At 37.0% G+C, this 106218-nt stretch overlaps 5 protein-coding genes and 1 pseudogene across 5 annotated transcripts; 5 read left to right on the top strand and 1 right to left on the bottom strand.

The window, feature by feature from the left end:
- Nucleotides 1-8076: 8076 nt before the first annotated feature.
- On the top strand, nucleotides 8077-11705 carry LOC123251468 (olfactory receptor 5B12-like). Its single transcript, XM_044680730.1, has 2 exons — nucleotides 8077-8085; nucleotides 10779-11705. Exons 1-2 carry the CDS (start codon nucleotides 8077-8079, stop codon nucleotides 11703-11705), a joined length of 936 nt encoding a protein of 311 aa, XP_044536665.1.
- Nucleotides 11706-24987: 13282 nt separating this feature from the next.
- On the top strand, nucleotides 24988-25914 carry LOC123252702 (olfactory receptor 5B12-like). The gene has a single exon (XM_044681962.1). It carries the CDS (start codon nucleotides 24988-24990, stop codon nucleotides 25912-25914), a length of 927 nt encoding a protein of 308 aa, XP_044537897.1.
- Nucleotides 25915-38135: 12221 nt separating this feature from the next.
- LOC123252701 (olfactory receptor 5B2-like) lies at nucleotides 38136-39062 on the top strand. Its single transcript, XM_044681961.1, has one exon. It carries the CDS (start codon nucleotides 38136-38138, stop codon nucleotides 39060-39062), a length of 927 nt encoding a protein of 308 aa, XP_044537896.1.
- Nucleotides 39063-50938: 11876 nt separating this feature from the next.
- Nucleotides 50939-51868, top strand: LOC123252700 (olfactory receptor 5B12-like). The gene has a single exon (XM_044681960.1). It carries the CDS (start codon nucleotides 50939-50941, stop codon nucleotides 51866-51868), a length of 930 nt encoding a protein of 309 aa, XP_044537895.1.
- A 15062-nt stretch (nucleotides 51869-66930) lies between these two features.
- On the top strand, nucleotides 66931-67861 carry LOC123252180 (annotated as a pseudogene).
- A 31751-nt stretch (nucleotides 67862-99612) lies between these two features.
- On the bottom strand, nucleotides 99613-100542 carry LOC123251368 (olfactory receptor 5B12-like). Its single transcript, XM_044680619.1, has one exon. The coding sequence runs from the start codon at nucleotides 100540-100542 to the stop codon at nucleotides 99613-99615; it is 930 nt and encodes a 309-aa protein (XP_044536554.1).
- Nucleotides 100543-106218: the final 5676 nt, after the last annotated feature.

Genomic DNA, 106218 nt, shown 5'->3' with positions numbered 1-106218 from the left:
TTTCCAATTTGTTGCCACCACAAAAAGCGCAGCTATGAATATTTTCGTACAAGTCTGTTTATCTATGATCTCTTTGGGGTACAAACCCAGCAATGGTATGACTGGATCAAAGGGATCCATCACTTTTTCTGTAACATTCCCCGACTCTGCTAGGATACCCGTATCAACATGGTAGTAGTCTTTATTCCAGCAGGATTGAATGTCTCTTTTTCCTTCTTGGTGATTGCGACTTCCTATGTATTCATTTATATTGCCATCCTAAAGATCCACTTTTCTTAAGGTTGGCAAAAAGCATTCTCTACCCATGCTTCCCACCTCACTGCTATGTCCATATTCTATGAGACAATCATCTTCATGTACTTCCAACCCAAATCAAAACATTCCTTGGACACAGACAAACTGGCATCAGTCTTTTCCACCACTGTCATTCCTATTCTAAATTCTGTGGTCTACAGATAGAGCAACAAAGTCAGGAATGTTTTCAGAAAAACTTCTGGGATAAAATATAAATTATATATACGAATATAAAATATAAAATATAAAAATTTTTAAGTTTATATAAATTTTGAAATTACTTTTAGAATTTTGTATCATAATGCATCCATTTTAAGTTGAGAGAATCCTCAGCATGAATCTCCCACCTCTAGGCTAATGCTCTGAATTAAGATTGATTTCTGAAATAAAAAGATGATGATTTTATCCCTCCCAGAGGCAGCATTGTTCAAACCTGTACTTGTAATCAGAAGAGATCAGATGGCAATGGTTATTGTGACATTTTCAATCTTTTTGCCCCTGAATAAGTCATTTAATCTCTTTTAAAATTCAGTTCTTCAGTACTGTTGTGACAGAGAAACTTTAAGAATTTGAAATTATACCTAATAAATACAATTTTTCTTCCATCTAATGTGGTATGTGTGGCAACTTGATTCCTCTAATCATGTTATTACTCATGACACTGATGACTCCTTCCTATTTGAGACATTAAAGTTTTGGGTAGATTTTATGGTCCTGACTTCTGGCCTTTCTAAGAACTAGATAAAGACCTGGGGGAGCAATAGGTGATGCTAAAGGTACTAGAACAATTTTTATACTGCTATTAATTTTATACTGCTTTTAATTGTATGGCCTTATATGTACTGCTGTTATTCTTCTTAGTTCTCTGTCCTTCTCTCTGTTTCTGTGACTTGAATGGTGAAATGATAGGGTATGAGGGTACGTAAGTAGTCTCACTGTGAATATAAAATGGTAAATTAAGGATTCAATATTTTGTTCCTTGTATATTAATATCTATCAAATTGTGCACAGAATAATTTAAATATCATCTCAATTCTCACAATGACCATTTAAAGGCACTATTGCCTTGATTTCATATTGCCAAGAGTGATATATTTTTACAGCCAAGGAATGACTTTAGCTTCTTTTTTTTAATGTAATTTCCCCAATTGCTGAACTTTTGAATGATGCTATATTTTGAAATTTAGCAACCTCTTTCACTATTTAAATAAACACATGACATGAAATATTTTTTGAAAAATCATGCATTGTCATTGAGATATTGAAAACACATATAAAAAATTTCAAATAATTAACAAATTCTTCCCAAATTTAGCATTTCACTGCCCTACCTGATTTCAACTCCAAGTAACAAGATGCCCTTCCCAGGATAGACTCTTCACATCTAAACTTACTAGTATGCTGATAATCCAAGCCTTATTGATACTATCCCACCTCCATCAGCATCTTCTCATCTCTTAATGCAGAGTTTGAGTGTAGAATACCAAACTCCTCCAAATGATTTCCTTTATAGAGAGCAGAAATTGGAATTAGTCTACTCCATTTTGTACCTGTCCCCTTGCCTTGTTTCAACTCCATAAGAACAAGATCTCTTCTCATGTCCTGTGCCTCACCCCACCCTCACTAGAACCCCCAACTCCCAATTGCAACTCCTTTCCTGCCTCCTTTTGTGTATTGTCTTCCCCTTTAGATTACAAGCTTCTTCATGGCAAGTACTGTCATTCCTTGTATTCATTACATGCACTGAGTTGTTGCTTAATGCATGGGGGGTATTTTGTGGGCCGTTATTTATGTATCAATAAAATTATTAATCAGTTTAAAGAACATTTCCAAAAAATACACACAAATGGAGAATTAATCATAAAATCCTAAAATGGATTAAATAACTTTTCATATAAACAATTAATAATTAAGTGAAAAAAATGAAACAACATAGTAAAATTTCTATAATGCAGCCTAAGCAGACTTCATAGAAAAACTTAAATCCTTATAAGTATACATTGTTAAAATAGCACATGAAAAGACTAATTAATTAAATATGCTTTAAAAAAGTAGAAAGTCAATATATGAAACAAATCTAAAAAACTCAATATATATGATAATAAAATTACAACTACTGAAAAGAAAAATAAAGATCATTTTGGTGCTATGAAAAGACTAATGAAATCAAAGACTCTGTAGCCAATGACTTAAAAGAAAGAGAACCAAATTAAATCAATGAAATAGCAAGTGGGAAAAAAAAAGGAAAATCATAACCAAATTAAAAGAAATTATCAGTCTCCTGTACAAAGTTATATAGTAAGCAAATTGAAAACAAAATAGGAATAAAGGAATTCTTCAAAAATGAAAATACTCAAACTAACCAAAAACATAATAAAGCTTTGAGATTATTCAACCTCAAAATGACAAGTAGAAGGAACTGTAGAGCAATTTCCAATTAAAAACTCTAGCTCCAGACCTTGATGGAGTCACAAAAGAATTTTATCAAGCTTTTAAAGAATAATTAGAACCAAAGATTAGACAAATTGTACTCAAAAATTGAGAGATAAAACACCATTCCAGAATGTATTTATGAGGAAAACATAGTAGGTTACCTAAACCAATACAAACACAGAAAGAGAACTATAGTTCAATATCATTAAAAAATATTAATTTTTAAAATGTAAATAAATTTCTGTGAAACTGACTATAGTGATTTATCTAAGAAATCATTTATAATAACCAAATTGGGTTTATAAAAGGAATGCAAAAATGGTTCAGTTTAGGAAAACAATGAAATAATCAGATAATGGCTTCAGGAACATTATAAGCAACAAAATAATCCTTCAAATATCAACAGAATTTCAATATACTAAAAATAAAGTCCTAGAGGCAGAAATAGGAAGGTAAATCCTACTTCAAGTAACAAAATTCATAAAATACCTGTTAAGATTAAGTTGTAAAGCACTCCTTCAAACCATTAAACAGAAATTTTATTTGACCAAATAATAACCAAATTCATTTGGATTTTTTTTAAAGAACTATAATTGTGTGAGGTTATTATTTAGGGGACTTGGATCCAGAGGACTCTAGCGGTGGGACATAGGAATCACAGAGTTATGTGGCTGGCTTGTCTGACAGCTGGATGTCTGGGCCTTCCTGTCAACACAAGTGTCCCAAGTTTCAATGTGCCAAAGCCCAAGAAACATCACAAAGAAGGGAGGAGCTAGTGGAATTTAAAAAGCAAGTTCCAGAAGGAGAGTGGCCTTTTTTTTACTTCTTCTCTAGAAATACTGGTAATAAGCCTTCTGATTAAATTTTATTTATAACACAATAGGAAGGGAAATGATGAATTGGGAATAGCCCCACTCTAGACCTCAAACAATATAATGCAGCAGTATCAGAACCAACTAGTAAACTCTGAAAAATCAAAAGGGAAATTAATACAACAGACTAAAGAGCAGAGAATAAGAAAAAAACAAAGGTTAATAAACCAGTATTCAATAATGAAGAAAATATAAACTACTTACAATAAGACTGCCTTTTTGATTAAAAATTTGCAGAGAAAATTGGAAAGTAATCCAGCAGAAATTAGGCTTATACCAACATGTCATACCACATTATCCTTTTTAATAATGTAAAGAAATTAAAAGAAAAGCTAGTCATTTATATTTTATATGTATGGAAATATATATTTTCAAAACCAAAAGATATAGGCAAATACATTAAACTGAAAAACTTCTACATTAGCAAAATAAATTCAGTTGGACTAAGAAGGAAAACATTCAAATGGCAAAAAAAAATCTATATAAAAATTTTCTGATAAATATTTGGTATCAAAGATATATTAAAATTTAGGACACACAGAAAAACACACATACATATATGCATATACATACACACAGAAATACACACACACACACACACACACACATACAGTTAGATGGCAGAGTGGAAAGAGTGCTGGATCTCAAATAAGGAAGAAATCTTTCTGAGTTCAAACCTGGCCTCATACTCTTCTTACTCTGACTTAGTTATATGATGCCTCTGAAAGTCATTTAATCTTGTTTGCCTCAGTTTCCTCATCTGTAGGAAAAGGTAGACCACTTCATTTTCTTTGCCAACAAAACTTCAAATGGGGTGATGAGACAGATATGAATGAAACAACTCAACAACAATAATAACAACACACACAAGTAGCTGTATGATATAGCTAATATATTATAATGTATACATAATGTATGTATATATACATATATACAAACACACATATACATATTATCATAAACCATGCTCTAATAACTAAATGGTCAAATAATATAAACAACCAATTATTAAAAGAAGAATTGTAATTGATTAAGAACTTTATAAATCATCTAAGTTACTAGTAATAATAGAAATTAAAATTAGAACAAGCCTAATAATGTTTTACCTTACATGTTATAGGTTGGAAAAAAAAGATAAAAATAAGGAGGAGTCAATGTTGGATGGGTTTTTGGAAAATAGGTACATAAACACATTGTTGGTGAAGCTATGAAGGAGTAGAAGCATTTTGGGAAGCAGCTTGGAATTATGTAAATAAAAAAAATTAAAACATCCATATCCTTTGACCCAGAAATCCCATTCCTAAGATTATACTCCAGAGGTCATGGATAAAAATCCTCATATACATCAGTGTCTTTATAGTAGCAATTTTTGTGATAGCAAAGAATTAGAAACAAAGTAGATATCTATTGATCACAATATGGTTAAGCTATATCCGTTTGGAATCTAGTAACTCCAGTCTTGAGATCTTGAGAAGGGGGGGTGGGTAGCAGCTTGAGGTAAAAGAACTCAAGTTTGACCTAGTCACATGAGAATTTATCCCAGAGGGGAATCCTAGACTCTGAGTCTCAGACTAACAATAAACCCTAAAGTACATTAGGTGGAACTAGCAGACTTAATCAGAAGTTACCTATTTGTCCTAGTAAGTTTTCCTATTGTATTAAAGTCCTTTCTCAAGTAACCCAGCCCTTGGCTAGACCTTTCCCTTTTGTGTTCTTTGTAAAGCATCAGCAGCTACTTGATAATCCTTCCTAGGACTTCTCATTTCTTTGTAGACATTGTAAAATCAATCAACCATACTCTCTCTCCTCAGTTTCCCAAGAAGTATATAAGTTCCCCAGTTTTCATGGTTCCTTGGAGATATCATCTCATGCAGTGATTTCTCCTAGGGATACTGTTGACCAGAATAGCCAGAGCCTTCAGCTCTGTATGGTTTGGGGCCCATGACTCTGTGTGGAGCCATAGATATTGAACACTATCCCTTTCCTGATTAGAAACTTGGCTTTCTGACTATTTAATAGTTTTGTGTTTCCCACTTTAACAGCAATTATGGCACATGAATGTAATTGTTATTCTACTGTAGGAAATAATAGATATAGTGGAAGCAGAGAAGAATGAAAAGATCTACACGAATAGATGCAAAGTGAAGTAAACAGACTCAATATTAAAGACAATGAATATAACAACATAAAGGAAAAGAGCAACCATAGAAAAATTCAAAACATTATAATCTAAAATTATAAAGGACAAGTATGCTTTTAAAAGAGAAGACAAAGGGAAGCCAAGATAGTAGATTAGGGGCAGCCAACTGAACTCTCCCAACATTCCCTCCTATAAACTTTAAAATAATGACAAATTGAATTTGGGGGAGCATAAATACCAACATAAGTTCAGAGTAAGATATTTTTTCTGCCTAAGAAAAAAGAGAGATCTGCAAGAGAAGTCTGTGACTCTGGGTTAGATACTAGTCTGGAGCCCAAACACACAACAGTGGCAACAGTATGTATTGTAGCATCAGCATCTAGAGGAGCCCTAAGTCAAGAAATGGTAAGAAGGTCAGACAATTGGTGAGAAAGAGATTATAGGAGCCTTTTGCTGCCACTGGGGATAGTTGGTAATGATTTGAAACTCCATTACCTGCCAACTTGAAATCTGGAGATTTCTTGGTGAAATGTGTTCTTTTCCCCTGAGAATTCACCCTGAGGGAAGTCCCAGACTCACCCATTTCAGACAGAACAATAGACTCAAAGGTAGACCTAATCAAATGTTAAGTACCCTTTTGTCCTAGTAGTTTCTCCCATATTATCAAAGTCCTCTCCCAGGTAGCCCAGCCCTTGGTTGTACCCTTTTGTATCCTTTGTAAAACATCAGTTTCTCCCTGATAATCCTGTTTAGGGCTTCCCATTTACTTGTAATTGGTAATGCCAATCTATCATACTTCCCTGTCCTTAGTTCCCCAAAAGGTATATAAGTTCCCCAAGTTCGATTGTTCTTTGGAGAAATCATCTAGTGGTGCATTCTCCTAGAGATGAATCCTGGAGTTCCAGAGTCTAGGCCCTGTGAAGATTTTTTGGCTCTAGGCTCTGTGATAGTGGCCAGTTACTGGACCTATCTCTTTCCTGATTAAAGACTTGGTTTTTCTGACTACTTTAGTAGTTCTGTGTTTTTTCCAAGTTAATATACCTATATACAATTCTGAATCACAATTCGAGAGACTATTATAAGGAAAGGGCTTCAAAAATATAAATCACTATTATAGGGACTGTTTGTTACATTATAAAACACAATGAACAACAGCACATTCTTGACCACTTCTAAGGTTTGGCTCTTCAACCAATTTTGTGCTCACCTAACTTTACTGTTGTCTGTGCTACAGTTAACCATCTTATCCAAAGGACAGGAACCAAGCAACTTACTAAATGTTTTGCTAAAATCAAGGCAACCCACATTGATACTATTTTTATAATTCAGTCATCAAAATCTGGCTAAGAATGTGTGAGAGAAAAATAAGATTATTTGTAGCAAATAATTTAATAATAGCGATTCCTATTTTTCAAGCCCTTTCTTCAAAATAGTCTTATGATTTAGGCCAAGAAATTCTTCCTTTCTAAAAGAGGAAACTTCAACTCTGGGCAATTAAGTGATTTTCCTAAGGTTACTGAGCTAATAAAAATCAGTGCTGGGACTCTAACCTCACCTCAATCTAGTTGGCTTTTTCTTATCCTACACTGTCTATTTCACACCAAGTGTCATATTTAATCTTCAAAACAGGGCTTTGAGTTAATTTGATAGTCACTATTCCACTCATTTTGCATTTGAATTAATTAAGGCTTGGGAGAAATCAGTGACTTGCCCAAGGTCATATTACTAGGAGGCAGTAAAACCAGAATTTGAAAACAGGTCTTTTGTTATTCCAAGTCCATCACAGTTTCCTTTCCATTTCCCTAACTATGAGCTAAGTAGAACCAAAGTATTTTCAAGAAAATTATCTCCCTAAGCAACCAGTGTTTGGTCTCTAGAGTCACAACAAATTTTAAAGGCTTACTTTGTTTACAAATGATAGTAGACTTTCCTGATGTCTCCAAGGAAGCATAGTCTCCTAAGAGTCATCATGTTTTCAGATCTGTATTAAGTAGTACTCTGATATCTACATCTAGACACTCCAATCCATATGTGACTGTATGACATTTTATTGACATGAAAGCAACATGGATCAGAAATCATCTGAGTCAGTCATTCATCTGGCTTCTATTATTTATCTTGTAACTGAGCAGAAGGTCACTAAATCTACTGCCATCAATGTAGCAGCAGTACCCAGAGATGACCTTTCCTGATGTGGGCACCTTTGAACACTAAACACCAGGTTTAAGGGAAGTTTGTCTAACAGTATCACTTGTTTCCTAGGCTTGGGACTTCAACCCCAAACCTATGAGAGTGCTCGATCCTTTCTTCTTTCTAGAGTTTTATCAACATTTCTTGATGATTCAGGTAGGTGCTGGGAAATTCATTTCAAGAATTTGATGTTTATCTAAAAGTTGGAGTCAGTACGCTCTACTGGATGGATTGGTGGTGAACATGGAATCATTATAACCTAGGTTCAAATCTTGTCTTTATGTCACCCTGGAGAAATCACTTAATCCCTCTTAGTCTCAGCTTTCCTTACTATAAAATGGAGATAATAATTTTTTTTCAGGCTCTAGTAAGATAAAGTTCTTTGCAAACTTTAAAGTGAAATATAAATGCAAGTTATTACTAATATCAACATCACGTGCTTTTGAAGACCTTCTCTATGTTTGTTGTCATCCTCTCATAAATAGATAGATAGATGAGTAATTCTTAACCTGGAATCTACAGACATAACCATGGATAGATTTCAGGGAGCTTATGGACTTTGACTAAAATGACATCTTTCTTTTGAGGAATGTTTTGTTTAATTTGTAGTCTTATCAATTATATTTTACCCATTTAAAATTCTTATTGTGTAAAGTGATCTATAGGCTTTACCAGATGGCTTTTAGTGTTCTACAACAAAAAAAAATTTGGAATATGTTCCTTAAGCTTATTCATCTCCTTCCTAAATAAAGAACTCAAATATAAATAAAGGCCCTAGAAGGTAAATAAAGGGAGAACATTCCAAAACAAGAGAATCAGGAAAAAAGAATGAGTCAATATCAAGAAAAGATTAAGTAGGAATAGGGATTGGATGTGTGATTTGATTGCTAAAGGTAATCCTTAAATAAAGAAACTCTATCAACAAAGCTGGCTCCTTCTCTATAATATATACTGTTACAGAGTTGCCCAGAGCACTGAGAAGTTACTTGTACAAGATCACAGAGGTAGTATGTGTCAAGAACAGGTCTTGTGCCTAGACTTCTCAGACCAATTCTCTATCCCTTAAGATGGATTCCGCCCCATTTATAGGCTAGTGTAGATTTAAAAAAAAAATTACACTGATAGGTTAAGACAAAAAAAGTAGAAATACCATCAAGAGACAGAAAGGATCCAAAGACATAAAGCAAATGTATAGAATCAGAAAGGAAGAAAAAAGCTGAATGAACATTTTTGATTAAATGTGCCCCCTACAAGTTAATCAATATATTTTTGTTGGAGTGATAATAAAGTTAGCAGTTGCATGTGTGGTGAAAGAGAAGAGAGGCATAGTGAAACTAAAGAAAATACTATTATTTAATAATAACTGGTATTTCAATAGTGCTTTAAGATTTACAAATCATTTTACAGGTATTAACTCATCTGATCTCTGCAAAAAAACCCTGAAGTAGATATCACCTTTGTCACCATTTTGAAAGTGAGGAACTTGAGTTGAGAGTTGTTAAGTTACTGTCCTAACATCCCACAGCTAGTCATATAAGTGTCTGAACTAAGATCTTCTGGACTCTAGGTCCAGAACTCCACCTGCCATTGTACACAGATTCCTGAAATATATCCCAACATTTGAGAGGGGAGTAGAGAAGCTTCTACCTCTTCTGTGTAATTTTCTCTAGATTCTCAAAAAGAATAGGAATTGTGGGAGAACAGGATAAAGGAAATGGAAAATGGGCACTAATATAGGGGGAGATTTATAGGCAGGAAATTGTACTTAAAGGGGAAGGGAAGGGAAGACATCAAAGAATAGTTTTCATCATGGGGGTATTCCTATTTTCCAGATAAGAGTCAAGGCCTTATATTTGGCTTTGGCTAATGGTGACATTAGAAAATTTAGAGATATATATATATAGGAAGAAATGGCTATGCTTCTATGAACCCTATGAGACAGGATGTGCATTTCCAAGGGCATCCAGCACCAAGAGTAAGGTAGAGACAGGATAGAATAAGAGATTGGATTACCCAATCTTTGGAATGCTAAAAGCTCAGAGGATGACTCAGAACTGAACTCAGAGAAATTTCTATTACAAGATATTTCTTCCACTCTAGATTTCTTCCTTTACAAAATAACAATTCCAAGAGTGAGATATAGCATAGATAATACAGGAAGGGATGATATCCATGAATTAAATAACATAAAAATGGGAGAGAAAGGAGATTTCAATTGATATTCCAATGTTTCTGCTGTTATTAAAGATATAAAATAAAGGTGACCAAGTAAGAATGTAAATAGCTCCAGAATTAGAATGCAAAATTCAGAAAGATGAGAGGCAGTAAGAAGTGGTTAAATGAATAAGAAAAAAGTATAGTCAAGGAAAGCTTACAACAATTGAAGCTCACAAGATAATATTATTTAAACTATGAGGTTAGAGATGATAGGAGGGTAAAAGATTGCAAAATACATGTTTAGTTGTACAGGAGAAAAGAAAAGTCAGAAGTGTAGGGGGAAATCAATTTAAAAAAGAAAATGAAATTAAAATATGTTAATATTTTAAGAAACTCAGGAAACTTGGGATAATCCAGGTAAAAATTATCAAATGGGAGAGAGGGAGAGGAAGGGAGAAAGAGATGCATGCATTCTGGGTGAGGACAGGGCAACACAGGTGTTCTCTAAAATGTTCTAAAAGCTTCACCATCATTGATCTAGATTCTCTTCAACTCAGGCACTTATTTCCACCATTTGAAAAAATAGTTCTATGGACATGATTTCAATTTTGTTATTATGCAGAAATGATTTGTCTTTTCCTCCCTCTCTAATTGTAGATTACCGATCCTGTTCCCAAATGGCATGTAAAGAGAATAGCACAGAGGTAAATGAATTCATCTTTGTAGGATTAACAGATATCCCAGAGATTCAGATTTTTCTCTTCATCATATTCATCCTTATCTACCTCTTCACCTTAATAGGAAATTTGGGTTTAGTAGCCCTGATTGTGGAGGAATCCACTTTACATACCCCTATGTACTTTTTCCTCAGTGGCCTGTCTCTGGTAGATTTAGGCTCCTCTACAGCTATTCTCCCTAAAGTGATTGCTGGGATCATCACAGGGGACAAGACCATCTCCTACAATAGTTGTGCTTCACAAATGTACTTTTTTGTTGCTTTTGCCACTACTGAAAATTATCTGTTGGCCTCCATGGCCTATGATCGCCATGTGGCTGTATGTAAACCCCTACATTACTCTACCATCATGACATCAAGGATGTGCATTGCTCTAACCATTGGTTCTTATTTCTGTGGCTTCCTGAACTCTTCCATCCACATTGGCTTCATTTTCAGCCTCTCTTTCTGTAGTTGCAATGTTGTAAATCACTTCTTCTGTGACATTCCTCCAATTTTGACTCTCTCTTGCTCAGATATGCACTTCACTGAATTGCTGGTTTGTATAATGGGAGCATTTAATATGGCTTTTTCTATTTTTGTCATTGTGACCTCCTACCTCTCAATCTTCATTGCCATTCTGAGGATCCGCTCTACTGAGGGCCGCCAGAAAGCCTTCTTCACCTGTGCTTCTCATATCTTTGCAGTGTCTTTATTCTATGGAGCAACCATCTTCATGTACCTACAGCCCTCATCAGTTCATTCCATGGACACAGATAAAATGGCCTCTGTATTCTATACCATGGTTATTCCCATGTTGAACCCATTGGTTTATAGTTTAAGAAACAAAGATGTCAAAAATGCTTTCAGAAAAGCTACTAGAGGAAGAATCATTACTAATTAAGGTAGAGGGATAACTTAACTAGTATTATCTGAACATTAATCCCTAATTCCAGATATTTTATTAAGCTCAAATTGACTTTTTCAAGAGATAGCACAAATAATTTAAAAGAGTACTGCAGGAAGACTTAAGGGTGATTGGAATATGAGTAATGATTCTGACCCGTTCTAGATGTGTGACTGAGCTAATCATTCCTTTCTCTGAGAAAGAATTGGTGTTTTTTTCCTATGTAAAATGGACACTTGTACTATATAACTTATTATGGTATTATAAAATTTTACTGAGACAATAGATAATAAAAAACCGCATGAACCTTAAAATGCTATATAATTAGAACTTATTCATTTTCCATCCTTTCCTTTAATCTTACTCTATCCTGGGCTAACCCCTTTCTTTATAAGTTTCTTTATAAGTTGCTAAAGATAGAATATCATTTTTGTACACATAACTTTCACCCATTGAACCCTGTGTTCAAACCCTTAGATTTTTTAATACTTAGGTCACTATCTATAGTAATAGACCCATATTTAAAGTAAGGATATTTAATTAGTTTGATAACTAAAATAAGAAAGAAAGTTTCCCACATAATATAAATACAGTCTATCACAATATTCATGAAAGAAGTTTACCTGAATAGTGAAAATAGGTAGAGTATTCATCAAGGTATGTTTTAGAGGAACAATTAACATTTTTGGCAGCCTATTATATTAAGGAAATGTCACTGTTCCTTTATATCCACTGTGTATAACATCTCTCATTTACCCAGCAGGCACTACATCTCCGATGCTCATATGAAGCATCTTATATCTCTTCAATTGTGGTACTGTAGCCAATGCAATATTCACTTGGGATATTGTAGACTATGAGACACTCCTCTGCGTGGACAGACTTTCATTTTTTCATCCACATTTTCAGTTTGCTACTGGTCTTCACCTATAATCCTCCAATAAGTTGGTAACTTCCCAGAGATTTTCCACTCTGTTCTCCATCCTTAATTAGTGAGCCATTCCTTGAATGGGATAACTGTAACACAACTAATCAATGGCTACTAAGTTCTCCCCATTATATAGGTTACTCATTCAGCTCTATTCTTTGTATTCTTCTTTCTTGCACATTCTTCTCAGAAATCCTCAGATCAATGATCATATGACTTATGGTCAGAATACCATTTTATTCTTTAGTCCTTATTATACCTACCTCAATAAGGCAACACCAGGGTTATATGCTATATCCCCCAATCCATGATTTTGCTCTTTCACTTTCAGTTACCCATGGTCAACTCCAAATTCAAAGGGGAAGGAGATGGGCAGGAAACGGGCTGCCATTGGGTGGGAGAGGGGCCAGTTGATATGTAAGGTTGTTAAGTGGATCTGGATCTGGGTTAAATGTGGGTGCTGAATCCTATGTGGGACACCTAAGATAGAATAGTGAACCAGAAAGATCACCCACTGCAGTAGATGTTGTTAGAATATATTGAATCTGCTGATCCCAAACTCTAGATGATAACAATATCCCAGGACTACCAGCTAGGCAAGGAATCTACTGATAGATTTGTTCAGCTATTTATGACCAACTGAAGCTCTGTGCCTTGTATAATGCTTAAGATTGACTGCAGATTATATTGTAGAATATAATAATCCTCTTCCCTCAGGTTGTCACAGGATAATTCACTAAAGCCCACTAGATCTTTGATGAAGCTCAAGTCAGTACTAAGTTTAAGATGATTTATTATCTAATAGACTTAGGGAGGAGGAGCAGGATAATGGCTGGGAGAAAGGGAATAGGAAGTCCTTAACTGTTTAAAGTTAATTATATTATTGATGAATCTTCTGATTTACTGCTAATCAAGGTTTGGTTGTTGACAGCCTGGTTGGGCCAGGCAGGCCCAATCTAAGGTCAAGGTAAACCTGCTGATTGATATGTTGTTGTTCTTCTTGGTTAGTGAAATTCCAGAACAGGGATTGATTAAATAGATTTATAGTTGGTTGCTGGTTGATGATTGAAGAGAGGTCACCTCGGCCTACCCAAACTACCCTTCCCAACTGAAATATCTCAATAATGAGATCCAGATTCTTTCAAATTCCTGGCTTTTATACCCGAGCCTAACTGCCCTTGGCTCCTGCCAAGCTCCTGCTAGGCTCAGGTCATTCCACATTCTAAGTAGGTAACTGTCCATTGTGTTGACTTCAACATGGTTGTTGTAGATTCTAAAATTAATATTCAATGCAACCAAAGTATGATATTTATAAGTATTTATTAATATTAGATTAGAGAGCTAGAGAAATGTGGGGAACCTTTCCTACTCACATGGAAGAGAGAGGGCATGGCCAAGCAAACCCAAATTAAATACAGACTGTGTAACCACGCACATATACACAAGGCAAAAGGAATTGTGGGTTATACAGAAAGAAAGTTTGAGTAATGTAGTTTCAGGGGTTCAAGATTTTCCAACTATATATTCCCCCCTGTGATCCTTTAGGAGACCATTCTCCCCAATGGATCATGGAAACATAATCAAATTAAAATTTACAATAATTCGGAGATAAAAGGGAAACAAAAGGGAGAAAGAACAAAACCAATGTTATGTGCATTGACAAAAGGTCATTTGGGGGCAGTCCCCTTTTTGGCATAAGAGTGTCCATTCAAAATAAATGCATTCAACCCCTCCCCCCAAGTTCAAATTCGCCATGTCCCAAAGTTCATTCTGGATCTTCTGGTGCAGCTCTGTGGGCATCTTCATGGCACCTTCTGGATTCTGGGAGTCTTCTGTTCTAAATTAGGGTCAAATTCTAATACAAATTCACAGCAATAACATAGTCTCCCCTGAGGAGAATAATAATCCATTCCCCCTGAGGAAAATACAGGGATACACATAGGAATCATACAGGGATACATGGTCAAGTCATAAGGTATATGAATCAGTTATCAGAACCATCAACGAGTTGAAATAAATGAAGAAAAAGAAAAAAGAAAAGAAAAATAACCTCTGAGGGGAAAATAGAATATTAAAATGTGAAGAAAAATTCTAGGAAAAAGAAAAAAGAAAAAAAAATTCACAAATCACAACAGGTTCTTGTAGCAATCCATGTCCCATAAGTTTTGCAACAACAATCACTCATTAACCCAATTTAGTAGCCTGGAGTACAGTAAGTTGTCACATCATGAAAGAAATAGAAAAAGAGACTAGATCTCGAAACAAATGAGAAATAGCATTTCCCAGTTTGATGCTTTTCTTCACTTTCAGAGATAATGGAGCCAGAACAATCAATGTTGAATATTTGATATAGAGTGTGGTACAAAGAAGTCCCAAGTCTTAACAGATGTTAAGTGTCGCAACCTTAAGTTTCACACATGTTCAAATCTGTGCTCTTTGCATAGAATGTCATCAATCCCTATAGGATTGGTTTGGTCTTTTTCTTTTTTTTTTTATTTTGCTCATTTGGCACTTAGCAAGTCAACTTCTGTGCTCCTTTGTGATCCATTTCTCCTTGGGTTAGACATATTCATTGATCAAAAGTCTCATAATAATTAAATAACTAGTGGCAGGTTTCCATAGTCCAAAGCTTTTTTGGGTATGCATTTATATGCTAGGCAAATGGACATCTTAGCTTATTCTATTGCAAAAATCAAAACAGTCAAAAATATTTTTAATACTGGTGACATGTGCTTCAAGTGTAAAAAAAAATGAGAGAAAAAGTCAAATACTATATTGCACATGTAGGAAGAAAAAACAAAAATATTAAAAATGTGTAGTTTCACAGTGACAGAGGCAAAGTATAGAGGCTAATTTCCAAAAGTAAGATTCACTTCCTCTTTAACTTGCCATGATTCCACAGTGTTAGTCAAGGTCCATTTCAGAGTGTATAGGGCAATTTGTTTTAAAGTGATCTTGGATCTCTCTATGAGAGTTATTGACAAATTGTTCCTTCATTTGCCTTATATCCTTTTCAACAGAAAGGTCAAGTTCCATGTATCTATTTCCCAATTCAATGAGCCTGTTCATGAATTGGGGGGGGGGTGTCTCATCATCAGATTGTATAATACGTTTAAATTTGGTCCAGCCCTGTGGTTTCTCAGTGCATGCTCTCTTTGCTTTGAGAATGGCATCCCTAGCAAGACGTAAGTCTGAATAGTCTTTGGGGTCATTATACTGCCATTTAGGATCTTCAGCTGGCCAGCATACTGCATTGCATCCTTGGGCTTTGTTAACATGAGAGATAATTTTAGTCCTCTCATGTTCCATTAGGAAAGCCCAGAGCAATTTTTCTATATCTTTAGAAGAGGGGACATAGTCAAAGAAAATATCATCCATTTTTTTAAAATTACTGTTAAAGGCTCTTCTTCATAAGAGGGGCTGTTTTCTTTTAAATTCTTTATGTCCTGGCTCACGAAAGGCTTATGTTGTCTCAGTGTAACCACATCCCCATCAAGTCCTATTGTGGACACTTCCTTTAAGGAGAGAAGGTCTGCACAGGAATCATTTAGTGGTTGTGGTTTCTGGGAAGGTGACTGTGGGGAGGTAAATTTAGCCAGGAGTTGTAGAGCATGAGCAAGTTGGTTCAGAGTGGAGAGAGGAGTTTCTGTACCTGAGATACTGTAGAGGGACCTGATATTTCTATTTCAGGGGAAATAGGTTTGCAAAAACCAGGCCTGTGTTGGGGACAATCTTCCTTTGTCATTTGACCATGTAAGTGATGCACAATCTGGTTCAATTGAACTTGTATGTCAGCTCGCATTCTCCTTTGTTGTGACCTTCCAGTCCAGAGAAAAAAGAAAACTACAAGCCACATAGGAACAAAGAGGTAATCTGGAAATCTATATGTTCCTAATTGGGCAAAAACTGCAAGGGTTTCTTTTAGAGTAGCATTTATACTGCTGAGCATTATGATCAAAAAAGTAGATTAAAGGGAAGTGGAAAAGAGAATAAGTTTTAATGTACATATTGATTTGTTTATTTGGGGGTGGGGCAAGCTAAAGGATATTGTATATCGTTTTTTGTTGTTGTTTTTTATTAAATATGGTTTTATTTAAAAAATTAATTATAATTTATTCATTTATATTATATATTATAATTTGTTTATAATATATAGGTTATAATTATTTGTACTATATACTTTTAAAATTACTTTTTAAATTAAAAAAATTTAATGCCTTTATTTATTAATTTAGTTATTTGGTGTTGCTGCCCTCTGGTGGCAGAAAAACACCCACTATAATAGCTCAGCAGGGAAAAGAGGGAAGAAAACAGAAAAAGAAAAAAAAATTGTTGTTTGGTTTTTTTTTTTTTTTTTTTTTTTGCTCTCTACTGAACTGTCAGGGCCAAGTAGTCACACTACAACAGGGAAGGGTAAGGGGTGTGGTTAGGGTAGGGGTGGGAGCAAAGGGCATGATGGTGTGTGCCAGAAACCAAAATGGAGGATATGGCTACAAAACAGGGCGGATTTGCTCTAAAAGACTTCACAGTCAGAAGCTGGGAGTTGAAGCAGTTACCTTGCTTTTTGAAACCCAGGCAGGGAGGAAGCTAGACAGCAGGCTGGGGTGGGTGAAAGAAGGTCAGGACCTCCCCACACCAAGGCAAAAAGCCCAGCAGGGGTTAGGGGTTTCTGCAAGGTTAAAAGGCTCTTTCTCGCACTGGGGTTAGGGGCTGGAGGTGCTTTAAAGCTTACCAGCCACAGAAGCAGTAGACAGGCCAGCTGGACAATCCCAAAGAGGCTCGAGTAGTGGCAGGAAACTGCAATAGCAGATGAAGCTCTTTAAGCCTGGTGCAGGCAGCCTGAGGCTTTCAAATCCAGCCTGGCAGCCCTGGCCATGGTGCTACTTTGGCTGTGGTTGCAGCTTCAGCTGGGGAGGAGCCAGCAGCCCAGGGAATGGGGAAAGGTGCATAGAAGGTGCCTGGAGGCAGCAGCCGGCTGAGGGCAGCTGGAGCCTCTCAAACTCAGTGCCAGCAGCTGAGGCTGGGGCACGGAGGCGGTGCAAGGAGGCAAGGGAGGCTGCAGCTGGAGTGGCCCAGCACAAGGGTCGAGAGGGGAGGAACGCATGTGAGGGATGCCTGGGAGGGAAGAGGTGGGAGGCAGCAGCTCAGCAAAGGTTTTAAAATGGCGGAAAACTCCGCTGCAGGGGAGATGGGGTAGGACACAGTTGGGAAGCCCTGGCTGGGAAACCCTGACTGGGAACTCGTTCCTCAGGGGATCTGAGACTAGATTCTGAGGTCCCTTCATAAGTCACCAAACTGTAAGTTTTAAAAATTAATATTCAATGCCTCCAAAGTATGATATTTATAAGTATTTATTACAACTCAGGGAAAGTGTGGCAACTCACCCTTCACCCTGCTGCCTCTGGTCCAAAAGCCCCAGTGACCACGCCAAAAACCCATTTCAATACAGCCCGCGAAAATCAACGACCAATAGGAAAAGGCTTAAGGAATTATGGGTATGGTGGAAGGGAGTTTGGGTAATGTAGTTTATAGGGGTACAAGGTCTTTTCAACTGTATAATACCCATTCTGAGGCTTAGATCATGACTGCTCATGGAATTTCTCTCCCCTAATTCTAGTCAATTTTCCTTAAAACTTAAGGACATAAAGCCTTAGTCTTCATTATATATTCCAACTTTGGGCAAATATTCCCCAGAATCTACTTCCTCAAATGGAAAAAGAGTTGGATAAAATCATGAGAAAGACACTATTTTAACTTCTCCCCCAATTTTCCTCTGTTCTATATAAATGAAAAAGTTTGAGCCGGTTGGAGAAGAGTAACAATTCAGGTTACTTTTTGCACTACTTTTCTCCAAAAACAATGTTTCTCCATGTTATTGTTGCCATTTTAAAGTGCTTCCATTTTGTCATGTTTCTTACAAACTAATATCTCACTTTGTCCTATGTTTCATTGCTTCAGTGCATTCATGTGGAACATAATCCATGTCTTTAATATACTCCTTAATTTCAAGATGCTGAAATCTTCTCCTTCTTCAGTTCCAGATCAAGAATCATATGTTTCATAATACCTTTCTTCATACCTTCAGATGAAAGAAATACTAGTCACCCCATCTAATTATGTGTCATCTGAAAATTTTATGAGTACACCCTTTAAATGTTTTCCTCAAGTCACAGCTGATTCAATTTAACATACATTTAAAATACTTCCTTTCAGTAAAAGTCATGTTTAGGGCTATGTAGATAGAGATTGGAGAACAGCTGATTACTTTATGGAGTTGAGAATATGGCAAAGATAATTCCTTGGGACATTCTGCTAAAGGTTACTTACTCAGACAACATCAAGTTAGTAAATCCTATTCAACGGGTAGTCATTCAGTCAATTCTAGATCAAATAATTATAGCATTGTTTTGGCCATATTCCTCCATCTTTTCTACAAAAACATCAGATCTTGATTCCAGGCTTAGTCCTCTATGTGCTGTACCACTTTACTGCCCTATGTCCAACCCCCATGACCAAAATCCAGATTTAGAGTTTATTATCCTATACCACAAGATCTTATATTAAGTTTCATATTAGCTATTCATAATAATCAGGACAGAGATTATTTTTTTAATATTCCTATAAGGATCATGTCAGTGACTTGGCCAAGGTCATAAAACTAGGAAATGGAAGAGATTGGGTGTGAAACCAGGTCTTCTAACTTCATGCATCCAATGCTCTTTCCATTTAAACCTGATAACAGAAACAAAGGAATGGCAAATGCAATCACAAAAAAAAAAAAAAAAAACTGTTCTCCAGGGTAGAATTCAATCCCCAATGTCAAAAAAAAAAAAAAGAATTTAATGATTTGTTTTGTATGTCATCAAACAGAGCAATTACCAGGGGTCTCCAAGGAGGCACATTCTCCAAAGAACTTCCCTGTTAAGATCTGTATAAAATCCCTCTCTGGTCCCACCTTTGGCCATTGATGTCTAAAAGTATCTTTAGGAGGGACCACTGCCTTTGGACTAACCTGGGGCAGGATTCCTCTGAGTCACTCAGTTATTCATCTAGTTCCTGTTGTATTCTCTCTTTGACTGAACAGGAGGGAAGGTCACAAATTCTGTTGCCATCCATGCAGCAGCAGTTTCCATGAGTGATTGATTTCCAGATCTAAGGAACTTCAAATACTTAGCACCAAGGGCTGAGGAAGAATCACTTTAATAGTATCACTTCCTTCCTGTTCTTGGCATTTCAAATCCAAGATCTCTATGTGAAGGTTCTTGACCATCTCTCCCCAACAGAGCCTCATCTCCAAGAGCCAGGTAGGCTATCAGGAATCCAACTCCATACTTGGTTGCTTCTCTAAAGGCAATCTGACACTGTGGTCACAAGTGGATTTAAAGTTAGAAAGACCATAGTAGGTGGCACAACTGGGCTCAGAGTCAGAAAGATCTATGTTCAAATCCAGTATTATATTTAGACTGTGTGTTCCTGGGCAGGTCACTTTACCTCCACCTGCTTCAGATTCCTTATCTGTAAAATGAAGATAATAATAGTAATCTCCCAAGGTTGTAGTGAGGATCAAACGAGATAATATTTGATCAGGCTATTCATAAGCATGCCACTTCTAAGCATGTCAATTTAATCTGTAAAACTAAAATAAAACCACCTTAATCATGTATTTAGAGAATCCAGGTGGTATGGTAAGTGGGTAGATCACCAGGCTTGGTGACAAAAAGATGTCTTCCTGAGTTCAAATCTGGTCTCAAATACTTAGTAGCTATGTGACCCTGGGTAAACCACTTAACCAAATTTACCTTAATTTTCAGTAAAATGAGCTGGAGAAGGAAATGCATTAACACACCACTATTTTTGCCAGGAAAACCATAAATGGGGTCACAAGATATGGAACATGACTGAAACAAATGAACAACGACAGATCATATGTTTATTGTAAAGTTCAAATGATATAATATATGCTAAGTTCTTTGCAAAATTGTAAGGTTACATGAATGACAGATATTATTCTAGATAAGGCTTGCAGGGTGTTTTTAGTTAGGTGCCCTTCAGTACTTGAAGGAAGAATGATGTGCTGAAAAGTTGAATGAAGCTGCCTAACTCTAATGAAGCCTGAATAACAAAGTATCACATGATGATTAAGGTAATATTGAGTGTAGATTCCCATATTACATTCTGGATGTGATATAAAGTTGAGATTAAAATAAGGTCTTAGGTAACAATCATAATAAAGTAAGGATTGCAAAGCACTTTATATTCATTATCTCATTTGAGCCTCATAAAGCCCCTGTAAGATAATTATGTCATTATTATTCTCATTTTTGATTCCTTATCTGCATTATGAAAGGGAGGGGAAAATGAGAGTTCCATGGCCAATGACATGCTTGTTTGAAGGGTCTGATGAGGGATTCAAGCCCAGCCTTTTCTAATTTCCATTGTCTCAGCCCAGCCAAGCTTTTACTCTCCTAGTTTCTCCATCCTTTTTTTTCCCTATGTCTTTATGGTCAGGGCACTCACTATCATATAGGAATCACTTAATCCATATAGTAAATTTCATCTCACATTTCTACAGATTTGCAAAGCATTTTTCTCCTCCAAACCTTGCCACTTCAGTACTATCGATATTCTTGTTTTCATTTCACTGTTGAGGAGAAAGAAATCTTGATAAGTTCAAATAAAGTCCTACCAATCACACAGGAAATTAGTCACAAACCAAGATAAGAACCCAGTTCTATTCCAGTGTTCTTTCTTCATAGGCCAGACTAGCAGAGAGCAGTAGTCTACCTTTGCATAGCATTTAAATCCAAGGACTCTTTGGGATGTTGACTCTGGGTTTTCTAAGACAGTACTTGAGAAGGGTAAGCTCTGTAAGAGGGGAATTAGATATTTATTTTTAAGGTGTGGTCGCCAGGAATCGATTAGTTTGATTCCACAATTAAAATAGACCCAAGTCAGGACGGCTTTATGGAAGTTTATTTACAATTAGGAAGGTTGAAGATAGGGAAATAGAGAGAGAGAAACTCTGGCCGGACCAGAGGTCCAGCCTGGATGACAATTTAGAGGTTAATTAAACAAGGCTACTAGCCACAAGGCCTTGACAATTAGAGAGGCAAGAAGCCTTCTTGAGGGTAGAGATTCTAGAATGCCAAGAGAGGCAAAGGGAAGTCAGCCTAACTTACCCATGTGACAATTCAGAGGGAAGCTGCCTGAGGTCTCACCAGAGATCCTTCAGCACCAAGTTCAAAGCACCCACTGCCTCAACAGGAAATTACCATCATATTTGAAGGATAGCATCTTCTGACACTTCCTGTATCCACCTCTAATTTCAAGTGGACAAATGGCAGCCTCAACACTCTTTTGGACTGCCTAAAGGGCAGTCCCTTGTTCTTGATTCGTTACTTATTGTCACATGTGGGTAACTCATCTCCCCTCCCCACTAAGGAAGATGAGATGACACTATCACTGGTGGCTAGAGTTTTAGATATGAATGGGGGTGAGCTAATTCCATTTACACAGCTCTAATTGCTTTTTTCTTAAACTGAAAAAACTTGTAGAGAAGCTTTGTGATGAACGATGGGACAATTAACTTAAATGTCTGCCTATATTACTTCAATGAGATTCACCACCAAAAATATTGATCACTAAGGGATGATTTCTTTGGGCTTTCACAGGGCTATATTAATTCATAAAAGAAAGAAAAATATCCAATAGTCAATAGTCTTTTTTGGTGACTTCTGTTTTCATAGTGGTGGTGACAGAAAATTGAACAGAATGGGCAGATAATGCCAAGAAAATTCAAATTAGAGGGGAAAAAATGTCAAATGATGTTAAAATGATTTTGATTGATCTGATTTCCACATGTAGAAAACACATATGTATTTGTGCCCCAGCTCAGCACTTTTCCTAAAAGTGAGAAGCTAGAAAAAGTGAAGGGAAGAAGAAACATTTGACATAACTCCTGATGATCTAAAACTGGAAGTAAAGTCTAAAATGTTAGGTCAGAGTGGTAGAAGACTTTCCTTGCAAGAGTTTGCCTTTGAGTCTAATCTCTTCCTGCAGGCATGAATTAGCTATGGTATGATGACATTAAATGCTCCTGTCAAGAAGAGAAGACTGAACAGAAAATCGTACGCTATAGGTTTTTCTTTCTCCTTGGAGTTCTGATAATCTGTCCCCCCCCACTGTGAGGAAGAAGTTGAACTTGGATCATGAGTGCCTGAATCCTTCATTTAGTGACTGACCCTCTGGGTGTGGTAAGTTAGAAGCAGTGTACATTTTCTTTTACTTCTGAGCTTTCCTAAAAGAGAAGCAAGGGTAGGGAAGTGAGTGGACTAAGAAACTCTCTCTCTAAAATTCTGCTCTATAAATTATATGGGAATGGCCTAGGTCTAAAAATAATAACTGTGGTTCGCATTTATATAGCATTTTAAGGTTTGTTTAGCACTTTAGTTGTGTTTGTTATCTACCCTTATTACTCCCATTTTACAGAAAACAAACAGAATTTAAGAGATGTTTTCAAGGTAACATTTAATTTGTGTCTGCATATGATTTGAACTGAAGCCTTCCTGACTTCAAATCCAACACTCTAATCACTGTACTACATAGAAGAATCATAGTGTTCAAAGCTGTGCAGTAGATTTTCGATTATTTGCTATTTTTTCCTAAAGCTGATTGATTGTGAAAAGTTACTACCTAAAAGAATCCATCCAAGCATATTTTCCATCAACGCTTGGGATGGATTCCATTATGCCCAAATCACTTCACTATGGATCAATGAACTTTAACAGAACTAGGAAGAGGTAGTTTTTTTCAGTGAGTGAAAGCTTTATTGACTGGATGTATTCACACTGACTGCACCCTTTAGATGAATGAGGAGTCCTAGTGTGATCATGCAGGTACATAATGAACTAAGAGAACTAGGGCCACCCAGTCTTGAAGAAACACAGGACAGATTGGCACTACTCAGCAATTCTCCCCAGTGGGATGGCAGTCATAAGGGTGAGGTGGGAGATCTCCCAGTGTCATCTTTTTTCATCAATAAGATTGAGTTAGTGGAGAGAAACATCTGGAAAGTTAAATGTATTTTTCTATGTATATGTTGGGGTACTCTAGTAAGATGTAAACTCTATATCCAGCACCTCTTGTGCGAAAGCTTCCTGAACACTTTTCAGGGCTGCTCATCCATCTTTGGTGTCAACTTTTCACCCAATTCTCATTTGTGGCTCTAAGAAACTGTAGCATGGGCATTGGTAACACCCCACTAATATCTACTTGGGTAAAACCAGATTGAGGTTAATTGCTAGGCCTTAAACTTTTCACTGAGTTAGCTGGATAATTACCCCAGGATATGAAGACTTCCTCTGGAGGAATGAGAGTGTGAGAACAATTTGTTCCAATAGCCAGGAAGGCAGCTGAAAAAGGATCTTTCTTGCATAGAGTTTGGTCAGATAATGAAGATGCCAATTTATCCACAGCATTCTGAGCCACTGCTAGTCACCCTAACTTTGGTCTTACCATTAGACTTCAATGCCTCTGAAATAAAGAGTGGAGCTGACAATTTTGTGAAACTGCCTCACTTAAATTCAATTCACATACAATATAAGACATAAACCCATGATGTCATTGATCTTCTTCCTAAAGGACAAACAACAAGCTCTATGAAGTCAAGGGCTATTTCTTCTTTATCTTCAGATGCTCCAAATGTCTAATACAGATCTTGGCCCAGAGTAGGTATTTAAATAATACAGATACATTTAAAATAATTGAATTAAGCTCAGGTTATTACAAATATCTTAGAACATCATTAATTCTGTGGATATGTGGACACACAATAGACACTTCTTAATCTTGAGCTGGTCCTTTCTGCTCATTAATCTTTAATCCTTTCTTCTCTTTTCTTTACTCTTTTTCCTTCGTTTCTCTTACTTTTTTCTTTTTTTATTTAATATGACAATCAGCATCTTTATAAAATTGGAACAGAGTCATTAGTATAGGCTGGTTTCCCTAGTCTCTGAGTAAAACCTTCCCCTGTACAATCTTCACTATATAACTAGGAGTCATCACCACGAACATTGAGATAGTATTTGAAATATTTATTTGTGGGAGGTCACAAAAAGTTTTGAAAACCATAAATATGGAGATATTCCCCAAGAGGAATCTGGAATCAGTTACTTGGTGAGTTCTGGAGTAAATGCCATAAACTTTCGCCTCAAGCTTCTTGGCCCATCATCTGTCAAATGCTATTCCCCTCTCCCCTTTCAGCCATTGTTAATGTTTGGGCATCATTCATTGTGCTGAGTTCATTCTTCTGATTATTTCTCTCTTATCACAGGTGAATGATTCCATTCCCAAATGGCATTTATGGAGAACAACTCAGAGGTAAAAGAGTTCACCCTTGTGGGATTAACAGATGTTCCCAAGCTTCAGGTCCCACTCTTCATGATATTCACTGCAATCTATCTCATCACCCTGGTGGGGAACCTGGGCATGGTAGTCTTGATCTCCTGGGATTCCCATCTCCACACACCCATGTATTTTTTCCTCAGCAACCTCTCTCTGGTGGATTTTGGCTACTCTTCAGCTATTACTCCTAAAGTGATGGCTGAGTTTCTCACAGGGGACAAAATTATTTCCTACAATGGATGTGCTGCACAGATGTTCTTTTCTATAGCTTTTCCTGTTACTGAAAGTTACCTCTTAGCTTCTATGGCCTATGATCGTCATGCAGCTGTATGTCATCCTCTACATTATACCACCACTATGACAGTTAATGTGTGTGTTTCTTTAGCTGTTGCTTCCTATGCCTGTGGTTTGCTGCAGTCTTGGATCTTAACTGATGGTACCTTTAGACTATCCTTCTGTAGCTCCAATGTGGTACATCACTTTTTCTGTGACATGCCTGCTCTCCTGGCTCTCTCTTGCTCTGATATACACACCAATGAAATGATACTCATTTTACTTGCAGGATTCAATGTAGTTTTTGGTTTTTTGGTTATCTTAACTTCTTATTTGTTCATCTTCATTGCTATCCTAAGAATCCGCTCCTCTGAAGGCCGACAGAAAGCATTCTCCACCTGTGTTTCCCATCTCTCTGCAGTTTCCATATTCTATGGGACAATTGTCTTCATGTACCTGCAGCCCAGCTCCAGCCATTCTATGGACACAGACAAAATGGCATCTGTTTTCTACACCATGGTAATTCCCATGCTAAATCCTCTGGTCTATAGCCTGAGGAACAAAGATGTCAAAAATGCTTTTAGGAAAGTTATTGGATGCTGAACTCGTCATTTATGCTTATCTTTTTACTGGAGAGAAAATTCAATGTGAATCTCTTTTTCTAGACTTTAACATCCATAACTCAGAATATTTTGAAGTACATCTGGGCTCAATTTTACCTTTTCTAGATGCAACATAGTATGGTGGAAAGAGATCTGGAACAGAGAACTAGAAAAATAATTTTGATACTAACATTGACACTTGCCAATTGTGTCACAACTCACTTGAACAATGAACCTGTAAATGACCAACCAAACTCTGTTTTTGATCCCCCATCACCTGAAAACTTATCCTCCTCCTCATCCCCTTCAACCTCCCCACCCCAAAGTTCTAAGTATTCACCCCTTACACTGTGCTCTCTAGAATATCTATTCCATAGGCAACAAACTTTTCTTAATCTTAAATCTTTTCCTCTCTTGCTCCTTCCATCTTCTATGTATCTCTGAACCTGTATTTCTCTTCATGGCAGACTCTTTAGTCATCCTTTCCAGTACTGGCTTCATGTTCACTTATTCTCCTCAGTTCATTGGTTGAAGCAAAGGAGTTAGATTACTCCTTATTCCTTACTTTCCAGGTTCATCCACACTATCTCCATTACTCAATTGCCTTTCCTTCTTTCAGAATCATGCTATTCATATATGCCACTCAATAAAAATGCCAGTAGCTATTGTTTGTTGACCTCCGGGACATTCTGCTTCTTTCTTCAATTAGTTCAGTATTTGGATTGCAATTTTTCTCTTCCATACAACTCTTGTCTTCATACTTGGAACTTCAAAATTCATAGGGACTCTTCCTCAACTACCCTAAACACTCATCTCCTCCTCCTACTCACTTTCCATCATCTACTCCTCCACACCACTTCAATCACACACAAAGATTGATCATATCATCACAAAAATGCACCACTTTTTTGTTTAAGAATTAAAATATCCCTTTATTTGTCATAATCTATTTGTTTTCCACTTCTCTGCCTTCTCTTACCAAACTATTTTGTCATCCACATATGATCTTCAATCCTTTTACCCATCAATTCTCTTCCAGACCATCACCCATGCACTCTCTCCTCTTTTTTTCATCCAGATCTATTTGTGAACTGGTTTAAATTTATTCTGTTTTCCTTTGAGTCCTTAGCTCCCTTAACATATTGTCCTCTACTAAACCTCTGCCATAGATCACTCCTACCATTAGATGCCCACTACTAGATACATACTGCTTAACAAAGGTGTAAAAAAATCATGCAACTCTTCTAATTAGGTTCATTATATATTTATATTACACAGCCCTCAGTTGGGCTCTCACTGCTATTAGAGACTACAAACCTCTTTTCAATTCATCCCTCTCTTCACTGTGGCTCTTCCAAACCTTTTCATCCTTCCTCTAATCTTGCATGGCTCTTCTTTCTCCTATCCTCTTATATCACCTCATATTTCATGTTAATTGACTACATTCATTACGAGCTCCCTTTTCTTTCCTTTTCCTCATCTATCACACAGATGCTTTTTGCCTCTACTTCTTCACTCTTCTACTTCACATACATAAGTGATATTTCTCCTTATTAAGGCGAATCCCTCTATTTATGCAAGATATACTATTCTATCCCTTCCCCTCCAACAGACTGACTTTTCTGCCATCCCCACCACTCTATTACTTGATTTTTATCTTTCTCTCTGCCTTCTTGTTCTTTGCTCACTTCCTATAAATGTGCCCATGTTTCTCCCATCCTCCAAAATTATTCAATTGATCCTTCCCACTAAGTACAATTTTATATCTTCTCTGCCCTTTGTGACTAAATTCTTTGAAAAACTCATCTGCAATAGGTTCCTCCACTTCCTCTCTTTTTATTTCCATCTTAACTCCTTAAATTCAGACTTCCATCCTCATCATTTCACTAAAACTGCTTCCTTCAAATATACTAATGATTTGTTAGTTGCCAAATATAATGGACTTTTCTTAATCTGTATTCTTCTTGACCTCTCTGTTATGTCCTGAGCCCTTTTCTCTTCTTTCTTTATACTATTTCATTTAATATGATCTTGTCATCTCTCATGGACTTAATACCACTTCTATGCTGAAGATTCACAAATCTATCTATCCTGCCCTAAGGTGTCTGCTGACCTCCAATTTCACATTGCCAAATCCTTCAAATTGGATGTCTAGTAAATGTCTTAAACTTAACATGTCCAAAGCTGAACTCATTATCTTTCTTCCTAAATCCTCCCTACCTCCTACCTTCCGTATTACTATAGAGGGCCACATCATATTTCTAGTCCCTCAGGTTTACAACCTAGGGGTCATCTATAACTCTTCACAGCTCTCATAACCAATATCATTGCTAAGGCTTCTCAATTTTAACTTGGTAGAATCTCTCAAATATGCCCATTTCTCTTCTCTGACAATACCACCATTCTTATATAACCTCTCATCTCCTCACACCTGAATTATTGCTATAGGCTACTGGTGAATGTGCCTGTATCTCCACTCTAATCCTTTCTCCATTCAGACACCAAGGTGATAGTCTTAAAACTACATATATCAAATATTCTAAAACCTTACCTCATATCTAGAAAATTGACAAAGGAAGCAAAAGATGTAAATTGTCAATGTTGGAGGGACTTGAGGAAGATAAGCATATACTGTTGGCGTAACTACTCATTGGTAAATCAATAGGTATTGATTGGCAAATCAACAAATTGGTAAATCAATAAGTATTTCTTAAGAATATTCCATTACTAGACACTATTCTAGTCACTGAGAAGACAAAAACAAGTGAAACAGTCCCTCTTCGTGAGGAGAAAAGAGAAAGAGGAAATAACATGCTCCTATGTAGATACTCTCAAAATAGATTCAGGGTAATATGAGGGTAGAGGGAGACACTAGTAGTTTTGAGATCAGAAAAAGTTTCATGTAGGCTGTGGAAGGGGATATGAGTTTATACTAGGAGAAAATTAAGGATTTTGAGAAATAGATGTGATGAGTATGATCTATGCACAGGGGAATAGCTGATATGCAAGCATGAAGATGAAAGATGGATTATCTTCTATGAGGAATAGTGAAAAGGACAATACAGGTGCAAAAGGGTAATTTGTAATAAAGGTAGCTTTCAGCCAGGTGTGTAGGTGTTTAAAAGCCAGTCAGAGTCCAGATTTAATTCTGGAAGTAATAGAGAACTATAGAATTCATTGAGTGGAGGAGGGATATAGACTTATGCTTTGGAATTATGCTAATAAAAAGTGTATAAAATGCCCATACTGTTTGATTCAGAGATCCCAATGCTAGGCATAAAGAACAAAGAGGACAAAGACTGAAAAAATATTCAAAATATCACCCCAGAATATTCAGATAAGCACTTTTTTCTTTATAGTAACAAAGAACCCTTTGGGCATTGTTCTAAATCACTACCCAGAATGGTTGGATCAGATCACAATTCTACCAACAGTTCATTAGTGTCCAAATTTTCCCATATTCCCTCCAATATTTATCATTTTCCTTTTTTGTCATATTGGCTAATCTGATAGGTGTGAGGTGGAACCTTAGAATTATTTAATTTGCATTTCTCTAATCAAGAATAATCTAAAGCATTTTTTCAGTTGACTGAAAATTGCCTTGGAAATGAATAATTTCTTTGAAAAATGGTTTCAGGTGGATAGAGCACCAAGCCTGGACCTGGGAGGAGCTGGGTTTATATTAGGCCTCAGACATTTTCTCTCTGTGACATACGGGGGAAATCACTTAGGCCCATCCCATTTGCCTAGCACTTGCCCTTCTATCTTAGAGTTAATTCTAGGACAGAAGGTAAGGACTTTTTCAAAAATAGAATCGGCATGTATCAAGTATGCCAAACATCAATAACATCATAAAGAAATAAATAAATTCATTGTGTTTTAATGGAAAGAAAAAAGCTTTGTTATTGATGTGGAAGTCAGTTAGCTGTTTATAAAGAGTCAGATAATATTTAGTCTTTAGAATAAAAATCAGATTTAGTACAAAACAACAAGAAATTAGAATTATGAGAAAAATAACACATTTAAAGTTGAATTATTTTAAAATAAAAGTTAAAAATAGAAAATGTAGAACAGAAATTATATAGACTGTAAAAATTTCATCAAGAAATTTTAATTAAGAATTAGTTAAACTTATGCAAAATAATTTCTATAGCAAGGACACCAAATAGGCCAGAAAGAATGTAAATCAGTAAACATCTGGATTACATATAAAATGGAAAATATGGCTTCCATAGGCAATAGTGAGGTAGAATAGAAACTCTTGTAAAATTGTACAAAGACAAGAAATAATTGTAAAACAGTATTTTAAAAATATATGTATATTTAAAATTATATTGAAATTATATTTAAAACTGTATCTTTATAAATTTCACTGGAAGGTGAAACCCATTTAAGGGAAACTTGGCAAAATATCCAATTAAGCAAAATCTTCTCAAGGATATTCAAGCATCAAAATGGAAGAATTAAAAAAAAATAGAATAAATTTACAAAAAAATTATAACCTACTTTTTCTCTACCAAGGGCAAAGGGACTGTCATATTTGGATCCTAAAATCAGTCATTAATATACTTATAGGAAAGTTATGAATGGCACTAAAGAGAATAAACATAAAGTTAAAAATGGTTTGGAATATATGCATATATTACACACACATATGCACAGTGAAACAGAGGATATAGAGTAAGGGGAAGGGAGAGACAGACAGACAGACAGACAGAGGAAAAAAGAAAGAGAGAGAGAGAGACAGAGAGAGACAGAGAGACAGAGAGACAGAGAGACAGAGATTGTTTTGGTGGCACTTTATTATCCATTCCTTTTAGGAATTCACATTATGTCCATTTCTTTTTGAAATTATTTTTTTAGGAACTTTTTCCATATATTCTGCTCAAATTTCCCACTTTCCATCTCCCAACCATTTATTGTTCCCACGTTCTTACCTTTAGGACAAAAGAGAACATACCCAATCACTTCCACGTGATGTTCCTTCAAATTCTTAAAGTCAGTTATCTTGTACCCCCATGAATCTACTTTTCCCCTTGGACTAAACCTCTCTTGCCACTTCTCTCAATACTTATTTAGCATGATTAAACAGCTATTTATGATCCTTACCACATTCTGTACATGTATCTCGGTTTATCCATGTTCTCCCTAAAATGTGGTTGCCAAAATTAAATATAACATTGTAGATGTGATCTGATCCAGGCAGAAAATAGTGAAACTTTTACCAAATTCATTTTCAGAATTATAACTTTCCTAATAGAATCTAAAAGAGTATTAATTTTTGGAGGGGATTCAAGTGATATAGTATATATAAAATAAACTGCAAACCTTAAAGGCTTCTATAAATACCATCTATTATTATTATTATTACTTTTGTCTGCCACAATTCACTTTTTTTTTTTAAACCCTTGTACTTCGGTGTATTGTCTCATAGGTGGAAGATTGGTAAGGGTGGGCAATGGGGGTCAAGTGACTTGCCCAGGGTCACACAGCTGGGAAGTGGCTGAGGCCGGGTTTGAACCTAGGACCTCCTGTCTCTAGGCCTGACTCTCACTCCACTGAGCTACCCAGCTGCCCCCCACAATTCACTTTTGACTTATTTTGACATGGTAATCCACTGAGCCCCTAAGATCTTTTTCAGATAATCTGGTAACCATCCTGGTCTTTTTCTCTCCCCTCCTCCATTTTGCATGTTCAGAGTTGATTTTTTTGAACACATGTATGAAACAATCTTATCTTCTTCACATCTGAATTTTATTTATTGTGGTCAAGATTGAAATATTATTTGATCATGATCCTATCACTCAAAATTCTGGCCATTCTATCAACTTGTGTATTATCTGCAAGTTTCATGAGCATGACATCTAAACCTTTTCCCCAAGTCATTACCAATTGAGTTCAACAAACTTTTAAAATACCTAATTTCATTTAAGTACCTAGCTACCTGAAAGAGACAGAGGTTAAATGTCTCACCCAAAGTCACACAACTAGAAAATGGCTGGACTTGGGCTGGGCTTGAACTCAGGTCTTCCTGGTGCCAGATTCAGCTACACTAAGGAATACAAAGACAGAGATTGAAAAACAGCTGATTCCTTCAAGGAGCTGTTATTTTTATAACAGTAAATAGCAAAAGACTGAAGACAATTCCTTGGGACACTGTCAAAGACCACCTACCAAAAGGACATCAAGTTAATAAGTCCTACCCAATGGGTAGCCATTTAACCAGTCTGTGGCATAGGCTATATTTATCTATCTTGTCCACAAAAGCACCATGCTTTATTAAAATGTTTGCAATTGATATGTAAATCTTATGTGTACATGTCCTTCAAGAATATAATTACTGGGGACAGCTGGGTAGGTCAGTGGATTAAGAGCCAGGCCTAGAGACAAGAGGTCCTAGGTTCAAATCTGGCCTCAGATACTTCCAAGCTGTGTCATCCTGGGCAAGTCACTTGACCCCCATTGCCTAGCCTTTACCACTCTTCTGCCTAGGAGCCAATACACAGTATTGACTCCAAGACGGAAAGTAAGGGTTTTAAAAAAAAGAATATAATTACTAATGATAATAGCTTAAAGTAAGGTAGCAAGTGAGGGGACACCTTGAAAACAAAGTTCATGCAAAACTAAGAAGTGACAGAAGAAGTGATTAACTTTTTTTTAGAATATGTATATTCCATGGGGACTCTCTTCATAATAGTGCTGTGAAATAGGTAATAAAAATAGTATATCTCTGTTCTACAAATTTAGAAACTGAGAATCAGAGAGGTTATTTTATTTGTCAAAATTTTCATTGCTAATACTAGTTAGACCTATGAGGAAGGCAGGAGGTTTTATTTATTTAATTTATATTTATTAAGTTCCTACTATATGCTGGGAATAGCTATCCCAGCTACCTGAAAGAGACAGAGGTTAAATGTCTTGCCCAAAGTCACACAACTAAAAAATGTACTGGGCTGGACTTGAACTCAGGTCTTCCTGATTCCAGATTTAGCTCTATGTCCAACCCACATGAGCTAAGTCCAAATTTAGTGCTTGTTTCCCTACACCATACTGTCTCACATGCAGTATCATATTAGATACACACTATACTTCAAGGTAATCAAGACCAAGATTATTATCCTTAAACTCATGAAAAAACTGAGGCTTGGATCAGGTAAGTGACTTCCCCAAAGTCATACAGCTAAGAGGCTGTAGAAATTGGGCTTGAAGCTATTTCTCCTGACTCCTACACTCAGTGCCCCTTTCATTAAATTTGATAACAAGAACATAGTAATGGTAAATTCAGCCATGAAAAAAAAATGGTCTCCCTGGGCAATCAGAGTTCGGTCCCTACAGTCAAAAAAAAATTTAATGACTTGTTTTGTACATAAGCAGGCTGAGCAGTTACCAAGTGTCTTCAAGGGGGCATGGTCTTCAAAGAGATGCTGTGCTACTATATCTGTATAAAGCCCATTGCTAATCCTTCCTTTCACTACTGATATCTAAAAGTATTTAGGAGGTCCTATTGCCTTAGAAGGAACCTGAGGCAAGATTGCCCTGAATCATTTACTCATTCAATTGGTTTCCATTTTTCTCATTCTGTGACTGCACGGGAGGGAAGGTCACAAACTCTGCTGCCCTCCATAAGCAGCAGTGACTAGGGTTCATCTCTCCGGATCCAAGGCACTTCGAACATTTAGCACTAAGGAGTAAGGAAGACTTTTTCTAATAGTATCACCTTTTTTTTTTTATTCTTGGTACTACTTCAAACCTAAGAGTTCTGTGAGAAGGTCCTTGACCATCTCTACCCAACCCATCTCCAAGAGCCAGGTAGGCTATCAGAAATCTCATCCCATACTTGGTTCCTTGTCTGGAGGCAATTTGACATAGTGGTTACTACACTGAATTTGAAGTCAGAAAGACCATAGTAGATGGAACAGCTATACTCGGCATCAAAAAGACAAGAATTTACATCTTGCCTCATATTTATTGGCTGTGTCTCTAGGCAAGTCACTCACCTCCATCTGCCTTGATTTCTTTATCTGAAAAATGGATATAACAATAACACTTATCTCCCCCAATTTTTCTGAGGATCAAATGAGACAATATTTGAAATGGGCTCATCATAAGCACACCACTTCTAAGCATGTTTCTTAATCTATAAAACTGAAATAATACTACCTTAATTATGCATTTGTTTTAGAGATCTAAGTCTTTTGCAAAATTGCAAGGCTACATGAATGACAGTTATTAGCCTAGATCATTGATGGGAAAACTATGGCCTACAGGCCAGATGCAGCCCCCTGAAATGTTCTATCCCACCCTGCAACATTATTCCTAATCTGATGAATACAATGAGTAGGATTCAATACAATGGAACTTTGAAAGAGTTGCTTTAGAAACAGACTGACAGATGAGCATTTCCTTTTCTTTGGCCCCCCCTTTAAAAAGTTTGCCCATCACTGGCCTAGATGACACTTGAAGTTTTTCAAGCTTGGGGGGTCTTCAGGAATTGAAGAAACATTGGAGGATTGAAAAGCTGAATGGAGCTGTTTACAGTTTGTAAAGCCTTAATAAACAATCACAGGTTAATTATGGTCATATTGAGTATAGACACATTACATTCTGGATGCAATAACACGAACAATAAGAATTGAGTAATAATTTGCTTTTATTTAAGAATTGAAAAGCACTTTATATTCATTTTCTCATTTGAGCATCCAAAGCCCTTGTAAGATAATGATAACAGATTGTACATAAGGTGATAATGAGAAAGACTCAATGGAATTCCTCTATAGGTGGATAGTAGTCTCCTAATCAACCCTTTTTATGATTACTTAGCCAGCTATAAGTCTACCTTACTGAAAACTAATGAATATTTCTCAATTTTGTCTGCAAGGACAGATTGACTTCATCCATTGTTTGGGAAAATACCAGATCTTGGCATTTCCAGGATCTTTTTAATTTAGGGACCTTTTCAAAAAGGAAAATGCAGTGTGTTTGTTATGACATTCGTAGTAAGCCTATACTGGTTCCTAATGTCCAACTCTACTTTTTAAGTGCTCATAAAACAAGAGTTTAACAATCCACTCTACAATTCCCTTGGGAACTAGGTGATACAATGATTGAATGTTGCAGTCAGGAAGACCTGGACTTGAATTGTGTATCAGATACTTACGATCTGTGTGATCCTGGATAAGTCACTTAACCTCTCTTGGGCTCAAGCTCTGTATCTGTAAAATGGGGATTATTATACCATCTACTTAGAGGTTGTGGTAAGGATTAAATGAGATATAATATAACTTTGAAAACCTTGAGTACTATCTAAATGCTAGCTATTACTATTATTTTCTTGGGGAAAGTCATCAAAATTTAATTGTCTTCATTTACTGGAATCTACTTTTCTCCCCATCTTTGAAAAATGTTTTCCCTTGTACTCTGCTAACAGACTACAGAGTAGACTAAAGTGAAAGAAGACTTATTCCAAATTTCCATGAGGATATAAGGAAATATCTATTCATTATATAGTTCCTTTCCTTATTTAAAGATGCTATTGCTAATATTTTCTATGTGTACAACTGTAGTTGCAAAGTCTGTCAGCCATTCCCAAATAGAATTTTTAAAACTGATTCTGATCTTTCAATCCTGGTCCAAACAAGACCAATTTATAAGAGTCAAGTGAAGATCTTCAAAATAATTAACAAACAGTACTTTCCTCAAAAAAAATAGTGCTGAAAAGATTCAAATTGGGAGTGGGGTGTGGGATGATTCTCAAATGATGTTTTTGACTGACATTCAGGAAACCAAGATTCATCTGGGCCTTAGTTCAATCTTTTTCATAAAACTGAGAAGTCAGAGGAAGTGGAGAGACAAAGAAATATTTGACATAACTCAATAAGTCAGCTGGAAGGAAAATCAGAGATTTTGTGTCAAAATAGCAGAAGACCCCTTTGGGAGTCTACCTTTGAGCCCAATCTCTACTAGGAGTGATGAATGACCTGTGATTCAATGCAATATAAGATCCCTGCCAAGAAACAGAATACCGAATAAAGAATCACAGGCATCAGGTTTTTCTTTCCACAGAGGGTCCTATCATGTCCCCACACTGTAAGGAGGAAGTTAAACCCTGGATCATGAGTTCCTGAATCCTTCATCTAAAGATTGACCCTCTGGGGGTGGTGAGTCAAAACTTAGTTGGAAGCAGTGCAGATTTTCTTGGACTTCTAAACTTGCCTATGACAGGAGCAGGAGTAGGGAAGTGAGTAGACTGAAAAGCTGAGGGCATCTTCCTAAAAACTTCTCTGTACATTATAATGGACTGGCTTGGATCTAAAGATAATAATTCTAGCTAGCATTTATATATCACTTTAGAGTTTACAAAGTATGTTAGTTGTATTATCTCATTTGGTCCTCACAATGACCCTGTTAGGTAGGGTTATCACCAAGATTATCCCCTTTTTACAGATGAGGAAACTGAGGCAAATAGAAGTTAAGTGACTTGGTCAGAGTCACATAGTTTATGAATCAGAGGTATGATTTGAATTGAAACCTTCCTGATTTCAAGTCAATCCCTATCTAATGTACTACCTGAAAATACCTTCAGGCTTGAAGCTCTACAATAGATATTAGATATGCATTGTTTGTGCCTTTTATTGATTCATTGTGAGAAGGTTCTGCATAGAGGATCCAAGCATGCTTTTCTATTGACACTGGGGATGAACTGCATTATGCCAGTCACTTGACTATGGATCAGTGAACTATAACAGAACTAGGAACATGCAGGATTTTTAGTGAGTGAAGGTTGAAAGATTTATTTCTTGGGTATATCCACACCAACCACACTCTTTAAATAAACTAGTTAAGGTATCTAATGAACTTAGGGATGGAAGGCCACCCCATCTTGAAGAACCATTGGACAACTTTGTATTCCGTCATCAAAGCTCCTTAGTGGGATGGATGACAAAAGCGTGAGGGAGCAGGAAATTTCTCAGTTACTGATTTTTTTTTTCCATCAGTAGAATCAAGTTAGTAGAGAGAAATAACATATGGTTGTTAAATTTATTTATCTATTTAATGTTGTGGTACTCCACTAAGATCTAAACTCTGGGTTCAGAGAGGATTAGCTCATCTGGTATGAGGGCTTGCCAAACCCTTTTCATCAGGCTATGGTGTCCACTTTTACCTAACTCTCATCTGGGTCTCTGAAAAGCTGTAGCATGGGTAGCAGCCACATCCCAGGAAAACCATCTCAGCCAGGCCAACTGAACCAGGTTGAGGGTAACTGACAGGCTCCAAACAAGTCATGAGTTACAGTGATGTCTATCCCATGTATGTAAAGAATTCCCCTGGAAGAACGGGTGGATGAGAACTTTTTTTTTTCCTAATGTCCATGAAGATGGCTGAAGAAGGCACTATGGAGTACATCCTGGACCATCCCCAGTCATACTGATTTTTGTCTTGCTACTAAACTTTAATCACTCTGGAAAAGAGAATGAGACTGATCACTCTACAGAGATTCTTCCATACTTCAATTTAATTTATACAAAACATCACCCCATGATGTCATTGGTCCTCTTATAAAACTAAGGACAAATAAAATGTTCTGTGAAGACAAGGAATATTTCTTCTTAATCTTCAGATACTCTTTTTAATGCAGAGCTTTGCACATAGTAGGCATTTAAATAATGTTATTACATTGAAAATAATTGCATTAAATTCAAATTACTGGAAATTTAGCAACATTAATTCTGTGATTTTGTGGACACGGTGGACACTTAGTACTTTTGACTTAATCCTTTCTTTCTGATGCCTTTTAACCCTTTCTTCTCCCTTCTTTTCTCTCCCTTTTCTTTTTAATCCAATTTGGTAAACAGAATCTCGATAAAATTGAAGCATAGTCATAAGTATAGCTTCATTTCCCCATTCTCTCTACCACTACAGACTTTGCATGTATAAATTTCACAATGGAACAAGGAGTCACCAAACATAAGTTTTTGAAATAGCACTTGAAATTAATTTCTGTTGCAGGTTACAAAAAGCTGAAAAGCAGTAGAGGAGGACCATTCTCCCAAGAGGAATCAGTTAATTGGTAGGTTCCAGAGTAACTACCATAAACTTCCACTTCAATTTTCCTAGTCCCTCACTTGTCAAATGAGATTCCCCTCTCCACCCATCTGGAGAAATTTAATGTCCTGAATTCATTTGATTATTTCTCTTGAAACAGGTAAATGATTCTGTTCCTAAATGGCATTAATGGAGAACAACTCAGAGGTAAAGGAATTCATCCTTGTGGGATTAACAGATGTTCCCAAGCTTCAGATCCCCCTCTCCATAATGTTCACCATCATCTATCTCATAACCCTAGTGGGGAACCTAGGCATGGTAATCTTGATCTCCTGGGATTCCCATCTCCACACACCCATGTATTTTTTCCTCAGTAACCTCTCTCTGGTGGATTTTGGCTACTCTTCAGCTATTACTCCTAAAGTGGTGGCTGGGTTCCTCAAAGGGGACAAAATTATCTCCTACAATGGATGTGCTGCACAAATGTTTTTCTTTGCAGCCTTTGCCACTATTGAAAGTTATCTCTTGGCTGCTATGGCCTATGATCGTCATGCAGCTGTGTGTAATCCTCTGCATTACACCACCACTATGACACCTAATGTGTGTCTGGGTCTGGCCATTGGTTCCTATGTCTGTGGCTTCCTGCAGTCTTGTATCCACACTGGATGTACCTTCAGACTGTCCTTCTGTAGCTCCAATGTGGTACATCATTTTTTCTGTGACATTCCTGCACTCCTGGCTCTCTCTTGCTCTGATATACACACCAATGAAATGGTCCTCCTCATACTTGCAGGAGTCAATGTATTTTTTGCCCTCTTGGTTATCTTAACTTCCTATTTGTTTATTTTCATTGCTATCCTAAGAATCCGCTCCTCTGAAGGCCGACAGAAAGCATTCTCCACCTGTGTTTCCCATCTCTCTGCAGTTTCCATATTCTATGGGACAATCATCTTCATGTACCTACAGCCCAGCTCCAGCCATTCCATGGACACAGACAAAATGGCATCTGTTTTCTACACCATGGTAATTCCTATGCTAAACCCTCTGGTCTATAGCCTGAGGAACAAAGACGTCAAGAATGCTTTCTGGAAAGCTATTAGATGGTAAACTCATTAGACTTAACATTTCAACTGGAAAGAAAATGCACTATGAATCTTTTTTCTTCAGACTTCAATCTCCATAATTGAAGATATTTTGGAAGTTCATAGGGGATCAGTTTTACCTTTTCCAGATGCAATATAGTGTAGTAGAAAGAGACTTAAAAAATGAAACCAGAAAAAAAAAAGGAATTTTGATCCTGACATTGACACTTGCCAACTGTCACAATTCATTTGAACAATACACCTATAGATCATCAACTATAGCCCTTTTTCCATCCTCCCTCAGCTAAGTCTTTATCCTTATCCCCATATTCCTTAAAATTCCCAAGTTCCAAGTATTTGTTACCAACTCCTTCCTTTGTGCCCTCTGGAATATCTGTTCCATAGGCAACAAATTTCCTTTATCTTAATTTACCCCATTTCTTATTCCTTGCATCTTTTAGCTACTCCTGAAGCCTGGCTTTTCCCTTTGACTCCCTCACCACCCTTTCCAATAATGGCTGCACTTTCACTTATTCTCCTCAGTTCCCTAGTCAAAGCAGAATAGTTGGAAGACATATTCCTTACTGATACTTCCAGATTCTTCTCCCCATCTCCATTACTCAGTAAGTTCTGCTCCTTTTAGGTTCATGTTACTCATTTATATCACTTAATCAAATGCCAGTAGCTACTGTCTGTTGATCTCATGTCCATTCCCCTTCCTTCCTCTATAAGTTAACATTGTTATGTTTGGGAAGCTGTAAGAGGTCAGGGGTCTATGGCAATCAGGTCTCACTAATTTTTTAGTTTATAAAGAGGACACACACGTGTGCACATGCTAACAGTCTTGACTGAAGGGAGGGTCAGGATCTTGCTGAGTGCTCCTTTACTTCCCCCCACTCCCACCAAGCAGTTAGAAAATCAGTTACAAAATGGAGGTTGATCTGTTATCTTCTGGGATCAGTCAGGAAACTAGGAAGGACAAAACTCCTAAAGATGATAACTTTCTCTAAACTATTTCCCCACAGGTTTGAGTAGGAGAGAATAAGAGAAACTTGATGTCTTTGAATTTTTAAGGCACAGAGGAAAGGTCTTACTTTTGACCTACAAGGCAGGAGGAACTCAGCTTGAGGAAGTTGTGAGTATTTCCCTAAATATAGCCAGACACTGCTTCCAGTTGATTAAAGGTTTAATGATACAAGGGGAAGGGAAGGAAGGGAGATCAAATAAGGATAGATGAGGTCTGGGAGGCCCTAAAACTCTTATGTCCAAGCAGCCCCTCCCCCCAAAGGGGAAAGGTATCTTGATTTGCTAGTCAGCTTTCTAAGCCTATAAATAATCTTCTCCTATGTCTAGATAACTAAATAGAGATAACTGTGATGTTGATTGAAGGGTAAATCAAGGTAAAGCAGGTTGGCAGCTAGGAACTAAAATGACTTTGTTCAGATTCAAGCCTCTAGCCCCCAAGAGCAATCAGGACCAGCAAACAGAGTGACCTGCTTATTCCAAACCCAGGAACCAACTGCCTTAAACTGCCCCCTCCCTCAGAGTTCTTGGGGGGCCCTCTGGAATTCTGAGCTGTGGCTTGACCCCCTCTCTTGCAACTGGAATTCCACTCTGCCATTTCAATCTCATAACATACATAGTGATCCTTTATTATATATTCTAACTATTCTTCTCAACCGATTCATTTCCCATTCCTTAATCTTGTGATCCTTCAAAAATATACCACTTCTAGGGGCAGCTGGGTAGCTCAGTGGAGTGAGAGTCAGGTCTAGAGACAGGAGGTCCTAGGTTCAAACCTGGCCTCAGCCACTTCCCAGCTGTGTGACCCTGGGCAAGTCACTTGACCCCCATTGCCCACCCTTACCAATCTTCCACCTATGAGACAATGCACCGAAGTACAAGGGTTTAAAAAAAATATACCACTTCCACATTTAAAAATGCTCATTCCCTTTACATGAGCACAATCTATTTGTTTTCCACCTCTCTCTTTGCCCCTTCCCTTAGCAAATTATGCTCTTCACCCACAACATCATTTAATCCCTCAATCTCTCAGATTTCAACCAGGCCTGCACTCCCCTCTTCTCCACATCTTGACCCACTGGTGAACCAGTTCAACTCTATGCTGTTCTCTTGAGTCTCTAATTCACTTATCATATTGCAATCTTCCAAGCCTCTGTCTTGGATTGCTCCTGCCATTTGATACATATGCTGCCATTTGATACTATTATATGCATACTGCTGACCAAAGATGTAGAAAATCTATCAATTCTTTTGATTACCATCCAAAGAATCTGCTCTTCTGAAAGTTGACAGAAAGCATTCTTTACCTATATTTCCTATCTTCTTGCAAATTCCATATTCTATGGAACAATCAACAATATATTTATATTATACTAATTGGGTCCTCACTGCTGCTAGAGAACCCTACTATTCATCCCTTGTTAACTCACTATCCCTTTCTCCATAGTGGCTCTTTCAGAAACACCTACTTGATTTTTCCATCCCACTAAGTACAGTTTTATATCTCTTCTTCCATGTCTGGTTAAATCCTTTGAAAATGTCACCTGTAATAGATTCCCACACTTACTCTCTTCCCATTATCTTCTTCTTACATTCATGTGTACCCCTTATCATTCCCACACAACCAATCACACCAAATTTACTCATGAACTCTTAGTTGTAAAATATAGTGGCATTTTCTCAATTTGAATTCTCCTTAACTTCTCCCTAGCTGTTGAAACTATTGATCATCATCTTCTCTTTTCTCTAGGTTTTCAGGATGCCATTTTCTCCTAGGTCTGCTTCAACCTATATTATGACTCCTTTTTCAGTTAATTTTGTACCCTAGCCATAGGTGTCAAACTGAGTTCTCTCCTGGGCCCTCTTTTCTTCTTCTTCTATACTATTTCACTTAAACAGATCTCATCAGTTCCTATGGACTTAACTACCATATCTATGCTGAAGAGTTAAATTATTAGTCATTTATTACTTAATTAGTTAAATAATTTTAAAAATTAAATAAATTAAAGATTAAATCAATCTATCCTTCCCTAACCTATCTGCTGACCTTCAATTTCACATTTCCAATTACCTTTCATACCCTTCGAACTGGATGTCCAAGAGACATATTAACCTCAACATGTCCAAAATTGAACTCATTATCTTCCCCCCTAAACAATCTCCCACCTCCTACCTTCCCTACTACTCTAGAAAGCAACACCACATTCCCAGTTCCTCAAGTTCACAACCTAGGAGTCATCTATAACTGTTCACAGCTCTCTCCCCCAATATCCAGTCATTGCTAAGGCTTCTCAATTTTAACTTGAGAGCATCTCTCAAATATGTTATTTATCTCCTCTGACACTAACCTCCATTCTTATATAATCTCTTATCACACCTGAATTATTGCTATAGGCTACTGGTAGATGTGCTCTTTCTCCCTTCTCCAGTCCATTCTCCATTCAGCCACCAAAGTGGCTAAAGTACAAATATTGTTTTGTTTTGTTATAAACCTGTACCTTCCAATTTAGCATCAATACTATGTGTTGGTTTTAAGACAGAGGATCAATAAAGGCTATGCAATGGGATTTAAGTGATTTGCCTAATTAATTTTTTAGTTGAAAAAATGAAAAAAAAATCTTAAACAACCCAGGATAAGAAAATTAAATAAAACAAAGCATAAAGGAGCTCCTAAGGGGAAAAAAATCACATGCATTTACAACTGAATTTAACCAACTATTTAAAGAGCAATTAATAACCATGTTATACAAGTTATTCTCAAAGACTGAGGATTAACTCCACAAAACTTGTTTCATGAGACAAAAAATGATCCTAATATCTGCTCAAAGCAATAATCAAACCAAGAAAAAGATAAGCTAATATCACTAATGGATGTTGACATAAAAATTTATTAATATATTTCAGAAATAATCCACTATGGTTAAATGAGAGATTTATACTAAGGAAAGTTCAGTACTAGAAGATGATTGTATAATTCCTCTTATGTTTTTAGAAAAACCTTACACTAAAAGGGTCAAACAAAAGGCCTATAGATTGCTTGTGACCCAGAACAAGCCTGAGTACTCCCCTCATCAGATTAAAAGGTAATTGAGAAATATTTAACAATATCTGTACTGTGGGTGACTACATGACTCTGGATAAAAAGCCAGCCTATAGATGGGAGGTCTTGAGTTCAAATCTGAATTCAATTTTAACTTGAAAGCATCTCTCAAATATGCTATTTCTCTCCTTCAAGAAATGAATTATTAAATGGGTAGATAGAATGGGGATGATACTCAATGATGGCTAACAATGAGAGGAACACAACTTGTTTGGGGTCAGACCAATAGTATCTGAAAAGAGATACCCTTGAATCCTTCAGGGATTCAGCTAGCCTGACTCCATGAGAAGGAAGTATAGTTATTACAAATATAACACATGGAACTGTTAAAAATTAGAAGGAAAAGAAGTCCCTTGCTTTTCATAGCCATGTCTAGGGGCAATTTTTAAATTAAATTTTAGTTGAAAAAATGTATTTCCTTTTCCTCCTACCTCACTGTAAAAACAAAGAAAAATCAAACCCATAAAATAAATATGCAAAACCAAGCAAAACAATTTTTCAATTTGCAATAACATACAGATATACCTATATGCAAACACATATAGATGTTTATATGAACATATACATATATAATGAATATATAATTTATTTGTCAAAATGTTGGTGGGTTTCTGGAATCATATTGGGTCATTGTATTGCTTAGGCTTCTTAAATCTTTCAGAGGAGTTTATTTTTAAAATACATGGAATAGCACAGTTCCTGTTACAAAATACATATTTCATAAATGATTTTTGACTTGTCAAAATAGAAATTGTTCTCTAGGTACTATTCACTTAATTCTGTATCAGTTCATACAAATCTTCCTAGGTTTTTCTTAAACCATCTTATGTAAGAGTCATTAACCAAATGAGGAATCATAAAAGAGACAAAAGAGCACTCGATGTTTTTCCAATTATTTAGATCTACTTTTAATTGTGTGGAAAGGGTTTTGTAGTTGTATAATTCCTGTGTTTGTCCTGGCAGATAGATTCCTAAGTATTTCATATTGTCTAGGGTGATTTTAAATGGAATTTCCCTTTCTAACTTCCTGCTGTCATGTGTTGGAAATATATAGAAATGCTGATGATTTATGTGCATTTATTTTATATCCTGAAACTTTGCTAAAGTTATTGATTGTTTCCACTAATTTTTTAGTTGATTCTCTAGGATTTTTTAAGTAGACCATCATATCATCTGCAAAGAGTGATAGCTTGGTGTCCTCATTGCTTATTTTAATACCTTAAATTTATTTTTCTTCTCTAATTGTTACTGCTAATGTTTCCAGTACAATGTTAAATAATAGAGATGACAATGGGCATCCTTGTTTTACTCGTGATCCTATTGGGAATGCTTCTAATTTATCTCCATTGCAGATGATGTTTGTTGATGGTTTTAGATATATACCATTTATTATTTTTAGGAAAGGCCCTTCTTTTCCTATACTTTCTAGTGTTTTCAGTAGGAATAGGTGTTGTATTTTGTCAAAGGCTTTTTCAGCATCTATTGAGATAATCATGTGATTTTTGCTGGTTTGCTTGTTGATATGGTCAATTATGTGAATGGTTTCCCTAATTTTGAACCATCCTTGCATTCCAGGTATAAATCCTACCTGATCATAATGAATAACCCTTGTAATCACTTGCTGGAGTCTTTTTGCTAGTATTCTGTTTCTGAGATTAGATTTGAACTCAGGTCTTTCTGATTCTACATACATAACTCTATCTACAATGTCACCTGGTCACCTCTAAAAAATAATGATACATGAATAGAATGATTGATGGAAATGTTATAAAAGAAAATTATTTCTAATGAACTTGTTTTGTTCAACTACATATTTTTACAATGTATTTTATTTTTCTTGCTTTCTTAATGTATGGAAGGGAATGTTGGAGGGAAATAATTCAAGGCTGAAGATAAAATAAAATTGAATTAAAAAAATTATCAATATGAAAGATTTAGTGAAGCATAGGAAGAAAAATTAAATGATGCTGAATATTGTCTATTTTGTAGGTAATTAATTTTTTGTTTAACTGAAATTCAATTTCCCTGGAATGAAACCATGTGTAGAAGATTATGATAATTCTTCATTAAGTCCCATTCAGTCTAATTTAAGAAAGTATTAACTGTTTTGACTCAAATTAAACATTTATGAAATCACTTTGTTAAAATGTAATTCTTGGAAGGTACGATATAAATGTCACATTATTATACTTATTTTATTGGATGCTATATCACATTCTTGATCATCAATGAGATTATAGTCCATTAAAACCAGAGGTCTTTTTCAGACAGTTTTCTGTAGGTCCCTTCATGATGTTGTATACATGGAGTAGATTATTTTTAGTCAAGTGAAATTTTATATTTATCCTTTGAAAATCACATATTAGTAAATATATCCTATCATTCCAGTCTCCTGAGAAGGTTTTAAGTCCTTTTTCTGTCACTTAGCATTTTAATGTCTCTCTTAACTCTTTGATAACTTTAGATTTTATATATGTCATCTCCGATACTCTCCAAGGATACACTGCTGCATTCCAATTCTATTCCATTCAATAAGTATTTCTCAAGAGTGTATATTACGGATAAAGCACTATGCTAGTGAGTGTTGATACAAAGAAAGGAATAAAAATTCATACCTGTTTTCAACTCTTTGTGACCTCATTTGACATTTTCTTGACAAAGATACTGGGATGGTTTGCTATTTCCTTCTCTAGCTCATTTTACAAATAAGGAAACTGAAGCAAGCTAGGTTAAGTGATTTGTCCTGGGTCACACAGCTAGGAAGTGTCTGAGGCCAGATTTAATCTCAAGAAAAAAAAGTCTTCCTAATTCCAAGCCCATTGCTCTGTCCAGTGTACCAACAAAATGCCTATTTCCCACCAACCTGCCCATTAGAATTGTCAAATATTACAAAAAAATAGAATCATCAGGCACACCTCTGGAGACCACTTTCCAAGTGGACATCAAATGAAGATTACCTTTTTTGTCTCTGCCCATGTAACTAGTTCTGAATTAATGTGAGTGTACTTGTTTCGCCTACATCTCTTATGGAATTATCTTGTTCTACCCGTCATTAGGTTGATATGTTTGTGTGTCCAGAAGGGACATTCCTATTGACTAAACTGGATAGATAAGGTGAAGGTTTGGGACAGTTAGCTAGTGTAGGGAGTTCAGGAGAGAATAGATTAGTAATAGCGTAATGAAAAGAAGCATTCATGTATTTATAATTATCTATACTTTTCAAGTAGCTTTCTTATAATGGCTTTGTTCAGTTTGGGGGATAATAATAATAATAATTATTATTTTTTTACAAATGAGCAAATTGATTCTTAGAGTTGGAATGAGTGGCCTAAAGTCATGCAGAGAGCAAAAACTAAGAATTAGGACTCTATGACGTTCTACTCAAAGCTCAGTTCTTTATACTTCACCTCACTCTCTCTTCACATTCAATTTTACTTTATCATCATCACAGATATTGAGATCAAACAAGGGAATAATTATTATTATCTCTATTTTATACATTAATAAACTGACACTTGGATCAGCTTGTTGACTTTCCCAAAGTCATAACCCTAGGATGTAGTAAAGGCAAGACTAGAAGCCAGATCCTCATTCCTGTGCCCTGGCTTCTCTTCTATTCTACCTCTCTATTAATGAGTTCAGATTAACAAAAGTAATCACAGCATAATCATGTCCCTAGGAAATCAGAATTTGGTCCCTGTGGTCAGAACAGAGTTTAATGAGTTGCTTTGTTCATGTGTTAGCTGTGGAGTTGCCAGATGTCTTGAAGAAAGTTTGATCTCCTAAGAGCTTCTGTTCTCTCAGGACTGTATAAAGCCCATCTCTTTTCCCCATCTGCCAAGAGAGGTTCTATGAGGGCTCATCTTTGTGGGACTCACCTGAGGCAGGAATTCTTTGAGTTACTGACTCATTCATTTGGTTTCAAATGTTCATCTTGACATGCATCAAGTGGGAAGACCCACTGATAGTTCTGCAGCAGCCATGGCCATAGAGAGACTTCTCTTGATCTAGAAACCTTTGAACTCTTAGCACTAGACCATAGGGAACAAACAATCCCTTGCTTGGTTAATATTGCATTAAGACTTCAAATGCAAGATGTGTATGTGAAATTGGTTGGCTATCAATCTCTTCTGGAGACCCACTAACATTTCTTTGGAGTAAGGTAGATTCTGAGAAATCTATTTCAAGACTCCAGAATTTATCAAGAGGATAACAACAACATGGTAAAATGGATAGAGTGTTGGACTTTGAATTGGAAAGAGCTCTATTCAAATCCTATTTCTCTCTTACACTTATTAGCTGCATAGCCATTCATAGGTAAGTTACTTTGGCTCAGCCTACATTTACTCATTTCTAATATGGAAATAATATAACCTGAATATTCTTGACAAGGATTTTGTAAGCTCAAATGAAGTTGTGTAGCTTGCCAGCTTTTGAAAGCCAATTGTTAATTACTCCACTGAGGCTTTTCAAGGTGAATGAAGCTGTAGTAGGAGTGATGCCTGTTTTCAGTCTCATTAAGGCAGAAGATGTGTGATTTGACTTCCTTGCCCTCAGAGGTATAAAAAGTCCAGCCTAACAGGGAGATAGTATCAGTAGTTTTAGTAGAAGTTCTAATGCTCTGCTGGGATGACTTTCTGACAACTTGAACAATTAATTTCTACGATGTATATGAAGGCAGAAGGAAATAACTATTTCATCTGAATATCTGTCTTTTTAGTATTGGAACTTTCATCCTTTCCATCCTTTGTCAATTATAAAGTCATTTTTAAATTTCATTTTATGATCCAGGAGTGTCTCATTGAAACTCCAAGCCTCAATCACTGGGCTGGCCTGAGTTTGGCCTGACTCAGAATAATCCGATAGTAGGAGAAGGAGTCTTTTGAATTATAAGAGAGGGAACAGAGTAATCCAATGATGATAACTTAAAAAAACAATTGTCAAACATTGATTGAAGACATGTTCTGTGCAGAGTTAAACAGTGGGGGAGATATGAAATTTCATTAAGATATGGTCCTTCTCAGTGGTAATAGCTCATATTTACGTGGAGTCTTACACACATTATTTCATTTAAGCCTCACAAAGAAGCATTGCAGTTATCGTTATCTTCATTTTACATATGATAAAATGGAAATGAAATGAATTTACATAGCATTCCCCGCGTCATTGAGTCAATAAATATGTAAGACAGAATTTGATCCCAAATCATTCTGATTCTAAATCAGAATTCCATCTGGAGAGAAGAAGAGCTGAATTCAAGTGGGGCTTTATACCTTTATTTAGCCATGTGACCCTATGCAAATCACTTAACCTTTCATCATCAGTTTATCTATCTGTAAAAGGAAAATAATAATATAATCTACCTAAAATATAAAGGATAAAATGAATCAAAACTTATAAATCTCCTTTCAAATCTTAGAGTGCTATGTGAATAATAGTTATTATATATTATTACATAGATATATTATATGTAATAATAGGTAATAAAATAATATGTAATAATATTATATGTAATATCTTATTATATATCTTCTAAACCATGAAGCCTTGGTTAATTTATAGTCTGGGACATCCTTTGTCTTTTTCCTTTTCAGACTATTCATCCATTATCACAGACAACCTCCCAGGCTATATTGTTTTCTATAACTCTAATTCTACAGCATGTGGAATTTTGCAACCTTAACTCTCTTAAACTGTGTGACTTAGGAACTGTCAGTATCCTTATATGTAACTATCCTTTCTATATATATGAGGAGATAGGGCCCCCAAGAGATTAATTAACCTACCCTAAATTCAACAATTCAATTTGATAGAATAAGCATTTATTAAACACCTGGCCAGTTTTATTTGATAGATAATCATTTATTAAACACCTGATACTGGGTCAAGCATGAAGGATAAAAGATGAGAATAAAACAATTTCTGCCCCCAGAACCTACATTCTGCTTTACTGAAGGTAAACAACACATACACAGATAAGAAACTAAGACTATCTTTGCATAATTTATGGCCCTGAACTCTAGGTTCATATAGCAGGGTCAGTGTTAGAGATCTGACCCTAAGACATCATATCCTCTTTCTTTGCCTTGTTGCCTCCATCTAAATTTAATTAAGAAAAGCCCTTAGAATAAAACTTAGATATAGCTCATATCTGTTTCCCTAAAAACAGGTTATAAGGTCCTGAAATGGGTATGATATAGTTTTCAATTCACTCCCAGAAAAAAAAAATGCAACATAGACTGCATAGACTGCACAAGAATTCAGTAACTTAAAACTACACTAAGACTTTTGGGATAGTATATGACAGAAAGATACAGATTCCTCTGGGGCTTCAGGGAAATCTTTCTGTTATTCCAGTGAATCTGGTAAATACAAATCACATAGCAAATTAGTGGTGGCCAAGGCAGGATTATAAGAGATAGATTAAGTCTAAAATTGATATTTTTATTTTTTCTTAGAGGTGGTATGACTTGGTAGTTAGAATGCTGAAACAAAAGTCAGAAACATCTGGGTTGAGTGTGGTATAGTAGAAAGAGCTGGCTTTCTGGTCAAGTGATCTGGGTTCAAATCCTGTCAATGAATCTTGTTTCTTAAGTAATAGTGGGCAAGTCACAACATCCCTGGAATATCCATGCTGCTCTCTAAGCCTGTCTAGTCCCACTAAAAGACAGTATGCTCCTGTAGTAATAATATTTTGTAACTCAGATCAAGTTTTAATAGATCAAATATTTGTATCCCACTTATATATTCCATTCAAGTCCAATGCTAATCCTTCATTAGAGTGTTCAGTTGGTCTAAGAATTTGAAAGTGGAAAAAAACTCTTGCAAATTATTTTAAGTTTCTGATATTTCCTTACAAAGGACTTTAGATCTTTTGTCCAAAGTTTAGCTTAGTTTAGTGCTTAGATGATCTTCATCAGCAGGTTGCCCAACAAAAGATATGTTTTTTTTTCTCCTTTTGAGTTGGGAAAATTGCCTATGAAATGAGCCAATGGAGAAGATGAAATTCAATTATTTGATCTCATTTTAATTTCACAGTAATGGTGGAATGTTTGGAAAGTAGGGCAGAAAATGCTAATGTTAATCAAATTTAAAACTATAATATTTGTTATTGAGGATTAAATGATTTCTTTGATTTCCAGAACTATTAAAATAGAACAGATCTTTTCATGTCTGACCACTTCAAACACTTTCATTGGCATCATCTCTAAAATAAAATATAAGCTTTTCAGACTGGATTTTAAGCATCCCCATAGTCTGGCTTCCATCTGCTTTCCTAGTCTTATTTCATATTTATTTCCTTCATACTCTCAATGATTCTCACTGCTTGAGTGACAATGGGAAAGTCAAAATATCCCTGGGGCCTTAAAATATTCAATCTGTGCTGACCTCTGAGGACTTTTCTGATTCTCCTAGTTACTAAAGCTCTCTCAGTCTTGAAATTACTAAATTATGTTTTATGTCATCTGGATTTACTGATCCATAAACATGTTGTTTCCCCAATAAAAACCAAGTTCCTTAAAGTTATTAATTATTTCATTGGTAGATGGGGGACACCCATTCAAAAGGAATCAGGAATCATTGACTTTATGGACTTCACAATAATTTCTACAATGACCATGTAGACCCTCTTGGTCCTTCAAGCCCTCTTGTACTTTTCACACTAGATTTGTCTCTGGTCATAGTTTATATATGGGAGTCCTTCATTGTGCTAAGTTAATTCTTTTGATAGTTTCTCTCTTATTGTAGGTGACTGATGAAAGCACTAAGAGGCACGAATGGAGAATGGCTCAGAGGTAAATGAGTTTATTCTTGGAGGATTAACAGATGCCCCAGAGCTTCAGGTTCCCCTCTTTATAATGTTCACCATCATCTACCTTATCACCCTAGTGGGGAATCTGGGAATGGTAGCTCTTATTTCCTGGGACTCCCATCTCCATACTCCCATGTACTTTTTTCTCAGTAACCTTTCTCTAGTAGACTTTGGCTACTCCTCAGCTGTGACTCCTAAAGTGATGGCTGGATTCTTTACAAGGAACAAAGTCATCTCCTACAATGGATGTGCTGCACAGATGTTTTTCTTCATGGCCTTTGCTTCAGCAGAAAGCTACCTTCTAGCTGTAATGGCTTATGATCGCCAAGAAGCTGTCTGTAAACCCCTCCATTACACCACCACCATGACATCAAGTATGTGTGCTGCTCTGGCCATTGGTTCCTATGTCTGTGGATTCTTGCAGTCTTGCATCCACACAAGCTGCACATTCAGCCTGTCTTTCTGTGGTTCCAATGTGATTCATCACTTTTTCTGTGACATTCCCCCCCTCCTGGCTCTCTCCTGCTCTGATATCCATCTTAATGAGCTGGTGGTCTTTTTATTAGGGGGGATCACTATCTTTTTTATCCTCTTGGTCATCTTGACTTCCTATCTGTTCATTTTCATTACCATCCTGAGAATACGCTCTGCTGAAGGCCGGTGGAAAGCCTTCTCTACCTGTGCCTCCCACCTCACAACTGTTTCCATATTTTTTGGGACAATCATCTTCATGTACTTACAACCCAGTTCTAGTCATTCCATGGACACAGACAAAATGGCATCTGTTTTCTACACCATGATTATTCCCATGTTGAACCCTCTAGTTTATAGCCTGAGGAATAAAGATGTTAAGAATGCTTTCAAGAAAGCAACCGGGTTGCAAAGCATTCATTGAGCTTATTCTTAGGGAGAAAATGCCATCTAAATCTTCTTGCTCCATCTAAATCTTCTAGGCTCCAAGTCAGGCTATTTTCTTAAGTACTGTGCTTAAGTTCTGCCTTTTTTCAAGATAGCATTGTACTCTGGAGTGAATCCTGCACTTAAAGTCAAAGAGCCTTGGATTTGAATACTTCAGTTCTGATACTTCCAAGCTTTTATTGTGATACTCAAAAAATCCCTGATGCTAAATTGCAGAGACCAATATTAGGTAGTTTAGAGGTTTGGGATGGTGATGCAACCCACTTCCGTCATTTTTATTTTTTGACCCAGAGATTTAACTTCACTGGTATAGGAAATCCTCAGTGAGAAAATCCTACCAATGGAGAAAAGCACCTACTCTACAACATAAAGTATTCTTTTGGCCACTGAGAGTTTAGATGACTCCTTCAGAAATCCTTAGTTTATACACATCTGAAGGGAAACTTCAATTCATATCTTCTTGACTGAGATGAGTTATTCATCCAAAAAGCCATGGCAGTTTCTAAGATACAGGTGGCTTCCAATGTAATGGCTGCTGGAGACTCAGAAAGGCAAGTTTTTAGCCTTAGAGGTATTGCTCACTCCTCCAACAAATCTATAAAACAGAAGTTATCTCTGTTTCTGTCTTTATCTCATCTGTCTCTTGCTCTCTAGGCCTATCTCTCCATCTGTTTCTGTATTTTTGTGTCTCTGTTTTGATCTCTTTCTGTCTTTCTTTGTCACTTTCTAACTGTATCTCTGCCTCTCTGTCTCTGTCTCTAAATATCTCTTTTCATCTCTTTCTGTCCCTATGCCCCTTTCTCCGTCTATATCTGTCTCTGTCTCATATATTTTTTGAGTAACTCTATTTAGATTTCTTTCTACCTTCAAAAGACAATGACTTCTGATCAAGACTTGGATTCAAAGTATGTGAAGGGAAATCTGTGCTCATTTATACTTAAAGCTATCCTTACCCACAAGTAACAACAATAATTTGCCATAAAAGCACATGAGTCCATGTCCAAGGGGATTTCTGGCACTTCATATTCTTGGTGGCCTTCCTTTGGGTTTCCTTTGAAGACCACAAGCAAAAGATCAGTGAATTAATGATTCTCCATGTAGGCTCCAAAGTTGATAGCATCTGAGGCAATGGAAAATTTTGTATAGAATGGCAAGGAAGAAATAGACATATGGTTGCCCCTTCAGGCCAAGTTTAGGAGTTCCAAATTCTAGAATTTAAGAGATAGATCTCTTAGAAGAAAAATGGATTTCTTGATGTACTGAGCTTCTTGGAGAAAGATTGGAGTCACCGATGTACTTTCTCTACTATTCTTCCTAGAAAGCAAAATCTATTGCTCCTTTTGGTTAAAAAAATCTTTTCTTCATGGCCCCTATGCAGTTTGCTAATTATGGAGCAAATAGAGTTACTCAAAAAGGACAGGTAGGATAGGAAGTCAATGCTTGTTCAGCCACCTATAAAGGATGTTTATCATAAAGGTGATTCTAAGCCAGTGGGTAGTATTAATAATCTAGAAGGGACTATGCATTTGGGACCAAACGATTTTATTCAAATGTGGCTAAATATCCTCAAATGTTGACATAAAAACAGTTCCTATCTAGTAGAGCTAAACTAGTTAAGTGATTTATGTTTTCTTTGTTCATGTGATTGTTTTACATCTCTTACATTTTCTGTGGAGTGAAAATAAAACTGCCTTGTGTTCAATTGATACTTTGAGGGAGTGTAAAATGGGGAGCCTTTTCTTCTATTTAGGGAACACTAAGAAATTAGTTGAAATTTAAGATATTAGTAGATTTGCCATTTAGGAACAATGAACCAAAGAGAGAAAGTGGCCCTCTTGGAGGTTATCTCTGGGGTTTGTCTCCATTTTATGTGAAAACAGAATATTGGGGGGGGGGGAAGAACAGGGTTGAGATTTAGACAATAAAAAATAGTAAAATGCAGAAAAGATTCTATCCAACATATTGACTTCACAGAGACCCAGAGATAAAATAGGTATATGGTGTGTTCTTACCTACTTAGTTCCATGAATAATAATGAGGTTTTGGAAAAAAGGTCATAAAAAGTCCCAGCCATACTTTACTTCATTCCCTACTCTCCAACCTTGTCTTCTTCACCACCACCATATACCTTCTCACCCTGGAGAAAATTCAAAATTTCCTTTTCTTCTACTCATTTCTGGAAATATAGACAAATAAATTCTGCTACAATTCAACTATAATAAATTCTGCTTCTGAATGAAATATCAATCTACTTCTTTATCACCCATTAGCCACCTCTGGCCATGATCCTGCTTTGCATATTGCATTCTCTCATCCAAATAGAATCTCCTATATAAATTCGTAAAGCATTTTTGGAAAATGATTTGGAATTATACCTCAAAACTTACCTAACTGTGAATACTCTTTGACCTTACAATACTAAAGACTACAAAGAAAGGAAATGGTCTTATATGTACAAAAATATAGCAACTCTTTCTGTTGTGTCAAAGGACAACTAACTATGGGAGTATCAATTAAGTGGAAAATACTTACATAAATTATAATTTATGAATATAATGGAACACAATTATACTAAAAAATGAGATCTGGAAAGACATATATTGACTGAGATAGAGTGAAATGACTAGAATCAGAACAATTTATACTATAAAGTCAATCTTGTAATAATGTATAATTTTGGAACATTTAAGAACACTAATCAATCACTCTTTCAAAGGTCTGATGACAAAGATTACTGCCTACCTCCTGACAAAGAGGTGAAATACTAATATGAAAAATAAGATGTATATTTAGAAATGATAAATATGGAAAATTGTCTTGGTTGACTATACTTATGTGTTTGTTCAAAGGATTTTGTTTTTCTTTTTTTCCCAATGGGAGAGGTGATGGTGAAAATACTTAATTTAATTTAATAATTACTAAAATTTAATTTTAAAAAAGAACAAACTTTTTAAGATTATGAATTCCTTTTGTTTTTTTTATGAGTTAATTAATTAATTGATGGAAATGTACTTATTAGGAACTTACAATATGCCAAATGTGGTACTAAAAACTGGATATTCTAAGAGTGGGGGAGACAATGTACAAAAGGGAGTAGTGGCTGTGGAGGGGAAATTTTAGTCATATAGTTATAGGGATGCTGAGTAGGGGCTTATATGTGGGGTAGCAATAGATGTGAAAGGAAGTCACCAATCAGGAAAACAGACCCTTGAGAAGAAGTTTCTTCAGGTTGAGGAGCACTTATGGAGGTGAAGGTAAAAGATTGAAAGTAAAATGTTTTGGGTTTTTTTTTTATCTATATCGTCATGGTTCAGCAAAACCTAATAATATCTTTTTTATCTATTCATTTATTTCTTTTTATTGGTCCCCAGACAATAGCTATGATCTCCATGAAGCAAACTTGAAATCAACCAATAAACATTTATTAAACTTCCAGCACAATTCTAAATAGGAAGGATACCAAAAGAGGCATTAGCTAGTCCCTGCCCTCAAGAAGCTTACAATCTAATGGAGAGTGACAACATACAAACAAATATATATACATAATAAGCTATATATAAAATAAATAAATGATTAATGGAGGAAACACCCTAGAATTGAGAGAGGTTGGAGAAGAATTCCTATACAATGTGAGATTTTAATTGATACTCAAAAAGAGAGAAGCCAAAAAGCAGAGAGGAGGAGGGAGAGACTTCCAGACATGAAGGACAGTCAGAAAAACTGTCCAGAATTGAAATATGGAGTGTCCTGTTTGTTGAACAGCCAAGAAGCCAATGTCACTGGATTGAAGAGTTTATATGGGGAATTAAAGTGTAAGAGGAGTATAAAAGGAAGAGAGGGGTTAGATTATGAAGACTTTTGTCTTCTTTCAAGCTATGGTCCAGCAAAGTAGTCAACTTGTGTCTCTCATCACCTTCCTCATTTCACCTCCTTGTCTGAATAGACTGTCCTTCATGCCTGAATGTTTCTTTTTTTTTTATTTCAATTTTTTCTTCATTTCTGCCTTAGAATCCCTAGATTCTTTCAGATGTTAGGTGAAATATTATCTCCTTCCAAATGAGGCCTTTTCTGATTCCCTCAGATGCTAAGGTCTCTTGCTGATAAATTCATTTACATTAACTTTATGCATTATTTGGTATCTATTTATATGTGTTCATAATAGAATGTAAACTCCATGAAAGCAGAAATTGTTGTTTTATCTTTGTAACCCTGGACAGGGCCCAAAGTAATGGCTGCTGTTAAATATTTATCATTTAGTGATTGTTGGAATGATTGATTTGGTTAGTACAATCATCCATTCTTTTCAGTAAGGCTTCTAAGAGGGAAAACCTAATACCTTCCAAAACAGTCCATGCAACTTTTGAACAGGTCTAATTGTTAAGAAATATCTTTTGTATCAAGCTTAAATATTTCTCTTTGTTCTTTACTTAAAGTTTTCCCCTCTGCTACCAAAGAAAACAAATCTAATTCCTTTTTCACATGGCTTGCCTTCAATTACTCAATTACTTCAATTACTAAGTTTTTTTTTTCTTTCTAGCCTACATATACCAGATTCCTACAACTCTTTCGTGTACTCCATAATATGAAGTCCCAATTTATCTAAGACAATTTCTAGTAGTCAAGTTCTTACTTATTCCACCTATCTTGAATGGATTGCCCAGACCTGACCACAATCATCTGATTACTGCCTGACCAAGACAATAGATAGTGGGAATTGTTAGTTCTTTCATTCTCTTCATCATATCACTGTAAATGTAGTCAAAGTTAATAGGAGGTTTTATAGACCAATGAAATTGAGTGTGCAATTTACAAATCTTAGAGCACCATATAAACATCAGCTATTAATACTGCTACTGGTGGGTACATCACAATGTGATGATCACATATTGAATTTATAGCCCACAAAAATTCCCATATGTTTTTTTTTAAACCCTCACCTTCCATCTTAGAATCTATACTAAGTATTGGTTCCAAGGTAGAAGAGTGATAAGGACTAAGCAACTAGGAGAAAGTGACTTGCCCAGGATCACACAGCTAGGAAGTATCTGAGGATAGATTTGAACCCAGAACCTTCTGTCTCTAGGCCTGGTTCTCAATCCACTGAGGCACCTAGCTGTCCCAATTCCTATATCTTTTTCCAGGCAAACTACTCTCTAATCATTTCTATTCTGGCAATTACTTGTGGATATTTTTTTTAAAAAGCAAGAGTATCACTCCACATTTGTTCTATAAATTTCACATGATTATAGTTAGACTAACAAGTCTATCAACATCTCATGATAACTGCTAATAATATATGTATAAAGTGCCTTATCTTTTCCAATCACTTAAAAATACTGTCTCCTTTCATTCTTAAAATTACCTTGGGAGACAGAGGTACCATTATCCTTATTTTATAGATGAGGAAAGTGAGGCAGTCAGAGATTAAGTGATGCCTAGAGTTGAACAGTTACTAAATATTTGAAGTTGATAAGAACTCAGATTTTCTTGAATCCAAGTCCAGTGTTCTAGGAGCTATACCATATGAATGCCATCTGAATAGTTAGTTTGTCTACCATATTTGTTCATCCGATAACTTTGACATCTAAGCCTGCATCTAACTGATTGCTGAAATTCTTAAACAACACAGCTCTAAGGAAAGACCATTAGGGCACTTCCCTAGATTCTACTTCCTAAATGATATCTCCCCATCAATGTTACTTGCCCATGTATTTAGATATTCAACAATGTCTGAATTGACTCTATTATACCATCACCTCGTCTTTTTCGACTTTGGCCAATATTACATGAAATTTATGAGATTTCTCAAACTTAACAGCCCATTGGGAATTGTGTTAATTTAGTGATTTGTTGATTCCAGACCTGTTTCTCAGACAGTGTTAGGGAAAAGCATCTCTTAGTCTGGAGCTTAGTATGGCCTGATAATTTGCCCTATACTCAAGTCATTCCTACCTGTTTGTAACTGAATATTATCACATACAGTCCACTTGGCCCAATCCTTTTTGCTGAAGTGAACCTATCCAAAATTTCTTTTTTTTTAAACCCTTACCTTCCATCTTAAAATCAATACTGGGTATTGGTTCTAAGGCAGAAGAGTGGTAAGGGCTAGGCAATGGGGATTAAGTGATTTGCCCAGGGTCACACAGCTAGGAAGTATCTGAGGTCAAATTTGAACCCAGGACCTCCGGTCTCTGGGCATGACTTTCAAACCACTGAGCCACCCAGCTGCCCCCTCAAAATATCTTATTAAAAATTTGGCCCACCATGAAACTATTTGCAGAACTGAAGTGAGCAACAATGTGTTGCTACCCATTTTTATAAACTCCTTTGAATTCTCTTTGTCCTGAGTTTCATATCATTACACCAAGCAAAATCCCAAAGAAATAATTTTATTTTTAACAAGCACAGTATAGCTCTTTGTACAGGAATAGATGCAGTAAACTGAGGAGGACAGGGTAAGATACTGAAGTGGGACACCTCCTGAAAAACACCAAACACTCAGGTTTAGAAGATTTAGGGACCTTTAATAACTGGCCAACCAGGGATTCCTCCTCACATGAGAGAGAATCACGCCACCCATAAGTAAGCACAGAACATATATAGGAAAATAAGTTGGCGAGAATTTTCCTTGGCACACATTTCAAAGGATAGGATTGGTGTGTTCAAAAATATACATTCCTCAAGCAAGCAGTTTCTCAGAAGCAAATGTGGTGCTGTTAGTAACCAAGGAGGGTCAGGCAAGTGGACAGAAGGGAAGTGAGATAAGAGGTTGGGTGAAAACTCAGGTAGGCTGCTGGCCCCCTGAGGGGCCGTGAGGGGCTCTGTTACTTTTTAGTCCTCTCTGCTCCATTACAATACAAAGTCCCATTGAGTAAACATCTGGGTAAATTGAAAGAATAGTAACAATAATGATTAAAAACACAATAGCTCACACATCTGTAGTTTACAAAGCATTTTTCCCCCTGAAAGGTTGTTGTGAAAATAGTATCATAATTTTTAGAGTTGGAAATAGATTCTGACAGGTAATGTGACTTCTCAAAGATTGTGTCACTAATAAGTGGCACCACACTATCTTTTCCACATCCAGCATTTCACCTTCAAGAGAAGAGATTATTATCCCTATTTTACAGATTAGCACATTGAGGGTTGGGGAAATTAAGTGACTTATCAAAATCAGTAGGGAAGTGGTCATACAATTATTCAAAGTCCCATCTTCTGACTTCTGTGCCCAAAGTATTCTCAATTTTACCACACTAACAAAGAAATAAGGTAAAAATGAACTCCCTGGGGAATTAGGTTTATTTGTCATGCTTAGAATAAAGTTTAATGACTCGTTATATTCATGAGCTAGCTCTGAAGTTTCCCCCGGGGAGAGTAAGAATTCTCAGGAAATTGTATACCAAGGTCTACATCAGTGATTCCCAAAGTGGGTGCCACCACCCCCTGGTGGGTGCTGCAGAGATCCAAGAGGGCCATGATGGCCACAGGTGCATTTATCTTTCCTATTAATTGCTATTAAAATTTTTTTTAAAATTAATTTCCAGGGGCGCTAAGTAATATTTTTTCTGGAAAGGGGATGGTAGGCCAAAAAAGTTTGGGAATCCCTGGTCTACATAAAGCCCATCCTGATCACTGTATTTAACCACTGATAACTAAATGTCACTCTTTTAGAGCTTCCTAGTATGGCAGCAGAACCTTTCTGAGTGACCCATTCATTTATTTGCTAGCCATTATTCAGTCCCAATACTGACATGACAAGATCCTGGTTGACTTTCACTTTTGGGGCCCCATCAGCATTTTTCTTAACATCAAATGAGTTCTATGAAATCAAATCTCAGAATCCAGAATGTATGGGTGGAGGGACATGTATGATATGGTGGACAGAGAGATGTACTCTCAAGAGAGATGTATATCTCGAGTCTAATTGCTTGATGATATACTTGATCAGCCATGTGAGAAAGAAATTAGAATTTAGATGGCAGATGAAAGACAGAAATACCTGGGTCCAGTTCCCATCTCTGACTCGGTAGCTATGTGACCATGGGCAAGTGCTTAAATCTTTCAAAGATTCAGTTTCCTCATTAGTAAAATGAAGGTTAACAATGACCACAGCACTTACCCACAAAATGCTTTAAAGAGTGTATAAATTCAAATCATTGTTATCTACAATGCTACAGATTTTTGATCTATTGTTTTTTTCTCTGCAATAAAGGGTCATTTTCTGTGATAGAAGAATAGGTGAGAATTGGGGCCCTAATGAAGACTGAACCTTAACAACAAATGAATATTTTAAAAATGTAGTGTTAAAAAGATGACTACAGGGAGCAGTGAGGCAGTTTCATAGATTGAGAGGCAGGTCTTCAGTCTGGTAATCCTGGTTTCAAATCTGGCTTCAGATACCTCCTGAAGTACCTGAGCAAGTCACTTAACCCTTATTGCCTATCCTTTACTCCTCTTTTGTCTTGAAACTAATGTACAGTATTGATTCTAAAACCCGATGACTGTTTTATGGAACCCCCAAATTTTCCTTTATCACTTAGGAACTTGCCTTCAGAAAGCTCCCACACTGACCCTGATCTTAGACTGAATAATGGACCATTAAATAATCATTAAACACACTGAATAGGAGTGATAGAGATACTCAAACCCCAAGTACGTTTTTTTTCTTCTTAGCCTCTCCGAAGCCACTTCCTGGTACCTCAGCCTCAGGCTACAACCTTTTCCCAAGCCTATGTATAACCACTCAGTGTATTTCCTTTCCTTCATTCACCAGAGGGTATATAACAGTAATGGCAAACCTTTTAGAGACTGAGTACCCAACCTGCAACCCATGTGAACCACTCCCTTATTCCAGATAGGTGAAGGAGAAATTATTCCCATGGGCCTGCTGGGCAGAGAGGTGAGTGATGTAAGAAATGTCTTTACACACACATGGAGAGGGGGAAGGGAGCAGCTCCCTCCAACACATGCCAGACATGTACCATAGGTTTGCCAACATAAGACTCTATGACCCCAAGTTCTTCAGTTCATTAGCAAATCCCCTTTCAAGGTGCATTTTTCCAGAGACAATATTCCCAGAGTACCAGAGCTTTGTTCTGTATGGTGACCAATAGAGCATTGTCTCCCTTGTGCTGATTAAAGACTTATTCTTTCTAACTACTTTGGATATTCTGTTAAAATAAATGCCTTAATTATTATTAGCACTATTTTCTAGATAAGAAAAATGGGGTCAAGAGACTTTAAGTGACTTCCTTAGGATCACACAGCTAAGTGCCTGAGGTAGGATTCCCCCCTTGGTCTTCTTGATTCCAAGTCTAGGTTTTTATCCACTAGTCTTCACTGTCTCAATGACCTTATAGGCTAGCAATTTTTGTGTCTTCTTTTCCCTGTGTGTATATGCTTCTCAGAACCCTTTTATATGTTATGATATGTAAGCCCTTCAGCCTATATAGTTAATTAAAACTCTCATGTCTAAGCACTTTAATGGTTGCAAAGCTTTTTCTAAGTCAAAATAAAAGAAATTAACAAAAACTTGTGACATATTTCATATAGGTATTAAGATCTCCATCTCACAAACTCAGGCCAAAATCCATAAGACTTATGTTAAGCAATCATTAAACATCTGCTGGGGATACAAAACGATGATAATGTTTTTTTTCTTCTCAAAGACCTCATTGCTCAATAGAAGGGACAATATCCATGGCACAAATACTGCTTAAGAACACTCATTAATTGTGAGACCCTGGGAAAGTCACCTAGCATTTTTCAGCCTCAGGTTGCTCATCTGTAAAATGAGGGTAAAAATATCTGCTTCACAGATTGCTGTGAGAATCAAAGGAGATACTATATGAATTTTGTGGGGTTATATAAGCCTTAGCTGCTGGCATTATTATTATTATTATTGTTATTATTATTATTATTAAAACCCTTACTTTCCATCTTGGAGTCAATACTGTGTATTGGCTCCAAGGCAGAAGAGTGTTAAGGGCTAGGCAATGAGGGTCAAGTGACTTGCCCAGGGTCACACAGCTGGGAAGTGTCTGAAGCCAGATTTGAACCTAGGACCTCCCATCTCTAGGTCTGGCTCTTGTAAAAGTGAAATTTGGGAAATGTATCAAACTACATTTCCCGTGGTCCAACGGGTTTCCGTTTCCGGTTTTTGGGCTTGGAAAGGCTTACGTCTTGACGCAGGGAAGTTTTTAAATCTCCTGGGTTAGGAGGGAGTGGTCTCTTTTGCGAGTAGGCGCTTCCAGGAAAGAGGAGGCAGTAATGGAGGCGGCAGTTTTGAATGCTTACAAGCGCGTGGTCTGATAACTTTATCTATCAACATGGCTTTAATTAAAATACTAATTTATATATTTATACAAGCCTTTATCATTTTTCATTTTTATACTCTCGATCCACTGAGCTACCCAGCTGCTGACATTATTAAAACTGAGAGTTGTAAAACCACTTTCATGAGATAAAATTATAGATGACTTTCATAAAGGTATGAGAGAGGCTGGGGGTGAGCTAGAAATAACTTGCCTAACAAAAATATAAGTAACCAGAAAGAGGCAAAGTACCTGTCCCCCTTAATGACACATGTATATGGTAAGAGGTCATGACAGAAGCAGGTAATTAGAGCTTACATATACTAAATGGTATCAGATTCTCATAGTGATAGTATTGATGGTAATCAGTGCAGATAAGCACCTTCCCTTTTCCCTGTAGTCTTAAAGGATTTCCCAGAGCACTGAGAATTGAAGTAACTTGCCTAGGGTCACTCAATCTGCATGTATCAGAGGTAGAACTACATTAGTTAATAATGGTCAATTAATCTGTCAACTATATATTAAAGGCAATTTTCTAATATGATTCTTCTGGGCCCCTTAGGTAAATACAAAGTATTTTAAAATTTATTGAGCACCTAATCCAATAAATATTTAGCACCTTCTACATAACAAGGACTGTGCTTAGTGATGGAGATGAAATTAATCAAAAGAGATACTGTCCCTACCTTCAAGGAGCTTTCAATCTAAAGGGGGAAATAATGCACAAAAGGAGAAAGGAATCTGCACAGGGCTATCTTGTTCCATGGAGTTAAAACTACGCCAATCAGTCAATATAAAGTAGAGTGACTGAAAGTCCAGTGTCTGTTCTCTATAAACACTTTGGGAGAAGTTTGGAACTTCATTCTCCAATCATAGAGATAAGAGACTGAGGGAAGTGGTGTCAAGAACTCAACCTTCACTGTATCCCCTTTACTTTTCTCTGATTTTTTTTTCTTAACAAGCACTTATCAGTGTCTATGTGTCAGGAACTGAGCTGAGCACTTTACAAACTTGTCTCATTTGAATCTTTCAGCAGCCCTGGGAGGTAGGGGCTATTATTATACCCATTTCATATATGAGAAAACTGAGGATGAGAGAGACAAAATGATTTACCCTGGGTCACATAGCTAATAATTGTCTGATATCAGATTTGAAATCAGAAGCAACTTCAATCCAAAATGCTACCCTCCTCCTCCAAATCAAACAGTGATTATGCTAAAAAAAACTCAAAATGTATATTTAGAAGGGGAGATAATGAATCACATTTCATTTCCTCAATTCCATTTCCATAATTCATTTCCATTTCCATTAATAACCACTCAGGAAACTCTGATACATTGTTGGTGGAACTATTAACTGATTCAGTCATTTTAGAGAACAATCTGGAATTATATCCAAAAGAGTTATGAAACTGTATACCTTTGGACTCAGCAATTATTTCCCAAGGTGATCAAGGAAAAATGAAAAGGATCTATATGTTCTATAATATTTATAGCAGCTCTCTTTGTGATGAAAAAGAACTGGAAATTGAGGGAATGCCCATCAAGTGGAAAATGACTGAACAAGTTGTAGAATATGATTGTGGTGCAATATTACAGTACCATAAGAAATGATGAGCAGTTTAATTTAGAAAAAAATGGAAAGACTTCCATGAAATTATGAAGAGTGAAATGAATAAATACAAGAGAACATTCTATATAGCAACAGAAATACTATTTGAAGAATAACTTGTATGGTCACTTCCAGAGAAAGAAATGATAAGTAGAAACAAGCAAGACATAGTTTTATATATACATATATCTTTTTGTCAAAAGATGCCTTCTCTAGTGCTGGGAGGGGAAGAAGGGAAGGAGGTAGTTACCTGGGAATTTTAATGTAACAAAAAATTAAATTTTAAATTTTAGATTAACCAAAAAAAGGAAAGTGAAGAAATAGCTCTCACCCAAGTCAGAGATTGGACATTTCCTATATCAAAGGAAAATGCTATGTAGCCACCACTGGAGCTGTTACACTACCTATCAGCACCAAATCTCGAAACTGGCTTTAGGGACTGTAGCATCCCTTATTCTCTTCTTACTGTTGGACCCAGATTTTCTGGCCCAGATTTGGTTGTGGCTAGAGGAATCACACTGACAATGCAATACGCAAGAAGAGGCTTATTTATTTACTAGCAATAATGCTAGGGTCAGTAGGCAGAGAGGCATGCCTGACTGACCCCTTGATTCTCTTAGGCAAGGGTTTTTATGGGGTTCCTGGAGAAGGGGGTCTGGGAACGTATGCCATCAAGGAGGGATATTAAGGTCAGGGGGTCAGGAAGCATCTGGTAACCATCCATCAGGGAGTGTCAGGGTCAGGGGGTCAAGAGACGTCTGGTAACCATCCATCAAGGGGGTGTCAGGGTCTGGGGTCAGGAAGCATCTGTAACTTATCTCAGGAGGAGATAAGAAAGACAGTGCTGGGAAACATTTGGGCCTGGGGGTCTCAGGAGTCTGAACAAGGTGGGGGCCAGGAAGCAGCTTATTGAACAGGCTAAAAATGGTTCAGTGGCTTAATAGTTGAATTTTAGGCCCAGGCCCCACATTACCAAAGCTTCAGCTGATAGTGGATTATTTTCTATAATAAATTGTATCATAATACACAAATTTTCCCCCTTTCCCCTTCCACAGTGTGATTAGTGAAACACATATTTTATAAATTTGAGCATCCTTTGCTAATAAATGTAGAAATTGAAATGCATTGAGCAAATAGGTGACCTTATTTTAAATTCCTGAGACTCACATATAGAATCATCTTTTAAATTTCTGTAACTGTACCCCTAATTTTATTACCTTTCTGGTCCCTTCCTACTCTGAGGTTCTATTATTCTATCTTGGGAATATTCCTGCAGTGCAGAAGTTGCCAGTAATAAAATATGGCAGGCTACTTGCATTTTCTATTCTAAGGCCTCATTGTGGTGTGGAGGTAATTATAGCTTCCCTTAAAATGAGGTTAGGGAAGGGCAACTTCTGGCATGGCCTCCCAAACTGAAAAGTCTTCTATAATATCCTGTGGATAGACTGACTATTGTTCTGATGTCCTAAAACTAGCCCAGTCTTGTAAAGAGAGGCTCATCACCAGAAATCCAGCTGCCAAGCAGTGATTTATTTTAGTTGTGATAATTTGTGAATTGGACCAAAAGTAAAAAAAAAAATAATATATATATATATAGCTTTCAGTCTTCAGGGTGGCCCCCTTCTGATTTCACAGTGGTAATGACAAAGTGGTGAAAAGTTTGCCAGATTAGAAATCATTATATAGGATAATCGATATCTGGAGGGACCTAAAAGCTATTGAGGTCATCTCCTTCTTGTACAATTGAGAAAATTGTTGAAAGGGACAGAAAGTGGTATACTTAACACTAGGTAGGTAGTAGCAATCAGAGGCAAGATTTGAAACCAGGTCTGTGTCACCAGATCCAGGTCTCCTCAAAATATATCATGTTTCTCATTTCTTATGACTGATTTTCATAATTATGTAACTAAAATCTGAACATGTAACTAGTCCCATATTCAAAGTTCATTAGAGATTTTCTTCCATCTCAAGGTTAGACTACAAATTCCTCAGGGTGGCATTCAATCTGGATTTTGTGTGCCATTCTTGTCTTTGGTCATATTATTCCCTTTCACACATTCAACTTTATGGTCAACCAGAGCTAGATCTGTTCTTCATTCAGGGAAGTCCTTGTAAACATGGACCTCCATACCAAAAATGACCTTACCCCTCACCACCACCATTGGAAATCCCTATCAGCATTGAAGGTGTCTATCACCTTTTGTGTAAGACCTTTCCTGAGACCAACCCAGATGGCTGTCAATAGATATATATGTGTGTGTTTGTACCCAAATCCAATTGGTTTGTGTGTATATACATATGTGTATGCATGTATATGTGAATTTTTACTCAAACCCATTTGGCCTGTGCATATGGGTGTACATGCACAAATATGTATAGATATGTATATATGTGTATTATATACTTCTCTATAAACATTTATTTCCATATGTTTGTATATGTTTATGTACACATGTAAATATGTATGTATGTTTACATGCACACATTTAAATATACATCTACACACATATGCATGTGCATAATATAAATATTTGTGTGTGTGTGTGTGTGTGTGTGTGTGTTTACATAATCTTCACACTGGTTCCCTCACTCTGCTGGGCTGGAAGTATAACAGCTGTTCACAAGTCAATCCTAATCTGACAGACATAACAGGACAAAGAAATGTTTTATAGTCAGGAAAACCCAATATTCTTATGATAAAGCTCATATCTAGGTTTCACAGAAAGGGCTTCCATCATTATATGGGATGGGGAGAACATCCAAGATTATACAAGTACTGAGTGTCTGAGACCATTTGAGATTTGAGAGATTTGAGATTTGAGAGATTGAGAGATTTGAATTTAGGACTTCCTGGCAGAAGGCTTACCCCTCTTTCCCCATGGCACCAAGCTATAGCTACTCTTTCCCAAGAGGAATTTAATCTCATTTAATTTTTTGGTCCTAAATACACATGACAACCATTCTTCTGGCCTGGAAATTCTCTATTATCACCCCTCTTACTAGAGATGTCTTCAACATTGATTAATTATAGAGAATTAATTATTATGATTATGTGTGTGTGTGTGTGTGTATGTGTGTGTGTGTGTGTTTTTCAGGTCAATGACATAGCCCCCAAATGGCATCTCTGGAGAATGGGACATATGTAAATGAGTTCATCCTTTGGGGATTAACAGATGCCATGGAGATACAAGTGCCCTTTTTCATTCTCTTCACCCTCATCTACCTCATCACCCTTGTGGGGAACCTGGGGATGATAGCCTTGATCTCTTGTGACTCCACACTCCCATGTACTTTTTCCTCAGTGATCTCCCTCTGGGGGACTTTGGTTACTCCTCAGTTATTATGCCCAAGGTTATGGCTGGGTTTCTCCAAGAGAATAAGGTTATCTCTTACAAAGCATGTGCTGCACAGCTGCTCTTTTTTGTAGCCTTTGGATCCATTGAAAATTATCTCATGGCAATTATGGCCTACAATTGTCATGCAACCGTGTGTAGACCCTTACATTACACTACTATCATGACATCGAGTATGTGTGCTGGCCTGGCCATTGGTTCCTCTATCTGTGGCTTTCTGCATTCTGCCATCCACACAGTAGACATCTTTAGCCTGTCCTTTTGTAGATCTAATGTGATCCATCACTGCTTCTGTGACATCCCCCCCACTACTGGCTCTCTCCTGTTCTGATACCCACATGACTCAGTGGGTGGTCTTTATCATAGGAGGATTCAGTGTATTTTTTGCACTCTTAGTCATCATGATGTCCTATCTGTTCATTTTTATAACCATCCTGAGCATCCATTCTGCTGAGGGTCATCAGAAAGCCTTTTCCACCTGTGCCTCCCACCTGTCAGCAGTGTGCATCTTGTATGGGACCATCATTTTCATTTACCTCCTCCCAAATTCTAGTCATCACATGAACATAGACAAAATGGTGTCAGTGTTCTACCATGGTCATTCCCGTGTTGAATCCTGTGGTCTATAGCTTGAGTAATAAAGAGGTCAAGAATGCTTTTGGGAAAGCTATGAGAGGGCAAAGCGTTTCTTAGATTTATACTTTTTAAGAGACAAAATTCTATCTGAATCTTCTTTCTCAGGCTTCCAAATCCTATTTTCAGATATATACTGAAGTTCAGAATAGCTCAGTCCTCCTTTTTCTAAGTATAACATGGCATACTACAAAAAGAACTGTAGAGTCAAAAAGTACCAGGATTAGTGATACTATGGTTTTTGCAATGGTAATTTTGCATGTAATTGGAGAAGAAAAAGAATATTTTTCATGTTTCCTGAGCAATTTCCTACTTGAAGAGGAAATCATACTTATACTATAAGTCAGACGGGAGCTTTTGCTCATATTTGCCTTCTGGAAGAAATGAAGACCAGAAGTTGGCACTACACATCCAGAAAGGACTTCCAAAATAATGATGATATGGGTGAAAGTAATTTCACTAGAATATCAAGGAATTTCCCCATGACAACCCTAAATTCCATATAGGAGAGCTGATGAACTCTTTCAGTTTTTTCATAAGGATCACGGATTCTAAAGTTTATTGATACCATTTCATTTTCCACAGAAGAAAATGGAACTTTAAGGATTAAATGACTTTTCCAAGAAACTACTAAGCAAAAGACAGCATTTCAATCTACTGATACTAAGTGCAACATTCTATCCACTACATGATACTCCTTCTGTGCAGGACTCTTGTGTCCTTTACATAGACACATTTCTTTAGAATGAAAGTGAACTAAGATTATCTTGTGCCCAATGTGCATTCAATAATTATACAAGAAATTGGAGCCCTTTCTGTGAAACTTAAAGATAGAGACTTAACATGAGAATATTAGATTCTCCTGCTTTTGTGAAACCCTCCCTTAATCCTGCCATCCCCCTAACTAGTGTTTTATATCTCTCTTGCCTTTTGTAACTAAACTCTTCCCAAAATCTCTCTGACCTAGGTACCTACACATCTCTCTTCCCACTCTTTTCTTAACCCTTTACAATTCAGCTTATGGCTATATTCTTCCATTGAAAACTTTTCTCTCCAAATTACTGATGATCTCAGCTGACAAATCAAATGACATTTTCTTACTCTTCACCCTTCTTGACCTCTCTGCAGCTTTTGACATTGCTGACCACTCTCATCTTCTTAATACTCTCTTCTCTCTAGGTTTTTGGGACACTATTCTGTCCTGGTGCTCTGGTGCTAGATATCTGACTGTTTTTCTGGCTCCTTTGCTTGATGTTCCTCAGGGTTCTGTACAGGGTCGGTCCACTTCTCTTCTCTTCTCTCTTTATTCTACATCACCTACCAATCTCATCAGCTCCCATGAATTTAAATACTATCTCAACATTGATGATTCTCAGATATGCCTATCGTTCTTCAAACTCTCTTTCTGACCTTCAATCTTGCATCTCTAACTGCCTTTCAGACATGCCAAACTGGATGTCCAATAGACATTTTAAACTTGGGATATCTAATGCTAAACTCATTGTATTTCCTCCTATCCTCACCTTTCCTATTACTATAGAGGGCAGAAAACATCCTCCAAGTTCTTCAGGCTTGCAACCCAGGAGTCATCCTGGATTCCTCACTATCTGTCTCATATCTAATCTATTGTAAAGTCCATCATTTTCACTTCTGAAATATCTCTTGAATATTCTCCTGCCTCTCCTCTGATACTGACCCCACTCTAGTAGATGCCCTCATCAACCCATACCTATATTATTACAAAAGTTTGCTCATGAGTATGTCTGACTCAACTCTCTCCCCATTCCAATCTATTCATCATTCAGCCACAAAGGTGATTTTTCTTAAAGCACAGGTCCAATCATATAATCTCCCCTGCACAAATTTCAGAGGCTTGCTTACATTTTAGAGCTAGGGAAAGTCATATTTAAATTCTTCTGGAAAATCAAAACCTCAAGAATCTCAGAGGAAAATATGAAGAATAAAATAGGGAAGAATAGAGCTTAGCAGCATATCCTAAACTATAATAAGAAATAAAAGTCATCCAAATGATTCAATATTCATTTGGAAATATACAGATTGATCAGTAGAACTAATCTGATACACAAAATACCAAGGCAAAAGAACATAGTATTATAGTGACAGATAAACTCAAAGACTCTGATATCAGAACTCAATCTTTGGTTGAAAAAAAAAACTTCTAGGGAAACCATAAAGCAGTATTTTTTGAAATGTTAGATAGTCTTAGAAGTTGTTATATAGAGTAAAAGTTATGTAGAATTCTCAGAAAAACTGTTATGTAGAGAGACTTCTGCTTTTAGGAGCTATGATGGTGGAGTAAGAAATGCTCCAAACTCACCCAATCCCAGCTTCAAACAACCATATCACACACAAAGTCTCAAAACAAATTCTGAAGTGACAGAATAAACGAAAGAAAAGGTGAAACCGTATTCTAACAGAAGGCATTATGGAAGGTCAACAAGAGGGGCTTCTCTCATTGGGACAAGAGTAGAGAACAATACAAGGGGCAAGAGTAGAGAACAATACAAACCATGCTGCACCTGAGAGATCCAGCAGTGGGGAAAAGTGAGCTCATCTCAGTGTGGTGCAATGCACCTGGGGAAACTGGTATCAGGAAGAGAAGGTCTGATATGGAACATGTAGCTTCTGGGCAAAACAGCTGGAAGCCTCTTCACAGCAAGACACGAATTTGTACCCTCAAAGTGCTGCCAGACCAACCCCAAATACTAGCATAGACCATGATATAAGCTCAGGACAGAACTACCTCCACCCTAGGAATAGAGCTGAACTTCAAAATACAGGTAAAGATATGAAAAAAAAGCCTATAAAATGAGCAAAAGACAAAAAAAAAAACCCTAGTCTTACAGATTTATTGTAGTGATTATGTAAACCAATATAAAAACTCTGGACAATAATTCCAAAACAAAAGCATGTGAATCTTCAAGGGAAATTGTGAAGGTGTTCCAGGCCAAAAATGAACTCCTGGAAGAGCTTGAAAAGGAGTTAAAAGGCAAATAAGAAAAGTAGAAGAAAATTGAGAGGGGTGGTGGGGAATGAGGAAAAATGTCTTTAGCTTGTGAAAAATTCACTGTAGAAAATAACTACCTAAAAATTAGAATTGGCCACATGAAAAAGGAGGGACAAAAATCCACTGAAGAAAAGAACTTCTAAAAACAGTATTAGGGAGTCAACTAGATGGCTCAGTAGATTGAGAATCAGGCCTAGAAATGGGAGGTCTTGGGTTCAAATCTGGCCTTATTAATAATGCTAGCTGTGTGACATTAGGCAAGTCACTTGATCCCCCAATATCTAGCTCTTACCACTCTTCTGCCTTGGAACCAATCACAATGTTGATTCTAAGATAGAACCTAAGGGTTAAAAAAAAGTAAAATTGGCCAAATAGAAAAGGAAGTACAAAAGTTCAGCAAAGAAAATAACTCTCTTAAAATTAGAATTAAATAAATCTAAGCTAATATTTCCAGAAGGTAATAAAACAAAGTCAAAAGGATGAGAAAAAATAGGAGAAAATTAGAACTACCACAACTGGAAAAACAATCAATTGGATAGAGAGATCCAAGAGAGATTAACTAAAAGCTAAGATAAAAAAAAGAGCCTGAACACAAAATTAAAAGAAGTCATCAGGGAAAACTACCCTGATATTCTCAGACAAAAGGGGGAAATAAAAAATGAAAGAATTTACCAATCACCTCCTGAAAGACATAACAAAATGAAAACTCCTTGGATTATTATAACCAAATTCCAGAATTCTCATGTCAAAGAGAAAATACTGAAAGCAGTCAGGAAAAAAAACATTTCAGCTATTGTGGAACCACAGTCAGGAATACTCAAGACCCAATAAAGTCTATATTAATGGACCAAAGGGCATGGGATATGACAAACTAGAAAGCAAAGGATTTGGAATTATAACCAAGAATCACTTGCCCAGCAAAATCGGGCATAATCCTACAGGGTAAAAAAAAAAAGTATATTTGATGAAATAAAGTTCTTCCAAATGTTCCTGATGAAAACATCAGCATGAAACAGAAAATTCAAGGATCAAATACAATCCTCAAGAGAAGCATAAAAATGGTATTCAGAAAAGAGAAAACTCAAGGGATTCAAAAAGGTTAAACTATTTACATTTCTATATAGGAAGGTGATAATTAAGATATTAAAGAAATCCAAGATACTTAAGGCACTTAAAGTACTTGAGACACTTAAAAGTACTTAAAGTCCTAAAGTAAATTAAGAAATTTATCACTATTAGGGCAATAAGAGGGAATATATATAGGCACAAGACAGGAAGTAAGTGGAATATGATGGGATGATACACAAAAAAATAAAACCAAGGAGTGAGAAAGAGAAACACATTGGGAGAAGGGAAAATGAATGATGGATAGGGGTAAATCATTTCAGGTGAGGAGGCACATAAGACTTAATGCAGTGGAAGGAAAATGGGGGTGGGGTGTTGGGCAATGCTTGAAACTTACACTCTCAGAATTTCTGCTTAAAGCAGGAATAACATCCACACTCAGTTTGCTATATCCTTTAGGGAAGTAGGGAAGGAGATAGAAGAAGAAAAGGTTGGGACAAAAAGGAAGGTGGATTTTTGAGAGGTAATTCAAAGATCAGTGAGAGACTAAACGAGAGAGAGAGAGAGAGAGAGAGAGAGAGAGAGAGAGAGAGAGAGAGAGAGAGAGAGAGAGAGAGAGAAGAAATGAACAGGAAAACAATAGGATAGAGGGAAAAACACAGTAACCATGACTGTGGATATGAATGGGATTAATTCAGCCACAAAATGGAAAAGGGTAGAAGAGTAGATTAAGAACCAAAATCTCACAGTAAGTTGTCTACAAGAAATACTTTTAAAGCAGGGAGACATATAGAGTAAAGCTAAGGATCTGGAGTAAAATCTATTATACTTCAATTAAAACAAAAATTTTAAAAATAAATGAAAGCAAGAGTAGCAATTATGATCTCAGATAAAGCAAAAGTGAAAACTGATCTAATTTTAAGAGATAAGGAAGTAAATTACACCTTGGTAAAAGATACCATAGATAAGGTAATATTTATACTAAACACTTAGGTACATGATTTATAGGAGGAAATAGATAATAAAAATTACTAGTGCTTGAGCAAATTTCCCCTCTGACAACTAAATAAATCCAACCAAAAATAAACAAGAAATAAATTGAGGAGGTAAATAGAATTTTAGAAAAGTTAGATATGATAGATTTCTGGAGAAAACTGGATGGGAATAGGAAGGAATATAGCTTTTCTCAGCAGTACATGACACCCTCACAAAAATTGACTATGTAATGGGGCATTAAAACCTCACAAACAAATGCAGGAAAGAACAAATATCAACTGCATCCTTTTCAAACAATAATGTGATGAAAAGTACATTCAACAAAAGATTGTAGAAAAACTAACTAATAATTGGAAACTAAATAATCATGTCCTAAAGAATGAGTAAGTCAAAGAACAAATCATAGAAACAATCAACAATTTGTTTAAATAAAAAGACAACATATAAAATGTGTGGGATGAAGCCAAAGCAGTACTTATGCAAAAAAAAATTATAAATTTAAATGCTCACATCAATAAAACCAAGAAAGAGCATATCAATAAACTGGTCATGCAACTAAAAAAACTGGGAAAAGAACAAATTAAGAATCCTCAAGTAAACACCAAATTGGAAATCCTGAAAACAAATGATGAGATTAATAAAATTAGAAAAAAAAACTATTGAGCTGATAAATCAAAGATTTGGTATTATTTAAAAAAACAATAAAATAAGTATACAATTGGTTAATTTTATTTTTCAAAAGAAGAAAACTGAATTACCAGCATCAAAAATGAAAAGAATGCATATACAACCAATGAAGAGGTAATTAAAGCAATTTTTAGGAGTTATTTTGCCATCATATACCATTAAGTCTGACAATCTAAATAAAGTAGATGAATATTTTTTAAAAAATATAAATTGCCTAGATTAACAGAAGAAATAGAATATTTAAATAATCCCATCTCAGAAAAAAAATATTGAGCAAACCACTAATGAATTCCCTATGAAACGATCTCCAGGGACAAATGGATTCACAAGTGAATTTTTCCAAATGTTTAAAGAACAATTAAATCTAACAATTTGTAAACTATTTGAGAAAATAGATGAAGAAGGAATTCTGCCAAATTCCTTCTGTGAAACAAATATAGTGCTGAAACCTAAACCAGGAAGAGCTAAACTGGAGAAGGAAAACTATAGACCAATCTCCCTAATGAATACTAATGCAAAAATTCTAGTTAAAATACTTGCAAGGAGATTAGATATATCACAAAGATAATCCTTTAAGACCACATGAGTTTTATATCAGGCAAGCAGGTGTGGTTCAATATTAGAAAACTATTAGAATAATTGGCCACATCAATAACAAAACCATATCATTCTCTCAATATATTTAGGAAAAGGTTTCAATGAAATACAGTGGCTATACCTACTAAAAAAAAAGAGATAACTGGAATAAATGGGGTTTTTCTTAAATCATCCATATTTATTTAAAACCATTGGCAAGCATTATTTGTAATGGGAATATGGTTCTGATGTGTCTTCCAAAACCTGGATCTCTGCATGACAAATATTGCAATAATCCTCATCATAGTCTACTATGTATTAGAATGAATTCAGCTTCTGCTCACTATGTCTTTCACTGTCACACTATACCCTAGGCAGACTAGCTTTTGGTTCAGATGACAGAGGGTTAGGATGGAGTAGAGGAGGAGGATTATGAATTGAAGAAAATTAGTTTGGATGTTCTGGCTCCATGACCTCCCTTTTTTTTTAGCCTCTTGGTGAAATGGTACAATTAGGATTAAGTTCTCTATTTCCCTAAAATTTGTCCTTCTCTGATCCTATTCAACATCCCATAATAGATAATTTAGAAAATATTCTCTCTTTACTATATATAGTACTATAGAAAACAGGGCAATATTCCATTTGTATCCTGGTATCATATTGGCTCTTTTTCTCAAATAGTACATAAATTTGAAACATGAGGAGCTCAGGGTTTTCCCCTATGGATATTATCCTCCCCTATTTATTGTTCACTAACGGCATAGGTAGAGGGGTAACACTGAGACTTTCCCTGCTAAAAGTTGTTCTACTCCATATGTGAGAAGTAAATACATTTATTAAACCTATCTCTGTGTGATCACTTTTTATCCTAATTCCCTGGATCCACAACAGAAACATTAGTTCCCTGTTGAGGGAGCTATCAACTGATGAAGCCATTCTGGAAAATAATATGGAAATATGCACCAAATGTCACTAAACCGTGCATAATCTTTTTTTTTTTTAATTTAAACCCTTTCCTTCCATCTTTGAATCAATACTGGGTATTGGTTCTAAGGCAGAAGAGTGGTAAGGGCTAGGCAATGGGGGTTAAGTGACTTGCCCAAAGTTATATAGGTAGGAAGTGTCTGAGGCCAGATTTGAACCCAGGACTCCCATCTCTGGGCCTGACTCTCAATCCACTGAGCCACCCAGCTGCCTCCCATAACCTTTGATCCATTGATACCTTTATTAGACTTATAAAGAGATCAAAGAAGGAGAATTTATTAATTATTAATTTGTAAAATTCATAAAAATACTTTTGACAGAGCTTTTTATAGAATTAGAAATTGGGATCTAAGTAGGTACCCAATTACTGGGGAACAATTAAATTTTTATGGTATTTAAATGTAATGGAAACAAAAAGGAATAATTTAAGCAAGAACTAGAAAATTGTTAAAACTGATAAAGAGTGAAGTTAGCCAAGTGAGGAGAATAATTGATATGATAATGTTAGAAAGAAAAAATAAATTTTTAAAGACCTTTTTTTAAATTTAAGTTTTTTTTTCCCACTCCTTTACATGTTCCTCCTTTCAGTCCCCTTTAGAAATTTGGAGAAATTGGATAATGGTTTGGAGAGGGAAATCTCTTGTTAGAAATAGGTATAATTATGCAAAATTCCCATGTTGACCATTTCTAAAAATTAAAAAAAAGTGTTAATTCTGCATATTTAAACTATCACGATTCTATAAAATATAGCTACCATCCTTCTTCAGTGGTCCACTGGAATCATGGCTGAATTCTGAACTGATCAGGGTTCTTAATTCTTTCTGTTTATCATACCTATCCTAGAGGAAAAAATTAATAAAAGCCTCTAGCAATGGTCTAATAGGGCAGTATATAATGATAACTATTAACCACCTCATTCTTTTTATCACATCTATCTTACTGAAGTCTAACTTAATAAAAGATTTTATAGTTCAAATGAGATTATCAATTCTTTGAAAACTTTAGAGAATATACACACCAGGATAATTATAACTATTATAGTGGTTAATCATATATCTCCTGGTATCCCACAAAATCTACCATATATTTTCCAGAAATATTGCCAACTACTCATTTTTCATTTGTAGCCTGTATTTGTGGCACTTGTGTTTTTAACACAAAAGTAGTACTTTTTATTTGTCCTATTAAATTTCATGTGATTAAATCCAAAATTCTAGCCTATCAAGATATAATACAATAGCTACTACTTTTGAAAAGAGGGAATATTTATGTTTGTCAAGCATTTTTCAGGTATCTCATTTCATCCTTTTAACAACCCCCTACAATAGATGCTATTAACTGATGCCCTGGGGGCACACTGCTAGTTAAGTGTCAGGATCTAGATTTAAACTCTTGTCTTCCTGTCTCCAGGTCCAGTACTTTATTCACTGGGCCACAAGAATGCTATTTGACTTATTAACTAGACCTACTAGATTTTTGTAATCTGAAAACATGTCTGTCAAATATGCTTACAACAAACTCATTAATAAGGGTCTCATACAACACACTCTCAGTGTCAACATTTCATTCCACTGGTAGATAGTGGCATCTAACAAACAGAGACTTGTCCTTAAAACTGAATATTCAAAGAGATATGTTTTTCCATCTTTAAAACTGGTAAATGCTTTGCTAAAAGAAAGGCACATGAAATCTACAATATTCCCCAAGTAGAGCAGATTTTTGCATTTATCCTTCACTAAAAGGTCTGCTAAGGTTTAGGAGGGGGATACCAAGGTGAGATGGATGAATTGGACACAGTCTCATTGAATAAACCTCAAAATAGACTAAAATAATATTAATAATCAGCAATGATTAAAACCACATTGGCTCATTGTGATGATGGGATTAATCCTCCCTGCCCATTTTGAGATCTAATCATCAAAAGTGTAAGCACCCAACTTATGCCTGAGTGGGGGAAGTCTGTAACCCACATGTGCCAGAATGGGTGTTGAATTAGAATTGACTGACTCTCCCCTGGGCAGTCTTAAGCAAAGCCTTTGTTGTGATTGGTACACATAAAGTAGAGGAAGGCACAGGAAATGACACATAAGAAGTGCTTTTAAAATGGAGTGACAACTTCCTGTGAGTCAGTTCTTCTCTCTTTTTCACCTTGAACTGGACCAGGAGGAGCTCTGGCTGAGGACCTTGGACTGCTTTATATTTCTTCTTAGAAGTACATGTGGATGAGTGAATGCTGATTCCCTTAGCTTCCCTGGAGGTACTAGCCTCCTGAAGGGCCCTTGATTTGGAGGAGCCCTCATGGATAAAACCCTTGTTAATTGACTTTTAGGCTCTCTGACTGGGCCTCTGGAGCCCTGCCAGAGTAAAACCAAGACTTGAACACATTTAGTTCACTAAGCTAGATCTCTTCTCATTTCACTATTTCACTCTCTCCTATATTTTATAAATAAATTGCTAAAAAATCATTTAGGAATTGAATCAATTCCTTGGTGGCCACCCCTTTAAATATTCAAACCAACCATATTTTTCCCCTTTACATCATATATGTGTCAATTCATAAAACTCTTTCTAATATTCCTATAAGCTAAATAGGGAAAATATTTGCATTTCTCAGATGAGGAAACAGATTCAGACTGGTTGTGTCATGTCTTCAAGGTTCTGTCACTAATAAGAGATACTACACTATCTTTTTGTCATTGAGTATAACATTGGATTAATATAAAGCCCCTTTACTGTATATAGAAACGTGATTATTATCTCTATTTTACAAATGAGTAAACTAAGGTTTGGAGAATTTGATTGGATTGCCAAAGTCAATCAGTTAGGAAGTGATTGAATTCAAACTAGAAATCCAGTATTCTGATTCTTAAGATATCTAACTCACTTCAGAACTAAGAATTACAAAGGTGAAAATGGAAAATGATCTCCCCATTGAAAAGATAATACTGGGAATAGGGAAAAATTAGATACCAGACAAACTGGGGAAACTCTCACACCTCACAAGGGAAGAACTGACCGATAAACACAGGTAAACCAAATGGGGACGCAAGGTTTAGGAATGACAGTTAGTCATCTACCAACTGGGGAAAACTAATGAAGAGGGGGCAAGAAGTACAAACAAACTGGGTTTATTGGTATTAAATGAGGGAAGTGGGAGAGAGGGGTTTCTATATTAAGGAATAGCCCCAGTGATCTAACTAAAGATCTAAGCTAAGCTAAAGCCTAACTAGAATAGGAGGGGCTGGAGAAGAGGGTTTCTCACTGCACTGGTTCAATGATACTCCAAGATGATCAAAGATACCATTGGAACCAGGAATAAGTCCAATATACAGCCAGTTAATCCAAAACCTGCTCTAGGGAATAATGTAGATAATAAATCTGCTGTCCACCAACAGATAATCCAGACCTTTCCTCAACCTAGGCCACAATTGTTGCTTAAAGTGTCTTCTTCTCAGTGATATCCCACACTGACAGCTCCTTAGATATTTGGCAAAGCCGGATCACACAGCCAAAAAAATGTCCTTCCGTCCAGCTTGGCCAAACTAGGCACTTTTTTCAAAATCCCACCCTCATTTCATTATGAAACTCTCAGGTCTTTAGATGTAGCCTGACAGCCGAGGTGCTAATGTCTTAGTTTCCTCATTACACAATGTAAAAGGATTTGGCCTCTCTATTCGGAACAAAGTTTTATGACTTGTTTTATTTGTGAATTGGCTCTGGCACTGCCCAATGTCTCCAAGGGACTATACTTCAGTGTCTTTATAAGCCCCTACTTGATCAATGACTTCAGTCACAAGCATCCAAATGTGCTCTTCTTAGAACTCATTGGTATTGTGATAATTAGATTAAGTCTACACTGCCCATCTTTAGATTTAATCACCAAAGGTGAGAGTACCTCCAATCTTGGGAGGTCCTAACCCATGTGTGCTAGAGTGAGTGAGGAATCAGAATCAACTGACCCGCACCCTAGGTGATCTATGAGAAAGCGTCTATTGTGATTGGACACGCAGTCTAGGGGAAGGCACTGGAAAGTGACACATAAGTGACACCTTTAAAAAGAGGGAGTTGAATGAGTGAGAGTTCTTCTGGTTTTGTGAAGGCAACCTGAGGGAGCTTTGCTGGTTTGTGACCAGGACTGTTCCACGTGGTGAGTTTAAAGACTGAATCTTCCTGAACTTCTATTGGGAAACTTCCTTTTATAGACTCTGAATGAAGTTTGCTCCATTCACCTCTGGACCTCAGGCCCTTTAACCCTCAGCCAAGAGTTAAGATCTACCTGCATTAATTAGTGGGATAAATTCTTGTTTCCTTACTTCCCCTCTCTCTTCTCATGTAAATAAACTTCCATAAAAGTCAATTTTGATTGTGATTATTCTTAATTGAGGATTGATAATATTTCAATCCTCTTGTGACCATCTTTTAATATATTGAACCCATAAAACCCCTTTTTAACCCTTACAGTATAGAAACCACCTGAAGGAAGGACCCTCCTGAGTCACTCATTTATCTGGTATCTATTTTTCATCCTAAAACTGAGTCAGAGTAAAGTTAACTAACTATTGACAACTCTGCTACACCAGGAGCTAATGGTGTTCTTTCAGGATCTAGAGATTTTTGACCTCTTAGTTCCAAGAAGGTGAAAACAGCTTAAGTCAGAATATTTTCTTCCTGGCATTAAGACTTCAGTCCTAGCACCCAGCACCAAGATGTTTGAAAAATGTTCTCTTTTGGGACCCCATCAATCATTTTCTTCAAATCAGATAGGTTCTGAGAAATAAACCCTAGGATCTAATACTTAAGATGGGAGTGATGGTAGAAGGGAGATTTTGATTTAACAAATAGAATAATAGACTTAGAGGCAGGAAGTTGTTTTTCATTCATTCAGCCATGTCCAACTCTTTGTGATTTGTGGGAGGTATTTAGGGGATCTCCATCCCAGCTTTGATCCCATGCACCCAACAAAGGAATCAGAGTCACTTGTCTGACAGCCTGACACTACATCCTAGTGACATTTCCTGGCATCCTGGCAGGTACCCATTGGCAAAGGAAAGATATAATGGAGAAACTTGGGTTTGAAAAGCCAGTGCAGGAAATAGAGTGAGTCTCTTTTGCTGCTGTATCTCTGTCTGAGTGGACTGTCTAACTATCCTGGCAGCCTTATCTTCTCTGGCCATCTCTGGCAAGCTGCTATGACTAGGAGTGCTGGCTGCAATGGAAACTGGATATTTTTATCTTAAATTAGAAAGGCTAGATACTCAATTTTGTAAGGGGGAAAAAGGGGTTTTATGGGTTCAATATATTAAAAGATGGGCACCAGAGGATTGAACTATCATCAATCCTCAATTAAGAATAATCTCAAGTCAAAATTGACTTTTATGGTGATTTATTTACAATTAGAAAGGTTGAAGGTTGGGAAATTGAGAGAGAGAGAGAGGAAGTATGGAGATAAGAATCTATCCCACCGATTAGTCCAGGTATATCTTAACCCTCAGTCAAGGGTTAAAGGGCCTGAGCCTGAGAGGTGAATGGAGCAAACTCCACTCACAGAGTCTATAAAAGGAAGTTTCCCAATAGAAGTTCAGTCTTTAAACTGTAATGCAGGGTTACTAGCAGAAACCTTTGGCTCTTTCAAATTCAACTGTAAGTAGCCCTGGCAGTTAGGTTTTAGAATTTTCAGAAAGTCAGTTGGAGATTGAGGATATAAATAGTGCTGAAGTTCCAACTTACGGTTTTTGCCTTCTGGCTTTGGCATTGCCTGTTGGCTTTGCTTTTTGGCTTTGCCTTGGCCTGTGCTTTTGTCTTTGGGGACATTTGGACCTAGCTGATTTCTCTGGACCTCTCCCTGACCTCTCCATATTACATCCCTGCTATTTTCCCTGAATTTCCCTTTGGGCCTTGGGAGGAAGGGTGAGCTTGGTGGTTGGGCATCATAAGTTTAGTTTCTGTAAGCAAGTAGGGCATCCTAAAACAAGCCACCCCTAATTTAATGATTTGTTAAATACTTTATTTCAAAAGACAGTCAAACCTTCTTGACTTGGAGAGACGGCCTCTCTCAGGCTAACCCCTCCTGTGACCCTTCCCCACACATCACCTTTCTCCTTAGAGGCTGTTACAAAACCCTAAACCCCTCTCTCCTTCTGATTATCCATGACAATAATAAAGCCCCTTTGTTACCTACTCAAAGCCTCTGGTGAATCATCATATCGAAGATTAAGGCAAGGGCTGAAGAGGGAAGGAATTATTTTATTTTATTTCTTGAGGGAACTGCAGGCATCTATCTTGGCAGGAAGTACCTACCCGAGACTTCCTGCAGCCATCAGTTTCACTGGCAGGGAGGAGCTCTTTGATTCTTCCCTCAAGGGATTTTAGAAATTAACAAGAGAAGCCCTCCAGCCAGATTTAAAATATTTCTGGCCCAACTCCTTTTGTATCTCAGAGATATCTTCCCTGCCTGAAGAACCCAGACTATTTCCTCTGTCTCTAGTCTCAGTGAATAAGCCTGTTTGAGCTGCCCTCCTGTATACTCCTGCCCATTCCCTTACCTTCCTGTATACCACCTACCTCATTCATCCCTACACTCAGCTATCCCCTTCATTCCTCCTTCAATCACCTCATCACCTTTATCTCTCCTTTAATCAAGATTACCCACTTCTTTATAACAAAACTCATCATGTGGAACAGTCTCAGTCATGAACCAGCGAAGCTCCCTTAGGTCTCTTTCAACACACCAGTGGCAGCCTCACTCCCCTTCCTCTTTGGAAGGGGTCACATATATATCACTTCCACTGCCTTCCCTTAGCCTGTGTGTCCAATCACAATAGATGCTTTCTCATAGATCTCCTCAGTCCCCTTCCTTTCACCTCTGAGTTTAACATGATCTGCACATGATCTTGTTTCCATAAAGGTTTTAAAAAGATTACTTGTTACTTATCTACATTAGGAGCAAAGTTCTAACCTATTCCCTCATCCTTTACAATGTTCCTTTAGTTAATTGTAACACAATCACCTTGGAAAAACTACAGAAAAGTAGAAAGTAATTGGCACTATATTTTTAACATTTTATAGAACACTTTGCATAGATGTTATTAGTCTCATTTTACTAATGGGGATCATGAAGCTCAGATAATATTGGAGACTTTCCCATGGCAACACAGCTGTCAAAGACAATGCTAGAGTCAGAATTTTATCCCAACCTTCCCTATATGAATCCATCACTCATCCCACTACACCATACTCCTTCTTGCCTTCCTATCCTGTCTACTCCCCACTCAATGGAATCTGGGATCAGATCTCTCAGAATGGACCTGACATTTAAAAAAGATTAATGGGGGTCCATTAGAGTGTTAACTTAAAAAAAATGCAGACTATTAAATAGTCATAAAAGCCACTCTTTAATTAAGGGAAAGGAGGAACAGGGCAGTGTAGACTTAATCTGATTATCACAATTTCTCTCTCTCTTTAAAAATCTTGTAATAAGCCTACAGATTAATTTTTATTTCTAAATCTTGGATTTTCTTGGCAATAATACAGGAGTGGTTTGCCATTTGTCATTTCCTTTGTCCACCCTGAAAAACATAGAACTACCAAAGTAGTTGGAGAGAACAAGTCTTTAATTGGGACGAGGGAAACAGTGCTCTATCAGCCACCACAATGTCATGCACAAAGTACCACAAAGAGACAAGCTCTGGGCTCTGAGAACACTGTCTGTGGGAAAATGCACCCCAAAAGGAAATTTTCCAATGAACCCAAGAACTTGGAGACCTATATACACTCTGAGGAATTAAGGAAAGTAAGCACACACTGGCTGGTTACTTGAAGGCTTGGGAAAGAGGTTGTAGCCTGAGGCTGGGGTACCAGCAAGTGTCTTAAGTGGGGCTAAGAAGACAAAAAAAAGGTACTTAAGGTTTGATTATTTCTATCACTCCTATTCAGGGTGTTTAATGGATGTTTAATGTTCCATTGTTCAGTCTAAGAAAAAGCTCAGGCTGGGAGTTCCCTGAAGGCAAGTACTCAAGGAACAAAGGTAAATTTGGGGGTTCCCCAAAACAAGGTAATCAGTTCATTGTACTGATGAGGAACTGAGGCAAACAGGGTTAAGTATCTTGCCCACAGTCAGCTAGCAAGTAAGTGTCAGAAGCCAGGTCTGAGCCCAGGAAGATGAGTCAGCAATCTATTCACTATATCACCTCGCTATTCAAAAGGCAGGAAGACCTAGTTTCAAATTTTACTGCTGACGCTAGCTGTGTGAACATAGGCAAGTCCCTTATACTCTCTGAATTCTGTTTCCACTATTAGTAAAATGGATGCTAATAATGCCTTTAGTACTTTCCCCTTAGATGATCTACAAAGCTGAAATGAAATAAAGCATTCAAAGCATTATATAAACTTTAAGGGCTTCCTATGTTTAAGTCATAGCCCTGTGAATAGCTCCCAAAGTCACTGCCCTACATTTGACTTCCTATGAGGTATCAATCCATTCCTGATTTGTCCTTGAATATAACTATTCAACCAGGTCTGAACTAACCTAATTATATGCTCATTTTTCAGGTTTAGACTCTTTGAAATGCTTTATTAGAATATAAGGAAATTAAATCTAGAGCATTTTCTAGATTAGTCAGTCAAACAGATACACAAGTGCCTATGTCCTTTAATACAAGACCCACTAAGCCAATGGGACCAAGGTGTGATGGAGGAATGGGACACAGTCTTACCAAATAGAATTCAGAGTGGACTAAAAAAACAATAGTAGCAATTATTTATAACAGAAGAGTTCATATATTGGTGAATTGTTACAAGTTACAAAACACTTTTTTCTATTAAATAGTATAAATATAAGCAATTTATACAGGATACTGGGATTCAGACAAGTAATGTCATTTCTTTTAGGTTGTGCTAACTTGGAAATAACACAGAACTACTAAAGCAGTCAGCAAAAACCAAGACTTTAATCAGGAGATAAGTCCAATAATGGGCCTCTATCACAGAGCCAAATGCCAAGATACTACACAGTCAGAACCCTGGGGCTCTAGGGACAGTATCTCTGGGATGATCACCTTGCAAAATGATCCTCCAAAGAACAATAGAACTTGGGGATATTTTATATTTTGGGGGGAACTTATTACACTAAAAATACATTGATAGGCTGCAAGCAGGCTTGGGAAAGAGATTGTACCCAGTAGCTGGGGCATCAGGAAGTGGTCTGCTAAAATGAATAGAAAAGGAAAGCGTCCAGCTAAGGACTGGGCTACCTGGGAGAGAACTTTAATACAATGAGAGAAGCTACTAAAATTAAAATAAAAGGGTACTTAATATTTGATTATATCCACTATTCCTACTCAAACTGTGGTCACCAAGTCTATTGTTCACTCTGAAACAGGTGTGTCTATGACTTCCCTCAGGGTAAGCTCTCAGGGGCCAGAAACAAACTTGAAATTTGCAAAAAGCCCAGTTGAGAGTTGCTTAGCTAATTGTAGGTACCACACTCTTTCTTTTATATTTATATCACATTTAAAGCTCACAAAAACTGAAGTCATTCAAAGTACACAGGGAAAAGATTAATATCTGTAATCAAGATTCATTGATACATCAACTAGGGCCAAGGCTAAAGAGGGAAATATAGCTTTCCCTTGTTTCCTAAGGGGATAAACCAGGCATCCATCTTGCTCAGGTTCACTTCCTGTTGGCTTTCAGTTTCCATCAGGAGGGGAGGGGCATCTTATTCTTTACCTCGAGGAAAGACAACAAGGAGATTGAAACATCTCATCTCAGGCTCACACAACCCTGGCTGACCCAAATCAACCTTTACTGAAGTTTTAGTCTTCCTGCTTAGAAGACTCAGCTGCTACCACCCAAGCCCTCTTATATAAGCCTCTTTAGCCCCTTATTATTTCTTGATTGCATCTCTCTTTGTTACAGATGAATAAATTGAGGCTTTGAAGGGTTAAGTGATTTGACATTCAATTTAATCAGTACTAGAAACCAAGTCTTTTGACTTCCATGTCCAAGATGTTTTCTATATGCCTCACTAAAAATGAGTTAAGGTTAAAATATAAAGGGCAAAGATGGTTTCCCTGGGCAATCAGGTTTGCTCCCTATGATAAGAAGAAAGTTTAATGGCTTGTTATGTTAATGAGCTGTTTCCAAGGACAATGTTTAAGAGAGTCCTACATAGTGGCACAGAGATAGTGAACCAATGGCATACATTCCAAAGATGGCATGTAGAGCATTCTAGGGGGCAAATACCACCTTCCCCACTCCCACTCCACCCTGTCTAGGGTAAGGTGGGTGGCTCACAGGCTGCAGAGCTATAGTGGAGTGGAGTGCTTGGGCCACTCCCCTCCTCTCTATACTCACTGGGGACATTCCTTACTTCACCCATCCCTCCTCCCAGCAGCATCATAGAAGTGCCTCTCCCTTCCCTGTGTGGGATAAGGGTGGGGGCAGGGTACACCTAGCCCTCAGTGGGGGAGTGGGGCATGGCACATGGTCTCTGGTAAGGCATGGCACAGGTCATTAAAAGGTTCATCATCACTGGCACAGCAGCTCTTAGTTCCAAGTCTGCATAAAATCCTTAGCTGATCACTGTCTTTTGTACCAATATCCCAAGCTAATGCTCTTAGAACTCAATGAGTTCTAAGCACTAAGTTGAGGCACACCTGGAGGCAAGACACCCCCCACACACACTTATTAAGGAATCTAGTTTCTAATATTTCTCCTGAAACTGAATAGGAGGGAAGTTCACTAACTCTACTGTAATCCTGACAGTCAGAGTAGCTCAGGATTTAGACCTTCTACCATTTAGTCCCAGAGACTAGAAAAACAGTTTCTCTGATGGGAAGATTAGGAATTCAATCCCAAAAGCCACCTATCGATGTACTTGAACAGCTTTCTCTTGTCAACATGGAATCTAGAGATCCCAAACTTGTGGCCCAGTGAGATCTGATGAACCTCAAGTTTTAGGAATAGCTTGTAGGTTGGAGACCCCCAAAGCTTGTGCTTGTTCCAAGTTCCCTGTTCCCCTGAGAATCTACCCTGAAGGGAATCTCAGACCAGCAATTATAGACTGAATAATGGACCCTAGGGTAAATGCTAAATATCCTTTTGTCTTAGGTAGTCTTCCCCATTATATCAGAGACCCTTTCCCAGGAAGACACACCTTGGCAGGAACCATCATGTAGTATCCATTGTAAGCAGCCCCTTCTGATAGCTCAGCTGGTTCTATTCCTGCTCGAAGGAGGAAAGAGGTAGGAGGAGGAGGGAGTCAGGGACCTGAGCAAGCAGTGTTAAATCCTCGGAAGGAGGTAGGAGGAGTTGTCATCTAGCGTGGTGGCACTCCCAGGGGGTTGGGGACCAGAGCAAGCAGTGTTCAGTCCTCGGACTCTGCATAAGGCACTGGTAGTGGCCTAGTCAGCCCTGTTCCCCCTTTCCCTTAATTAAAGAATGGCTTTTATGACTATATAATAGTCTGTGTTTTTTTTCTAAGTTAACACTCTTCTGGACCCCCATTAATCTTTTTTAATTTAATGTTTTTAAATGTCAGGTCCATTCTGAGAGATCTGATCCCAGATTCCATTGAGTGGGGAGTAGACAGGATAGGAAGGCAAGAAGGAGTATGGTGTAGTGGGATGAGTGATGGATTTATATAGGGAAGCTTGGGATAAAATTCTGACTCTAGTATTGTCTTTGACAGCTGTGTTGCCATGGGAAAGTCTCCAATATTATCTGAGCTTCATGATCCCCATTAGTAAAATGAGACTAATAACATCTATGCAAAGTGTTCTATAAAATGTTAAAAATATAGTGCCAATTACTTTCTACTTTTCTGTAGTTTTTCCAAAGTTATTGTGTTACAATTAACTAAAGGAAAATTGTAAAGGATGAGGGAATAGGTAAGAACTTTGCTCCTAATGTAGATAAGTAACAAGTAATCTTTTTAAAGCCTTTATGGAAACAAGATCATGTGCAGAGCCTTCTGTTAAACTCAGAGGTGAAAGGAAGGGGACTGAAGAGAGAAATACAAAGTGTAGACAGGATATACTTACTGTCCAAAGTAATAAATCATATTTTTAGAAAGTTTTCCAATGCATCTTGTCTTTTAATCTCATAACAAACTGTTGAAGTGTTATAATAATTGTTAGATCCATTTTATAGATGATAACATTGGGCCTATACGAGTTTAAATACCATACAGCTAATAAATATCAGAGTCAAGTCTTCCTGACTCTCAGCCTAGCTTTTTATCCACTATTCCTTGCTGTCTCAAGGACTTAACAGTCTAATAATTTTTCTGTCCTCTTTTCCATGTGATCATTAGCTTTTCAGAAATTTTTCTTATCCATTATCACATATAAACCCCACAGCCCATATAGTTAATTATATCTCCTATTTCCAAGCACTTTGGAAATTTCAAAGGTATTAACATATACAAACATACAGTGTTCAGTATTTTCCAGTCATGTCAAATACTTGTGCCCTTTTGGGGTTTTCTTGGCAAAGATACTGGAATGCTTTACCATTTCCTTCTCCAGCTCATTTTACAGATGAGAAAACTGAGGGAAACAGTGTTAAGAACTTGCCTGGGGTCACAAAGCTAATAGGTTTTTGAGGTCAGAGTTAAAATAAGAAGAGGAGTCTTCCTGGGTGTAATGTTATTTGGCATTGCAATATGAAAAGCAGAATGTTTGACAGTTAGCAGTTTGGAACTTGGAATGAACCAAGCTTGGTATGTGCCAGCAAGGGCACAGTCAGTTGCTGGGAGGACTATAAAAGCAGGATTTGGACTAATGGAGAGGTCTCAATTTTGAGAAGGTGGGAGGTGTTGGTTGGGCTTGGGTAGGCCAAGGTCAACTTAGGATACCAGCAACCAGCTCTGATCACTACCATACTCTTAAATCCTGTGTGACTCCATACTGTATATCCTGACTAATTACTCAGCAAGAAGAAGCAATATCAATCACCATCAAACCTGATTCAGGTTAAAGCAACCTGGCTTTTCCAGGTTGACTCTTGCAGGTGTTAACTTTGAAAAAACACAGAACTATTAAATAGTCATAAAACCACTCTTTAATCAAGGGAAAGGGAGAACAGGGCTGATTAGGCCTCTAAAACAGGGCTGCACCTTATGCAGAGTGAACTTTGCTTTGCTCTGCATAAGATGATGACTAGATGATGACTCCAAGGAACAAAGGAAATTGGGGAACTTATATACCATTTGGGAAGATCCTGGGGCTGGGAAAGATGATTGACATTATACTGGTAAGGATGGGATTTACAATCAAGCTTGGGAAAGGAATCATAGCCAGAGGTTAGGGTGTAAAGGAAGGGGCTACTGCCCAGGTGTGCCTTCCTGGGAAAGGGTCTTTGATACAATGGGGAAGACTATCCAAGAAAAAAGGGTACTTAGCATTTACCCTAGGGTCCATTATTCAGTCTGCAACTGCTAGCCTGACATTCCCTTCAGGGTGGATTCTCAGGGGAACAGGGAACTGGGAATAAGCATAAGCTTTGGATGTCTCCAACCTCCTAAAACTTGGGGTTCATCCGATCTCAGTAGTCCACAAGTTTTATTTTTTTGTTTTTTGGTTTTTTTTGGGGGTCTCTAAGATTTCACGTCGACACAGGCAAACCATAACAACTACCAAACTTGAAGCCCTGATTAACTTCAATTCTCATAATATCTGATCATCTATAGCAATGGTTCCCAAAATTTTGTGGGCTACCACCCCCTTTCCAGAAAAAATATTACTTAGCCCCCTGGAAATTTTTTTTAAATTTTAATAGCAATTAATAGGAAAGATAAATGCACCTGTGGCCATCACTGCCCCCCTGGATCGCTGCAGCACCCACCAAGGGGCGGTAGCACCCACTTTGGGAATCACTGATCTATAGCTTAAGTCAAGGATTTCCTTTACCCCTCTCTCCTTCAATTCCTTGTTCCCTTCCTCTAAGTCTGTTATCGTTAAATCTTAAACTCACTTAGGTGAATGTCATTCTTTACCTTAAGGATGAACAATCATATCCTTGGGTATTTGAAGAAAGGGGGATTATTTCCAATAGTCAACTAGCATTTGTCCACACTTTGGGCCAGGATAAACAGTTAGAAGAGCTGTGTAATCTGAACCACAGTTTGTTCACTTGGCTACTTGTTCTGGGACACTGTTATACTGAAGTTGGGTGTAGTAGTTTCTTCACAAATATTCCTCTGGGGTCCTTAGTGTTTCACTACCACAACTTGGAGCTACCCCTAAGGATTTCCACACTCACTAAGTTTCAACTCTTCATACCATCTGAGGACTCCCATATTATATAACATGGGTTAAATCTTGTCACTATTCACTGTGCTACCTAGATTCATTATGTATCAGAGATAGGACTCTATTAATTAATTTTAAATGAGTCTATCTTAGCTTTAAGTGGAATTTTTAATATGGTTTATATGGGCCCCATAGGTAAGAACAAATATAAAAATCTTTAATATTTATTTCAATACCCATTAAAGAAAAAGCAGAAATGTCTTTTTTTGCAAATAACATGTGACTTGGAATATTAAAAATTGCTTTTATTCTACATTTGCATATAGCATGACAGAAGCTAAGGATGAGATTTTTAAATGGTGCCTTGTAACCCTATATAAATGTGATAGGATAAGATATCAGTTCTCCTTAAGATAAGCCAGTGGTAGAGGGTCACAGCAGAGACAGCTCCTCAGATTCCATGGATATTGATAGTTCTGACTGAAAATGCCCTACACCAGTGAAATAACTTGTCCAAGAAAAAAAGAAACAGGAAAGAACAGAAAATTAAAGTAAAAGAAAGAAGAGAACAGAAGAGAAGAGGAGAGGAGAGGAGAGGAAAGGAGAGGAAAGGAGAGGAGAAGAGGGAAAAGGAAGAGAAGTGAAAAGAAAAAGAAGAGGAGAAGAGAAGAGAAGAGAAGAGAAGAGAAGAGAAAAGGAAGAAAAGTGAAAAGAAAAAGAAGAGGAGAAGAGAAGAGAAGGGAAGAGAACAGAAAGGAGAAGAGAAGAGAAGAGAAGAGAAGAAAAGAGAAGAGAAGAGAAGAGAAGAGAAGAGAAGAGAAGAGAAGAGAAGAGAAGACTCAGCTAATTAAGTTTCATAGGGGCAATGCATCATTGATTTAGGATTCGAAAGGCAGTGATATCAAACAATACTGTAAATTTATATATTATGAAAATGAGGCTTTGAGGGTTGTGTCTTATCAAAGAAACTTAATACATTTTATAGCATCTCTCATATATATTACCTGCCCTCCACTCATGTTGTTACCACCCTGGTGCAGCCTCTCATCATTTCACTTCAGGACAATACTATCAGTCTTCTGCCTCATCTCCCTTTACTCTACTCTCTCTCCCTACTTCAAACCATCCTCCACCCAAATGCCAAAGTTATCATCATATATCACTATCCTGACCTTATCACAGCTCTACTCAATAATCTCCAAAGCTATCTATTCTCATACCAGACAACAGAGGTTTCCCAAGGGGCTTGGTTATCCCATAATGGGTTATAATCTCATCTGGGAGTGGGGAGGATTTCCCAAAGGGCTTAATTACCCCTGGATGGTTTTTTTTTTATTTATTTGTAACTCTTCAGCTTACTCTACCCTTTCACCAGAATGATCTAGATCAGTGATTCCCAAAGTGGGAGCTACCGCCCACTGGTGTGTGCTGCAATGATCCAGGAAGGTGGTGATGGCTAGGTGAGTCAGTATACCCCTGTGGGAGACGAGTCCACATCCACTGAGTCTTCTCCCAAGTGAAAGCAAAGATCTTTTGAGAATCCTCGTGATTTGGTATCGAGAAAAACACAGAACATAAATCTACCATGGTGAAATATCTAGCCTGACTTGGAATGGAAGAAATTATAGCAGCTGGACTTGGAACAACTGGATGTGTCTTGATGACATAATCATAAATTGGTAAACATAATCAATAAATTGGTAAACAGGATGGCCATTTTCATCTGGTTTTTGCTTCTTTATAGGCAAAATCGGTGTATGGTACTCAGAAAAGCATGGTATTATTATCACTTGTTGGATTAGGGACTCAATAATTGGGCGTATACCATCTATTGCCTCCTTAGTCAAGGGATATTGAGGCACACAAGGAACTGGTCCTTCCTTTGTCCTCACTCTGACTGGAGTAGCTGATTTTAGCAACCCAACATCTGTGGATGATCTTGACCACAAGTCCTTAGGTATATCCTCAGGTATTAGATAGATAGTTCCTAAGTCATCCTCTATACTGCTGGAATCTAAGAAAAGCAATGGAAAGGCCTTTAAAGATTCCTCTGGGAGATGCAAAGAAATATCACCAGATTCAGTACATTGAATAGTAGCCCGTAGTTTACACAACAAATCCCTTCCCAACAGATTCATTGGACATTCTGGAACACACAAAAATGCATGTTCTACCAAAATGGGTTCTAGGGTTACCATTTTGGGTTGCAATTTAGCTACTTTCTGAGTTACGCCTATAGCACCAACACAACATCCATTGTACCAACAGCTCTACAACCCTCAGGAGAGCTTTGCAAAACAGATTTACTTGCTCCCGTATCTACGAGAAGATCATAAATCTGATCTCCAATAGTTACAGACACATATGGTTCAGTACTATTGGGAGGTTGGAAAGTTTCCAACACAGGAGCTAAAACAGTAACATCAGAACAAAGCTCAGCTATTTCTTGTTCATCCAAGTTAACATTATCTTGAATTACAGAATTTTCCCAAGATTTTACACCTTTGGTCCTTTTCACCTCTATTCTGGTATCATTGTTTTTATTTGCAATCAAATTATCCTTAGTAAAATCACAATTTCTATTATTCTTCTTAATTTCACAATTATTAGAACTTCTAACACCATTCACAACACTATTCCTCTTTTTCTCACAATTATTTACAACACTAGTCAAATTATTATCAACACCATATAAGCTATCATCCATTTTAATCAAATTATTACCAACACTAGTTAAATTACTACTACCAGTGGGTAAATTACCATTAACATTGGTTAAAGTACTATTTACACCATTACCAGCAGTTAATTCAGGTAATTTAACATTTACACCCTTCAAATTATCATTAATTCTCATCAAATTATCATTCACATTGATTAAACCATCATTGATTTCATTTAAATTAACACTGATCAACTCATCACCATTATTAATTAAATTCTTATTATCACCAACTAAATCAATATTAATACCAAGTGCACCATTTCCATTATCCACAATTACATTATCATCATCTTTAACACATACAATTTCATCAACATTCACTTTAGTCCCATTAGCTTGATTAATCACTTCTGAATTTCAGACACACCTTCATAATAAAGCTGTCCCTCCATTCAGATTGCCATTATTAACATTTCCCTGGACAATGTGACTATATTTCAGGCGCCTACCGGCCCATATATAATCCTGCATTGTTGCCAAATTAGGAGCTTGAGCACCTTGGCAGCATGCATTTTGGCATTGGAACACATTTTGCTGGCCATTTCCATGATGAAATCCATTATTCCAGTTATTTCCCCTATATCCATAATTATTGTTAAACTGATTAAATCCATTATTATTAATGTTGTACCTCTGCCCATATGATCTTCTTCTAAACCTACATTCTCTAGCAAAATGTCTAATTCGGCTACAAACATAACATGATTGCTGTCTTTGATATCTTGTGTTTACATTGCCATTAGTTTTATAATTAATGTCACTATTTTTCTTCTCTGCTGCCCTTAATGCTGCCACTACTTTAATTTCACTGATCTCTTTCTCATTTGCTTTAGTATTTGCCTCCCTAAGCTATTTTCTGAGGCTCTCAATTACAGCATCCTTCTCGTCATTCCCTCTTTTCTTCTCTTGTGCAAACACATATGTGGCCTTCTGTTTTAGTTCGTCCAGGCTCAGAAGTTCCCAATCCGGGTAGTTATCAGTAAAAAACTTCTTAACCTGGGGAACAGCATTCTGCACAAATATACGTTTTATGTGTTCCACGGTGGTATCCTCTAGTACATTCATGCCTAGGTACATCTCAGCTGCTTCTATGATACAGTCTAAAAATGTTGCTGGGTCTCCTGTGCAGTCTGCCTAATCCTTTCAACTTTGGACCATGACTTAGGGCACCTTGAGTTCTTTTCCATGACTTTAAGCAGTGACTTTCTTGCCTGTTTTAACATCCTGTAAATTGGAACTGAATTGAGGTCCAGTTACTCCCAGGCTACCAGCCTTGGTGTCATCCCCTCAGTATTCCTGGTCTCCTCTATGAACTTATTCCTATCGTGCTTGGATGAGATCTTCCCCTAACACATACCAACAGTCCTCAAAGTCTGGGTCATGTGCCTTAATAAATGCCCTAAATATTTTCACAAACTTGTCAGCATCATTGTGGAAATTAGAGATTTTTCTCCTCAAATTCTCCACATCCTCTGTTCTAAATCTAGTATGTTGCCTTTCGTGAAAAATCCCATCATCTCTCACAATTGGAAGGTTGCGAAGGGGGAAAAGATTAACGAGTTTGTCACCCTTATTCAGTGCCTGTTGTTCTAAATCAGCCTTAGATAGGTTAGATTTAACACTCTTGCCAGCATGTCCATCATTAGACAGTATAGTCACATTGCCATTATCAGTATCAGGACTAGAAATTCGACCATAAACACCACCATTTTGTATATAAAGTTCCAAATTATCCATTTTATCCTGCATCATTCTTTTTTTTAAAACCCTTAACCTCTGTGTATTGGCTCATAGGTGGAAGAGTGGTAAGGGTGGGCAATGGGGGTCAAGTGACTTGCCCAGGGTCACACAGCTGGGAAGTGTCTGAGGACAGATTTGAACCTAGGACCTCCCGTCTCTAGGCCCAACTCTCAATCCACTGAGCTACCCAGCTGCCCTGCATCATTCTTAACATCTATTTTGTCTCCAAATCCCTAAAACACCTGGTCACCACAATGTTACAACAATAATTAACACACAAAAATATCCACCTTAATTTATACATGATATATCCAGTAAGAAAAATAATGGGGGTATGTGATATCACATCCAGAACAGTAATGTGAAGAATAGGTTGGGCAAATCTAAAAGCTAATATACCCCTACAATACCTGGGTATGATTTTAAACCACAGGTAGGGAATGGATAATTTCCCTTGTCACAACCCCAAGATCAAATAATCTATCCAATCTTCTAGTACCATTGTTCCAAATATTGCCAAAACAATTATGCAAAATTGCAGTGGTACTCAGCCACAATGACTGAGTAATAATAATAACGAACACGGATATAATAATACTCATTTACAATTAGACAGGACAACACAAATAACAGAAAGCAAAAAAAAATGGGGAAAAACCCTTTCTCTGGGATTATTTTAGCCTCAATAGTATTTTGGCTTCACCCAGAGATTTTGTCAATGATCTGGAGTAGGGGGTAAGTAATTCTGAGTAGCTCACCACTGGCTGAGAACTTTCAACCTACAGTCAATGGCTGTACCCCTCCATGGAATGTTTAGAATCCCCTAACTTCCAGTTTAGCTCTGTCTGCTTAAGAGAAAACTTCCTGCCCCCCTGTTACCCAGCCAGCTGGGAATGCCAGACTATAATGGGGAATAACCAGGGTTATTGCATTAAATATTATTTTGTGGGCTCAGTGGGTGTGAGGGAGACAGGAATGACAGAAGGTAGGACCAAACAAGGTAGGGAGACTGGGTTTAACTACTAAGGAGGTATCTGTTAACAGAAGTGGCAGTTAGGCCCTAACTGTCACTCTGCACCTTCTAGGCAAGGGACCTATGGAGACTAGCAGTCAAAAGGCAAGAGTTTATAACAAATTTAATTAAAGAAACTATGGTAAATGATGGGAATAGGGGTTTCTATACTTTCTGACTAAGGGCAAACCACAGGTTCAGGGGAATGACTTAACTACTCTCATCTAAGACCTAAGCCATTCAGGGCCCAGAGAATGGCAGGACTGGAGTGGGAATCCTCACAGCAGAGTCCAGAGATGTTACAGGTTGCCAGGAGCCAACACCCTCAGAACTGATGATCCAAAGTAGCCCAGTAGGGAGAGGAAGTCTGCAAGCTGTCCACCAGATCACAGGCCACTTCCCTATTCAGTGCTGTCTTGCAGGATTGATGTCCTCTGTTTTCAACCTTCACCACGCTCCAAGATCCCAGGGAATCAGGGTACAGCTCCACTAACTCTGAGGTCTCCCAGGGTCAGTTACAGCTTGTCCCAACCACCATGGAGTCTGTCTCAGAGAGCAAAAGCCACACTTCCTGCTTCCCCATTCCATTTGGAATTCTCCAGCCCTTCCTGTTAAGTCTCCTAACTGGTAACTAAATAATCTTCCTCACAACATTGCCCTAATGTCAATGCATTCCCCAAAGCTTTAGACTATAGAAACCTACCATTGATTGTTAAATATTATGGGACTTTGATTAATGAGTGTATCTGATTCCAAGAGAAGGATGAAACCATGGAAAATTTTTCTAAAAAATTAAAAAAAAAAGTGAACTGTTTGGAGAAGGAACCATGAAGATGTCTGTAGAAACCTACACTGCATCAAAAGATCAAGAATGAACTTTGGGATGCAGTGAATTGAACTGTGTGGGGTTGAACTCATTTTTTTTTAATTTTTTAAACCCTTAACTTCTGTGTATTGACTTATAGGTGGAAGATTGGTAAGGGTAGGCAATGGGGGTCAAGTGACTTGCCCAGGGTCACACAGCTGGGAAGTGTCTGAGGCCAGATTTGAACCTAGGACCTCCTGTCTCTAGGCCTGGCTCTCAATCCACTGAGCTACCCAGCTGCCCCCAGAACTCATTTATTTTGAATGTAAACCCTTATGCCAGAGAGGACTGAACCCACTTGGCTTTTTGTCAATGTACCTAGCAATCATTGGTTTTGCTCTCTTTCTCTTTTATTTGCCTCTTATCCCCAAATTATTATAATTTCCCCTTAGAAAGTGCAATATTGTATTGTTAAGATAGTTTTTATTAATTTCTACTTTTTATATTTAAGAGGAAAAGAAGTAATATGTTTTTTCAGTAGGAGATCCCCTGCTGTGCAAACTGTCAGTTGGTGATAGTTAGAAGGGTATGGCTGAGTGTGGTTTGTAAGTTGCAGATTGCTGGAAAGGGCTTTTGTCTCTGGCTCTCCTGGGGAGGCATGGTACTGCTAGCAATCTCTTTGGTTGGAGACAGAGAACTGAATTAAGGCCTTAATGGCCTTATTGATTATGATTAACTTGGGTAGATAAGGTAAATAGATGGTAGTTATATTATCAGATAGAGAGTAGTGACAGTAGGCGAGGGCTTTGGCCTAATAGAAGATACTTCCCTATGAGGCAGATAGATGTAGGGTTTTCTAGAAAAATTTAGTTAGGATTTGGATCTTGAGAATAGTTACAAATTATCATAAGATTACTTTCACTTTCTTCCTTCTTATTTCCTATCTGTACTTTCTAATAATAAACTAAGTGTTTTGTGTTTAATAAATTGGCCTACTGTCTTTTGACCAAATTCCTGCCCCCTAAAATTTAGCTCCTAGCAGCATGTACTTCTAGTTAAAGATCTTTAGAGATATAAATGGGTTACGTGTACTGATTCATTGGGGAAACTGTGGCTTTCTGAATTCTGTCATTCACACAGGAGACAGGTTTAGCCTGATTTTTGGTAATTCTAATGTGATTCATCACTTCTGTGAGGACTCCTGAGGCTGACCTAATTCTTGAAGCCAACTTTCTTTTTGCAGTCAACTTTTTTCTTGAAGCTCTCTTCCTTCTAAAAGCTCCCCTCCCAGCCCCCAAAATTCAGGGCCTTTTATGGTATCTTTTTGTCCCTTCCCCTCTTCACAGGGGCTAATAACAATTTCCAAATTACCTAAAACACTGCCAAAGAGGGCAGTGTCTGTGGGATCTACTTCTCACCTTTTGGAAGGGTAAATTCTCATCAAAAGGGTTCACAGATTCCTGAGTTTCTGAAGGCATGAATTCTCTAAGTGGTTTGCAAGCTCCTCCATCTAGTTCAAGTTTTTGTTGATTCAATCAAAAGGTAGACAAAGGAGAGTTAATCCTGTCTTCACAATCTAGTGAGGTACTAAGTAGGGATATTTAAGTTATTGTTAACCAAAGTGTTAACTCAAAATAGGCAAAGGGAATAAAGGATTCCCTTTCATAAGTGTGAACTCAGAATAGACAAAGGGAACAAAGCATTCCCTTTTCACAGATTCCTTTGAGTTTTCTCTTCTCCAGGCTATATATTAATATTTAATGTCCTGGCCCTCACTAGCTAGAAGGCCATGTATATGATATTTTCGCTTTCAATCAGTGTGCCCCAGTACCATTAACAGAATTTAGCAGTGTCTAGTCTCTTTACAAATGGTTATATCTCTAATTGATGGTCTTCTCTCAAGTATTGGGGAGGAGGGTTCCATTATGTTCCAGTTCCATTTAGCCACTAACATAATATCCTTCACAAAGGAATATTTACTTCAAAATATGTAATCACAGACATGCAAACTTACTTCCCCCAAATATGGAAAGCATAATTACCACTTCCATTACCAATTCATACTCTTGGTGGGGCTGGGTTTCTGGGAGAATGTTATTAGGTTCACAGCTCAGCTTAGCTCCTTGAGAGTACTGTCCCAAGTTCCAAGTTTAAGACTTCATTTTGGCTTGAGTCCTAAGTATCCTAGTTTCCCCAGGCTTCTCTAGAGGGATGGCTGACTGTATCATCCCACTTGGGAACTAGGTTCCAGGGTGACCATGGCTCAAACTCCAAGAATTAGATGGAGATCACTATATACAATCCAAGGAGATTCTCCCTTACATGGTGGAAGAACCCAGAGAAGAAGGATACATGACAATCTCAGCATGCTCATTCTAGCCTCTCTATATGTTCATGCCTTATTCTTTCTACTAATTATTATATGGCAAGATATGCAACCTTGTTTTGTCCTTGATAAGTTCCTCTTGATATGATTCAGCTTATTATACATATTCTTAATATAATGTCCATGTATGCACACATAACTCATTTTTATTATTATTATATTAGCATTATTATTATATATTGCCAGAACAATACACAATGGGACTACCAACTTCATCTTCTGTGTATAAATATGTAAAATATATAATATTTGAATATAATATATTTATTTTAAACATTCTTTTCTTTTCAAATTTTGAGTTCCAAATTCTCTCCCTCCCCTCACTTTCCCATCCAATGAGAAGACAAACAAGAGTATATCATTTATGCAGGGAAACCACACAAAAAATTCCATACTAGCCGTATTTCTCAAAAAGCAAGAAAAAATAAAATTAGAAAATTATACTTATATTCACAGTTCATCAATTGTCTCTCTGGAAATTCTTAAATTCAAATATGACCTCAGACACTTAGTATGACTTTTATGACCATAGGCAAGTTACTTCCCTCTGTTTTTCTCAGTTCTTCATCTATAAAATAAGCTTGATAAGGAAATGGCAAATCACCAGTCTAGTATCTTTAACAAGATAAGTCCAGAGTCATGAAGAACTCCATGGGCATGACTAATACAACTGAGCAATGACTCAATGTTATGCTCTACATATAATTGATATGCTGATTCAATAGTCACACTAAGAATCTTTATATTTGTGGGAGAGGGGGTTTGAGGACATGAAAGGAAGTTTCTGTTATTTTTATTATTATTCTATCTCCTTAAATGCCTTACTTTACAATGTGTGCCTGCTGATTTGACTAGAACAAGAAACACTTTGGCAGAGCCTTATCAACTATGATAAAGAGGAGTATATGACTCTTGAAATGTCTACCACATGGAGCATGTTTCTGGAGAATTATAGGTGCTGGGTCTTGAGGCTACTAAAATAATATGCCAAATGGATTTGAGAAATTGAAAGAAATCAATAATTAGTCCAATTTATATAGAACTTTGAGGCTTGCAATTCATTTATATATAATGCCTCCTTTAAGTTTCACAATATCCCTGGTTATTTGGCAGTGCAAGCATAATGATCTTTATTTTAAAGAAAAAGAAATTAAGATCCAGAGAAAGGAAGAGACTTGTCTAGGACCACACATCTGGAAAGTGTCAAAGTTCATAATTGAATTTGCATTTCCCCCTGTTCAAACCAAAATAAAAAACTATGAACTTAAGGAAATATCATGAATTGAGTCCTGGAACCTAGAAAAGGAATATTCAAGTTGTGTTGTCAGCCTCAGAAAATGGATTTTTTTAAACCCTCACCTTCTGTCTTAGAATCAATATTGTGTATTAGTTCTAAGTCAGAAGAGTGGTAAGAGCTAGGCAATGGGGTCAAGTGACTTGCCCAGGGTCACACAGTTAGGAAGTGTCTGAGGCCAGATTTGAACCCAGGATCTCTTGTCTCTGGGCCTGACTCTCAATCCATTGAGCCACCCAGCTGCCCCCAGAAAATAGATTTTTAATGAATATTTTGCCCCCCAGTAACTTTTTTGAAAGCATTATGCACTTCTTTGTTCCTCAAGCTATAAACCAGAGGGTTCAACATAGGAATGATCATTGTATAGAAAACAGATGCAATTTTGTCTGTGTCCATGGTATGATGAGAGCTTGGTTGTAAGTACATGAAAATAATTGTCCCATAAAATATGGACACTACTGAGAGGTGGGAAGCACAAGTAGAGAAAGCTTTCTGACGGCCCTCAACGGAGCGTATTCTGAGGATAGCAATAAAGATAAATAAGTAAGAAGTCAAGATGACCAAAAGGGCACAAAAGGCATTGAATCCTGCTAAGATAAAGAGAACTAATTCATTTTTATGGATATCAGAACAAGAGAGAGCCAGAAGTGGGGGAATGTCACAGAAAAAGTGATTGACCACATTGGAACTACAGAAAGAAAGACTGAAGGTATTTCCTATTTGGATGGAGGAGGTCAAAGAACCATAGATAAAGGCACCCACCACTAAACCAGCACATACTCTTGATGTCATGGTGGTTGTGTAATGTAAGGGCATGCACACTGCTGCATGGCGATCATAAGCCATGGAGGCTAGGAGATAATTTTCAATAGTGGCAAAGGCTGCAAAGAAGAACATTTGTGTTGCACATCCATTATAGGAGATGGACTTGTTTCCTGTGAGGAATCCAACCATCACCTTGGGTGTAATTGTTGAGGAGTAACCAAAATCTACCAGGGAAAGGTTACTCAGGAAAAAGTACATGGGAGTATGGAGATGGGAGTTCCAGAAGATCAAGGCTACAATTCCCAGGTTCCCCACCAAAGTGATGAGGTAAATGAGAGTGAAAATTATGAATAGGGGTAATTGAAGCTCTGGGGTATCTGTTAATCCTACGAGAATGAAATGATTCACCTCCGTGCTGTTATCCATCACTGCCTTTTGGATGTTGAGTCATTCACCTATGGCTGAAGGGAAACCAAAAGAATAAGTAAATTAACACAGTGAATCTCTCCCAAGTACAAACCATAGCAAGAAATATATCTTATATAGGAGAGATGCCTGTTAGACCTGGAAGTTCTGGGGCTGTGTTGGAGACCCTATGGCACACGTGCTGAAGTGTTTTAGAAGGAACCACTCCCTTTCCCCTCTCCATGTGCTCCTGAGGACATTTCCTACATCACCCAGCCTTCTGCCCAGGAGCCCACAGGAGCACTTCCTCCCTCCCCTGTCTTGGGTAAGGGAAGGGGCTCACAGGCAGCATAAGGGTTGAAATCTGGGCACTCACTCTCTAAAAGGTTTGCCATCACTGTTCTAGGTTATGGTCATGACAGATGCTCTATGAACAGAATTGAAATTCCTCTTGGGAGAGAGATCCTCCTTAAGTCCTCTTAAATTTTAATATCTTCCACAGACAATTTCAAGCATGTTATATTTCCATTCAGGATATTAGGAACTCTTCTACAGTGAAAATTAGAAAGGACAGAAGTAAACTAGTGGAGAATATAACAGCTCTATACCCTTGGTTGTGAACATGCTTCACTCCAATAAAGAAGAAAATTAAATGGGATAAGAGAAAAGAGGAAAAAGACAGAGAAGAGGGAAAAGGAAAGACAGAAACAAAAAAGAAGGAAAAGAATAATGAAAAATCACCAGAGGTCCAATGAAAATCTCCATAGATCAGAAAGCAATGTGATTTTGAGGCTTGTAGAATGAATTGAAATCAAAATTTAGTGGTAGACATAGAGACAACTGCCAACACAAACCAGGTTGATAAATATTGATTTTAATACATATGAAAAGATTACAGGATGCCATTCCTAGTAAAAAGAAAAAGAAGCTAAGACTAAGAGGTTAAATAACTTCCTCAGAGTCATATAGTGAGCAAATATCTTAGATGAGAATCAAAGACATGTTTTCCCATCACAAAGTAGTGTTCTATTTGCTGTTCAATACTTAATATTCCCTTACTTGTCCTGAAAGGCAACACTGCAAAGTGAATAGAGCATGAGACTTGGAGTCAAAACTATCTACCTTGGAATCATTAGTCACTGGGATATGGTGGACTATAATGGTAGGTATTCAAAGAATTGCTGTATTTGCCTTCAGAACCATCCTCAGAATTTTTTTTTTAAAAAAAACCTTCCTTACCTTTCCTCTTAGTATCATTTCTAAGACAGAAGACTGACAAAGGCTAGGCAACTGGCATTAAGTCAATGGCCCAGGGTCACACAGCTCATAAGTATCTGAGGCCCAATCTGAGCCCAAGTCCTTCAAACTCTAGGCCTGGTATTCTACCCACTCTACCACCTACCCACCTTTTTTTTTTCTCAATAATTTCTGAAAGACTGAAGAGAATTAGAGATATATTAAAGAAATGAAGAAAAAGCAAATGGTGTCTAGAATTTCAAAAAATGTATGATAACTGAGGGTATAGACAAGAAAAACAAACTCTTGAGTAAATTCTAGCATGTATTAAAGAGTTAGTCTATGGTTATCTAGAAAGCTAAGCAATGATCACAAAGTAGTGTAATACATATATTCTTATGGAAGTTACTTCACTTTCTAACTATAAAATGTCAATTAGGCTGGCTCCCACTGTAATGAGACTAATATCCTAAGACCTTTCTCCATGCAGATTAGGCTAATTTTTCCTTGAAAAATGTTAATATTTTCCATGAACTCTACCTTAAACATGGCTTCATACATCAAGAATAGATGATAAGAAACTAAACTTAGTCCTCTTTGTGAAAGGATTGCTAAAATGTGGTAGACTGGGAAGAGATCTAGTCTCAAAGTTAGGATAAAATGAGTTCATATTCTACTTCTGACTCACACTGGCTATATGTCCCTGAAAAAATCACTTTACATTTTAGTTCCACAGATAATTCTCTAAGGCTATAAATTACAGAGAAGTTGGTGATGCTTTGTGGAGGGCTCTTGCTCATTTGGGAGCTTGCTGCATTGATGGAATCATTGATATATGAAGGGGGGAAATTAAATTAGTAGCATGGCTTAATGATATATATGTGTGTGTGTGTGTATAATTCACTGAGATTTTAATGTTCAATAAATTTCATGATATTTTAGGAATAAGTTAGGGATAGTCCAATTTCTAGGGTTAGTTGGAGGATTTCAACTATTCCTAGAAGGAAATCCTTCAACTAACCCCAGAAATTGGACTATCCCTAACTTATTCCTACAATATGTTTAAGGATTATTTGGAGAGATACAGGCTTGATGATAGTATAATTATGTGAAGACAGAAATAATTGACTTACTAGAGCCAAAGAATAAGTATAAAAAACATGACATCAACTTGTAAGAATTTCCAGGAAACCATTGCACAGAAGTATAATTTCCATATATTTTCATATTTTATCAATAAATGATGTGATGGTCCAAATTTCAGTTGACATGAAGCTGGAGAGGAAAAGTTGAGTTACTTCCATATATGAAAGAATCAGAATTCCAATAGATCTTAAAAAATATATCCTATTTTTAGTAAGAGAAATTAAATAGAGATAAAAGCAGAGTGTGACCACTGGGGTTCAAAGTATAAATTCCTAAGAGCTCAGTGAGGGAGCCTGGAAGAGACTGCAATTTATCTGATAAACAAATCTTGGGTCTTTAGTGAACTGTAAATTTAATATGTGTTACTCACACAATATAGCAGTCAAGAAAGTTACTGTGATCTTGGGCTGCATTAAGAGGGCCAGCAGTATCCAAAATATGACAATAGTTCCACCAGATTCTACCGCTGGAGTACTGAGTTCACTTCTGAGTGCTACATTTTGTTGTTGTTTAACCAATTCAATTGTGACCAGTTCTTCATGATCCCATTTGGGGTTTTCTTGACAAAGAGGTAGAGAGGCAACTCCAATGCTTCAGGTGCCTGTATCATTACTGCTCTTTCTGCTGGATCTTCTCATTTCTTTTGTCTAGCATGTACTGAAATGATAATATTAAAAAGTCAATCTTGTGCCTTACAGTTTTTGTAAAGTATTTCTTAAAAGGTTTTAAATAATCAAAGATTAAATAAAGAATTAGCTATTAAAATAGACTTCTCTCTCTTTAGATAAGCATTTACCTTTGGAAAAATTCATGGTATGTGATTACAAACTACAGTGTTGTAAAAGTGTCTGGCTTTCTAAAAGTTACTATTGCTGAGGCCAGTCTTGCTGCTATTGGTATCATCTTTGGTCAGTTAGTCAACAAATATGCATTCATGAAGCACCTATCATGTGCCAAGAATTTTGCTAAGGGCTAGGGCTACAAAGAAGGGCAAAAACATAGTCCTTGACCTCAAAAATCTTTATGTTTAAAAGGGAAGGTAACAGGCAAACAACTATAGGACACATATACATACATCCAAGGTAGATATCTAAATATGTTATATGTAAACATACATATATTTATACATATGTGGTAACAGAAAATAATCTAATAAGAAGATTAGATGGAGCACAGAAGGCAAAGTTGGCTAATGGATCTGTATCCTAGGGTGCATGGAAAGGAGAAAACTATGAAAACTGGAAAGTTAGAAAAGGGACCAAGTCATAAAAGACTATTAAAGTCAGAGAGACGATTCTATATTTGATCTTGGAAGTAACAGGGAGCCTTTGAAGTATACTGAGTGAAGGGTTGAGGAGTTCAGGATAGCAATTAAGGAAAATCACTTTGGCAGCTGAATGGAGGATGGATTTGAATGGAGAGAGATTTGATGCTAGGAGATGGCCCAGAAAATGATTGCAATAGTTCTGGAGTGAGGTGTTGAGGGGCTACACAATATATTTAAAATGTTATGTATGAAATTAGAAGATTAATAATTTTTTATGATTTAAGTCTCAGTTGTGTGTATGGAAAACCTTTGTAATCCCTAAAGAGTTTAGAAATGGAAGTACTAAATATTTTTACTCACTGTATAACCAAATGGTCAGGACATGATCTTCCTTTAATTGATTTAAGAAAAAATGTTGTTTAGGTTTTGTACATATTAAGGACACAGTTCAAAGGGCACAGTAATTGAGGTCTCTCAATTGTTCCACTTGAGGACTCTCTTTCAATTAAGAAAGCATCAAATGGGGGGCAGCCAGGTAGCTCAGTGGATTGAGAGTCAGGCCTAAAGATGGGAGATCCTAGGTTCAAATCTGGCCTCAGACACTTCCCAGCTGTATGACCCTGGGCAAGTCACTTGACCCCCATTGCCCACCCTTACCACTCTTCCACCTATGAGCCAATACAAAGAAGTTAAGGGTTTAAATTTTTTTTTTCAAAAAAAAAAAAAAAAAGATAGCATCAAAGGATTTCATCCCCTTATCCATGAATATGCAAATTATTGTGCTTTAAATAATTACACCTCCAATTATACTTTTAGTCTACCCTTAGGTCTTTCCTGTGGAAATTGGTATCATTCATCCATCTTACCTACTTCTTTCACTTTAGTGGACATTTTCCCCAAGAATACATGTACATAGGGATCAGCTGGGTTGCTCAGTAGATTGAGAGCCAGGCCTAGAGATGGAATGTCTAGAGTCAAATATGGCCTGACACTTCTTAGCTGTGTGACCCTGGACAAGTCACTTAACTCTCATAGTCTAGTTCTTACCACTCTTCTGTCTTAGAACCAATACACAATATTTATTCTAAGACAGAAGGGAAGGGTTTAAAAAAAAAAAAGAATACACGTACATAAATTTGTTTTTATTTTAGCAAAGCATTGGACAAAAATCTAAAAGATGGAACATTGGTAGGCTACATGATAAATTAATTCCATTAGTTCAGACCTACCTGAATAGTGAAAATTCAATGATGAATCACTGATGGGTGGATACTGCTTAGAAAATAGAATCTAAGGGACATATCCATGGAGCTGTTCTTGGCTTTGTGTGATAGTACATTTGAAAAACTGCAGCCCAGGAGACAATGATAATTGCTATTTATTTTACCTTTAAAGTTTAGGAAGTAGTTTGCTAATTTTTTCTCTTTTCAAATTCAAAGATTCATCCTGGGGGAAGTACTTTAGAGGCATTTTCACAGTCCATTTTACTCTTGTGAAAACCGAGTATCAGAGACTCTAAAAGGCTAGTCCAAGGTGATATAACTATTGAGTGTCAGAGACAAGATTTGAATACAAATTTTCCCATCTGCTGCTCTATAGTTTTTTTAGTTACATCACACTTCTCCCCTCCCATAATTCATATTCGATTCTAAGATCTGATTTCTCAAAACCTACCTTATTCAAGAAAAAGACTAATGGATTTCTAGAAGAGAAAGTTGGTCAAACTCTTTGATATGTGGACACTGATATTGAAGTCTCCATGCTGGGAATCATATATCCCCATTGGAGAAACTTTCTTTTACTCCTTGGAGTTAGATGGTTAAAGGTTACCCAATCCTGGTAGTTCCACCCTAGCTAGTGCTATTATAGGCATGGTAGGAGTTAGTTACCTTCTCTCCAGATCAATGTCAGGATGAATAATATAAACAATATGGATGATTGAATGACTCAAGGAGTTTCTTGCTCCAGGTGGGTCACCAAAAAGCATTAATAAAATTACACTTAGATGTTGGTGGCTAAATCAGAGATAAATTAGGGACTTTATATAG

This window comes from Gracilinanus agilis, chromosome 6 (assembly GCF_016433145.1).
Source record: "Gracilinanus agilis isolate LMUSP501 chromosome 6, AgileGrace, whole genome shotgun sequence".
In the NCBI taxonomy this organism is placed as follows: domain Eukaryota; kingdom Metazoa; phylum Chordata; class Mammalia; order Didelphimorphia; family Didelphidae; genus Gracilinanus; species Gracilinanus agilis.
The sequence above is the reverse complement of the archived record's forward strand: the minus strand, read 5'-3'. Positions and strand labels throughout refer to the sequence as shown.

Excerpts from the sequence above, each read along its gene's own strand:
- LOC123252701 (XM_044681961.1), top strand. The coding sequence starts at position 38,136 with ATGGCATTAATGGAGAACAACTCAGAGGTAAAGGAATTCATCCTTGTG.
- LOC123252700 (XM_044681960.1), top strand. The coding sequence starts at position 50,939 with ATGGAGAATGGCTCAGAGGTAAATGAGTTTATTCTTGGAGGATTAACA.
- LOC123251368 (XM_044680619.1), bottom strand. The coding sequence starts at position 100,542 with ATGGATAACAGCACGGAGGTGAATCATTTCATTCTCGTAGGATTAACA.
- LOC123252702 (XM_044681962.1), top strand. The coding sequence starts at position 24,988 with ATGGCATTTATGGAGAACAACTCAGAGGTAAAAGAGTTCACCCTTGTG.